This window comes from Saccostrea echinata, unplaced genomic scaffold (assembly GCF_033153115.1).
Source record: "Saccostrea echinata isolate AGI-Se365-2 ecotype Australia unplaced genomic scaffold, CSIRO_AGI_Sech_v1 ptg000030l, whole genome shotgun sequence".
In the NCBI taxonomy this organism is placed as follows: Eukaryota; Metazoa; Mollusca; class Bivalvia; order Ostreida; family Ostreidae; genus Saccostrea; species Saccostrea echinata.
The window spans coordinates 22,765,305-22,909,483 of record NW_026889779.1 but is presented as its reverse complement, the minus strand read 5'-3'; the positions used below and the strand labels follow the sequence as shown (position 1 = coordinate 22,909,483).

Below are 144,179 nucleotides of genomic sequence, written 5' to 3'. Positions count from 1 at the left end.
TATTTATATGGAAGCATCCTCAGGTAGTGTAGATTCAAGTTTGTTCAAATCATGACCCCCTGGGGTAGGGTGGGACCACAATGGAGGATCAAAGTTTTACATAGAAATATATATGGAAAAACGTTTAAAAATCTTCTTCTCAAGGACAGCAAAGCCATGATGAGTCATATTTACATGGAAGCATCCTCAGGAAGTGTAGATTCAAGTTTGTTCAAATCATGACCCCCGGGGTAGGGCGGGGCCACAATGGAGGATCAAAGTTTTACATAGAAATATATAGGAAAAACCCTTAAAAATCTTCTTCTCAAGAACAACAAAGCCATGATGAGTCATATTTATATGGAAGCATCCTCAGGTAGAGTAGATTCAAGTTTGTTCAAATCATGACCCCCGGGGGAAGGGTGGCGCCACAATGGAGGATCAAAGTTTTACATAGAAATATATATGGAAAAACGTTTAAAAATTTTCTTCTCAGGAACAGCAAAGCCCTGATTGATCATATGTATGTGGAAGCATCCTCAGGTAGTGTAGATTCAAGTTTGTTCAAATTATGACCCCCGGGGATAGGGCGGGGCCACAATGGAGGATCAGCATTTATTCAAAAACTTGGTCATGAGAAAAAGAAAACTCTTGTCGTGCCTTTAACTCAAAATTCAGATATATCGATCGACGACGTTTTATTAATTAAAGATAGTATCGGTATATATTATCTCTATTTCATTATCTATTATCGGCCACAGCAGCGGAAGATCTATTTGTGGTTGTGTTAGAAAATGCAGTTGGGGAAATGAGACCGGTTTTTTTTATAGTTCGGTAAAAAATATTCGTTAATGATAACATCAGTATAGAAAATATGATTAAAATATTTTGAAACTTTAATTTAAGTCTCAATCGCTGAATTTTATTTTCATTTACTTATAGGATAATTATTAATTTATGACTTTATAAATTAAAAGGGGTGTACAATAGATACTCCTTAAAATGAAAGTGTATAAGATATGAAAAAAATAGTTAGATTTTCGAATTCCGTATACTAATATTACAGTGGCAAAATTGCTGAATAAAAATTGAAAAGTTGGTTGAACTAATAAAAATTATTTTGAATGTGCTACAGCTACGAATGACTCAACGATATTTATTTTTCTTCACTTTGCATTATTGTGTTGTCCATCACCGCCCGTACAGCAAAGTCTGCAGAAATCAAAGTCATCATCACGTGACTAAAGATCCAGGGTATCAGCAAGTGGAAAATCTGAAGAGCAGGGACTAGTTTTAGTAAAGTACTTACGACTAAGACCAAAGTGTAATTTTAATAATAACTTTCTTTTTTACAACAGTGCTCAGGGCTTCTGCTGAGCCAAACCTTGTAACAAGCAAATTATCAGGAGTTGCCTTATCTTTCTTTCTTCCCTTCCGAAATTTTGATTATTATTTCTTTATTTTTATTTAGTCACAGTATTTTTTTTCTCAAGCCACATTCATTCCCCGGGATTATGATTTTGTTACTTGGTATTTATCTGTTTGTTATACAGATTTTCAAATTCATTAAAGATATAAAACGTTATTTAAACCTATTTATTATTTAATTGTATACTAGATCATTCACTCTAGGGGGAGTCAAACTTACCTGGAAAATATCTCCTCCATTGCACCTGATCCCACCTCTTATGTTTTTGAAGGTCCGTGTTTGTTCTGCTCAGTTTTAATGGACTTTGAGCTTGAATACTGTTCGTTATCTCCATATTTCAGTGTAGTGTTAATTATTCTTATAAGAAGAATGTGATCTTAATTTGTGTGAAAAACCATGTGAGCTTAAAAAGGTACGCGGAGCTGTTTTCGTAGTCTTTGTAGAAAGGTGTAGGTGAAGATAACGAACAGCACCCGCACTTCCACTTGATCAATCTAAAAAAACACCCACAAACAACACAAATCTGTGAACGGGGTATTAATTCCAGAGGTGGGATCAGGTGCCTAGGAGGAGTCCCATCACCTGTCAATCGGTCACACCCGCCATATGAGCCCTACGTAAATTATTCAGGTCAAATAAAGTATTGTAGTTAAATGTAGGCATTCCGCCACTACTGTTGAAATGTTTTCTTTTTACTTCGCGTTGTGCTTTGTTGTTGTTTTATGTAAAGCATTTAACATTATCTAACTCAAGTACGACAAATAACCCTGTGATACATCTGGTATCTCATGACAAAGGAAAATGCGCTTTAAAATCATTATCTTGCATTTTTAAAGTCGATGTTTCAAAGGGGAGTTTATCAATAAATGGTACGATGTAACAACTATATGATTCTACCATAGGTATTTATAAATTAAATTAATCAAGCTTTCTTTGATACTATTTGGTTGAAATCTTTTAAATGTATTTCTTAAAGATGAGTATACGTATTTTCGAAGTACTTTGCTCATTTACCATATAGTCGTCTTGGTTCTGTCGAAAAGAAGCGCTGAAAAAGAACACAGTTGCGGATAGAAACCATGACAAAAGGAAGGATAATTAAGTATTGCTTATCTTTAAATACGGTAAATTGTTATTATTGAAAGGAAAATTCTTTTACATCAACGGTTTGAAATTATGTAATGTTGCAGTGGGACAGATACATGTATACATGTATCTGTTGATGTTTGATTTTAGAAAGTTAAGCTGAAAAAAGTACGTTTTTTTTAACATAGAGAGCAGTCGAACAGATGAGAAATATTATCATCTTGCATTACGTAGTCATGTAAATGTACAGAAAATACAAGTTACAGAAGCTGTACTGTGTCTGTGTTTATAGGCGAGGGGAAAAGTCACCCATAGACAATTAAGAGAGAATCTTCAAGAATTTAGCTTTGCGGGAAAGACGATTCGTTGCGAGAGTTGAAGAAAAGGGTTGTAAAATGAAACAAGATATCTATTCTTAATCAGATGAAACAGAAATTCCATAAAAGTTATACGAAAGAGTAAAATGAAGAACTACGTTTATGCAAAAAGTTGCTGCCTTCAAAAGAACGGAAATAAAGACGGCTGCAATAGGCAATAAAACCACAAATATTATATTTCTAGCCAAGAGTATATCCAAGTCCGACCAAAAATCATATGTGAGTTATGTTTTTAATTAGTGAAATAAAAATAAAATAAGATGAACAATCACTTTTAAAATACATTATCAATATCACATTGTCACAATGTGACTTTAATTTGTGCGATAAACTGGGTGAATTTAAAAAGTAGGCGAAGCATGTCAATGAGGAACTCGGCATCTTTCTATGAAAATTTCCGATTACCAATTTTATTGAAGTAGCAGTTATCTGTGATGTCAAAAAGACTGGTCGATCTTTAATTTATCGTTGAGAATGGTTGTAAATATTACAATAATCTAATAGGTTAATTGTTTTTATTTAAATTGAGCCGAAACAATGCACATTTTAGTGTTCCTAGAAAATTGAAAATGCATATACATGTAGTTCCTAATGTATATTCTACCGCGCAGTGACAATGTTTTAAACAATAAAATACAAAACCTGCGTAAGCGGGTTATGTAATTCTTTTCTGCAATAGCTGCGACGTTAATTCCCGTACTAACAACCAAAGAAAGACATTTTATTGTTTATATTTATATCTGTATAAATAATCATTTAGAGTAGGATTAAAAAGATTAATTACTGTATTATTGATATGTACGTCATAGTAGGTTTCATTGATGGAACAGCTGCCACTAACCAAGAAATCTGTACAGGTGATATGCCTAGTGTTGTTCATGAACTGATAAACGGCAATAGTTTTCTTTAGAAATAAAGGAGAAAATATTCAGTGGATATATATATTTGCGTATGTTAGAGGGTATTGAATGTAGTTGATTTCCAATGGATTTCATAAAGAAAATTACATTTAGTGTTAATATTAGTAACTTAAAAAAATAAGATAAATAATGTTAAGAAAAAAGATATTACATATATATTGAATTTACTTAAAATTTTTGTCAACTGATAATGTAAACTTATGACAATTTTTCCGATTTAATCATTTTTAATATTTTTTTTTTACTTTAAGATTACTATACACATTCTGTAAATCTATTTGAATAGGTAATGTTTAAACAAAAAGTGTAAATGAAAAGATGTAAGAATTTACAAAAATAACAAATTGACCTGTCATCAATCAAAATGTAATTATACAGTAAACTCCTTCGTTTGCACAAGTCGCCTGCGTGGCGCAGTGGTTAGAGCGTCTGCTCTAGAGTCGCGAAGTAAGGAGTTGATCCTTACGTCGCGGGTTCGAATCCCACTGTGGGACGTGGAGACCGGTCCTTCGGATAAGACCGTATAAACCGAGGTCCCGTGTCGCAGTAGGTGCTGGCACGAAAAAGATCCCCCACTGTTCAATGGCCGTAAGTGCCGAGTATAGGACAAAATTTGCAGCTCTCCACCGGCAAGTGGTGGCGTCTCCATATGAGTGAAAAATTCTCGAGAGGGACGTTAAACAACATACAATCAATCAATCGTTTGCACAAGTTTTCCACCTATTCCCACATGAAACTTTACCTTTTACTGCCTGGGAATAAGAGGAATGAAGAATTCTGACAAAGTGTCAAGGTCTTCTTCATATTTGACCCATCCTCTGGTCACTCAAGGGTGACCTATTGTTGTTTTTATGTCCTTCGTCGTGCGTCGTCCTTTAATGTCTGATCACTTTTCAGCTTCTACTGTAGAACCACAGGACCAATTTTGAAGGGGAACAAAACATGTGAATTCCATGACCCCCGCCCCTCCGGGGCTTGAGGGATAGGGCTAAAACCATCAAAATTGATGCAATCTTTAAAAATCTTCTCAATTAAGAAGCTAAACTGTTGGCATGTTTGTAATAAGCATTGAGTCCTTTACCAAATTGTGAAATTATGGCCCCTGGGTTAGGGGTTCTGGAGTTAGGGTGGAGCTCTATTGATAGCATAGTGAAAATGCATACATTCTTTTAAAAGATCCTTCTTTAGCAAACTAAGAGCACATCTATGATGATCAAGGTTGCCTTGTGAAATTCTTGGGCCCTAGTATTATTAATTCAATAACATAAAGAAATCGAATACTGTAGGCTGACATTTTTCCGCGTGGGAATAATTCATGCTATAAACGCGGTCAAAAATTTTGCTTTAAGATATACAATGGCAATCCAAGAAACCCCTGTCATTTTCTACCGCGGATTGAAACAGAAATTGTGACTCTGCAGAGTTATGTCCCCATGGAATAAAACAGGGTTAGGATTAAAGCAGGCTTATGGTATCTTAAAGATGCTATCTAACTAACGTTAGGGACAAATTTATTAACAAGAATCACTAATTGTGCATAAATAATATAATTATGAGAGGTCATATAGCTGCAACGTAAATCCTTCTTGAAACTCTTAATCCTCTTTTGACCTTCACATTCTGGATACGGATTGGAATGTGAATTTTCTTCCTTGACTTTGATTTTATTAAAGATAGTATACATAAAGGTTTTATAACCAGTGCTTGTTTTTTTCTCTTTTTTTGAGAGAGAGAGGAGGGGGATCAAGGAGAAAGAGAGGGGGTAAGAGTGGATAGTGCTGTGTTTCTTACAAATTATTCTTAGTTCAGGTAAACATAACTGAAAAATTAAGTCACTTATTCACAAACAAAATACATCAATATTTCACCTGTTTTATTTTTTGTAGTTATTAAGACATTTACACCTGATGATGATAATAATAACACAATATAAATGTATATTTAGGAATCCCTAAAAAAGGAGTAAAGAAAACTTTAAACACAAGTTGTCCATGATTAGAAAAATAGTAAAATTGCAGCATGGGCAAAGTTTTGAAAATGAAAATGAGATTCAATTTTGTTTTAAAGTTAACAAATGATTCAGAAATATTTCTAAACTTTGATGATAAGCTTTTAGTCATCTTTGTTTACCTTAAACATTGAATGCACACCAATGTTTTACTCTCTGTCAAAGATGTCATTGTATAAACCTACTGACAACATAATTATAACACACTTGTTGACAACAAACTATGAAATCACATTTCTTTTTTCAACTTTAACAACAACAAAGAAGAATCCACTTTTTTTTTTTTTTACAACTATGCACTTTATCTGTACTTTCATTACATTTTTAAAGAAATCTTTTTCATGCTCCAACTCTTTTCAAAAATTTAACAAAATGAAGAAAGTTTGAAACAACATATTCTTAAAATAAAAATATTGCCTATGGTAAATCTTAAGCAGCACTGAAATATTAATACAAAGCACAACAATGACCCCAAAAAATCAGGCATGTAAATAAAGTGCATGCAGTAAAATAAGCAAAAAAAAAAAAGAAAGACACTTTATAAACACACAACATATAAATAAAATGGGAAAACCTTAAACTGGTTAAAAATTAAACTGCCCTATGCATCCTGCACCAAAAAGCTCAAACAGACATTTCCCTCATTCAAACAAATGTAAAGGGAAAAAAAATTATACCAAATTTTACTTAATTGGTTTTGCATAAAAAAACATTTATCAAGGAATATTATCATTGTAAATCATATCTGTTGAGAATTCTTTTCTTAAACTGCATATTACTTAGTGTTGATCCACAACTTCACCATTTTGTGAAACAACTCTATTGCCCCTTTCTTAACTACATAAACATAACCTATTTTACATTTTGCAATTGATATTTTGGTCCTAAGGTAGTGAATAGCAAAAAACATCAACCAATTTTCAAGAAATGTATGGATAATGAAAGGTTCCCCTTCCCCTCCCCAAGTACACAGACAGTACTTATTCTTTATGAGCATAATTTAATGTTACAACACATTCTTAGCCATACACAGATTAGCCAATCACCATTTATATCTGGCGGCACAAGCTGCCATGCTTTATGATTGATTTCACTCTGTAACCATGCTTTCTGAATGCATACATTTAAAATTCAAATGATTTTAATTAAAAATAAGAAAAATATAAGAATTTAAGCATTAACCAATCCAAATTCAGCACACATGCATGCATGCCCTGCATCCTTTTTTTTTTTGATGATGATAGATGGATACATAATACATTACTAATTGCCAATCTTGCATTCTTAGACTATCATAAGAAAGTTATACCCCTGCTTCTAAGTTAAGCTAATTAGATTTCAGTTCATACACTTGTCTCTGTTTTCATGTTTTCTTGTATATACTTGCACAGAATATCTTGTAATATATACACATATTTTAAATTTCAAAGTATTTTGTCAAAAAAGCATGGACGTTATAAGGACTTTGGTATCAATCAATCAGAGCATGCACATTCTCTCATGCAAGTTTATTGACTCTTGACATGTAGACTTTTCACTTATCTATATAATTTAAGAACATTTTATCAAAAAGAAGGAAAGTTGTAGCTTTTTGGATTTTAACAAAATATAGTGCACACTTGCAAGCATATGATAGCAAAATCAAAGAACTATATACGGTAACCCCAATAAAAGCCAGCTTTTGAAAATACCTCGAAATGTATACATTTGTATTATATTCAAAATCTTAATGACAAAATTTATTATAGTTTGGAAATAGATTATCTGCAATTCATGTTGCTGTGACTTCACAAACTGTTTGGATTTTCTATTATTTTCACGAAAGAGGTCAAAATTGACAAAATTCGCTAAAATTTGAATGTACAATTTACTGAGCACAAGCTTGCCCCAGAACAATATGCACACATCATTCACATAATAATTCTATTATATGCATTATATCAAAAAGATCAAAGGCAGCAGACCTGTGCATGCGCTCGATGAATTTTAATAAAAAACATTTACATTTCCAAATATTTTTTCCCCAAGATTCTTTGCAAATTAGAAAAAGTTCATGTTCACAAGAACTACCGTGGGACGAGTGAGAATATTTCCATTGTGACCTAAAAGTAAAAAAAATAGTGCAAACTTTTTTTTTTTCAAAGACGATTGTTGAATGACAAAAATATTTAGTAAATCATCAGAAAAATAATGTAAATATAAGGAATGAATTTAATTTTTGAGAATTCATGAGGTACATGAAGTACAACAGTTCACGCCTGCATATTCATCATATTCATCATTACGTGATTCATGAAATATGCTGGTGTTCTCATGAATTCTCAAAATTAAATTAATTTCTTAAATCAACTTAAAATACACCTTTTTCTCACAAAATCATTGAAATTTTGAATTTACGTCATCTTCTTGAAGTCATATTTAACATATGGCATTATGACTGACGAAAATAGGTAATGCTTTCAAGTCTGCAGATGTTCTTCTGGTTTAGAACAGAATTTTGGAGTTCTCCATTGCAGTTTAATTTTGGAGGCAGATATTGGTCATAACCTAATATAGTACTTTACTCCACACATCCATAAAACATGTGTCTTTACCTTAAAGAGTTCCAAATCAATCGGAGCTGTAGTTTCTGAGAACACTTGCACTCAGAAAAGTATGGGAAAAGAAGAAGAAGCTGTAAAAAACATGTTAACAAACTATGTTTGGGGGCATAACTACACAAATAAACAGGTTTTGTTTCTCTGGCAAAAATATGTGATGAAGTTATAAGCTCTCATCATAAGTGAACAATCCCAAATATCCTTCAAAAAAATAAATTAAGATTTAAAGAATGGCACAAAATTTGAACAGTAATGGCTAATGAAATGTCAGATGTCCTAAAGGAACAGCTAACCAAGGAATGCATCAGCACAAAATGCATGTATTATCAATACACAATGATGAAAAATGGATGAATGCAATAAGTGCATTGTCATCAAGTGTGCATTACATCACAAAGTACTTCTCACTTGTGCCTTAAGGATGTACTCATATCTCTAGTGTATTAAATTACATTTTCAAATTAATCAAAGAGCATAAAAATATCTTTTATAGATTCGTAATAAACAATAAGGATTGTTCACACTCACCAAAAAATATATTATCTTTTAATGAACCACACTGTTTCTAGATTTGTTTTACCTGTTCACACTCACCAAAAAATATATTATCTTTTAATGAACCACACTGTTTCTAGATTTGTTTTACCTCATTGGCAGCTTAAATTGACTCTTGGGTGTATCAAAATTAGGATTTTACATGTGAAAAAATGTATATCTTAGGTTTATGAATATACAAATCTTTAAAACCTGCTAATAAATAAAAGTTTTACACAAACTATAAACTTATATCAATGACTTAATGCTTCAAAAATCTATGACTATTTATAAACTGTGTATTTTTGTATCTGATACAGTTCATAGTTTTTTGACACATGGTGCCACTAGTATGCAGATGTTGCAGAAAAAAAGAAAATTATGTTCATTCCTATGAGCAGTATAGAAAAATACACAAAGCATGCAGAAATGAAATCCTCATTCATATAGTGTTGTGTTATGAGTAAACGCATGAACCAAAATGATTAAAAATGAACAAAAACAGAAACAAAATTACAAATCACATTAAACTGGTTGTAGATTGCTCCCAAATCGCTCAATAAAGTCAGAAAACTGCTGCTGTGTTAACATGTCCATGTTCAGAGTTCGAACTCCATACTTATTTAGAAACGAATCCACGTCATCCAAGCTGCCGTGAAATGTGTCTTCCAGATTAATCTGGCTGGAATTCAACTTGTGCACCAAAGTTTTTAGTGGGTTATCAAATTTGATTTTCCTCTTTCTTCCTCGTTGGAATCGATTGCCGCCATTGTCTATGATTTCTGATGAGTGAAGTTCATCAGTGTCAGTTTCTCCTCCACTTGTTAAACTGTCACTTCGCTTCACCTGTCCATTCAGACCTCCGTTTGCCTTTGATGAAGCCACATCACTGATTCCAGTTGTTTCATCGTTGTCAGCCTCACTGACAGATTTATCGACATTTTTTGCACCACTACCCTCATATTCCATAGGTTCTGTCTCGGTTTTTACATCACCATTGCTGTCTTCAGTTAAGTCCAGCTGAACTTCTTCAGTGTCATCATTACGGTAGAATTTATCCTCCTCACTGACTTGGAATTCCATGAGGCAGGCTGGGTGGTTTGTATGCTTGTCATAGCAGTGTAGGCGTACTTGATGACGGAGCGGGGCAGCATATACACAGTATACGCAGCTAAAGCCTTGATTTAGTTGGTTCATATCCTTAGGCCTTACAACAAATGAAGAGGGAGTGAATCCTAAAACAAACAAAATTATGTTAAAACCAGGACATAACATATAAACAACTGATGTAAATATAAACTAAGGAAATAGCCAGAAACAACACTTCATCAAATTTACATCCGTGTTTGGAGGATTCACATGGGCTACAGATATAATGATTAACTCAGGAGGATGTATATATAGGTCATTGAAAAATAAGATAAATCATCTTGATTTCATATCAGAAAAAAAAAAAATTTCACAGTGAGAATAATTAAATGAGGACAAGTTGCAAAACTCAGCAATTTCTTCCTTAAGTTTTTACAGTAACAGTGGAATCTAATAGCAACACTATCCATATAACACCCATCCTCCTGACAATCAGCTATACCAAATCACATTTAAACTTTCTCTGTTCTCTTCCGGAAACTTTCATTTACCTGTCCACATGTCACAATTATACCAGAAGTCTGTCTATCAGGTGTTACATAGGTCAAGATGGTTCAGATCTGTTACAACATTTGTTCAGGTTTCATTAATACAACTGATTACAACTCGCACAGCCCTTAGGAAAGACATTAACTCAGAATATCAGACACAGTTAAATGCTCACAAAGAAGAGGTAATTTCCCCAGAACTTTGGCTCAGCAATTTTATTTACTGACCAACTAATCTATTAGGATACATTTTTATTAATCCTTAATAAAATGGAGAGGTGTTAACTGTTCTTTTTAGCTCACCTGAGTTGACAAATGTGATTCTTTAATAACCTCACCCTATGTTCTCATTATGAATTCTTATTTCATTCCCATTAATAATTCAATATAGGGTGTCATTGACATTCAATTTAAAACAAAAAGAAACTTGAATTTCATTCAATCTAAAATACTTTAATTGTGGTTATTTTAAGAAGCCAAAAATGTGAAAAGAATTAAACTGATACATAGGCCACAATGCTTACCTGAGTCACATTGGCACTACCGATAAAACAAAAAGATTTTGGGTTCTCTCCTCACTCACATGAAAAAATATTTTGTCCCCAATATTGTGGCCCTTCTTAAACCTCAAGGTTCATGTCATTGTTAAATCCAATTTTACAACAAGGAGATGCTTCAATATTTTATCTAGCTGACTAACATGACCTTCTATTCTGCAGCAGATTTATATTCCACTTGCTAACATCTGATCCCCAGTTTTAGCCCTGCTCTAATCTCAAGGTTCATACATGTAATGGGGGGGGGGGGGGAGATGAATACCTGCAACTTGGGAATGTATGCATAATATTAATATGATTTAGGGGACCCGCAAATCTGAAAGTGAATTGCTGACAATAAAGAAAGAGGATGTAGAAGGGGAGGGCAATTCCCCGCTCTGAGACGATAATTTTTCTCAATTTTCAAAGATCACCAAAAAGTTGTACTTTTATAAAATTATGTTTTTAGTAATGGCATCTTCAACACATTTGATTCATTTATTTTACTGAATGACTTATTGGTTAATAATGTGTTTTTAAAGTTGCCAGTTATTAATAAGCATATTTATTGGAAAATGGGTTTGTTGGAGCAATAAAAAAAAGATTTTTGAATATGAATATGTCAAGTCTCCATTATACATTAATGTGTAAATGACATAAAAGTAAATGTAAATCTATTTTATGCTTTTGAAAAATGGAATCGAACATTTCTGAAAAAAATTATACACTTCAATAAACTCATTTATTTAAATTAAAGATTTGATGATCATAGGCTTCAAAGTGTCCAAGATATGCACCTAAATCAATATGAAAATGAAGACCTGCAAAATTCAAAAAGTAGGTCACTATGACCTACTTTCAAGTCAAACATAATATGAGGTCCTAAAATGCATCAACTCACAAGATCTGATGATCCTAGTTCTCATAGTGTGCAAAATAATTTTTAGGGTCAAATTTGAAGAGATCTTGAGACCATACCCTTTGCCTTGAACAATTTTTAATTTACAATGCATCCTCAGCAACCAATACTTTTTTATATTTCCACAATTACCTCCCCTTGCTATAGGGTCACTTCCCTATTGGAATAGGTATGAATGAAAGCCTTTGCACAAGGATACTCTGTGACGAAATTTGATAACTAGATGTGTCGTAACGCCACGAATGCCCCTACAGGCAGCCAAAATTTCAAATGTCATATTTAGTTTCACATTTGTTTGCACAAAAGATTTTTTTTGAAGTTCAAGGGGCATAACACTGTAAAAAAATCATCGTACCACAACTAAATTCAAACTTGACTAGTATTTTCTGGTAATCCCTGGCATATTTTCTGGCATATGCAATTCCAACCTTATACATACATTCCTACAAAAGTAAGAGAGTGGAAACTGAAAATTTCTTATTTTTCTAAGTTCAAGAGGGATAACTCTGTCAAAAATCATCAGATCACAACCAAATTCAAACCTGACCTGTATTTTCTGGTAAAATACATGCACATGCAATTTCAACCATATACATACATCCCTACAAAAGTTAAAGAGCAGAAACTGAAAAGAGCTAGAACCACGAACCATCAAAATGTGCCTTAAATTTTAGACAAAATTTAAGTTTGAAATCACTAAGCCTGTCATATGTTATATTGTAGTGCACAATGTCATGCTATTCTACATACAGTTTTTTGCCACACAGACCACCGTCTTTAGCACATGCGCAGCATCAAATATACAAATGAAGTTAAAAACTGCTAAAAAACGTCGATTTTACGGTAGTTATTTCAAAATTTGAATGTGGCCACACTCAAGTACCGATTCCAAACTTTGCAGAGAGAAAAATATTACATATATGCATTTTTAAGCAAAATATCTTAGAGGTACTCAAGTGTGGCCAATATGAATTTTACATTTTATGAACGACGAGCTATCAGAAAATGAAGCATGGCCCTCCATTTTAACAGTAGTTATGAGTTCATTATATACGTAAATAGCTTAAATTAGTTATTAGTATATGAGATTTATTCTTGATAATTACATAATCCCTAATTTGTCAATTATTTTGTTCTAGAATATCTTAAACTCACATTTAACATGTGTTGTTTCATATAAAATTTAAAATTACGTTCCTTTCATTTGTGCTTATGTAGATCAATGATGACATCATAATATGGCGTTTTTGACGTCGACTGCATCTCATACATAATTTGAAGAAGTTTGTCAAAATAATTTCAAAATAGATAATTGAAAAGTGTCGAAATCCAGTTTCCGATTTTTTGCCAGTAATACATGTTGAACGTAATTTTTTTTCCAGATTTATTATATCAATAAAAATGCAAATGCCTAATTCAAAGGTTATTATCTAAAATACATACAATACGCAAAAATTATGCGCATTTTAGATATACATGAAGCGGAAATAGTTTGACTTGTTCACACACTGATATTTTATATGAAGAAATTATACGGTATTTATGCATTCAACATCGGTTAATTGACGTGTTCTCGATCCAATTATCAATGATTTTATTTAGCTAACAGCTTACATATCATATACCCGTTTAAAAAATAAAATGACTTAAAATTTTTTGACGTACACAAAAAGGGAAAAAAGAAAAAAATTCCAATGCGCGGAAAGAGGGGGGGGGGGATGTTTTGACAATAAAATTCCCTGAAAGGGGGTGCGGGTGTAAGACACTTCTTTTGAACAAGCCGCTAAATAGACTCTTCTTACCAATTTACAGGGGTCCGTGTTTCTTGTGTGCATGTGTGGAGGAGTGTTTCAAGGACATCTATCGGTCATTTTATTATATAGATCTAATAACTCTGAAATTGAATAACTCCGGAACACCCCCCTCCTCTCCCCTACAGATCTGCGCATACGTATATGCATCATTTTATATCTAAAGAAAAGTGTCCGACCCAATGTCAAATGTGTCCGAAATTCTATTACATCTGAATGCATTTTGAGGTACAATACCGAGGTGATCCAAATAAACTGAAAAAAAGGTGTCCAACTTACGATTTGCACACATAGGATATATAAGATAGTAATGCCTTTCCAATACATTCATTTACTATTAGATGGTTTGCCTACATGTACCGGCTTTCCAAATCACATTTAGGGTGATCAGACATAGCATGGATCGGACAGCTTTAACAAATTAGATCATTAGGGTAAAAAATTAGATTCAAAGGATTATTAGTTTAGAGAGGAATTCCTACGGAGGTGATGTAAAAATGTTACTTAAGGGGGTGACAATTAAACAGAAAGAAAAAAGCTTTTGAAATATGAATAGTCCAGGACATACTTTATTTGTCAATCTATATTATATACAACCTATTTTAATACTACAATAAATGTGAAATTGGGACAATTATTTTGTTAGAAAAGGCCCTTCACTAAAGACTGGTAGTTTAGCTGGTTTAGCTTCAATTATTAAAATAAAATGTGGCAAGGTGGTAATTTTGACGGAATCGAGGAGTAGGAGGAGAAGAGCAGCGATGAAAAAGTTTATTTAATCTAATAAAAAAGTAGATGAAGGTCTCCAGACATAATTTGACCCTGCCCCTTTCCCAGGTACTACTCTTCTGAATGTGCATCTTTTCTTTGTGCGATTTTAAATGATGATATTTTTATAAGCACATGAAACACATACTGGAGACAAGATACAATCATTTACTGATGTAAATACTTGAACTGTTCAACAATATAACAAAGAATAAACATACGCACTGTTTCTTATGCAGTACATTCTCATGTATGCGTTTCGAAATTAAAATGCATGTGTTACGTTATTCCGCTACGATAGCCCCCCCCCCCCCCCCCCCCCCCCCCCGACCAAAAAAAAACACACAAATGGAAGCGATAGTACATAATAAATAAAAAAAATAATAAACATGATTCTGCTTTTAGGGCAAGATACATGTCTGATAGGAAAAAACTACATTCAAATACGTGTATTTAGGGGAGGGGGTCAAGAATTTTTTGTTGTCTAACATCGATAATTATTGTACATGAAACTTTATGTAAATGTTTATATGAATCAACAATTATAAGAGATACCATTTATTTACAGTTTATAAATAATAGTACGCTATAATTAAATTTCATTCAACATTCATCATATTTACTTTTTTTGAAAGGGAGGTCATGTTGAAAACTATGTAAATTGGGTTTTATGTTATAAACATAGGCACTTGTTTCGGTAATAATTTTTTGACCTATAGTATAATACAATAGCACTTGTTTCGGTAATAATAACTTGTTTTGGTATGTGCTAATCCCGGGCAGAGATTTTTTACTTTTTTTGAAAGGGAGGTCATGTTGAAAACTATGTAAATTGGGTTTTATCTTATAAACATAGGCACTTGTTTCCGTAATAATTTTTTGACCTATAGTATATAATACAATAGCACTTGTTTCGGTAATAATAACTTGTTTTGGTATGTGCTAATCCCGGGCAGAGATTTTGATTGGCTAAAAATCTGCTTCTAAAATTACATCGGATAAACATCGTAATGTTTTTAGGGAAAATCAGACTTAAACAAATTCTTTTTATTCACTGCAATATTTGAACACTGGAATTGAATTATTAAACCCACTCATTTTTGTTCTCTGTCCGGGATTAGCACATACCATTTCATGGGTTAAATCGACTCGGCGAGCAGAGATTTGACGCTGTTTACAGAGATAAAAGAAAATAAAGACAAGGATGTTATATATGGTTGTGTAGATAAATTATCGTAGAAGACATAGGTATAAACAGTTTGCCAGTGCGTTTCCTCTGAAAGTGTAAATGAGTGCGATTCTGGGGGAGGGGGGTACTCCATGTAATTCGGAGTTGGATACCTTGCGTTATTATTATACTATGGGTCAAAAATTTATTACCGAAACATGCCTGTGTTGTTATTATACTATGGGTCAAAAATTTATTACCGAAACATGCCTGTGTTATTATTATACTATGGGTCAAAAATTTATTACCGAAACAAGTGTCTGTAATTAGAAATTAAACTTTTGATCTCGTCACAGATTTTGAATAACATAAAAAAAAATCGATATTATAATATCTAGCGGATTATAATATATTATCACTCTAGAAAACTAATATTTAGAGATAGAAAGTTTTTGTTCAGTTCATGTATTTTAAATAAAAGTAGCCTATCAGTTACAAAAACCCTTTTTCAGTTTATGTTGAAAACTAAATGAAAATCGGCGAGACATTCAATTGTTTTAATTCATTTCATTGTAAAAACGCACATATGATTTGGAAATAAGTCCTTCGCACTCACAAAGTACTCCTCTCTGATAATTCAATTTTCATTTAATTAGAATAAGATCTTTAATAGCCTCACATGCTCGCTACGAAAAGGGTTTGACAATTACCATACTGGACATCACTTTCTATTGAAAATATGTATTTGCCTTTATATTTCTATCCAGTTGAGATGAAGCTTTCCAAAATTTATTTTTGATATCAGAAAATAATGTAGAATATAGCATTTATAAGTTATACGTCTGTAGTATAAGATACTTTAATACTAAACAAAAGGACTATTGCAGTGCTCATGTGTACAAAGATAGCAGATACTGTAGAACGCTCCTTCGTCAAATGATTCCCAGTCGCGGGGACACAGATTATTCTTCCATGTACTATAGGATATAATGCAATCGGTTTACACTTGCGCGCAGTTATCGCATAAACTGCAATATGAAACCAATACCTTTCTTTGTTTTTGTTTTGTTTTTTTTAATATATTGGTTAAATGATCATGATGCTGATTAGATACTTCTCTATTCCAAGTTTAAGTTTTTAAATGTGTTCATATAATTGCAATCATGGATTTTTTACGATGTTACGATGTAACATAATGACGTTACATTACAAATAATGACGTTCCTCACGCAAATTTCAATGAAAACAATACCATAATGTAAAATCTCTTCTTGAAAAAGTATAATAGATATCTAAAAAAGAAAAACAGTAATGAAAAGCTAAAAGTCTCTACTATCTATATTGAAATCCTCATTCATTTTTGAGTTAAAGCACATTTTGATGGTTCGTGGCTCTAGCTCTTTCTTATTTTTTCCTAAGTTCAAGAGAGATAACTCTGTCAAAAATCATCAGACCAAGACCAAATTCAAACTTGATCTGCATTTTCTTGTAAAATACTTGCATATGGAATTTCAACCTTATAAATACATCCCTACAAAGGTTAGAGAGCAGAAACTGAAAATTTCTTCTTCTTTTTTTTCTAAGATCAAGAGGGATAACTCTGTCAAAAATCTGACATTGGACCATGGTTAAATTTGAACTTGACCTACCTATTCCTATGACGTATCTATATTTAAATTTGAGTTGAATGTGTGCAAGTGTTGCCAAGATAATGAATGGAAAGTCAATTATGAAGGAATGACAGAACAGGGTAACACTATATCCCCATGATGGGGACATAAAAATTGGCCAAGGGGTTCTTGAGATATGGTCCACATTCAAAAAAGTTTATGCCTTCAGCTCAGAAGAGCTAACAAGAGGCCCAGGGGCCTTCTGTAACTTCTGTTTATCAGCAGATTATTTTCCCTATATATTCTATGTAAAACTTAGATCAAATATTTTGACCCAACCGTACCCCAAGGGGGTCATTATTCAAACAAACTTGAATCTACAATGCCTGAGGATACATCCAAATTATTAAGAATATTCAAAGCTTTGCTGTTCTTGAGAAGATCTAATATTTTGAATGATTTTTTTCCAATATATTCTCAAGTAAAACTTTGACAGCCCAATGTGGCCCCACCTTACCCCATGGGTCATTATTTGAACTAACTTCAATCTACACTACTTGAGGAAGCTTCAATATAAATATGAATGATCATGGCTTTACTGTTCTTGTGACTGAAATTTTTAAAGATTATTCCTATATATTCCCATGGTGGCCCACCCTACCCCAGGGGGTCATGATTTGAATAACTTGAATCTACTCCTTGTCAGGAAGTTTTCATATAGTAAGTTTAATCTTTTCTGGCCCAGTGGTTCTTGAGAAGATTTTTAAGTGATCCCAACCAAATTTCTCCTTATTTTTTTTTTATAATATCCCCTTGGAAGACAGCTCAGCCCTAGCCCTTCATTTGAACAAACTTGAACCCCTTCATCCAAGAATACTCTGTGCCAAGTTTTGAAATCGGTCCCGTGGTTCTTGAGAACAAGATGAAAACATGAAAAGTTTATAATGACAATGTTAGTAGCAATGAGAATGACAGACAAATTTTGATCCTAAAAGTTTAATGAAGGCTCAGGTGTACTACTATAATTTTAATTTATAAACATGTATACATGCTGAAACACGTCATAATAAATCAATACCGTATATACTCGCCTATAAGTCGGTTTTTTGGGAGTTAAATTTTGGTCCAAAACTCTAGGTCCGACTTATAGGCGAGTCATAAAAAGATTAGTATTATCTGGACGTCGAAATGTAGTATGGATATATCATATCATTTATGCATTCTAAGATTATACATAAAGTACAAGTATTTACATATTTTAATAACTTTATTTTTATTTAAAGTGTGCATTATGTATTTTTCTTAATGATTTAAAATGAAATATCAGTGTCATTTCTAAGAATATTAACCGAAACCAGGTTAAAACATCAGAGCTTGGTTTGAAATTGTCAACTGATTCTAACAACAAGAGGCCCATGGGTCACACTGCTCACCTGAGTAACTTTGGCAATGCTGTTCTTTACCAGATTTCCCCCTTGTAATACTTATTGTGGCCCCACCATACCCCCGGGGGTCATGATTTTAATAATTTAAAATCTACACTATCCCACGATGTTTCCACATAAGATTCAGTTTTTCTGGCCCAGTTGTTCTTGAGAAGAAAATTTTCAAAGATTTTTCTTATATATTTCAATGTAAAACTTGGATTCCCTATTGTGGCCCCGCCCTACCCCCGGGGGTCATGATTTTTACAATTAAGCATCTACACCCAAGGATGCTTCCACATAAGTTTCAGTTTTTCTGGCCCAGTTGTTCTTGAGGAGAAGATTTTTAAAGATTTTTCTTACATATTTCAATGTAAAACATGGATTCCCTATTGTGGCCCCGCCCTACCCCCAGGGGTCATGATTTTTATAATTTAGCATCTACACTACCCCAGGATGCTTCCACATATATTTCATCTTTTCTGGCCCAGTGGTTCTTGAGAAGAAGATTTTTAAAGATTTTTCCTATTTATTTCAATGTAAAACTTGGATTCCCTATTGTGGCCCCAGCCTACCCCCGGGGGTCATGATTTTTACAATTTAGAATCTACACTACCCCAGGATGCTTCCACAAAAGTTTCAGCCTTTCTTGACCAGTTGTTCTTGAGAAGAAGATTTTTATAGATTTTTCTTATATATTTCAATGTAAAACTTGGATTCCCTATTGTGGCCCCGCCCTACCCCCGGGGGTCATGATTTTTATAATTTAGCATCTACACTACCCCAGGATGCTTCCATATAAGTTTCAGTTTTTCTAGCCCAGTTGTTCTTGAGAAGAAGATTTTTAAAGTTTTTTCTTACATATTTCAAAGTAAAACATGGATTCCCTATTGTGGCCCCGCCCTACCCCCGGGGGTCATGATTTTAACAATATAGAATCTACACTATCCCAGGATGCTTTCACCTAAGTTTCAGCTTTTTTGGCCCAGTGGTTCTTGAGAAGAAGATTTTTTAATGACCCAACCCTATTTTTGTCTTTTCTTGATTATCTCCCCTGGTAAGGAAACTTGGCCCTTTATTTTAAAAATTTAAACTCCCCTTCACCCAAGGATACTTTGTACCAAGTTTGGTTAAAATTGGCCCTATGGTTCTTGAGAAGAAGTTGAAAATGTGAAAAGTTTACAGACGGACGGACGGACGACGGACAACGGGTGATCAGAAAAGCTCACTTGAGCTTTCAGCTCAGGTGAGCTAAAAAGTTGTACCGACTTATAAGCGGGTAAATGGCAAATCCCTCTAAAATAACCTCAAAAAATACAACCGACTTATAGGCGGACCGACTTATAGGCGAGTATATACGGTATATTACAAATACAGTCATTAATAATCTTGACTTTCTAACAACATGAAAAATTGACTCACCAAGACTAGGAGAAGAGCGAGCCACCGGATGACACTTCTTGCGTCTCTTTTTGGTGACAAAGCTGTCCTCTGTGGAATCTGACTCAACTGAGTCACCACCTGATGTTCTTGACAAAGCTGGTATGTCCTTCAAGTTTTTCTTCAGAAGGCACTTTTCTGATGCTGCACCGCTGAAATCTGAACCTTTAGGACTGCAAGATCTTCTCTTCCATGCTTTCTTTTGACTGTAAGACTCCACAGTACTGGAATCATGAGAAGTCTCATCCTGATCTTTAATGGTCATCTTTTTGCTGTTGGAAGTGTCCTCCACAGATTCATCATCATCATCAAAATCTGGTTTATATGGATCTGATCTGCTAAAGTTCTCCATCTTTTCTTCTAAATAATTTTCCTTTGTTGATCTGTAGTCTAGTTCCATATTTCTCTCTGCTAGATATCTATTAAGATTAATTAATGCCCTGGAAATCATAGGGTCTTCATCTTGGTGTAAATCAACGGAATGCTGCAATGTCACATATTTATCTGTGGATGCAAACCCACAACGACCGCAGGACCAGTTACAGATCTTGTGCAAATACATCATGTGTAGCTCTATCCCTCTCAAAGTCCGCTTCTCAGCAAAGCAGACTGGACACGACACCCATTCATCTTTTGTGTCTTTTACTGAAGGAACATTAGCACTAGGGACTTTAAGTGGACTCTCTGTCTTTTTAACCTCTTCCTCTTGATCAGAATTCTCCTTTTCTTTAAGTTCTAACATGTTAAGGGCACCACATTTCTTCAGCTCACCTCTAGACATAGCTTGCACAGTTTCAATATCTGCAAAGGCACGCAACAAATATGGTGTGTTTTCTTTGTGAGACTTTTTGGAGTGTTTCACTGCAACAGATTTATTGTATGTCACATGGCCACAACGCCCACATTGTAATTTCTTCAGTTTATGTTTCATTGCCAAATGCCGCTGGACACCAATGTAGTTGGAATTAAATCCACACAAAGGACATGTTGCTTTTGTGCTCATTGGCCTCTTCACTTTCTTTTGCAATCTTTTTTGAAATGTGAGAACTTTTGAATGGTTAGGTTTCTTCTTCAGTTCTTTTTTATCCTTGGAGAGAAATTCCACCAGCTCATGTCCAAGATTAAGGTTGTAAGTAACACGCACTGCCTTGCTGATTTTCACATTGTGTTCCATGTTGCAATGCTCTGTTATGTCCTCTTTATTTTTCTTAATAAATTTACAGTATGGACATTTATACATAAAAACATTGTGTGTGCGTAAGAGATGCATTTGAATTCCTTTCCGAGTGAACTTCAGATCACACTTGATACACCTGAAATCCTGTGCTCCTTTGACTGGATACTTATGAGGCTGCACCCTCTCCTCAACCTCTCTCTCCTCAGCCTCTTTTTCACTGCTGTCCATCTGATCTTCTGCTTGGTTGTTCTCATCCTCTTCCTTGCTTTGGGAGTTTCTGTCATCAACAACCTCCTCCACTTCCATGGTTTTGCAGAATGATCTTTTGATGCCAGGAGAAGTACCAGGATGATCTGCATAGCAATGCCTCAGACATTCCTGTTTTGACATAGACATAAAAAGACACAGATTACATGTATATTCACACATGTTATGGACCCAGAAGGCATGGCGCTTGATTCCCATAGCACTGTCTGCAGACTGACCACAGTAGGGACATCTGTAGTATAATGCTAAAGCTTTTGTGTCTGGTTTGGTTGGAATGCTTGGTTTTGATGGCTTCAAAAATTCTGCTTCCATCAGAAGACCTCTCTTTCTTCGTCTGTAGAGATCTGGACTAGGATCAAATGTAGTTTTAAACTTGCGTACTCTTGGAAGATCCAGTATGTTACTTTCATCAACAATTTCGTAATTCTGAACTCTATTTGTTTGTTTTTTCCTTCGAGCAAATTTCTTCTTTCTTTTATGAAAACTGAAACTTTTGGATTTTCTTAAGTTTTTGTGCAGAAAGGAAGATTTCATTTTTTTGTATTGTTTTTTTGGTTGGTTGCTTTCTGACTTTCTGGAATATTTTGAGTGGGTGTGACCACTTTCACTGGTTTTAGAGTTAATCTTGGTTGCAGGCAAAGGCTCTATAATGTCACTCATTGCATCAGAATCATCCTCTTTCTCCTGAATGTTATCCTCTGATACATCAATGGACATTTTTTCACTACCATTACCAGAGGAAATTCTTTCTCTCTGAGAAAGACTACCATCAACATCCTTCTTTGAAATCTGAGACATATTATCACTTGTCAACTCAACATTTTCAAAGTTATTTTTGGTTTCCTCAGAGTCCTTCTTTGTGATTTCTGAAGGACTTGACACATCATCTGGATTAGTTGACTGAGATAAACTTTTAGTTTTACTCTCCATCTCTCCGAGTATGTCTCTGATTTTTTTCTTTCCGGAATATGTTTTCTTCACCACTCCCATCTGCACATCAGGTGTAGAATCATCAGTGCTCTCACCTAAAACTGTAGAGGCTGCTGCAGGACTGGCTGGATCAGATCTTTTTGAAGTAAAACGGAATCTCCTTTGATCACCAAAAAGTTCCTTTGAGGATTTATCATTTTCTTCATCAGATACCCATTTGTGATGTTTACATGCAATTACATTTCTTTCTAACTGTCTTTCAGCTTCACCATCTTTTTTGTATACAAAGTGTTGTCCAGCACATTCCTGGTGATTCCTTAGGTGGCTTGAGAAGCCATATTTGTTGCAGGAAGGGAATCCACAATTAGAGCACACATATGGTTTGTAGTTCAGATGAAGCATATAATGCCTACGGAAATTTTGAGCGGATTTTGTAACAAAAGTACACTTATCACATTGAAAATAAAACATTTTTACTTTATTCACAAGGGAAATGTCAATGGAATCATCATCAACATAGGTTGATGCATCTGCTTTCTGCTGGACTGGAGCAGCCTCTGGCTTTGCCACTTCTGGTTGAGGCTGTGGGCTTGAGACAGTAACCTGAGATCTATGATTTAATGGATTTGTTGGGGTGCCTACTTGTTTAACTTGGGCTTGTTTGGCTAATAAAATATGTGGTGCTATGGTTGTGGTAGAAGCTACTTGTGCTGCAGGGATGTTTGTTTGTGGCTGCATAGTACTGGTAATAGCTTGCATCTGAGTTGAAGTTGAAAACACTGGGATTTGAGAAGCTGAAAGTTGCAGAGAGTGGTTGGTTACATCTTGTTGACCAGTTGTTTTAGTTGCAGGTTGGGCTGTTGATGATGGTTGAGATACTGATGAGTGAATGAGTGTTGGAACACTTGTTATATGGGTTTCCTGTGTCCCTGGTTGAATAACACCTGTTACTTGTGGGTGGATCACTTGTCTAATGTTGGCACTTTGTACTAAAGGCACAATGCCAAGTGGAACCCCAGTGATAAACCTGTGATTGACTTGTGGTAGTTGACCACTATGGATGACATTCAGAGTTTGGTTTGTTAAAGGGAATCTGTTTGGTGTTGTCTGAATATTCATACCAGCAGGATAAACAGGACCAATCCCTGGAGTGTACACAACCTGAGTCAGTGGAGCGCTGGAGCTTGCCACAGATGGCTGGACATTAAATTGCTGGAATTGCTGCATGGCTACAGTATTGAGATCTGCTGTACCTCTAGAGAACTGGCCCATCAAAGGAATACTGGCAGGATTAACAGCCACCCCCAGAGCTGGGATCATTAGTGGGGGTGGTGGGGCTGTAGAGGAACTAGTGGGAGATACTGTTGTAGAGGGCTGGGTCAGATTGAACTGAGAAAAATCATCTGTATTTAAGGATTTCTCAACTTCACTTTCCTCTTTATCTAAGCATTCTGTACCTTTTGCAGCTTCCTCATTTTTATCTTTCGTCTCAATATCTGTTATGACTGGCTGGTCAGAATCTTTGTTATTTTCGCCACTCAAATTTTTGTCTTCAATTTCATCAACCTTTTCCATCAAATTCTCTTTCTCCACTGTTTCATCTTTTTCACCTGTATTTATCTTTAGGTTTGTTACATCTTGTTCCATTACATTTTCCCCTTCAACATTTTCTACATTTTCTTTCTCAATTGCACTATCTTTTTCTAAATTATCTTTTGGAACTGATATATCTTTTTCTGCATTTTCTTTCTCAACTGTTCTTCCCTTTTCTGCTTTCTGTTCCTCCAATGCTCTGTCTGTTTCTTCTCCAATTTCTTTTGTCCTCTCTTCACTGTCTTCAGTCCTTGTACCAACTTCAGTATTCTCCCTCTGCTTTTCCTCTTCCTCATCATTGATAACATCCTTTTCTGTTTGATTTTCCATTGATTTTTCCATCACAAAAGGTTCTACTTTCTCTACAACAGGTTCTTTCTCTTTTTCTTCTGCTGGTGCTTGATCTTCCTCAACAACCTGTCCTTTGTCTGCTTCTTCATCTGGCATTTGATCCTCACCTACAACTGGTTCCTTCTCATCCACTTGGGTACTAACTGCTGTGGAGACACCTTCTTCTCCCATTCCCCCAAGCCCTGTAGTTGCTGTCTCTCTTTCAGTATCACTGGAATCGGACAATCCCTCCTCACTCCCTGACTCTGAATTCTCAGACAGAGTTTCCTGAATTTTGTCCATCTGCTCCTTCACAGGGCTGTTGGCTCTCTGGATTAGTTTAGATTTCAGGTTCCTTCTTACTGTCTGTGAAAAATCAACGCTGGGCTCATCCATTTGCTCTATTATGTCATTGTTTTCATTCCTTACAACAACTGCAGGAATACTGCGTAGTTTTGTCTGTTTATCAGGAATGGTTTGTGTCACACTTGGTTCACTGTTTTCATCCTCTTTATCCTTTGGAGCATCTTTTACCTCAGCATCCATGTTTGGTTGTTGTCTCCCTTCAACTGATGTAGTCAAGTAGTACTCGAAATGTAACTTCACCTGTAATGACAAAAATTTTAATCAAAGCTCAGTTTTTAAAACTATGAAATGAGTCATAATTAGATATCAGACTTCATACACTAATACAAATTTTCATGTTTCATTATTAATGAATCCTGGGCTCGGCATTCTTGTCCTATGGACATATTTCTAGCTTTATTTGTGACCTCACAATAGGAGAGCTAATTTTGGCTTATTTTAGGTTTAACTTATAAAATAATGAATGCATAACGTAAAAGTTACATATTATATGTCTGAACTGGTGATGTTTTCTGGCCTTGACTTTTTTCCTATTGTTAATCATATCAGTAACCTCATTCTAGGGCAGGTATTACAGACTAACACTAAAACCTTTTGTTTCTTCTAAAATTCAGATAGTAAATGATTTTCGCCATGGAGAATTTCCTTCTCATAGTATAACGAACTTTTTAATTATTTATTCAAACAGGTTCAGTAAAGATCTACAAAGTCGGCAGTAGAACTTTTTAATATAGAAGATTTTCATACCATTACTGGAAGTTAAGTTTGAGCCCGCTTAACAGAAATCAAAAATTGCATGTTTAACAAAACATTTGGCAATATTTTGAGGTTTTAAGGGTTTGTATCTGTTCATTATATTCTTTGACAAAAGTTATCTTTTTTCCTCATTTGCAGCAAATAAAGAGTTATAAGTCAGCTCAAAACCAGGCTAAATGATTTTGGTAGTTATATGTATACTAAATGTCTAAGGTATGATTTGACTTTTACCCTAAAAAAAACAAGTCAAATTAGAACCTGAGTCTTAGTTACAAATTGACATCCACCTATTTGTTACAAGTTGATTTGTTGGGTTCATCTTGACTTGGTTATGAGTCAGTAAGATTGAGATGAATTGATACCATGGAGACCTAACTTTTATTACAACTATGAGTTTGTTTATTTCACCTTGTTTTTACTATCTTTCCATACATGTCCAAGAATGAACTTGATATCGATGACATCTACTATATCATGAGGATATTGTATCGATATTGATCCTAATCGGTACTATAAAATTGTAATTACTGGATTCCATAAATAAGACTAAGTGCTATGTCAATATCAATAATATCATGTCAATATCATATTGATATCAATCCTGATCTGTAAAATTTATTTTCAGGTTGAAGTATAACATATTACTACATTTCAACAGTAAAATACTGTGATTTATATATTGAATAAATATTATATTCTCTCACAGTGTAAAAGGATTATCAAAGTAGGAAACAATAATTCCTGGCCTGTCATAAGAGAGAGATAGAAACTAAACCGTCTTGATAGAGACTTAAACTGCCAATTTCATCCAAATATGTTGTTAAAATCCATATTACAATGTTTTCAATCTCACAAAGGCTAAGCTATTCATGACGTCTCAACCACTTAACTAGCCATTACACTACAGCCTATGACACTGATATGATATCCGATTATCGAAGACATTGACAATAGATCAAACTTATTAACTGGAAAGTACATACGCAGAAGTCTTGCATAAAGAAATACATTCACAAGAGCAATTATTAAAATGATTTGATATTGAAAGAATATCGACGATATCGATGGCAAATACAATCTTTGTCAATCTAAAGAAGTTAAACATATAGACACACATATATACAATGACAAGGACGGTATCAACCAATAATTTAATTCTGGTTGTAACACACCACTTGATTGGATAGAAGAATTTGTTTATATCGTATAATGTGTTGTCTACGTCACATGGCTTACATCAAAAACCTATTAATCAGCTTGACGTTACATTTAATATCTGAAGCAATTGAAGGCCTTTTTGAAGGAATGAATTTAATAGCTACCCAAGTAGTACTTGTATAACCTGGGTTAGAACAGTTTACGCTTTTTTATAAACCGCTTTGTGGTTTATAAAGCATAAACTTCCCCAACCCAGGTTATATAGTGTAACTTGGGTAGCTATTAAATTCATTCCTTAAATAGTTGAGTAAACATGATTTGATATTGAAGCCATATCGTTGATATCAACACTATAAGGAAAACGTCAAAAAGTGATAGTAATCCATGGAACAATCTTGATTCGATATTGATATGATTATATCATGACAGAAAGGAAAAGTTTGTAAACAGAAAGTATTCTATAATATACAAACATATACATAGAGAAATAATTTAACAAACTATAAAAAAAAAAAGTTAACTACATCATATTTTGGACATAACTCTTATCTTTTTTTTTTTTTACAATTTAAAACAAAACTTCTAAGTGAAAATATAAATTATAAATTTATTACTGGTGCTATCTTCTTGGTGTGAAATATGTATCTTCAAAAGACTCATTTAGATTTAATAAAGCATTGCTGAAATGTTAACCTTGGGCAAAAATTACATTTAAAACTCCAAATCTGAAAAAAGTCACCACTGGCTTGTCATCACCACATTTTTGTTTTTTGCATCTTTTTAACATAGCACTTAAATAGAAATAAAGCATGGAATTCTAGAAATATTGCAAAAATAAAGTCTTCCTTGGGAGAAAATTCGGGTGATTCATAGCAATAATCTGATAATATTGACTTTCAGAATAATTGTATTGCACCTTATTGATTAAAAAAAAATGTGGTGATTCTGAATGCATGTTGGTGAAAACAATGGGTTCCCTTTGTACTATGTACATTATTGATGACGTGAAATGTTCAGAGGTAAACAAACCACTTTGCAGATTTACTAAAACAGTCAACAACGAAACAATCAATGTCATATCATATGCACAAATTAAACGATATCAAAATAATGTGAAATATACTTCTCTTACATTTTGAGTATTAGCTGTGCGTCTATTTTTGCGTATTGATAGATGTTCGATTATTTTTGCTCCCAAAGCATGTAAAAATTTACAGCAAGCGTCTCGTCAACATTGTTGAAATGACCAGCTTCCCGTTTCTTGATGAAGTACGCTTCTATAAAGCGCTTTCATGACTCTACCTTTTCAATAAGAAAGGGCAAGAACTATAGTCAGTTCCAAGAGACGAAAATCGAGCTATCAAGTCCTGCAAGCATAAAAAAGGTGAAAATAGCGAACAGTGATCGATCTAAAAAAAAAAAAATTAAAATAAAAAATACAAATTTTGTGGACAGGGCATAAACATGGTGAAGGATTGAAGGATTGATTTGATTAGTTCAAAATTAACCACATGTGGAGATAATGTTAACTTTGTATCTCCCCTCTCTCTATCTCTCTTTTCTCTTACTCTCCCACCATGCACCATTAAGTTTTAAATACAAAATTGACAGAGCAAAGTAAGAAAAAAAAATATCCAGTTCAGAATTATTAATCAATTTTATCTGGGAATATGCTAGGATTCTCTGCGGGTAATAGCGTCACCACACCACTAATATATACCCAGGTCACGCCCACAGAACTCTCTTGTTTCCTGGTGATTGGGAAATAACCCGTTTTTCTGTAGAGGTAAGCATAAATTTTATTTTATGATGATTTATAATGCATCAATGAATATTACTTGTATATATTTTATGCTAACTTCAAAATGACAATATCACGAAGTGTATTTTTTATTAAATTGTTTACCATTACCATGGAGTGCAGTACATGCAATATAAAAGTACATTTTTATGTCAAAATGGACAGTACTGTTGCGGGAAAATAAATAAAAGTATTTGCAACTGAAAATGCATAATTTAGTGTATACTTCTTTTTACCTGACATAAAAATTAGTTCACTTCAATAATGGAATGAATTGTTTTAATTCATTCATTTTACAGTGGTAGACCTGGCTGAATAATGTAACTAGAATATAAAATATCAACGTGACCAAAAGAGTACTTGTATATAAAGGAATAAAATCAAATGTGTATTTTTATCGTTAAAAGACAAACCATTCAACTTTGAAATTTCTTCTTCATGGTGAAATGTACATCAAAAAGTGCCACCTCAAGCAAACTTACACTTAATATTTGCTAATGTTTAAATATAGGATTCAACAAATTATATATGTTTATGTCAGCAATTTATGACCTACATAAACAGCCTATACTCTCAAGGTAACCACTAATTTAATGTCCATGAAAATGCGCACATCTAGAGGATAGTCAAAGCAAAGGAAAATCCATTTCTAAAAATAACAATGACAGACTAGGTAGTATTTCACAACATTTCAACAGTCGAGGCTGTGTTGTATTTACCGACATTTCTCTTCTGGACACCAGCGATCCTATTCAGGTATATATCTTAATTTGCATTCTGATCAATTTAATTTTCATAGTAAAAAAAAATTATTTTAACTTGCATGCCAAATCATGATTGCCTTTTAAATAATTATAATCTAACAAGCTGTAAGTTAATTTCAGTCATCCAGACTGATATGTTGGGTAAACTTTTGAAGTACAGTGATAAAACATTGATCAGAGACAAACCCCTTTATTTAGATAACTTTAATCGATGCACATATGTAATCTGTATGGTCTAACCTCAATACATGCAATATTAAACAAATAGGCATATAAAAGCTACAAACAACACTATAGTATTGGGGATAGACAACTAAAAAAAACCCCTTAAATTTACCAGGTGTTTTCTAATGATTTTTTTGTGTATTTTTTAAATGTGGTATTTGCAATTTCATCAAGCAAAAGTATTTGCATGTGTAAACCTGCAACTGAGACCTAATCCAGCTTGGTAAATATTTAATATAAACTTCATTCAACAGAGTCTTTAAAATTTATAGTATGTATATGATTTAGTATGTCCTTGGATATATGTTGGAAGTTGCAATTCTGAAATATCCTTTAAATTATTGTTAGAGAAAATCTGCAAATAAAAAGAGCAAAGAAATGTTCTGAAACCAATATTCTAAAAAAAAAAAAAAAAAGAACCAAAAAATATTGTTTGTTATAAGTGGTAGGTCAAACTGGCATTAATGACATGTTAAAACCTGAATATAAATAGGTTTAAATATCTTTAGTGCTTGTATTTAATACCTTGGTACAACAAGTCTGGAATAATTTCTGAAATCAACAATTGTACATTGTAGTGACATGACAAAGATTGTAACTATAATGCTATGGTTTGTAACTCATGTTATGGTTCATTCAATGTTGAAAAAAAATGTACATGTAATGTTGGTGTATTGATTTATCAATTTATTGAATTAATGATTTCATGGTGACTAAATAGGTTAGTAGAACCAGTACACACATATATACCTATAAAAGGTTGACCGGCAAATTACATACTTGTTCAATTATTCCCTGGAAGTTTGCCAATTTTGATCTCTGATTTACTGATTTAACGACTGTGCTTATTTTTATTGAACAAATTGACTGGAAATATTTACTTCAGATCCTAGCTGTTCTGAATTTAAAACCTGCAAATTACAAGTGAATTCTGTATACCTGTATACATATGTTTCACAATGAACCATGCATGCTGATATATTTTTTCAATATAAAAATCTACCATGTAGTTTCTTCTGCGGGGTTCTGAATGATGTATGTACCTCCCCATAACTCTGCTTTTTCTATGTTTCTTTTTCATAACATGTATTTTCTTTGTAATTGTTTAATACATTTATCTAAGTAAAATAACAAATTTTTTTAAACTGTATTTTTCTTTTCATTTATGACCAAAGTTTGGAGAAAAACTCAGAGATGATTTATATAGATCTTGTACTTGAATAAGAGTCATTTTAGCATCAGAAGCTAGCATTACAGACAGTGCAACAGTGCAGGAAATTTGATTTGTTAAAGTGACATATAGTCTTTGAATTTCAACTACTTGAATTGCACCTAATTGCACTTTCCTTACCCTTAAAAGCACCCCACCACCAAAAGTTTCAGCTTCATAACATCGGTCAGCACCAGGAAGCTCTGTCAGGCTTTATTTTCTTTATTTACTGAATGTTTTATCTTATTTTCAGAGAGAAGATAAGACTTGAACACAATGTCTAAGAATCCCAGTGACAGTATTTACCGAATCCCCCCTTACTACTTCCTCCATGTCCTTGACCAGAATCTCAATGTCACACGGCTGGAGATTGGACCCCAGACCTTCATCAGACAGGACAATGAGAGGTAACTACAAACTATAATGAAATGTAATAGCGTGCATTACCTCCTAAAGAAAAAAGGGGAAAAATATATAGGAAGAAGTTGTGATCTGCAAAGCAGATTGAATTTTTTTTTTGTGTTACACGTTAGTTCTTTGCAATGTATTTTGCCATCATTTGAATCAATAGATAGCTCTTTTTTGTTCTCTAGGTTTAAATTAGCCCAGTTTAATGCTAAACATTATAAACTAAGATAGTTGGGCATTTCTTGAGGTATTGTTATTATATGTACTTGTTCTTTGTAGGGTTGTTTATGGCCCAGAAAAGATGATCACAGTGCCACCCAGGCACTACTGCATCATCGAAAACCCAGTTGTCAAGGACAAAGAAGGAAAGGTCATCTATGATGAGAGTGGTCAGTCTAAACTCAGTCATGCTGACCTTGAGATTCGTCTCTCTCAAGAACCCTTTCCACTGTACCCAGGGGAGGTCCTCAAACAGGTTGTGACCCCATTGAAGGTCATTCCTGCAAACTCGGCCCTGAGACTACGAGCTGTGCTGGATTTCGAGGATGCATCTGGAGAAAAGCGAGTGGCTGGGGATGAGTGGCTCTTTGAAGGACCAGGGACCTATATCCCTCAAAAGGAGGTGGTCATTGAGGAAACCATCAGGGCAACGGTCATCCGTCCAAATCAGGCTATCCGTCTCCGAGCCAGGAAGGAGACTATTGACAGAGAGGGCAAAGCCAGGGTGACTGGGGAGGAGTGGATCCATAAAAAGACAGGGGCGTACCTCCCAGGAGCTTATGAGGAAGTGGTAGACATCGTCAATGCTTACGTACTAACAGAGAAGGTGTGTACAAGTGTAATTCACCATTGTCCAAAATTTAAACAAAATATATGGCATAAAAAAGTAATATTTCCTGTTACCTGATCAACCCTCTCAATTACAAGAGGGGGATTTTTGAACAAAATTTGCTGAATCCAGGAAGAAATCTTGAGTATTCCTGAAAAACTGTAATGATGAAATAATTTTGCATTTATCTTATAAACTTTTATTTGATATAAGATGGATGGACTTAATGCCATACCTTATTTGAGCTTTTTAATCTTTGATTATCTATACATTAAGCTTCCTACATGATACATATTTTTTGTTTGGCCTACATTTATAAACTTATTATAAACCTCATCAACACAAAAATTAAAGAGCTATATTGAGATAAATTAAAATAGCTATAAACTTGAATTTCCAAATAATTGTTTCCAAGGTTTTTTTAAAACACTTCTTACAACCTCATTGAATGATAATTGGTATGGATTAACAGATATCAAATTATTAAATTGAAAATTAATAATGAACAAACATTTCTTAATTTTATTTTAATTGAATTTTCAGAAAGCTCTGCACATGAGATCTTTGAGGACATTTAAAGATGAATTTGGAGTGGTGAGGAAGAATGGCGAGGAATGGCTGATCACAATGAAGGAATCGGAGACACATATTCCTGGTGTCTATGAAGAGGTGCGTATATATATACCCACCAGGAAGTCTGACCAACTTTTATTGAAAAATCTGCCAAAATTAGCTAGAATCCCAAGTACTGAAGCAGGAAGTTTGAGTTTAAATGTACCAGTCACTATTAACGTGCCAACAATAGAGGTGTCTGTTACACTCTTGAAACTTTTCGTTATTATGGCCAAATTTGGAATTGTTATTGTCTGGATGTTAGTTATGTCACTGAAATAATCTATACTGGCTCCAAAGCCATGATTTGAATCTATACTATATAGAAAAGCCTCCTCCTAAGTTCTGTCAATCCTGGCCTGGTGGATCTAGTTGGATTTATCTTTAATTACTTAGTATTTTATGATGTGTTCAGCTTTGTGAAGTGCACAGTTTGTTTTATAGCTTCATTTCGACAATCTTTATCCAGTTTACTTTTAAGGTTACTTACTACAAACAAGCTTAAAATCATCAATAGTTACTAAACCTATGTTTTTAGAAGTAAAATGAATAAGTTTAGCCTTATTACAATGTATTTTTTTTCAATATTTCCAAATAATGTCCTAAAAAGTGATAATTTTGAACATATAGATAATCTAGAATTTCTTCATATTTTAAGAATTAGCTCAAAGTAGAAAAAAAAATTAAACCATTAATTAGGGTAAAAGACTAGTGTAAATCACTCTTTATTTGAATGAACTTTTTCCTGCATAATTCAGCAAAACTGATATATATATTATTGAAAATTTATACAACAATAACCAAATTTTGTGATAATTTTTTCTTGCTTGTAAATACCGGTAACTATCTCACAAAAATACCAGTAAATATCTCACAAAAATACCAGTAAATATCTCACAATAATACCAGTAACTATCTCACAAAAATACTGGTAACTATCTCACAAAAATACCAGTAAATATCTCGCAATAATACCAGTAACTATCTCACAAAAATACTGGTAACTATCTCACAAAAATACCAGTAAATATCTCGCAATAATACCAGTAACTATCTCACAAAAATACTGGTAACTATCTCACAAAAATACCAGTAAATATCTCACAATAATACCAGTAACTATCTCACAAAAATACCAGTAACTATCTCACAAAAATACCAGTAAATATCTTACAAAATACCGGTAACTATCTCACAAAAATACCATTAAATATCTCACAAAAATACAAGACTGAATATAACTATCTCACAAAATACCAGTAACTATCTCACAAAAATACCGGTAACTATGTCACAAAAATACTGGTATCTATCTTACAAAATACTGGTAACTATCTCACAAAAATACCGGTAACTACCGGTATGTCAATAAAATACCGTTAACTATCTTACAAAATACTGGTAACTATCTCACAAAAATACCGGTAACTTATAATCTTACAAAAATACCAGATAACTATCTCACAAAAATACCAGATAACTATCTCACAAAAATACCAGTTACTATCTCACAAAAGTAAGATGTCATCTCATAAAAAAGAATTCAATATCATTAAAAAATCTAAAGTATTCATTGGAAGTTACATGGTTAACAACTCTACATTTTCTTACAAACTTCATAAAGCTAAATAATATCTGTTACGAATATGGTATGAAGATATGTATCTGTTATGAATATGGAAATGAAGATATGAAATGAAATATACAGAAAATGAAACTAACTCCTAAAATAAATTGTTTAATAAAGCACACTGCACATTGAGAATTAGTCAAGCATGGATTATTTTTTACAATGCATTGATCGTATTACAGAACATAAGAGACATACATAAGAGACGTACATACAAATAAAATAATGCACATTATTTGGGCTGTGACAATTGTATGAATACCTTATCTGATTTTTGACAAAGTGCAGAACTGCACTTTACCAGATTTCATTCCAAAGTTTTGGACTGATCCAAATATCAATTCAATCTGACTGATCCAAATATCAAGTCAATCTGACTGATCCAAATATCAAGTAGATTTGACCAAAATTACAAGCAAGAGTTGGATCCTTTGTCCTTAATAATGTCAAAGGAAATAAATACTCTTTGAATTAAGTAAAATTCTGTAGATTTCTGACCATTATACTGTAGATTCCTTATTTTTCGCGAGTACTTATTTTCGCGAAATGGCCCTTTGACGTCAAATTGCGAGAACAATAATTCGCGAGTGAACGGTTGATCAAGAAATTTTACATTGATTTCAGCCCTTTATTTCACGTTTGGTGCTTCTCGCGTAATTGCGCGATAATTAATTCCTCACGTATATTTAGGAATCTACAGTAAATACCATGAAAAATATCAGAGCCTACCCATTAATAATTAGGAACAAAACTTTTTTTTAATGGACTGTTTTTATAGGTTGTTGGAGTTGTGAAATTAGCACTTTGACCTCAGACAATACTGTGTTATCCTTGACCCCTTTGTTTTTATATGTTCTATTTTTGTAGGTTGTTGGAGTTGTGAACATAACCACTTTGACCTCCAGGCAATACTGTGTTATCCTTGACCCCTGTGATGAGTCAGGTCACCCACAGCTGGGAAGAAAGAAGCTGGTCAAGGTAAGAGTTTACGAACCCTTAATGCACAGGTGATTCAAGTCATGGAGAAGCTAAATGCTTTCAGTAACTAAAAAATGTCATAATGGTATTTCCAGTAACTATTTATTTAAAGATAAGAGAGTTCAATGTAAACCATGGCCTCATTTTAAGTGTAAACCCTTTAGCTTAGTGTAAAGTGGTTTCCCTGGTTGTCTTGTTCACAGATTTCTTTTTAAATCAAATGTTTTACTTCTTTCAGGGTGAGCGTTCCTTCTTCTTGCTGCCAGGTGAGAGACTGATGAAGGGAATCCAGAATGTTTACGTTCTCGGTGAAGATGAGGGTCTTATTCTCCGTGCTACAGAGTCCTTCAAAGATGCAGAAACGGTAGGCATTTTACAATTAAAAAATATAAATCATTTTAATGTTTGTAAGGAAAAGAAATTTCTGTGTCACTAGAAGTAACTTCATTTTGGGATAGCAGTGCTCATAGCTGTTCCTCAAAATTTTTTCAAACAAAATGTTATAAAAATCATTAATTCTCTTGAAGATTTAAAAGCAAACTTAGTTGATTTTTCTTGAATTAAGGCCACAGTAAATTAATTCTATTTATAGATTATAAATTATATTTACGTCCTCGGGTGGGTAGGTTTTTAGGAAAATCCAGTAAAATTTAAAAAAAACAAACACAGGTGTGTCACATTTTTAACAATTTCCCCCTGTATGGAAATACTGTAAACATATTTTCTTCCACAGGGTCATAATTTTGCAGAATCACAATTTCTGTTAAATCCATGGGTAGGAAATTACACATATTTCTTAGATTACCACTATATGCCTGACATGAACTTTTATTATGCGTAGACAAATTTCCACAGAAAATTTGTGATGGCATACATAGCATAAATTAATACCATGCAGAAAAAATCCTTCTACAGTATTTTAATACAGTATATTTTAAGGTACAATATTCTTAATCTTTGAGAGAAAAAGGAACAAATCAAAAATCCCAAGTAGAAAAGCAGAAATTTAAAGAAGTTTATATGTTTTCTATCATATTAATGCTAATGTGTGATTTATATTTCCATATATTTTTAATTATTGAAAATCTTGTAATGTTTTTTTGAAATGTGTTAAATTTGGTTTGACTGAAGGGTACCTTTTCAAAGATTTTAGGGATGTAAAACAACATTAATTTTTACCACAGCTTAATAATTAAAACACAGTGAAATTTAGGGGGAGCCATGAAAGAACAAGACCGAAGTTAGTATGTGTTTATTATGTATTTGATTTGGTCAGAATGAGGAGCTTCGTCCGGGAGACAGATGGATGATTCGAGGACCCAAGGAATATGTTCCCCCGGTAGAAGTGGAGGTCTTGATGAAGAGGGTTGCCATTCCCCTGGATGAGAATGAGGGTATCTATGTCAGAGACATCAAGTCCGGAAAGGTAACCTATAATTGTTTCATCTCTTTGGGAGTAGGTTTTATACTAGTTTCTTTATGGGATTTTAATGAGCTTGGCCATTTTTTTTATGAAGCATAACTAATTTATGATGAGAACAGTGCTATTTGAAATTGCATAAATATTTTATCATCTAAAGCTTGGGAAAATATTTACTTACATGCATGTTGTATGGTTTTAAAGGATATTTAATATTTCAACATTTATTTTGAATGTGTTCATTACAGGTGAGAGATGTAAAAGGAGAAACCTACATGCTGAGTCATGATGAGGAACTCTGGGAAAAAGAACTTCCACCTGCTGTGGAGGCTCTGCTAATGGCAGGAAAAGACCCCCTGGCTGACCGCGGTGACCGCACTAAGGGAGGTGAGAAGGGAGAGAAACGAGACAAGACCAGAGTGGTCACATTCAGAGTCCCCCACAATGCAGCGGTCCAGATCTATGACTACAAAGAGAAGAAAGCCAGGTAACAAACTGGTTTGTCTTCTGATCTTAAGAGTAAAAGCACATATTTGGCAGAAACTAGAAGACAAGAATGTTTCATTGTACAATGTTAAAATATCAATCCTCAGTATCAATATACATATACATACTAGGTACTTGACTTAAAAAAAGAAACATTTTGAGGGCTTACCATGCAAAACTTCATGAAAAAAGTTTCCTATAAAACTGTAAAATACTCCTACTATTTGTTGGAAGAAAATTTTACAACTGATGTCTTGTTTTCTGCACAGAGTGATCTTTGGCCCTGAGTTGGTGATGCTTGGTCCAGATGAACAGTTCACCCAACTCTCTCTGTCAGGAGGGAAACCCAAGAAACCAAATGTCATCAAATCTCTCTGTCTTCTGCTGGGACCTGACTTTTGTACAGACATCATCACCGTGGAGACTGCTGACCATGCAAGGCTTTCCCTACAGCTGTCCTACAACTGGCATTTCGAGGTCAAGGACAAGAAAGATGTGGTGGATGCTGCCAAAATTTTCAGTGTCCCAGACTTTGTGGGAGATGCTTGTAAGGCCATTGCTTCTAGAGTCAGAGGGGCTGTTGCTCAAGTTCAGTTTGATGATTTCCACAAGGTATGTTTTCCACATTTAGCAGTTTATGTAAATTTTTGGATGCTTTTCATTATTACATTGTAAATTGTAAATATCTTATGGGTTGTATTTTTTTGTTTTAGAATTCTGCTAGAATCATCAGGTCATCTGTATTTGGAATTGATGACAAGGATAAAGTTAGAGATCAATTTAAATTCCCCCAAAACAATCTTTGTGTTACAAGCATTGACATTCAGTCTGTGGAACCTGTTGACCAGAGGACCAGGGATGCCCTGATGAAGTCTGTTCAGTTGGCTATTGAGATCACCACCAATTCCCAAGAAGCAGCAGCTCGCCACGAGGCAGAGCGTCTGGAACAGGAGGCCAAAGGTCGCCTGGAGCGTCAGAAGATTACAGATGAAGCTGAAGCTGAAAAGGCAAGGAAAGAACTGCTTGAGCTCCAGGCCAATAGTGCTGCTGTAGAGAGCACAGGTCAAGCTAAGGCAGAGGCCCAAAGTAGAGCCGAGGCAGCAAGAATCGAGGGAGAGGCAGCAGTTGAACAAGCCAAACTCAAGGCACAGGCAATGAAAATTGAAGCTGTAAGTAATCAATGCAATCATTATTATCAACCAGATTTATTAAATGATGCCTGGCTAAAGATTTCACCGAGTTAATTACAAAAGCAATATTATATTTTCTCATATTTCAAAATGTCAAAAAAGTTTATTTTTGTTTATTTGTATACAGCCGGCAAAAATAATTTCTAAATTATTTGTTCTCAGGAATCTGAACTGGAGAGACTTACAAGAGCTAGAGAGGCAGAGCTCAAGTTCCTTGCAGAACAGAATGATTTGGAGCTCAACAAATCTCGAGAGGTGGCTGAGATCGAGACATCCAAATTCAAGAGTCAGGTGGACGCTATTGGAGCCCAAACACTCCAGGCCATTGCCACTGCTGGACCAGAGATGCAGGTCAAACTGCTGTCTGCTCTTGGCCTGAAATCTACACTGATTACAGATGGAAACAGCCCCATCAACCTCTTCAACACGGCTAACGGAATTGTGGGAGGAATGGTCCCTGCTAAAAGATCCCGACGCTCTCCTCCAGAATCTGATGATGAGTAGAGCAAAGGACAGAAGTTTTTGTAATCTAATTCTGAGTGCAATGATTGAGTGATAAAACATTGTGTTTATGTGTACATGTAGTAAGAAAACCAATTTAGTTTGTTTTTGTAATGCAAGACACTTTAAGTTTAATGTATGTATATATATTAAGAAATTTAATCATGGCAGCAGAAATGCATGTTCCTACTATTGTGTATTTTTGCTGAATTAGCATATCATTGTTTTCCATTTTGTATACCTTACTTACACACTTTTCATATTGATATAAAATGTTTACTGTGATACATGTAATACAAAAATAAATTATTCTTATGTTGTTATTTTTGATAAGGGTAACATTTTTTTGCAAGTGTGATCTTGACTTCTGCACGTTTTCTGTTTTGCAGACACTAGAATTTTACTATGTACATACTGTATAACCACAAGCTGTGTAGGAAGTAAAATACGCTTTTTGTTAGACACTCCATGAAATTTATAATTTCTTTGTTTATAGATTACATTTTTTTTTCTGTTGACATTTGTACTAATTTATAAATGCCTTTAGAATCATTTTCTTTTAATTATCTTTTATCTGCCATTTACCTGGCAGCATGTAAGAAACTGAGCAGAAAGAGTTGTTTTCTTGCTTCTGTCCCCTAGTTCTATCAAGGGATGTAGTACAATGTGCCAACCAGAGAGCATCAGTTAGAGACATCCTATTGGTGAACATCAGGTGTTTCACTATAAATTTAAAACTGAAAAAGCTTGTTCAATTTTTAAGTTACATTTGTAAGCAAAACTCAAAGGAGAAATTTGAATTCACATGACATAGTTCCAAACAGGGCAGCTTCAGGCTTTTCAAACAGAGGAAACTAGAGAGGGACAGATTATGATGCATCAATTTAGTTGAGAGGTTCCATCCTGACGGAATTTTCATCTTGCTCAGTATCCATATAGAACTCTGTATACAACTGTTTCAGGCCTCCATTTTGAAGGAGTTTTATTGACTGTGGATGATTTAAGAGTTTATAAAGGAGTTAGATGATTTTTATCACGTTTGGCTGGATTTTATCCCACAATTTCAGGTCGAGGTATGACGCATTTTGTTGAAATTAGGTATTGCATTCACACTTCATACATTTAATAGTATTTTTGCTGTATTGTTTCACAAGTAGAAATATTTGTCTATCATCCAATAGACACTGAAGAATGTGACTAGCATCATTTTGTAAGTCAGTCTCATGGATGCCTATGTGAGAACATTATGTTACTCTACACTTGATTATATGACTATTAATTAGACTGACAATACTTGCCCGCATATCAAAATTTGCATCACTGAGAAACATTTGGAAATAATCAAAGGTTTGTGTAATATTCCAAAACAACATTCTAGGAGTCCCATAATGCATAGAATTAGAAGCTGACAAATGCAGTAATCAACTACTTATTATACCCCACGCAACAAGTTGCGGGGGGTATAATGTTTTTGACCCGTCCTTCAGTGTTTCAGTCAGTCAGTCCGTCAGTCCTGTTTTATTTTTGTCAGCGCAACTCCTCTTAAACCGCTGCACAGAATTTGGTCAAACTTAGATTTTTGGCCATATCTTGAATATAAAGAAGGACAGTTTGTTAGCGCAACTCCTCTTAAACCGCTGCACAGAATTTGGTTAAACTTTGCAGATATTTAGTACACAGTGTGTAGATGTGCATATTACCAGAAAATTCCGATTCCATTATTTTTCTGGGAATTTCGGCACTTTTCAACTTAGATTTTTGGCCATATCTTGAATATAGAGATGAACAGTTTGTTAGTGCAACTCCTCTTGAACCGCTGTACAGAATTTGGTTAAACTTTGCAGATATTTAGTACACAATGTGTAGATGTGCATATTACCAGGAAATTCCGATTCCGTTATTTTTCTGGGAATTTCGGCACCTTTCAACTTAGATTTTTGGCCATATCTTGAATATAGAGATGAACAGTTTGTTAGTGCAACTCCTCTTAAACCGCTGTACAGAATTTGGTTAAACTTTGCAGATATTTAGAACACAGTGTGTAGATGTGCATATTACCAGGAAATTCCGATTCCTTATTTTTCTGGGAATTTTGGCACCTTTCAACTTAGATTTTTGGCCATATCTTGAATATAGAGATGAACAGTTTGTTAGCGCAACTCCTCTTAAACCGCTGCACAGAATTTGGTTAAACTTTGCAGATATTTAGTACACAGTGTGTAGATGTGCATATTACCAGAAAATTCCGATTCCATTATTTTTCTGGGAATTTCGGCACTTTTCAACTTAGATTTTTGGCCATATCTTGAATATAGAGATGAACAGTTTGTCAGCGCAACTCCTATTAAACCGCTGTACAGAATTTGGTTAAACTTTGCAGATATTTAGTACACAGTGTGTAGATGTGCATATTACCAGAAAATTCCGATTCCATTATTTTTCTGGGAATTTCGGCACTTTTCAACTTAGATTTTTGGCCATATCTTGAATATAGAGATGAACAGTTTGTCAGCGCAACTCCTATTAAACCGCTGTACAGAATTTGGTTAAACTTTGCAGATATTTAGTACACAGTGTGTAGATGTGCATATTACCAGGAAATTCCGATTCCATTATTTTTGCCTTAAGAGTTTTGCCTATTATTGAAGAAACTTTCCAGCTAGGTAATAAGGAAATCCACTGGAATCAGCTTTTGTAATGAAATTTTATGTGAAATATTTTATGACCTTAAAAGAACCCTACTGATTTTGAGATCAAAATATTAATGATTTAACACACACACACACACAATCTTAGATATTTTTCACCCCCCCCCCCCCCCACACACACACACCCTCAAATTGGTGCTTTGGCTTAAATAATTTCATAAGTACAGTATATAAACAAATTCATATGACTACATCATAATTTTGTTTCCATCAATTATTTAAATGTGTAAATTGTCATATGTTGGACATGGACTTACACTCATTAACAAATCGAAATCACTGAGGAATTTAAATAACAGTTTGTCAGCATAACTCCTGCACTGAATTTCCTGAAACTTTGTAGGTATTTTAGACATAATGTATAGATTTGTACATTACCAAGAAATTTTGATTCCATTATTTATCTAGAAACTTCAGTCCAATCAAATTTGGAACATACAAAGATTTGAATGTCCTTATATGCAAGAAATTTTGATGTGATGATTTTTTGCAAGTAATGCCCCTTTTTGAATTATTATACTGTGTATTTAAGATGCACTGTGCCATTCATTACGTGTTGCATTGTTGAGTTTTGGGGGAGCGTGGGGTATGTGAGCTTGCTCACTTTTTCTTTCGTTAATAGATGTCTTCCCTGTAAAACAGTTCCAGAAACATTGATTCATCTTTTTTATGATTGTATACATGTAACCAGGTTTTGGAGAGATTTTGAAAATTGGTATCGTGCTATTGAAAATGATTATGTAATTTCAAAACAAAAGGTGATGCTTGGTAACATTGATGGAAGTTGTTTAGAAAATTTTCTTATCTTGTTAGGAAAAAAGTACTTGTATCACTCAAGATCTCAATGTACAATACCTAAATTTACAGAAGCAATTAAAACATTTTTAAGTATTATAGAAAAATTGAAAAATATTGTGAAAGTAACTTTCACTGTAAAACTAAAATGTATAGTAAATGGGCAATGTTTGATTTGATTTGTTAATATAAGAAATTCTAATTAGTATAACTATAGCTATAATATTGAACAGTTGTTTTTTTTTTTTTTTGGGGGGGGGGGGGGGGAAGGTGCACAGTGAGTGTATGGATGTGTGTGGGTGTGGGTGTGTGTGTACATATATGTCTGTGTTGTTTGATCTTATGTTTATGAAAACTTTTTTAAAAATAAAGCATTAAAAAAAATAGATGTCTTCCAGACCAGATGTCTTTCATGGATTACTGCATAATTCGTCCAAGGGTCATCAGCAACGAAGAGCTATCGAGGCCACTTTCACTAGAGATCAGTAGGAGGAGATGGAAGTAGATGGACATGTTTTCAGGATACACCAAAACTCCACCCCTAAGAGATGGGATGAGATGGACTCCTGCAGGGAGGAGAAATACGGAGATCTAGAGAAACGGGAGATGCTTCAACAAAATGAAAAGGAAAGGCAGTAGGTGGAAATGGGAACAGATCCAACTTTAGTCCCAGGATGTCTCTGATAAAGGCCTTGTATGTAAAGCACCACTCAGGGGGGAAAAAATGAATCTGAATAACAGTGTGTGCATGTTTCAAATTACCTTTAGGCCTCGTGCTGTATGCTCAAAATATGGTATTGTTGATGCCATCTATAGATGTAACTTAGCTCTATCGTCAAAAAAAAAAAAAAAAAACGGTCACGGTAGCCTAGTGGTACCGGGGCCGGGATTCAATTCTCCCTGCGTCATACCTATACATCTTATAAGACGTAATCATAGGTAGTAACTGTTCATTTGCCAAACGCCCAGCACTAAAGGTGTAATCACGGTCTTTCGGATGAGACTTTAAAAACCGTGGACCCGGAAGTGTCACAGCAGGCGTTGGTACGATAATAAAGATCTCTCACTGCTCAATATGGCCGTAAGTGCCGAGTATAACTCTTAAATTTGCAGCCCTTCACTAGTATAAGGTGACGTCTCTATACGAGTAAAAAAAATGGGCCTGTTTAAGATAACTATCTAGAGTGCGCTGCTGGTTGCACACGAGTATTAAATGTTGCTATAATTATTATCAAAATTGCGAAACTTTAAGTAAATGTAGCTTAATTTAATCAGATTGATATTTCATCTATGTAAAACAATACTTTCTATATATTTTCGTACCAAAATACACATGGCTACCTACAAATGCAAGCACGTTTACCGTCATCGAAGTCGAATGGGTGCCTGTAAATGACGGGAGGACCTAACCACCCCTCCTTTAATGTAGCATACCAAAGCAAGCTTAACTAATGATGACTGATTAAAACTTTATACTGTAACATACGATTCCAAAACAAAACAGAATACTAGTACATTGTTACTTTTATAAACAATTTCTACTAATGCTTTGGGTATTGAAATCATAATACACAAGCAATCAGAGCTTTGCACAAACGAATTGACCGTCTGGATTTTTTTCGTCACAGGAATCGTCAACATCAGTTGACCTCTTTTAATCATTATTAATTATCTTGAAAAAGGAAGAATTTCTTGAATCTTCTTTATCGTCTTTCATGTCTTTAAATAATCAGAGAATCCGTTGCGAGGACTACATTTGTTCAGCAATGTTCAGGTGTTGATAATTTGTCTCGTTTCGGTTGTCTTCAAAGGATTTTTCTCACTGTAACGTCATCTTGAACCTCTCTTCTCTTTGCATACGTCGATCTTATTTTTTTTTTGTTTTGTGATCTTTAACGGATATTCTCTTGTCAACCATCGCTAAAGTAGTATCTTATTTGACTCCTTATCAAGTTTTCTTCTTGTTTTCTATGCAAAGGTATACTTTACAATGGACTATTAGCATAATGGTAATTCTTTTCTAAAATTCTCTCTCTCTCTCTCTCTCTCTCTCTCTCTTGGACAAATTGGAATGTCAAGTAAATTGAAATGCTTGCAAAGAAAAAAAGAATATGCTGCCCTCCATTCGGATATTCTTTTATTAAGTGACCCTTTGGTTTCCAAGGCATAAACAAGTCCGCAAAGTTCAACTTTCACTCCTGGAATCAGATCAGTCTTTTAAATGCTTCTCCGTGATTCTCCCCCACTGTAAAGTTGTGTTTTGTAAGATATTTCTGCGAGGTTATGTTATTTTTAAATAATTTGGTATGAAAATCCCTACACTTTGGTCATGCCAAGAAGACCTTACTTTACTGACTTACATTCTTAAGAATTTCAGATTCATGGATTGCGTTGACTTTTAAAGATTGATCTGCTGAATATCCTTTTCGGACAGTCTCTTTAACATGCACTTGCTTCTTCCATGTTCTAATCATGCTCAACTTGATTTGATTTCGTTACGGATATCACCAACACCTTTGAGCCTTTAATTTTAAAGTCCTCTATTAGTGTGCTTTGATACACTTCTGCCGTCGCTGATTGTTGGGAATGCTATGCCTTCCTTACAGATTTTCTACGTCAAATATAATCTACATACACAGATTATGAATATATTTTTAGGTTTTATGCCTTCCTTACAGCTTTTCTACGTCAGCTTTACAAATATCCACACAGAACAGGATTATTTTTTAGGCTTTGGGGGTTTCCAAACCAGAAATTGTATCCCTCTATGTGGTTGTGGTTTCATTGAGTCATCGACATTGATGTTAATATCATGTTGTAAATTTTGAATTTACTACGGGGAGGTAAATGCAAAATTTACAAGTTATCATGTTGTAAATTTTGCATTTACCTCCCCCTAGTAAATTCAAAATTTACAACATGATATTAACCTGCTTATGTTTTCAATCCCATTGCGTACTCGGGTACTTTTTGTCACAAAATTTAAAATTCTCTTAACACTTCACTCAGGTAATCTATTTCTCGTAAGGCTTTCAACTGCACACAAGTATCATATTCAAATAAACAAACACATTCCCCTTGGCAACGTCCGCAATTTCATTTTCGTCTTGTTTTCGATTGTTGCTTGGAACTTTCCATTGTATCCGGAGTGGTTTGAAGCCATTGGCGAACTCACGAATATATATATATCTGCCCTCCGTAAATTTACTTCCTCTTTTTTTCGTTTCTCAAACGGTTTTAATCGCCTACACATTTATGCTTGGGCGTCATTGGTACCCCATTAATTTCACCCTTGATGCACGATTATCTCTTGGTTGTAGAATTTTGGTTGAGAGTCTTTGTAACATTCCTTTAACTTTTTAATTGCTTCAGTTATTTTGGTTTACATCTCATGATGATCGTTGTCTTGTTCCTTGCTCTGATAGTACAATATGGTCAGTTTTGTGACAGGTAATTGCCTGACGCCACGTGCGTCAGGCAGTATAAGGATTAATATTTCAGGGATCCGAAACTAAGCGATCATTCTTAATGAACTAGATTTTCTGCAAGCTGATTTACATCGGAATTTGTTACCTGCATTTAAACAAATACAGATTGCAGAAGAAAGAATCATATAACTGCTGCAAAATAATGATGTGTTTAATTCCTTCAATTTTTTTGCATGCACATATTTATTCTTTGCGATTCTTTGTACGAACATGTCCGTGTAACATTTTTTCTGCGTTTCTAAACTACTGGATCAGTCCATTTGCCTTCTACAAAAGGGGTGACACAATCATTTCGCGCCAAGTGTCACATGTAAATTATCTTCGCGCCTTTTTCTTGGGTTGTTCTATTGAATGGGTGTGATAACTTCTACGGAAATAAAGTTTATTCTTTTAACATGATTCTTAAGCTCCAGATTTTTTATTAACAGTAAATTTTATCTCATTTTTTAAGAGAACACATTGTATATGGACAAGCAACACTAAAGCAATGAATTTGCTGATTATTCTTACTATTTATTCCATAAGTGGACTAGTCTAATCATAAACAAACTCCCTCCACCCAGTAAATGGGACATCCCTTCTTGATTCTGTTTTCCACCTAGCCTTTCTTTCAACATTACATTTATTAATAATGTACGTTACAAGGTAAGGGTTTTTTTTTAAAAAAGCTAAGAAAGTCAGCGAGTTGCATATTATTTCATGCTTTGTGAGGAACAAGGGTTTCCTTTTAATACAGTGACAAGAGTGTAGGTCAGTACCCGTAGCGGAATGGGCTTCACTCCCGTAAGGTTCTGAGTAAAGAATCGGCAAAATGAAGAAGACACCAAGATCTGTAATGGTTTTCATTTCATAAAAAACACATTATTTTAATTATGAGAAAGGTCCTGAAATCGATTGAAAAGAAAAACTAACAATTTCAAAACTGTATATAAAGATGTATTTTAAATTCATTTATAATACATGTATATAGTAAGACCATCATCGCGTGAGTTTTGTCCGGGGGGGGGGGGGGGGGTATTAGTATCTTGTTTTGCGCTAGCTATAAACATGATAAAGTGTACAGGTTATTTACTTTGAGTTCTAGAGTAGCATTGAAGCATTTTTGTCTCAAACACTTCAAGACAACTTTCGCAGTTAAAACTGTTCATAATTTACTTCGTCGTCGAGAACGACGGAAAACAGACCAGTCTATAAATAGAGGCCGTCTCATCAATCTATCACTGACCATGAAGAAGTGCGCCATCTAGTAAGAGAGTACATGTAATATGAATTTCTTTAAAACGAATCATCTAAGTAAACTATTTTCCCAGATTTATCAGTGGCGGATCCAGGAATTTCATAACGGGAGGGCGCAGTAGAAGGCATGGGGTCTGGGGGGCTGTATTGAAACCCCAGTGGGTCCAGAGCAAAGCTCTGATTCGCCCCCGGAAGCTGACGAATTCTTACAAATAAGAGGTGTTTTTTCCTTGATTTTAGGATAATGAACATATAAGTTCTACATACAAAAAATTCAAACGGGGGGGGGGGGGGGGCACGCCCGGCGCGCCTGTGCTGGATCCGCCTTTGATTATAATCTACGCTATAGCGCACTTGCAGTTTCATCCCAACGTAACTAGTCAGCCCGTGGGCTTACTAATAAATGACCAAATAGTGGCATGTCTCAGATATTCCTTAATCTGTAGTATTTGGTTATGAAATTTGAGAAAGTCAACTGTACATCTTGTATAATGAAGTATCGCAACTATGTCGCTCCTTGATGACGGAAACGTTTAGCACCTCTCCTGCATATACGTTCCATAGATATTGATTGATTAGTCAGGCAAGCTTTTTGAAAAGCTATTACTTGTACAAGTCTTAATGTTTGCTGGACACTGTTCGTTTAGCTGTTTCTACGTTTCCTCAATGCATTCACTTCTTCGGTACTTCGTCAGACTAATTTCGCTTGTTTGTTCTATCCGCGAGAACTCCATTAATCCCTCTAGCTCTGGAGGATCACATATATGTATGAATCCTATCTTTAGGTCAGTTCATAACTTCATTAGTCCTGCTGAGCTGCATCCTTGAATTTTAAGTGCATGATTTAATTACTTCTTTATTTTCGGAAATCCATAGCTAACTTTCTAAGTTTTGTGTGAAGTGAGTCAATAGTTTCTACAGGCTTGTTTAGACTGTCTGAATTTATGAACTTCGAATTCTGTGTTCTTCCTAGGTACAAAGTACTCGGTCTTCCACATTGCTACCGCCGTGTCATTAATTATTGCCTGGGACGAGGGGCGTCAGGCAGTATAAGAAACGAAGCAGCTAAGTGAGCTAGAATTTTTGCAAATTTTTTAACAAAAACACCTTGCAGAAGAAAGAATCATATTACTGAGGCAAAATATTGATGTGTTTATTTTCTTCATTATTTTTGCATGCAACTGTTTATTCTTTGCGAATCCCTATACGGACATGTCCGTGTAACAGTTTTCCTGCGTTTCTAATCTATTTGGATTAGTCTATTTGTCTTCTACGAAAGGGGTGACACAAACACTTCGAGCCAAATGTCAATTACACACATGTATCTTCGCGCCTTTTTCTTGGATTTTTCTTTTGAAAGGGTGCACTTCCATGGAAATCTTTTAACCTCATTCTTAAGGTTAAAGGTTCTTTTTAACTACAAATTTCATCTCTTTTTACATCGTAACATAACATATACGACGTCTCTACATATGAGTGAAAAATACTCGAATGGGACGTTAAGCAATCAATCGATCAATGTTTAATCTTCAAACATATTAACATATTTACGATCTTTTTTTTCAACAGACTCCACCTCGAATGGGACTTTAAACACTATACAATCAATCGATCAATCTTTAGTCTTCAGACATATATTTACGATAATTTTTTTTTCAACAGACTCCACATAAACAAGAGAAATTGTGTTCAGTTTTACTTTATAATGATAGTCTTTTGTCAACATTTGGTCAACTGGTTTGATACATTTTGCCCTGCATCTAATACTGTGAAAATTTCATCATGCACGTTCATATATGTCCTTACTTCTTATACAGGCCTTAGGACGCGGCGGGCGGGAGGGGGGGGGGGGTTGGCTGTCCCCAATTTTTATGAGTATAGTCATTTTGATATAGTGTTACAGTTTAACTATGTAAATTGTCATTTTGAAGCTGCTTGCCCCCCTCACACTTTTTGTTGCTGCACGGTTAAACACAGACAAATTTTAGCAATTAAAAAAATGTGCCGAGAAGAGTTACAGAACCCCCCCCCTCCCACACACATACACTATGAAAGAGGATTTTCGAGTTTGGGCAGCCAGTTTACTTTTTTGGTTTGTCAATTTTTTGGGGGGCGAGGTACCCCCCCCCTTTGAAAAACGTTGCCATAGGCCTGTTATATTAAGTTCATGAAAAAAATTAAATAATTGCATTGTCTGAGGCAAGTTTTTTGAAAGACTATTACTTGTCTTCATAAATGTCGTAACGTCTCGAAGATTAAATCGTTCCCCATCTTTCCAGTATATAAAGAAGCTTGATCTTGTGGTACTGAACATAAGTGAGATACTGGTAGTCTTATCCGAATTAATTGACCGAAATATATCAAACGGATACCATACATAGTGGACAGCGTTACAAAACTTAGAGAGCTACACCGATATTTTAGATATCAATGAATTAAAAGTAAACCGAATTTATTCAATTTGGAAATCAACAAATTTAATGTTTTCTGTGTTGTCTGATATACCAAACCCATTAAGGTATAGTGCAAATGTGAGTTCGTCTCTTTTATTAGGAATTGTCACAGTGATTCGTTCAGTAAGTCATGTGGATTGTGTTCACAGTGTGTTATACGGATTGCAAAAATGTACCATAAAATATTATACATGTACCTGTAATTATATACTAGTACTTGTATTATGAATCTCCTACTTTTGTTGTACATTCTCCGAAAACTTTATAAAATTCGACTGCATCGTTTTTGCGTTATTAAATCCCAAACATGTCATCGTTGTCGCAACATTTTCGACGTTATTCTATTGAATTCTATAGGGAAAACGTCATTTTTGACTCGTTTTCCAGAAAGATTTCTTTTCGAAAAATCTCAGTAACTCTTAAATGGTGCAGACGAAATTGTTTCCCTTTTGGTCATTTCACACAGAGATGATTTCAGATAAATCTATGTAAAAAAATTAATATGTCTTCGAGTTAGTTTTCTCGTAATTTAAATGGGAATAATTGCTTTTACATTGCAAAATGTAACATTTTTAAGAATGACGTTATAAACTATCACGACGTCACGCTTGACGTCGTGAATACGGTCCGATATAAAGTGCAGAAAAACAAAAAGAAAGAAAGAAATTAATGTTTATATATGTTCAATGTAAAATTCATATTTAAAATGATGTATGAGTTATTTAACAGATGTATCTTGTCTAAAACACCTTGTTTAAGTTGTAACTAAGAGGGGAGAAAGAGAGAAGGCTGGGGGGGGGGGGGGGCTTGCAGTTGCAGTAGTCCTAGCGTGATTCAGAAACAGTGGGGGAGCGAATATTAATTAGAGAATCAAATTAGAAAAAAAAGTTCAAAATTTTCTGACAAGTAAGACAATGGGTAATCGCCAAAACGTTAGGGAAGAGAAATGGTGAGTGATTAGGTACAACTATTATTCAGGAGCAAATGTGGTAGAGGATGAGGGAAATAATCTTTTTTTCAACAAATACATATCTATTCTCTGTCGAGTTAAAATGTTACATGTCCAATTTTCTCCTTAAATCGAAGACTAATTTTCGTTTCATTTTGCTTGATATAAATCCTAAATAAGTAATCTTAACGAGCAACAGATGAAGTGCTAATAAATAGACTTTTTCTTAATATTCAATACTGATCAACGAAGTCTAGACCCCCAACACACTTGTATTTTAGATGTAAATTTCCGATTCCTGTGATACGTATATCAAGTGCTTTCAAATTACCCGCGTATAATGCTTATACGAGTACACAGGCCGCATACAACTGCTCTTTTAACAGGATGTCGCTGTGGTATCACCACATGTCGTCATGCAGTGTTTTTCCAAATAAACCCCATTCTGTTGGTAATTAAAAAAAAAGATACCAGGAACTACTCATGTTTTGTATGAGAAGATCACAATTTTTCACCGAACCTTGTCATTTCTTGAGCGTCCGATTCTTCATTCTCGACACCGTTCGATATTGTCAAAGTATTTGCAAAACATGGTGTTATCATATATTTTAAAAGAATTTAGTCTTTGATGAGCGTTTCTTTTAAAGATACCAAGATACACAGGAACAAAGGATGCAATTTTAAGTTCGGGGGGGGGGGGGGCACAACCTAACAGATACAGACAAGTTTAGGCCCGTAGCAACGGATTCAAAAGGGGGGGACCTAAAAGATAAACCTAATAAGCTGTCCAAATCCTGGATTTGCCAAGCTCGACCTAACAGCAACAAAATGTGTGTGTGTGTGTGTGGGGGGGGGGGGGGGGGGGGTGATCAGCACCTAAATGAAATGCACCTAAAGGAAAAAATACTATAGCAGAATACTATACTCAGAAAAAAGTGGGTGACCCCCCTCCCGCGTTCTACGAGCCTGAAGCAGACATTGTTGAGGGGGCACAACCGCAAATTAGCTCTGTTTTCTAACATTATAATAATTTTCATGTACTGATGTACTGGCAATATTATCGAGAGGGACAACTGTAAATTAGCTCGATTTTCTAAAGTTATTTATATATATTGAAAAAAATTATGGGGGCACGCCCCTCCTCAGATTCATACCGAATTAATATCCCTTTTTTCTTTAGCATGAATTCCTCATAAGTCTGCCAGCAATCTTTTTTAATCAGGCGAAATATCAATCACACAAGTACCTCTAGCTCCGAGAAGCTGTTATTTTGGAGCTTTAATTCCTTCGTCGCAATACTTTTACGTTGTTCAAATCTTTTTATGATAATAGATGTATCTAAATCTAGTTAAACCTCACTGCCTTAGTTCTCTATACATATCTGTATTTTCAGGACAATCAAGTAATAAAGAATTTCTTTCACGAGTGTGCCATGGTACATATTAATAAATCAATCAGATCTACTCCAATCCATGTACGAGTTATTTAAATATTTCCTGAGTTGTGACGAGAAATTAAAGAATTTTGAAAATTTATAAGAAACTGTCTACTGGAACTTTCTAGATAGCTGAGTTTCTGTTGTAGGTAATGTTGCAAAACATCAAGCTCATTTCGAAACCCTTTTTTATTAAAATATGCACTTGCAGCCCGCATCTGTAATATTTTTGTAAGTGTCGAAAAGAAAGTAAAATAAAATTGCAGACTACCGTGGGGAAAACTGAGAATTTGTAGCTGCTAGGTTATATAAAAGATCCAAAAAATATATTTTTCATAACATTTTGCAAAATTTAAGCACACAGTCACATATATTATGATTTAATTTAATATCAGGTCCAGCACAATCTCTTGATTTAGCTATATAGCTTGATTTAGCTATATAGCTTTATCAAGCTATTAACTAGCTTAATAAAGCTATTTATATGTAGTTTTTCACAAAAATATTTTTTTGTGAGATATAGACAAAACGTCTGAAGTATTTGACTATTTATACGTGTACTATGAGCTTTCAAAAAAGCAATTTGTCATTGAAGTATTGCTACTTTAACAAGTTTCCTCACGTAAAATTAAGTTACCTCACCAGGCATTTGTGCAAGATACCAGATGATGCTATTTACTATATAATCCTATTGGAAATCACTAGCATTGCACCACTAGCATCACACTTTCTTTGCTTCTTTACCTACTACTTAGACATTTTGAAAACAGTTTAAAAATCACAAGACATTAATAATTATGATTAATTTGTTGTATATCATGAGGAGATACAAAACAGATATTCGAGCAACGTGTTGTTAGACCTTAAGCAAAAGATGTATTTCCATTGTTTGGAGAACTGTACACTACCTTGTGTGTGTTGAGGCATGGATAAGTATGATTTCTTCACATTGTACTGAATTATTACAAATCAATTATTGTCGCCCACGTGGCGCAGTGGTTAGAGCATCTGCTCTAGAGTCACAGAGTAAGGAGTTGATCCTTACATCGCGGGTTCAAATCCCACTGTGAGACATGGAGACCGGTCCTTCGGATGAGACCGTATAAACCGAGGTTCCTCACTACTCAATGGCCGAGTATAGGACAAAATTTGCAGCTCTCCACCGGCAAGTGGTGGCGTCTCCATATGAGTGAAAAATTCTCGAGAGGGAAGTTAAACAACATACAAACAAACAAATCAATTATCTTGTTGACCATAATTGGCCTCTGCTCAGCCTTTTTAATTTAATCAAGAAGTACTGTGTGGTCACAAATCATTTGCCCCAAAACTTTAAAAACTTTGAGTATAAAGTCTCCCAAAATGACACAATTTGATTAGCGATATTTACATGCATTGTTTTCAGAAGAGTTCAAGGTAGAATACTATTGCTGCACCAAGGTGCGAAAAAATAAAAAATTTCAGAAAAAAGTGTGATAGAATAGCTAAATCAAGCTATTCTGAATAGCTTAATAAAGCTATATAGCTAAATCAAACTATATAGCTAAACCAAGAGATTGTGCTGGACCTGATTATATGTGCACAGTGACATTTCACACGATGTGCAGGTAGATAGCATATTCTATCGTTAAAATTAAAATGATATATGTCATATGGACCCAGTGAGGGTCTGTCCGAGACACAGTTGGATTATTCTAACTAAAATAGTTATGTTAGCCCCCAAGGGATGAAATATTTACCGACGTGGAACATTTTTTTTTTGTCCCAAGGGGGAAGGGGGGGGGGATGTTAAACATAATGTCTGAAAACACGGTCAATAATTGTTATGTTATATGAAAAACAAAACAAATCAATAATCTGATTAATAGAGTATTTTGATTTCATTCATTAACATTCAGCAACTCATTTGTATTCAATGCATTATCTGCATGTTAATTATATGTTTTTTTGGAAGTCGCAGTGGTATCATTATGTCACTAAAGATCAATCTACTAATCGGAATCAAAATCAATAATACTTTTGGAAAACTTTTTTGCAGGTCAGTAATAAAAATTAAATGACTGTCAATATTTTTTGGCGGAGGTAACATCAACTATGTTTCATAAAGACTATTCTTTACCAATTATAACAATATATTAAATTCTATTATGGGACCGTTTGGATGAGTGCAGTTGCACCATAAAATCCTTTGTAAATTTGATCCGTCTCTAGACTTTGACGTCATACGATGTCATATGTATATAAATTGCATTTCCGTAACTAAGTGTAAATAGGCTAATAGTGCAATATTTGAACAAAAGGAATTTTAGGTAGATGCAATTATTTTTTTTATTTCATTTAAGCTCTCTACAAGAATTAAATCTTCACGATAACTATGAGTCTGTTATATTCACCATTATCACATTCAATGCTGGTAGGAAAGGAATTCTGGGTAGGTTTCACACAAAAATATTCAAATTTTCTTTGTTCTTATATATTTATTATACCCCCGCAAATGAAGTTTGGGGAGGAATCACCTTGTCTGTCTGTCTGTGCAAACGTGTCCTGTCCATATCTTTCTTACGGAGGAAGAATCTCCTACTTCACACAAAGAATGTTCATGACCTGAGGGTGTCTCATGACCTTGACCCAAGGTCATTTGGGCAAGTTCAAGGTCACTGAAAGAAAAAGTTCATAATTCGTGTCTGGTCCATATCTTTCTTATGGATAAACTTGGTTAGTTCCCATTTTTCACAAAGATTGCTTAGGACCTGAGGGTGTGTCATGACCTTGACCCAAGGTCATATGAGCAGTTCAAGGTCACTGAAAGAAAAAGTTCATAATTCGTGTCTGGTCCATATCTTCTTATGGATAAACTTGATGAGTTCCCATTTTACACAAAGATTGTTCATGACCTGAGGATATGTCATGACTTTGACCCAAGTCATTTGGGCAAGTTCAAGGTCACTCAAAGAAAAAGTTTATAATTCGTGTCCAGTCCATATCTTTCTTATGGATAAACTTGGTGAGTTCCCATTTTACACGAAGATTGCTTATGACCTGAGGGTGTGTCAATATTGGTAGGGGACACCTACATGCTAGCTTGCTTTGGATTTAACACTATTAAACACTTGCATTATGTTTTGCAAGGAGGCCGTCATTGCTGAAACTAAAACTTAAACTGGATCCATTGATGGAAATTGGGGGAAATTCCGGAAAAAATATGAAAATTGCCAAAAAAAAGTTTAGGGTCGGGGGTATAAAATAGGGAAGGTCGGGTAACCGGAACCACACATATTTTTTTATTTGGCCTAATTAAAAAAATGTTTACTTATTATAAGTACTGATGTTTTATTAGGCTTTGCGCCTTAGTTTCATTCATTAAAAAAATTTAATGAGCAATTACCAGTAAATTTTCACTCTAAATGTTTAAACAAATTGTGAACACTTCTTAGATCCATCAAATACTAGTATTAGTGACTTGGCACCTTCTCTGAAAATGGGGGGGGGGGGGGTATTTGTCCCTTTAGGACAGTTCTAGTTTTTATTGAGCTCACTTTGCGAGCGGCACTTTACGCCACTCACTATTAATAATTCTACTTATCTGTGAAGCCAAGGATGAAAATCTTTTCAAATCAATTTGTAACTCTAACTTTGAAATGTGTAAGATAAAAAAAATATGTCATTATGGCCTACCTTTTTAAGGCAAAATATCTTAAATACTATGAATAATTGCTTAAAATCACCAAACTCTGTGCTGAAAGAGTTTTCTTTCCCTTTAGTATATACATCCCTGATACCCCTCTATATTTTCAACACTAATTTAAATAGCTTCTGAAATGTAGGGTCACCAAATCTAGAGAGCAGATGCACAGGGATGTACGTGTCAACCCAAAAGGTCATAGTGACCTACATTTTAAATTTTATCATTATTCTTTTTCAAATCTTTTTAGCCTTGATTTGAAAACTGATGTGTAGGATATTCAATTATCAAATCCTGTCAGTTGACATGCCATTGGACCTCCAGGTATGATGACCCAATTTAGGGTACATCTAAGTCACAGTAACTGTATTGTGCAGTTCACATCAAAAAAGTAATTACAGGCCCTTAGGCCTTTTATCATATATCTAATTACAATAATTTCTTTTTTGGAATCAAAATTCTTGTTAACATTTTCAGTAGGGTGCCAGTGACTCATAAGATGAAGACTGTCCCCCGATCTCTTCTCCTCCTTGGTGTGCTGACTGCCTTGACTCTGTTTGTCTTCACTTATCTCTCCAAGAAAGCTGATCATTTACAACCACAAGGATCATCCAAGGAAAATATTTCATCTGGAACCAATGACAGGTTAACCAAAATGACAAACAAGACTAATCACGTATTATCTGCAGCAATGAGAATCTCAGAAGGAGGACAGAAAGCTTTGTTAGTGACTCTGGTTAATGATGCCTTTCTGCCTTTCGCCTTCAGCTGGCTGTGTAACACACAGGGTATGGGAATCCACAACCAAGTCCTTTTTATCACAGGAGATAAAGAAAGTGCAAAGAAAATCAATGAAAAATGGCCATCAGTCACTGCAGTTCAGCTGGATGGGGTTCACTCAGGGAACCAGGAGTACAGCCATGTGGGGTACGTAGAAATGATGGTCCGCAGGTCAGAGGTTCTTCTGGAGATCTTGGAGCAAAATATTCCAATTTTTTTGTTTGAAGTAGACTGCCTGTGGATTAAGAACCCTCTTGAAAATCTTCGGAGTTACTCTGATGTTGATATTGTTGTTAATGCGGTGTCTGAGAGAAGTAAAATAATTGCGGGAGGATTTCTATATATGCATCCAAATGAAGCCTCAAAACAAATGTGGAGAGCACTGACTGAACAATTAACAGATTTAGGAGAGAAGATTAAAAACTCACCAGATACACAACTTATAAGTGAGTCAGACAATGACCAGGTATACCTATCTCAACTCCTGTTTTCCAAATATGGAGGGCTGAAGTACAAAATTCTATCCACACAAGATTATGCAGATGGGAAATGGTACAAACTTTCAAAGGAAAAAAGAGAGCAACTTAAACCTTATCTCATAAACAATAACTGGGTCATAGGGAATGCAGCCAAGATAATGAGGGCCAAGGAGTGGGGACATTGGTTTCTGAAGAATTCGGGGGAGTGTGACCAGGAAAGGGTCCAGAAGGTTGTAAGGCAGGGCCTATTGTGAACTGACTGTATGGAAACTACTATACACAAAACACTTATCCTAACTTTTCAGAAATTTTTTCTCTTGGTAATAATTGTACTCTTCTTTTGTTTTCTACACGCATATTCTTAATTCATCTATCAGATAAAATGATTTCATCATGAACAGTGCATATTGTACATTTTAATTATTTGTCAAATTTGAATATTTCTTCTCTAATTTTACAGAAAAATACATCATGTACAATGTACTAAATAGACTTGTCATATTTTTAGCTCTACTGGTCAAAGACCAGAAGAGCTTATGGGATAGTAAAGTGTCGGTTCATCTGTCTGTAAACAGTTTTACAAAATGCTACTCCTACAGTTTTGATCTGATTTCATTATAACTTGGCACACAAGTAGACTACACTAAGATACATAATTCTATATATCTGTTTTTGATTTTGATGAACGGTGTTGCCATGGTTACTAAAAATAGAAATTTCTGTGAAATACTTTCAAAACGCTACTCCTCATACAGTTTGGTCCGATTTCAATATAACTTGGCACAAAAGTAGACAACTTTAAGATACATAATTCTATATATCTTTGATTTCAATGAACAGTGTTGCCATGGTTACTAAAAATAGAAATTTCTATGAAATACTTTCAAAACATTACTCTCCCTACAGTTTGGTCTGATTATAATATAACTTGGCATGCAAGTAGACTACACGAGATACATAACTGCCTTATTTTTTTTTTTTTGGATGAATGATGTTGCTTTGGTTACTAAAATCAAAATTTCTGTAAAATTCTTTTAAAAGGCTACTCCTCCTATAGTTTTATGCTGTTTGCTATAAATCTTGCCACAAATAGAGACTAAACCAAGGATCATTATTCTATTTACATGTACTGCTGTTGCAAAGTTTCAAGTCCAAGTGCAATTTTTCTCTTCCTTAGTTATAAGTTCAAACCAGTAGAGCTACAGTGTCATCAGAGACTTCTGGTTTAAATATTATAGTTTTACAAAATATTTAATCAATATTAAAATAAATTTTTGCCCCTACCCCTTTATTTGTGCCCCTTTCACCTTTTGCAAGCGGCCAAATTCAACACTTTGACCGAGTGTATTTAAAATGGGGCAAAATCATTTGCAAACATGAAAGGGCATAACATGGGGCAAAAGTAACCCTGTTTTCAAGTCTTCCATAGCAAGAAATGCACAAAGTAAAGTGTAAATCAAAGCCCATTGTAGGTAATAAAAACACCTACTTCCTGTATAAGTTTGTAGGTAATAAAAACACCTACTTCCTGTATAAGTTTGTAGGTAATAAAAACACCTACTTCATGTATAAGTTTGTAGGTAATAAAAACACCTACTTCATGTATAAGTTATCATAAAAGAAGTTTGATGAGCATGAAAAAAAGTAAATAATAAAAAAGAGAATTTTCATCTTAGCAATGATTTATTTTGTACAAATAACAATAAAACAATGAATTTTTTGTTTTTACATTTGTGTCAAGATAAAAATGAGGCATTAATTGGATGAAGTGGTTTATGACGCAGATAGAACAAATTGAAGAAACATACATGTACTTTATAAATTGTACATACTATGCTTTTCTGACAGATAGACAGTAGTACACTGGAGCCTCATAAATCCGGAAGCCATTAATCTGGTCGTGTCACATTCAGACGAAATTTGTGGAGAACAGAATAAACAATTGTATCTACCAATTAACATAATTATTAATTTGGTCCGTTTCAGTAATTCAAGCACTGCATTAAATCTGAATGATTTGTTTGTGACCCCAAGTGTCCAGATTAACAAGGCTCAACTGTAAATGTATTTTTAGAATGGGGGTATTTCAGTAATGCCATTGAACAGCATGGAAAGCCCTTAAAACAGGTAAATAAATGTCACCATGGTAGAGTACAGTGTGGCCTAAGTACAACATGATTAACAATAACAAAAAAACTGGAATTAAAAATGCTGTCTACTGAACAATAACAATTAATAATTCTCCAATGAAGTATGATGAGTTGAAACAAATGTGTAATAATTAAGCATGAATCTATGATTTATAATCAAACCACTTTTCCATTTTTTTTCTCCTTTTTCAAATAATAGAATAAATGAAAGAATACTCATGTTAGTCTTTGGCATGAATGGTGGTAAAAATATATGTAACATATCCATGTGCCACAATGCTCACCTGAATCCCATTTTAATTAATTGCAAATGAAAACCCTTGTTGTGGCCCAACTTAGACCCCTTACTGCCACCTAATCCTACCCCAAAGAGCTATGGTTTGAACACATTTGATTACATACTAAATGCACATACATTCATATCAACATGGTCATGTTAAAAGATTCTTCATGAAAATCTTAACCATTAATGTAATCATAACCATTAATGTGGCCCCTTCATGGCCAATATTTACAAATTGAATTTTGTATTTTTGAACTCTATGTAAGAAAATTTTCACACGAGTTTTGTGTATTCTGGCCCAATCAAACTTGAGATTTTGACTGGGCGTACTCCACCAGTAAATGATCCACCCTTAGTTTACTAATTTACGTTCTTCGGAAATAAAACTGAATTCCCTTCAATCAAAGATGCTTTGTGGCAAGTTGCAAACATCCAAGTATGAAGGACAAACTTTGATCAGAAAAGCTCACTTAAGCTTTCGACTTTGATGAGCTAATAATTCAACATTTACTGGTTTCGGCTCACAAGACATGGAAACAATTAATAACAATAAGTGCTTTCTGCCAAAACAAAATTACTATAACATCTTGTTGAAACTGTGAATAATTCATTAAACAACCTTCACTGATGCAGCTTAACAATCAACACAGTGGTCATCATCACTGGCTTACAAAAAATCCATGGAATCAAATACTCCATAGATTCTGTGCACATATTATATTGGTAAAAAGCTTTCAACTGCGAAACATAAACATGAGTCTTGGATAAATTCATAACATTCTTTAGAGAAATCATTCCCCAGTACTTCCTAGATTCAAACATGTGAAAGGTTTACAAAAACAAAAGAAAAAAAGACACATTTGAATGATAAAATGATTTCACCATCCCTGTGTATTATTCATGTTAATGAGTAAAAATTGGAACTGCTTTAGCATGCACTGATATAGGCTCTATTTCTTCACAGTGATGGATATTATTTGACAAAGCAGACTCTAATTAAAAAAAATGTTTAAAAGCAGATTTATCAGATCTTGAGAACAGGTTTGTTCAAAACAATTCCTACTAATATCCAATCTTTATAAAATGTTGATCTTTGATCAAGTGCTGACACAAAATAAATAAAATAACTTATTAAATTATATTTGGTTACACATGCACATCTTTCAGACTGTTTTCTGTAAAAGTAAAGCCTGGCTCTGTGTTGACATGAGACATGCTTCTTAGTTATTCAGCTCTGTATGGACTTAATCTTGTCATATTGGCTCATTTTTTCTTTCTTTCCTCTGTACATCGTGGACAAAACCATTTTCCCTTGGGTTTCATGGTCAGCCCCACACAAGCGAAGTGGAACCACTCAATGGGACACTGTATATTATGTAAAAAAAAATTAACATAATGCATATCAACAGCATCTTTTGGAAGTTAAGGGCTCAACACTCCTCAGATTTTGGATTTGCCAGTTGAATAACCAAGTAAAACCCAAAAGGTTGTCAAAATGGAATTCAGCTTGCCCAAAGAAAAGTGAATCCTAAGAAATATCAACTATGTTTTTCAAACTTGTCATTACTGCAGGACCTGCACAAACCTTGAAATTCCAGTACATGTAATATACAGCAGAAATCCCCCCTCCCCCCAGTATTAACACAAATCTATCATAAAGAAAATTTTATTTAATATCAAGTTGCCCAGACAAAATTTAGTATGGAAATGGTGAGATAACAAATGGAGTTCAGTTCTGTATCTCTAAAATATCCATTACAATTTGTACATAAGAGGATGAGATGTATCTGACTCTTTAGCCTAGAGAGGCTAAAAGTTCCCTCCGAAGTACTAGAACAAAACTAAAACTGACTTCATAATTCTATAAACTAGATGTGTCGTAACGCCATGAATGCCCCCGCAGACAGCCAAAATTTCAAATGCCATATTTAGTTTTAAATTTGTATTTGAACTTGACCTGTATTTTCTGGTAAAATATCTGCACATGCAATTTCAACTTTATATACACACATCCCTACAAAAGTTAACAAGCGAAAACTGAAAATTTCTTATTTTTTTCTAAGTTCAAGGGGAATAACTCTGTCAAAAATAATCGGAGCATGACCAAATTTGAACTTGACCTGTGTATTCCTATGACATATCCATATGTCAAATTTGAGTTGAATGTGTGCAACTGTTGCAGAGATAATGAACGGAAAGTGAATGATGGAACAGGGTAACACTATATGCTCCCGGCCATTTTATGGTGGGGGCGTAATAACTTTTATTCATGAGAGCTTTATTTTTGTGCAATTACCTGAGACACACTATTATTAAAGATAATATATAACAATAAGCAAAATTTGTGAAAATTTTGTCTCGCTTAAAAATGCAAAATACCTACTTTTATCTCGCAAAAATAAGGTTTTGAAAAAAAAAAAGGTAATCTTCAGTATATGTAAAGTACATATGTATGAATACGGAAGTTACTACACTAGGATGAAGTTCCGGACATTAAGAAAGTAAAGGAACTTACATCTGGATTATCACAGCCAATCATCTCGCCATACGACACCTGGTGACAGAGACAGTAGGTCGGCTCATTGGGGTCGACAGGCATGTCAAGGACATCCGAGGGGTGGGTGATGGATAACGTTGACAAGATCGGTATGGATGACACTACCTCTTCTGGAGGACTAAAAAGGTCAAAATAAAATAGATATTACTGGTTACTCATAAATTATATAAAATGCTTTTAAAAAATCAAAATTATAAAAAGTAAAAATATATAAACAGGGTTGTCCCTAAGAACTGAAATAGAAGGGGACATTTAAAAAGTAGAGGGGGATCTGGGGTTCCTCCCCTAATGGGGGGTATAGGAGGAATACCAAAATAACCGGGGGATTACATCATTAAAGGCGGGGAAATTCCTTGGTCCCCGGGTCTTAGGGACAACCCTGTATACATGTTTACATGTATGTATTCACTACCATGCAGTTGAAATATCCTGAATGTAATGTTATTGGCAATGTAAATACTTAAACAATAAAATCTCTTTGTTTGGATACGGGGATTAAGGGTTGCAAAATTGCAGAAAAAATACATAATCCACATAAGCAGTTCATGTAAAGTGGGTGAAATCAATAAAGTATGTAAACTATTGTATCATTGGTCCATAGGTTACATTGATGAAAGAGCCAACTTCTTAAGTAATATTTCTGTGACATACAGATTAACTGGTTTAACCTAGTTTAGAGTTACCGTAATGGATTTAATAAATGGCAGTCAATTTTCATAAGAAACAAGTATTTGAATCAAAAATGCTGCGTTGTACATGTAATTTATGTCTCTCTACATAAAATCTGAAGACAAAGATTTCAAAGCTCACCTCAACAAATGTTGTCGATAAGTAAAGCAAATCTCACACAAAATTTTTCTATTAGAGTGCATCCCAGGATAAATGTCTATGCAAGTTTGGTTTCTGTAGGACTTGTACCTGACTACCTGCTTTAAAAAAACTCATCCAGAGATGTAGATCAAGAAAGCAAGTCTGGTAGTGTCCATCCCTACATGCATCATCCATGCAAGTTTATTCATAAGAGTTAATTGGGGAGAGCTACTTTAAAAACTTTTACCGTGTCACTCATCTGGAAAATGTAAGTCAGATCCAGCATCCGAAGAAAGTCTGGTAGAGTGGATCCCTAGATGCATCATCCAAGAAAGTTTAGTCAAGTTAGGGCTTATAGTTACTTAGGAATAGACCTGCTCTAAAAACTTTAACCTATTCAATCATCAGTAAAATGTCAGTCCCAACATCCGGAGAAAGTCTGGTAGTGAACATATATATATGCATCATGCATGCAAGTTTGGTCTAGGTAGAGCTTATAGCTCCTTGGGAATAAAGCAGCTTCTAAAACTTTAACTTGAGTACTCATGGGCTGGGTTGATGATCCTTATTTCACCATGTTGATCTCATAAGGGGGTAATCCATTGTTTTATTATACCAATATAAGGTGAAACAATTTTTGAAGGCCTAATTTTCTAAATTTGTATATATTTTGATGCCGTTTCCTAATATTGACTGTCAATCGTAGGGGTGGGACTCGCATCTCAGATCAGTAAACACTGATAAAGAACAACTTAAATGTTAAAAAAACCTTGGTGTGTTTCATTTTCTTACATTAGGTTTTTCAGTCTGACAAAATTTATTTCGGTTCTGTGTGTTTCTCGAGTACACAGGACCAAATGTCTTAATTGACTTAAAATTTTCTCGCACAGACTGTGTGACATTAAAAGATTTAGAAAATGAACAGCTTACAAAAAACAGAGTAGCTCAACAGCAAAACAAAAGCATCTGCCAGACAGACAAATCAATCCAAAGACCAGATTGTGACTTGAAATCCAGCTGTCAATTGTAATATGAGAATTTATTCCTTCTTTTTCTCTACACTACCTCTGTTGGCCTTTCTTCTTTTTCTTCTTGGGAATTTCATCATCAAATTCCTCTTTTTTCCTTTTCTTTTTGTCTTTATCTTTGTCTGCACAAGAACAATTTTTCTCAGATTTTTAAGTATAACTCATATTGATTATATATGAACAAATAATGTACAAGGGTTTATCTTAGTGGATTTAGCTAATTTCTCCTTTGGAGCCCAATTGCAGGGGTTTGAAAAAGATAGAACATTTTCAATGCTGTGTTTGCTCCTTATACCATGATAACAAAGACTTATCATCATCTCTACTCATAACACTGATGTACATCTGTGGTGAGGTCAAATAACTGTGTTTGACCAAGCCACATACTTTGGTGAAAAGTGGAAAAATGTAACTTTACTCTAAAGTGTCTAGAGTCTATTTTTACATTTCACACAGTAAAAATTTTCTAAATAGATTAATTTCCATTGGAAAAAAAAAATGTTTGAAAAATAGCAGTGTAACTCTTCTATGTGAGCAATAAGAAAATTTGTTTGTGGTATGTCTTTTTAATTGTACACCAAAATTGTAGATGTTTTCGTAGAAAACGAGTTTAACTAAACAGAAATCACTACTTAAGTGAACTTATTTCAGGAAAGATATTTTAATTTTTGAAGAAAAAAATTGTGTTATTTATCCTTAATTATGCACATACTCTTTTTGCATGAGTCAGAATCAGATTTGAGCTTGGAAGCTGACGTCTTATCTTTCAGATCTGCCTCAAACCTTGCTAAGTCAGCATCTAACTTTCGTATATGTTTGTCAACCTGCAAAAAAGGTGAACTGTTCAGTTTATCATAAAGACTTGGTAAATAAAAGGCATAAAGTCATATACAGTACTAAACATTTTCATTACTCTACTGTAATAATTTTAATTCTTATTACATTTAGATGTGACAATGTATGATCTATAAGATGAAAAATTAACATGTTAGTGAATATATTTAGCCTATAAAGCTGATGGAAAGTATAAGAAAATAATTTAGACCTACAATCTGAAACAATGTAAGAAGCTTTACCATTTCATATGTCTGCATTGCTAACTGTACTTTATCGTCCCCATACTCTCTGCTTTTAGAGAATTTGTTTTCTATTGTTGATAGTTTCTGTGTTCGTTTCTCTGGAGACATTCCTCTTACATTTTTTAAATAGTCCTCAGAGAGATGATCGATGTCCTTTAGTAGGTCTAAAAGATAAAAAAAAAATGTGATATAGAAAACTTACTCAAAGTTCAGATTTACTTTTTCATAACTGGACTATTTGCCTAGAAGTCTATTAGCTTCGACCTAAATCTGTTCTATGTTCTAAAATTCGGAGCAACCTCGAGAAACAAAAATAATCAAAACACAACAAAATCTTTGATTAGGAAAAATGACTAACATTTTTTTCTCAACATATATGCCGAGAAAAAACCTTATGTTCATAGTTGCCACTCTCCAACATGTACAAAGAGGGTCATAACCATGATAACCCTCTTTGAAAAGTAAAAAAATCTGGTAATAAAGTGGAACAACATTCACTACATACCTATTATGATTCAATAAGCATTTGTTTATTGAGTATTATTTTATATAGAAAAAGCTATGTAACTTACAAAGGCAAAATTTGAATATTTCATTAATTAAATTCATTAAATTTATCTCAACCTATATATACATGTAAAGAAAACAATCATTTTCTTAGTTTTCTCTCACTTCAATTTTTTCTGACATGTTGACATTCAGAGCTCTATAAATTGTTTATGGAATAAGTGTAGAGTAGAATTATCTACCAATATATAGCCAACACTGATCAAATTATATCGTTAAATTGGCAGGGCTACAACAATACACTTTCTTCCTTATATGATATATATCATAATATTTGTACCATGATATGATACATATCGCAATATCTTTAATTGGTAATAATTTTTTTTCTCTTTGTATTGAAACAACATATCTCTTCACAAATGAGAAAAATTTATTCATAGTAGCTGTATATCTGTTGTTTATTTAATTATTATTATTTAAATTATTTAACAAATTGAAAGTGATATTAATAATGAAGTACTTCATAATCATTTCTTTATTTAAAATATTCATTTGAATCAATTTATATTTTTAATCCAAACATTATGTAGAGGGAAAAAAAATAATGAAGTCTGAAATTTTGTTTTACATATTGATATTTCTATAAATGTATTGATATGCATATTGTCCTCACAAAGAATCAATATTAGCCATATTTCGATATATTGTCTCATCCCAATAAACTAGGTCCATAGAACAACATCAATGGAACATTTTATCAGAGACATAAAAAACAGTTCGCAACTCTACGAAGTCTTGTGTGATCTCACGTTCCACATTGTTTACTTTTTTTCAAATCTTGTGCAACTTAAACCCCATAAAACTTCAAAATAATCAGGTATAATTTATATTAACAAATGATTCAGGATATTATATTTTCGTAAGTTTCTTTCTCTAAAACAATAACTAAAGAGAAATCTGAAATTGCAACAGGTGACTCTTGGTCGGCCATATCGCCGCAATATTGCCGACTTTTGATCATCAGTGATCATTGACCTCTTTAATTTGCCTAGTTTGCTTGTAAAAATTAATAAAACTTTACAAATCATACACCCATTGGCCTCGGTTGGATACTGGTACTCGGTACCAATACCGTACCGAATAGTTACTTAAAAAAAAACCTGTAAAATACCGTTTCATTTAATACCGGTACTAATAACGATACTTCTTAATCTTTAAAACATTTTAGTTCATTCAATTTGATTTAAAAAATAAACATTCCAAACTTGCTAAAATCGAATTCTCCGCTTTTTGAAAGGGTAGGCTAATTACATGTAACGAAATGGATTCTTAGAAAGATACTTAATTTCGACTGCCGATATTCGAGCTAAATCAATACGTATTTTTTTTTTTAAAAAATCAAAATACATTCACATGAATCTCATTTTAATTTTACAGATAAAAACTGATAATAAATGTAAATTAAAAAGGCAAAATGTCACAAAAAATGTGATCTATCCATTATCTAATGTTTCGTCATTTAGTGCGACCAAACAACAGGGGTCCTGACAACCTGGTGAAGCAGTCAGCCGATATGTGCAAATTAATTTGTTTGGGATTCAATTGATTTGTTTTGTTGATCATTTATTTATTGAAAAGTTGAAATGAAATGTTTATAATTTGAATATTATGAAAAATAAATTTTTATATCCTAAAAGCATGGAACAAAGTTTATAAGCTCATTTTAGATTATATCATTGAAAGGTTAGTGAATGGTAAAAGCACATTTGTTATAAAATGAACCCTCATTCTTATTCATCAATGCATAGTACCGTATCGTTAAAAATACCGTATCGTTTCAAAAATACCTGTATGGTATCGTACCGTTTCATTCTTAACGGTATCCAACCCTACACCCATATATAAAAGAATTAATATAAATTTTACTTTACATTTAAATACAAGCCCAATAAAGAGTTATAGACGACTTTTATAGACGACTTTCACATTTACAAAAGTTATTTCCCTTTGCGGGGTCAATCTGGGGTCAACCTGCGTAAGACACTGTTTTTCCTTTATGACATTACCAACTTTACGGGGCAACATTTTACAAATGAAATCTGCTTAAATATGTTCATTATATTTTTTATGTTGCCCCATACTATGGCAATACAGGAACGAATCAAAATTGTCACATAGTGTTTGAAGGTTGAAAATATTTACAGGTAAGTTACAAAGGATACAGTGAGAAAAATGAGTGTTACGCCGACAACGGGAGATAACTCATAAGAATGTGAAATTTGTCTATTCTTAGGATAATAACAGGACCGTTACATATTTCAGTAAACAAACATGTTAAAGGTGAAGTTGCGAATCAATGCTATTTATGTCTCTGATTTTATAGACTCTAAGTGCAATGTTGTTATATATGTCCCAAATATTAATATGGAGCTGTTCTTCTCTTGTCTGCTGCACTGCTCTGTGTGGAACAAATTCAAATTAATATGGTTACTGGTGAGGTCAAGTCCCTAAACACAAGAGGCACTCTAACCATATGATCCTCTTAGGTCCAGTACCATAAATCTGTTTTTAAATTATACCTTGTGTGCGTTGATCTAAATCTCTCATCAGGTTAAAGTTTCTTTGCAGCTCTGTTGGCAGTGTCTCTAGACCTAAAAAAGGCAGATAACCAACTATAAAATGTATTTTGAGATATTCCCTTTTAAAAAGTTTTGAAATTTGACAGTTCATGTACTTTCAAGAATCTAGAACAAAATGAATTTAGAGTAAAGTTTCTTCTCTAATTAACCGAATAATTACTTAATATTCCTAAAACCTTTCACATTTTCATACACGTAATGTCACTTAATGATTAAAATGTTCGATAATAAGGCACAAGTCATTTCTGGCGCAATTTCTTGAATATCTCTTTGAACAACTTTTAAACGAGAATATGACACTCATTTGCATTCACATATGTAGAATGAAAGATGTTTAGTTCATTACTACTTTAAACTGATAATGTTTTGAATAGTTCTTTTTTATGCCATTCTTACTGTCCAGATAGTGCTCCAGATACATTGCAGTCGCCATGTTTGCAGTGCTCTAATTATAAATATGTCATGTGACTAGTCTTGTAGCGGCTTCATATAGCAGAAAATATGACAATCGGATACTGTCTTCTCTAATGTTTAGGCGTATTTCCATTAAAATTAAAAAAGGTGGCCAAAACAGAAATATACAGACAAAAAAAGTTCTTCATTCAATTTCAATCTGAAAATGTTAAAGCACTTCTGAAATTTGTTAATACAAGTTTATGTCCGTTTTTATCCGAAAATAAACCTTTCGAAAATACCCAGACTGCGAAGGAAAACATCGCCAATGGATGGCTGATGGCGATGGCTCTGAAGTTCCACAACCGTGTTGGAACGCTTGTCGCACTCAGTAACAACAATTGCACGGCTCAGAGGAACCACCCTACTCAGGAATTTAATAATGGGGTAGTAATGAGCGCGGAACCGCTGCAGGACAATGTCCCTTTTGAAGTCAGAATTGACAGAAAGGTATTTTCACTTTAGAATTATTGTAAACATGTATCCCATTCATTTAGATTTTTCTATCGGATTTCTTTTTTGCATTAAGCATGTTAAGAAGATATTGTATAAAGTATTATAAAGAGGAAAGCAAAACAATAACTAATTGATGTTAATCTTCTACGGATTACATATTGAATGTTAATTAGATAGTTCGAATTTCCTCCAAGCACTTTTTAACATGCATGAAATCAAAGATATAGATAAAAGCATTCATATAATGTTTATTTTGGTCATCTAAGAATTAAAATTTGAATATCTTATTAGGTAAACTCCTGGAGTGGTTCAATTGAGATAGGTGTGACAACATGTGACCCAAGCACACTGAAGTTTCCAATCAGTGCTACTGGTTTTCGTGAGGGAACATGGGTGATGTCAGGGAGCTCTATTTTGAGAGATGGGCATTCTGTCATCGAGGAATATGGAGCAGATCTAGATCAGCTAAATGAAGGTGCTTGATATGAAACATTCTTAGATAGACAGGATTTGACACCTGTATCAAAAAGATATAATATGTACATATGAGTGTATCGCCAAACCCCCTAACTTTGTCACTACCCTAACTCCATCATTTTCAGGAAACTGCACGCTGTTTGTAAACGAATGTGATTGTGACATAATTTTTTTCATGCTGAAATCTACAATAAAATGCTGAGAAATTATGACAGTTAAGTTCAAGAATGTGTAAAAAATAAATAACAATTATACGTAATCTATTGTATCTATCACATCAGTAAGCACTTTTTTCTTTATGCGTGATTCCATCGATACCTTCGTCATAAGCGTCAATATGCTCATTTTTACATGTCAGCTGTAGCTTTGAAGATCTTTGCCAAAGGATTAATATATTCATGAATATGGCTACAAATATTATATTTTTCATCTCAATTTGCCCTAGTGCACTACAAGTTGGAGATAATCTTAGCGTAACATTATTACATATAAAATATGTTATAATTAAGATTACTTTTTCTGTTGTTGATACTTTTCCTAAAATAAAATGTAATACTATTTTATATCTTTTAAACTATTTTTTATGTTTACAAGTTTAAGAAAAAGGGACAAAAAACTGGGAACAAATTTCTATTTAATACGTTGACATATTGTAGAGGGCCCTGATGACGGAGTTAGAGTTCGTTGGACGTAATGTACACAGATGGGATAGACTTTCATATTATAGTGGTTTTGTATTAGCCCAATAACTGCATTTTTTAAAATACATGTAATACTGAAAACAATGTTTAAGTTCATAACCAAGTGTAGCAAACAAGAAACAAATCAAAAAATAATTTAAAGAATAACCTGACATGTTTTCTACTTTGGTGACAGAGTTTGGGTTGTAAGGGATATAAAAGGTAAAAGGATATAAAATGACATTGAAATCAGCATTTTGTTGATGACTATAATGTTTGTCCTATTGGCAACATACCTAATGTGACATATCCCCAGTAGGTAATATGCATTGTGGTATACAGATTACAGAGTTTTTTATTTGCCAATCATGATCCCAATGGGAACAATGAATGAGTATTCCTCCTCATGTTTAATCATATTTTTTGATGGATTTAAAGTTTTCCACATGGATAACTTGTAATTTCTTTATGTTAATATGTTTTGAGAATATTTGTATTTTTTTTTTCATCAGGTGAGAAGGTTGGTGTTATGCGGACAACTGATGGCACACTCCATTTTCTTGTGAATGGTGTAGATCAGGGTCCAGCTGCAAATGGTATTGCTTCTAAAGTATACGCCATTATTGATATGTATGGGAAATGTGCTCAGGTTACAATAGTGGACAACACTCCTGGAACCAATCAGGAAAATGGTGGGTGTAAATTGCTGTAACTTTTGCTACTCCTTTTTCCTGATTTTTTCAAATTAAATAAACTTCTAATTACATGCTATTCTCAAAGTGAAGACCCTGTCCTACTGCAGTATTTTCCCTTTTTTACATTTCAATTGCGAGTTTTTAAATCTATTTCTTCTGTTATTATTGATTGAATGAAATTCAATTCTCAATATAATCTCAATATAATGGACCCCCCCTCCCCCCCCCCCCCCCCCCAATGTCTTAACATGCATTGCTAGTAATGAGAGCATCCATTCATATGAATTGTATTCACTTTGTAGATGGAATTTCTACTGATGTTGCCAGCCAGCTAGCCAATGAATTCCTAACTCAGCTCTCCAATCAAATTGTCAATGACCTGACCAGAAATGTAGAGGCCCTAGGACTAGATAATGTAGCTTCAAACTCAAATAATGAGAAACTGACATTCCATGAGCGTTGTGGGAGTCTTGTCAAACTAAGCAACAGCCGACGTACTGCAGAGAGGCGACACCCACTGGATGAGTTTAACAATGGAGTAGTTATGACCAATCGACCTCTGAAAAATGACGAGTTATTTGAGGTCAGCAAGGAATTTAAAAATAGATGATAAAACTCAGGGATCGACATTAACGGTTGTCCGATTGCCCGGGGCAAGTAAATTCTCAGTACGGGCAAATGAAACTGCTGAAGTACTTGTCCGATCGGGCAAGTGAATATTTGATAGATTTTTTAAATCTTACATTAGTTTATAAACAAAACAATAATTTGAACATTTGATTTTTATCAGGAATATATGACATTCTTTTTGTAGTTGGAAATTCCTCGGTAGCGCCGTTTATTCAAAAATCGGGTTCGTTATTCCATTTTTCTTTCTGGGTAGTTGACAAAACTGACTTCTTAACATTCTTATTATGAAATATGATATTTAAAAATAGCTCATTTATTTACTCACAGAACATAAAGAAAACCAGTTATTCTCGGCACACGATGTATTCTGATTAGGATATTTATGTTTCAAAACATGGCCAATGTTTTTCTTTAGTGTGGCTTCAGTTTTTCAGGGGGAAAAAATCTAAATTCACAAAAAGATCATTAAGAAAATAATTTTCAAAAATATGAATTTTATTTAAAAGGAGATATTGCTGCATGGGAGTGTGAGTTTACAAGTATTTAAAATGTAGCATCACCTGCACATCAAGATATTTTTCTGGCACTTAACTTGCCAAATATAAAAAAAAAATATCTCACTTTATTTACAATAATAAATTAAGTTATCGGTTTCCCTTCTTTCTAAATTTTGGGCAACCAAGTTTTGTATTCGGACAAGTCAAAGTTTGAGTTCACTTGCCCAAAGGGCAAGTGAATCTGTAAGTTGATGTCTATCCCTGAAACTTCATGTGAATTTGGCTTCTTTTCATTGTCATTTGTCAAAAGGTAGAGAAATACATGTATTAATGATAATAATCACATTATATATACTGAGGAATTGGGGGGGGGGGGGGGGGATTCAACAAAAATCTAAACCCTTAATAGACAAATCTGATAAATGATATATAACATTTACATCTATTGAAATTTTTCTAGAAGTAATTGAAGAGAAGGAAAGAAATTTTGTTGATTAAACTGAACTTTTTTTATGTGCTTCAAAAATTGAGCATTTTATGAAAGTATTAATTGCCAAGTAACATGTGCTAAAATCTATTGCATCATTAAAGTGCTTTATTTATAGCCTCATCATAAACATTCAATTTTTCAAGAAAATCAAAATTGAGCATTTGTTGTATGGACTGACATATTTAAGGATTGAACTTAATTTTTGAGAATTCATGAGGAAATACGACGACACTTTACACTGGCATATTTCATGAAGCATGTTAACGCTTCATGATAAATATGCAGGCATGAAGTGTCGTAGTTCCTCATGAATTCTCAAAAATTAAATTCATATCTTATATTTACATTATATGTCTGATGACTAACCACAAATTTATGTCATTCAACAATAATTTTTAACAAAACAGCTTGCACTATACTGTAGATTCCTTATTTTTCGTTAGTACTTATTATTGCAAAATGGTTCTTTAACATCAAATCGGGAGAATAATAATTCATGAATAGATGGTTGATCAAGAGATTTTACATGGATTTTAGCACCATAAAAATAAAAGTGAGTAATTTTATTTCGCGAGTGATGTTTCTCACAAAATTATGCAATAATTAATTTCTCGTGTAGAATTAGGAATCTACAGTAGTTTTGACGTCAAGTATGGTATTATGACGTCACAATGGAGATATTCTTGCTCATCCATGGTATAAGAAAATGAACAGTCTTCTAATTTGCAAAGAATCTTAAGGAATAATATTTGGAAATGTAAATATTTAGGGATGAATGCATTTGATGTAGTTTGTGAACCATATAAATACTCCGTTGAAGCTTTTTTTTCTTGTCCACAGATTCGATTGGATGTTTTGGTTGATAAGTGGTCGGGGTCTATAGAAGTTGGAATAACAACACATAATCCATCCATGCTGGATTTCCCAGCAACTATGACGAACATGAGATCAGGTAAGTCTTTATACCTCTTGATAAAGATTGATGATGTCAAATGTTAATTAAAAACAAATGACATTTCATAGAAAATTGTTGAAATTGATTTCATTACATTTTTTCTTTCATGGTTTAGATTTTTAGAATGCAGTGACATGTCAACACTTGCATCACACAAATCTGTCTAATATTGAAATATAGTCAAACCTCGTTATCTCGAACTCGATGGGACCAAGAAAAAACTTTGAGATATCCTAGGGTTCGAGATATCAAGGGTATAATCCTTAAGAAATATGTGGTTAGGACTTCCCAATCACTTCAAGATATCTGTGTATGAGATACTGAAGTTCAACTGTATATGATGTTAATTTTGCAATCAATTAAAATTATCCCTTTCATCTCCCTACTAATTTATTTATACATTTATGTTACTCATGAAGTAGATCCTTTTACGAGGGTCATAAATTAATGAGGAGGGATATGAAAGGACTAATTTCAATTAGATTGTTTGTTTTGAAACTGAGCAGGTGATGAATACTTTTGAATTTCAACAGTCTTCGACAAATCCTGGGAGTCCGAAGCCCGGGACCTGGTAAAATTGGAAGCGGGCATGTGGATATTGCATACTTACAAGCCCGAAGGGCATGTAAATTCTGAGGCCTAAGCATCTATATTATCAAATTAGATAATACTAATAACATTAAATGTACTTAAAAGTCTGATTTTTCATCTAAAGTGGAGTTCCAAATAAAATTTTAACGATAGTTTATTCTACTGCAATTTCAAAGGAACTCTTTTGCAAAGGAGACACAAAATGCACAGGTTGAAAACAATACTAATGGCGAGACAATAGATTGATAGAAATGGATTTCAGATCATTTCCTTGGCATGAAAAGGCAAATAAGAAAAATATTACTTGATAAAATTCTGGGCATGTAAATATTTGTTCGGGCTAGCGTAATAAGTGGTTAAACCTGCCCAAAGGGCATGTACTGAGAAAAAGATTTGGCGAAGACTGTTTCAAAGAGTTCAGTAAGTGCATCATTTTCTGCAATCATTAGTTTGTACAAGTACATTGTCTTGTTTGTCAGTCACACCTAAATGTCATTTGAAATACCCTGCCCTAATAAAATACCAGAACTGTATGCTGAGAGTGACTTCTTAAGATTAAGTGTGTGTAGAACAAGTATTGATTTACAAGTGAAACAAAGAGCTAAGTTCACTTTATGCATAAAATGGCCCTGTAGATATACCAATTTATTGACTAACACCTTATGTTTCATTTTAAACATCAAGATAAAGTAGAGACTTGGTGCTTTCATTTCCTATTAAAATTTTTCTCCTTAAAGTCCAGGTCTTGGAAAATAAGCTTTATGGAATTGCAATGTTCTTGAATTATAAGGAAAACAGGTATATTTAAGTACTTTCAGAGAAGAAAAATAATATGAGCGCACCCTCTGATCTAAAAAATAAAACATGTTTTGTAATCCTCAGAAACGGTTCTATCAGTAAATAAATGCATATTTTAGATCAGAGATTGCGCTCTATATTAAATATCGAAAAACAGCTTTAAAAATTGACTGTTTTTGTAGAATTGTTCAGGATATGAGGAAAATGACGCATTTCATGACGTCATAATGCATTGACTAGCCAGAAAATTACGTCATTTTTGGTGGATTCGCAATCGCCAAATGTCTAAATGAAATTTAATGCAATGTCAACTAAAACGAAGCAGTTTCAGTTTTTCAGAAATTCACAGGGCCAAAAAAGGCCCTAAGTGAACCTTGTTCTTTATGACGATTACACAAACTGGATAAATCATTACTTGTAGACTTTACATAAACTTTTGATTACATTGTCTGCAGACCTGAATGTTGTAGGTACCATTATGATGAGTGGCTGTGGGATTTTGACCAATGGCAAGGGAACCCGCCGGGAATATGGCATCTATAATCTGGATGAGTTAACAGTGAGTCCCCAGACAACACTGACACAATAGTGTTAGAGTTAGGGTTGGATTTATATTTGGAGTTCACATGGGATAAACTGGGGTTGTTCCTCAGGTTATTTCTGTGTAACCTGTGTTTAATGATTTGCCTAAGGTTTTAGGGGGCTGTTTTAAAGATAATCTTGTTCCTGCTTCCTAGATGTGCCAAAATTTGTTTATAATTAAAGTCTAAATCCACCTTTTTCTGAATGTTTGTGGGACATTGTATTGACAGGAGGGAGACAGAATTGGACTCATCAGGAAATCTAATGGACATCTACATTACTATATCAATGGAGAGGATCAGGGTGTGGCATCTAATGAGACTCCACCTACAATTTGGGGTGTGGTTGACCTCTATGGCATGGCTGTCAAAGTCAGTATCCTTGATCGTAATGATCCTAACTACCCTAACAACATTACCTCCCCTGTCCAGAGGGTGCGGAATGTGTTCAGACAATTCCCAGACATGTATGACGAGATCTCATCTGAAGGTAATGATTGCATACTTGAAAGTGTTGAAGAATTTGTTGATTTATAAGTAAGATGAAGGAGTTCTTAGTGGGAGTGTGTGAACAACTTTTCAGAAGCAGAACCTGTCGAGAGGCTGTTGTTTCATACAAGATGTGGGTCACATGCAGCAGTCATTAATAACCAAAGAACAGCACACAGACCAAAGTTTGTTGAAACTTTCTTCTGTCACTTAATTCTATATGATTCTCCATGAACATACAGTATGACATAACATTTTGTGGTTTATTACATTTACAGTGCCCTAGATGACTTTAACAATGGTGTTGTTTTGACCAGTCGTACACTCAGACAGGAAGAATTATTTGAGGTTCACATTGATAAAATGGTGGACAAGTGGGCAGGATCCATTGAGATTGGTGTTACGCTTCACTCACCGAATGACCTTGACTTTCCATCCACCATGACCAACATAAGGTCAGGAACCTGGATGATGACAGGAACAGGAGTAATGCACAATGGGACGACGGTCATTGATATGTATGGCCAGAATCTGGACAGGCTAAAGGTCAGTCACGATGAAATGGACTTCATTTAATTTATTATTGAATATCTGTTAATGAAGCTCTATATTTTACTGAAGGAAAAAAAAATTATCGGTAATAAAAATGAGAAAAATAAACTTTACTGGGCAAGCAGAGTATATTGTATGCTCAAGAAGATGTTCAGTAGTAAGTTAGCACTTGTTCACTTTGATTAAGATATGAAGTTAAATTACTTGAAAGAATTCATTTTATTTGTGAATATATAGTGCATGTTTTAACATATTTATTTTCTGTTCTGAATTTATCCTCTTTAACAGGCTGGGGATAGAGTTGGGGTCAAGAGGAGGGGTGATGGTAGTCTTCACTTCTATGTGAATGGAATTGATCAAGGCCAGGGGGCCACAGGTGTCCCTCCAAATGTGTACGGGGTAATTGACCTCTATGGACAGGCTGCACAGACTACTATAGTTGATCACTCAGGTGACTCTAGTAGATGTAATATTATTAATTTGCAGCATGCTTTTTGAGGGACATCATAGTCAAAGTACCACCAAACAATGACAAAATGCATGTACATGTAGATTCATATACTGTATGTGTACATAAATTGGCGCATTCAAAATTTAGCGCAACCACTGGGTATGGGGCTGTTGGCGAAATCATGATTTAGCGCTACATATGTCCGTGCCGTATATTGTATTTATAGATGATTTCTTAGCGGTATTCCTGAATTAGCGCATCGTTGTCTGCGCCAAAGCCGCTAAAATATGAAACCTGCTTTTTTTAAGTACACATACAGTATCATCAATCTGAAAGATACATATACATGTCTTATTGTATAATACTGTATATCTCATCCAACATAAATAAACATATTTGTACATACATGTAGATATATATATCAGACTGAAAGTAAGGTTTGGTAATTCTCATGCAGAGATTACATCAAAAATGAACATCTCTGATTTATGGGATTGGATAACAATGATATGGTCAGTAATTTGATTAGTGTTTGATGTCTTCTGTCTAGGGATGTCAACAAATAGTCGACTATTCGACCATCAGTCGAATGGACCGACAATCGAATAACGAAACGACATTTGAATAAATAAATTCAATAAAAGAGTGATAAAGAGTTGGAATTCTCATCCTAAAATTGAGAAACGGTCTTCCCTCAGACACAGTCGATAAGATAATTTTCCTCATTAAAAACTGCTGACTTTACATGTAGAAAGTACAGTGATTAGAAACGCTTCACTTCCGCGTGAATTATTGTCAATTAATGTGTTGTTTTCGTAATAAAATTATCTCGCCATACTGCGCTTTCTTTGTAAAACTATTAATTGGACTTGATCTCATACCATGTACCCATTATAGCCGTGACATGTTTGGACACTACGATCATTATTATAAAAGTAATATTCTTTTACATATTTTAAGGACATTTTGATAATTGGTACAAAAAATATATTCAAATATTTAACATTATCAAGATCACCTTATGTGCCCCCTCCCCCCCCCCCCCCCCCCCCATCATTTTAATAAGCTTTAAAAAAATATATCACACAGTCATTTTTATGCTTCCTAAAAAACCGACTTTACAGACCAATTTATGAACATGATTGACGGTGAAATCCTACATTTTGGAGAAATTAACGGTCTATATTAAGTAAATATAAACACGCTATCCACATTTTAAGTCCATGTGAACATCTGTGTGTAACATTTTATGTAAATTTTTAATCAATTTAAAAAACAAGGGGATTTGGGATTAAATATGTGATGTACCAGTGAAGTTTGAAATAAAATTTTAGTTTCCGAAAAAGTTTCGAATATATTCGACTGTTGTTCGAATAATGCAATCGAATATTCGACTAAAGAAAAGAAATATTTTGACATCCCTACTTCTGTCCTCCTATCACAGATCCCCTGTCCCCTGATGCCGATTCCTGTAGTGCCAGTGACTCAGAGGAGCTCAGATTTCACCATATTCATGGACAGAATTCAACCATAACAAACAACGGTCGTACCTGTCTGCGACCCAATGCCACGGGGGAGTTTAACGATGCCATCATCATGAGCAGTCGTCCGCTGAAGGATAATGAGTTGTTTGAAGTTATTATAGAGAAGATGGTGGACCGATGGTCAGGGTCATTGGAGGCAGGTGTGACACTGATAAAACCAGAGGAACTGGAGTTTCCAAACACAATGACAGACATAGTGTATGACACATGGATGCTCAGGTACTTAGGTCACCTGTACATGTCTGCTGTGTTTGTGTTCTTATTAATAATGAATTACTGTCTATTTACTGCATTTGTCAATGTGATTTTATACCAATAATATACCTTAATAATTCCAGTTGATATTTGTAAAAGAGAGGATTAATTGATATTGCCTTTTATCAAGACTTTCAATCTTGCAAAATAAAGTCCATTATAAGGAGATATTTTCAGATCCTTTGAAATTCTTTGGTTTTAGTGGAGCAGCCATAATGCAGGATGGATCTACAATCAGGAATGGTTATCCCCTGGACCTGGATGCCGTGACAGTGGGATGTAGGATCGGGATCATGCGGTGCGCTGATGGCACGTTACACTACTTCCTGAATGGATCAGATCAGGGCCCCGCCTGTACAGACGTCCCACATGGTACTGTAGATCTCTAAATTTTCATGACACCTCATTTTCACGAGGTTTTTATGTGATATTTATAAGGGAAACAAAATTTTCACGAATTTTGGTCATTGCTTTATGTAATCTTTAATACATGTAGTAAAATTATACGTAAAAAAGAAATTTTCAGGAGCAGACGGTCTCGCGTAATTACGTGGAAATAAAGTTCTCGCAAATGAAAAGTGATTTATAGGATGTCAAGTGACTTGGTCACACAATATAACAGGGTAAATTTATTTAATAGATAAGACTGTTTTTTCTTAGTGCTTCTAAGTGTTTCTTAGTATGTAAGAATTGAATAGCAATTTGTTAACACTTTCATTACACAATTACATGTATTTGTTTTAGGTGTGTATGCTGTAATTGACCTATATGGACAGTGTGCTCAAGTTTCGATCACCAGTGGATCAGGAGTGTATCCATCTCCAGACAATAATCTCCTACATTCAGATCAGGCCATAATGTCTCCCTCCTCATCAGGTAACAACATCCATGTAATGTCCAGTTAAAATCTCCAAGATCAAAGCAGCTTATCACTATCCCTTGGTATACAGTTCATTTCTCAAACTTTGTGTTTAGTGGTTAATGTTTTATGATGTATTCTCTTTTCTAACTGTTTTAGAGGTGTCTCATCGATTCAGTTTGTGTTGTGGTAAAAACATCACAATAAAGAACAATAGCTGTACAACAGCCCGCTCTACAGGCTACAACAATGCCATTGTATTTAGTTCTGATCCTCTAAAAAGGGATGAAATATTTGAGGTGAAAACTAGTTTAACAGAGTTTAACATAATTTCATTACAATAAAGTTTATTAAACAGAAGATTATTTATTTCATGTACAATTGATACTTTTATTCACAGAAGATTGTAATAACTAAATTTGCTCTTTACTCAAATTATAATTTGAAGATGAAATTTGAAGTTGAGGAAATTTGTTTTAATAATGACATTGTACATTTTTAGCTAGATATTTATGCTACTGCGATATAGTGCATTCTTTTATAGTTTTCTAATGTTGTTGCTTTGTCTACAGGTGAGAATTGACCAGGTGTGTCGAGTGTGGTCAGGGTCACTTCACATCGGACTGACCACTCTGGCCATCTCAGACACCACCTCATCCTCTGTCATTCCAGCATCTGCCCTTGAACTGACCTCCAAATTGACTTGGCTGATTACAGGGTCAGAGGTCAGGAAAAATGGATTTGTCATCAAGGAGAATTATGCACCAGCTCTAGAGAGACTTGAGGTAAAGTAACTGGTGTGAGGGAGGCAGCTGTATGGAATTTGTATATTGAAAATTATGAACAGATTACTGTAGAACGTAAAGTATAAAGTCTTCTGGAATACTGAAGGTGGTGGAATAGTAGGTCTGTTGTATACAGAATATAAAGCAGTGTATAAAAAGGACATGTTTGAGTGTATAAAATTAAAATCTAATTTTGATTTGGTGATTTATTATGTAAGTAGAATTGGCTCTCTGTAGCTTATTTACATGCATGTGACAGGTTGGGAATCTAGTGGGCATTCGTCGAGTCTCAGATGGTACACTTCACCTCTACATTAATGGGGAGGATATGGGAGTGGCAGCCTCCAACATCCCTAAGAATGTGTTTGTGGTGATTGACCTTTATGGTCCAGTGGAGATGATCACGATTACCAGCAGTTGTTCATGGGATGCCTCTTTGATGGCCAGTCAGCAGTCTCAGTCCGTCATGTCAGAACTAGCAGAGGCTGCAGACTTGGATACAGAAGAGGAATACCCTAATGCGCTAGGTTTCCATGTCAACCATGGTAAAAATATCATGTTAAGTAATGGTGGACTGACAGCTGAGAGAACAGAAAGTTACAACCAGGGACTGATTGTCACTTGTCAACCACTGCACAAAAACCAAATGTTTCAGGTATTGTCATACACTCATGCATGAGATACACTATGTTGTGATACTAAAACTGATATACAGTGAAATTCTAAGACATTATGAGCCTTTGAAATGCTAAATTGAAATTCATAGGATACTGAAATCTCCCCTCTCACTTATTTGAAATACATGTATTACCTTGTTGATAATAATGACTAGTAAATTTTACTATGCGACTCATTTTACTTTACACAGGTGCGGGTTGAACACCTGAACACCCGCTGGAGCTTCTCTCTGATGATTGGTGTGCTGGGATTTCCTCCGGATAAGTACACATTTCCAGTGTCCTCCATGTCTATAAAGAAATCTTGTATCATGATCCAGGGCAGCGCTGTGTACAACTCTGGTTGTAAGGTAAGTTCTGTTTTGTAGATAGAGATATGTTTTTCCAAGATTTAGGGAGCTTTAACAATTAGAACTGTGAGTCTGACAGGCCATAAGAAGAGAAGAAACTTCAAATTTCAGTCGAAAATGACCCATTGGCAAATATAAATTCATTAAAGAGCAAATCTTGTCAGTTTATTTTGATACAAATTTAGATGTTATGTAGATTTATTCCAAAACAAGGTTAATTTTAAGTAAAAATAGAGATTATGTATTCTGATTGATAATTTGGTTTTATATATATTGAAGTTATCTTGTTTGGGATGTTGTAGGTAAAAGAGAATTATGGTCCTAATCTAGATGAGCTACAAGTAGGTCATGTGATTGGGATAATGGTGGATGAGGAGTCAAATCTTCACTTGTTTTTTAATGGCGTGGATCAAGGTGTAGCTGCAAGGGACGTACCAGGCTCATGTTATGGTGTGGTGGATCTATATGGGAAATGTAATAAGGTAAACACTGTGTGATTAAGTAAGGCTCATGGTGTGGTATGGATATGTGACAAATAACATTATAAGATAAAAAGTATGCTAAATATACAAAGTCAACCAGTGTTACATGGTCAACAATGTGAGTTCATTGTGAGTGAATAGAGACATTGACTTTCTTTAACCAGAAACTCTCAATTTTATGGTTTTGAGAGGTTTGTGAAAGCTACCATTATCATTGCCAAGTAGGACAGCACATGTTGTTATGAACAGAACTATTTCCATTTAGTACAAGTTTATTCATTCATTATTTTTTACAAGTAAGAAAACTGATGAAAATTTTCTCAAAGAATCTGTTAAATCTTTTCTCTATTAGTGCTTGCAAGGTTCAAAGAAAATACATTACATTGGTATACATTACATGGGATTTTATAAATAACTTTATGCTGGCATTTCAGGTGACAGTTGTCCCAAACATGGACAGTGGTGAATCGCTTGAACGAAAGCATAAAGACAAGGAGAAATCAGAGAAGGAAGACATTGAAGAAGGTGGGTTGATTTCTGAATACTTGGTAAGACTGAGAACTGGTTAAAATCATTCAGTATAATTATCAGTTGTTTACATTCAGTTTAATTATCAGTTGTTTACATTCAGTATATTTATCAGTTGTGTAAGAGATATATGGTATAAAGCATTATATGTGTGACACTTTTTACATGAAAAAAAAAGGCAGGTCAACATTGACAGTGAGACTTAATTTCCTACTTGGAAAATGTCATCATTCATGGTGGATTGCTAGATGATTGTAAAAACTTTTTAAAACTGTCAGGTTTTCAAAGTTCATGTATGCATTGACAGTGAGACTTAATTTCCTACTTGGAAAATGTCCTCATTCATGGTGGATTGCTAGATGATTGTAAAAACTTAAAAACTTCTGTCAGGTTTTCAAAGTTCATGTTACACATGTACGAACATATCACTTTTAACTGTCATTGAAAATATATGTTTACAAAAGAAAAATTACAGAAAAATCAAATGTCATAGATGACTTTCTACAACAACGCTATGTTTCACTTCCTTAAAAAATAAGGCTTCTGTATTTTTTTGTCAGTGATGAAAGAGAAGAATAGTCCAAGTGAGACCATCCTGGGGAGTGTAGTGATTCGGCCGTGTGAGTACGCTAAGACCTGCTCCAAGGTCAGGAGCCTGATGGGCATACCTGGTAAGTAAAACACATGGAGAATTACTAGTATTTCTAGTGTTCTCTCTGTTGTAGTGACTGCTTAAGATCCAGGACTATCAACAAACTTCAGTTGTAACAGGAATTCCCTTCCTGTCTGATATTGCAACAGTATGTCATCAGAGATAAACTGTTATCACTTTCTGTAGAGAGAATATTAATAATAGATTTAGACTGTAAACATCCTGAACACTTCAATTTCAGATGGATTTTTCCAAGAACAGCAGATGACATGTTATTGTGAATCTTGCCATAAACTGAGGTCAGAGGACCTGTACCTCAGGAGGGGGGAACCACCCAGGGAGTATGCAGTACCCTTGGGGTGGTGCCGATACATTCTCAAGTGAGCCTCATTAAATCAGTCAAACTTATGGAAACATTTATCAAATATACTCATTTTTTGAAAAATTCATATTATACATATAAGTTTCATGTATATTGTGTTGAACACTGTTTATAAGTACCATGGAAGCACATACTGAGTACTGATATTAATATACAATTTGTATGTTACTTTTAATCACGTATTCTTGCTCGACTGTATTTTTGTGAGACAACAGCACTGTATTTTTTATCTGGACAAATTGTTGGTGAATCTTTTATAAGATGAGTAATAACTAATGAATTAAATCATGCAATTATCCCATTGGAGACAATCCTTCTTAATTCAATCAAACAATTCAATTTCTTATTTTCATCACAGATCTTACTCATGGCTGTTAGGGAATATGTTATTTTAATTTGTAGACAACGCCAGAAAGCACCTTCCTTTGTGGCATCTGACAAGTGGCATGTGGCGTATTATGGTACACAGCTGGAGGTCCTCAGAAAGATCCTGGATACTGGAGATATACACACCTGTAGTGAGTTGTACAGTCACATAAAACCTTCTAATAGCATATACACTTATTGTCTACATATTTGGGAAAGGAAAGAATTGATCTGAAAGTAGTTTTATTTATGTTTAAAAAGGGTCAACTGCAAAACCAGTCTACTTGTCTGGCTCCCTGAGCCAAATCATTTCAAACACGCTTGTTAAAAACTTGTAAATTATCTATATGAAAATTTAAAAAAAAACATTAAAAATGAAAAAGATCCAATAAAAAAGGATCATCTAAATTTTTTTTTTTAGTTTTACATATACATACATGTACCTGTGATTTACATTCTTAATATATTTAATCAAGCTGTTGTATAATTATCAAGATTTGATTGATTGATTTGCCTATATAATCCTTTTGAAGTTACAGAGATTTGTGTTTGTAGATGACCAGATGGGAGGAGGAAGTACTCTCCTACCTCAATCTGTACCATTCACCGAAAAATCCCGTCCAGACAGTTCCAGTCTCAGACAAATCCTTATGTCTCCCACCATACGATACATAGGATGTAACGAGTTCTCACCTAAATTCAAGTGAGTCAAAAATCTTCATGTCTCCCATCATACAAAACATGGAGGTAATGAGTTCTCATCCAAGTACAAGTAAGAGACAAACCATCAAGTCTCCCACCATATGATACATAGGATGTAACAAGTTCTTACCTAATTCAAGCAAGTCACAGACAAATAATCACGTCTCCCACTGTACGATACATAGGATGAAATGAGTTCTCGCCAAAGATCAAGCAAGTTGCAGACAAATCACCATGTCTTCCACTATATGATACATAGATGTAATGTGTTTTCACCAAAATTCAAGTCAAAAATCATCATGTCTCCCACCATATGCATATGATACATAGGAAGTAACAAGTTCTCACCCTAGTTTAATTAAATCACAGACAAATCATCATGACTCCCATCATTCAATAAATAGGATGTAATATGAGTTGTCACCCAGATTCAAGTAAGTCACAGAAAACTCATCATGATTGTCTCCCACCATATGATACATAGGATGTAACGAGTTCTCACCTGAGTTCAAGGAAGTCAGATGTCTCACACCATATGATACATAGGATGTAACTAGTTTTCACCAAAGTCAATTAAGTCATAATACAAATTCAAATCACCCTCCATACGATACATAGGATGTATAACGAATTGTCACCCAAGTCAAGTAAAAGTGATGGGGTGTCCGTTCTTAACACTTAGGGATACCCATCTATTATCAGCAGCTCCTCTATCAGTGAATAAAATTTAATGAGACTTTTACAGAATCTTTATTACATAGTGTCACTGTGCACCTTCTGGGACAAATGTTTAGGGTTTTCCATAGCAAAACATGGACTTTGTCATTATACTCACATGGGAGCAAGGTATCATTGTGTGAGCTTAGTGCTCACAGTACCTCTAGTTTTTATGTTGAGATCATCACATAAAATTAAAATAAAATACACACATCATGCAGTAATTCCAATATAATCTTATGATAATCATATAAATGTATCATGGAACCACATATTAATATAGAATAAATACAGTATATTAGGTATGCCCATTAAAAATGTCTTATATTTTCAGGTTATTGGAACTGAGAACCAAAAGGACATTCCATGTTCGTGTTGCATTTCAAGTGTGGTTAAAGCCTGGGTCATACAAAGTAGGACCTCAAAGTCTCGGACTCAATGAACAAATAGATCCACAGTTCTCAAACAATGAGTTAGAGTGGGCCACAAAAGAAAGAGGATCAGTGTTGTTACATGGACTGCTCATTAAAATAGAAAACTTATAGAGAGGACCTCAAAGGAGAAAAAGAAACTCAGTATCATTTTATGTTGATTGTTTTCCATGACAATATATGATTAGTCAATAGAAGTCATCAAGTGCAGTTTCCTGTTTTTGCCACAGGTTTATCAGATTGTATACGTTATCAAAGACTAATACAAGGTGTCAAAATCTTTGTTTAATTTTCCAGAAGTGAATAAGTGTATACTGTTAGTTAAAACTGTTAAAAAAAAATTTTCTTCTAACATGTTCATGTTTATACAAAAAATTACTAAGCATAAGGGTAATATTTATGAAGTTTAAATACTGTAAATGTGCAGTTCACCCCAAAGTCCTAACTCGTTAATCCATGGAAAATTTACAATCCGTGAAAATGTGCTTCTGTACAGTTTTTTTTTCACAGAATGTGCTAGAATTTATAGAATCTACAGACTTTATTCCTAATGTTTGCACTGTTTTATATTTTTGTTGTTTTGCATGCATTTGCAACAGTACTAGATGTTTTAAAAACATTACTATTTATGATTAATCCTATCTGATTCACAGGGAGTAAGAAATGTTTACAGTTAATACTTTGTCTTTTTGTGGGTAGAATGATGTGAAAGAATGTGTGAGAATAAGACTTTGTGAGGCATTATTTATTGGTGTATCTTGAAGTTTTGTGTGAATTAATTGTAAAACTCTCTTCCAGTCAGAACTTTGTTCTTGAGCTTTTTCTTTCAGTTTCTTCTACCTTTATTATTGTGTGATAACAAAATACATATACTATGTGGTATATGCTGAAGAAACAAAGCAAATTTTAAACATGTACTTTTAATGTACATGTATATAAGTGTACACGTATAAGTATATTTAATGCTGTGTCTAATCATAATGACTTACACACACAATTTAGAAATACATTTCTCCAGTATTTAATATTATGCAGCATCAGAGGTTAGTCATACTTGTATTACATGAACATTGTGAATGGATGAAATGCATGGAATTGTTGAGTACTTGTTCAGATATACAAAATTTTCCTTGTCAAGAAACTCACATTCACTTTATCAGAAGCATTGATCTCATTCTAAATTCAATCTGTTTTTGTGTGCATGTAAATTTTACAAATGAATAAAAACAAAGAAAAATTGTGTTCTTATTTTTTTTTTATTTAAAAAAAATAAGGAATGGTTCATTTTCATTACCTTACAAGGTAACACAACTTATTTATGTTTACACTGTACATGTACCACAGAATGTAGGAAAAAACTTCTTGCAATGTGGTCCATCTAGCAAAAACAATCACAAGGAAATAAAAGCTGACTGGTAACTTCTAAATACTCAATAGAGATTCATAATCTCAGGTTAATTACCAGATTTCAATTTTAACATTGATAAAAAATGTTTATGTATAAGACATATAATAAACAATTTTTAAATAATTTTTTTTATTAATTCATGTCAATGAAGTTAAAATGAGCTCTTTGTCCCGATAAACATTTTTGAAGCATGCTAGTCCATTCCCCAAGCAAATATATTTTAACCTGGCCAAACTTTCATGGATGATGCATATATCTGTTTATTATACCTCCACTGTAATTACTCTATATAAAATTAATACCATAAAACTGTCTATTTCCACGAGAAGAGACTATTTCCCTCATCTGAGGACTACTCCCTGGGACTACTCCCTTATGAATATTTATTAGTAATTTTAACCAATCAAAGTGTTCAGTGGGCGGAGCGTTTAAGAAATATCGAGTCTGTGACGTCATGTTATTAGCAATGTAACTATGACGTCAAAACATTTCGACATGCGATGTCAAAATCATACTTGGATTCTAGCGAAATGAAGGCAACGATAATTCTTCGAAATGTCAGTGAAAATACTTTTTAAAAATAATTTAATTGTTTTAGGACACGATGCATTACTTATAACAATGTGTTAAACCGCATGTATTTGTGATTTTGCCTCTACATTGTTTTTTTTTAAATGTCGGAATGTCTGGTGAAAAAATTAAATCGTCTATGATTGTTTCGGTATAATAAAACAGTTATGGAATGGGTACGAGGGAAATAGCAAATTTATGGTTCCCCTCGGCAGGAAACTATTTTTCCTCCCTCGGGGAACCATAAATTTGCTATTTCCCTCGTACCCATTCCATAACTGTATAATATAGGGAGAGCACATATGCTCTGGAATCTCCTAATTAATGACTGATATTTCCCCCAATTATTAACCAAGTTGAAGTTTTGATGCAGATTCATCCCCAAGTACATGTATTAGTATAACTGAAAGTTCTACCTAAACTTGCATGGATCAGGGACCTATATACTAATATATAGGTCCCTGCATGGATGTAGCCTTGTTACATGGCCGTAGGAACCGGGGGGGGGCACGGGGGACCGTGCCCCCCCCAATAATTTTGCCGATATATAGATTACAATAGAAAGCATAGCTACTATATGCTTGTGCCCCCTCAATAAAAACGTCTGATGACCTTTTTTTTTTTTTTTTTGCTTGTCAAGAAATTTTTGGTAGTTGATAGTGCCCCCTCAACTGAAAATGTATGGTTAAGTAGTTAACTTTTATACTTAGAGTGAATTTTTGTTTATCGCTAGCTATAGGTAGCCTAATGGCGCCCTAATAATATTGGGTGTCTTAGAGGCCTAATTACATGTATGTTAGGTGGTAAGAGGCCCTATAACTTGGTGCCCGACACCTAATGGTGGCCTAATCATGTTAGGTAGTAGGAGGCCCTATTATTTGGGTGCCTAATAGAAGCCTAACTATATTGGGCTGTCGACAGATATATATACAGGGTGAGAGAATACATGTGCGGCAAGCACTTCTCCTCTATTTCTTGATTTACTATGATGTTATGTTGATGTAAATTTCCATAATACAAGCAAAGTGTTGTTCTTATTGATCTATAAAGATCTCAAAATCCTACGCATGTGTTGCGAATAGCACAGGATCCACATAATTTTGTGACTTGTCTGGGGTTTAAGCAGATTTGGATATAATCACAAGCTACTTTACCCTCAGTTGCGTTACAGTATCAACATCAGTGATCGCTCTCCAATGCGTCGTTGGGAAAGGGGAGGTATGACTTATCCATTATTTAGTACATCGAACTTGAGATTTAACCTGTTTTTGATACTTGAAAGGAAATAAAAAAAAAAATAATAAAAAGAAACGAATTATAATACGATAAAAATAGGAGAAAATGAATTTTGATATTATCCCTAAGCGTTTAAGTGACCTCACTTAAAGTGAAACTGAAAGTAAACATGAAGTTGATGAACATGCGATTGTGCAAGTTTGTTATGTGTGTTACTCTAATAATAGCTGTTAGTAATATTTAATCCTTGTTCGAATATAATTTTTAACATTCGAAATGTCTATGAAAGTACAGGAATTATTTGGGGGAGCCCTCACTGTTCATCTTCCAGAAAACGCCAAGGACATCAGGTAGACTACTGACAGTACAGACTACAGTACTGACTAGTGTGAAGTGTTTTCTTTTAAGGGTTTGTTCATGTGTGAATATTTTTTGAAATACAATATGCAGATTGGAGAAGTCTTTGCATTTATGACGGAGGATTTGTCCGTATTCTTACGGTTGTGTGACGGTCATAAGTTTCTTCACAGGCTACCAAATCAATGTAATCAGTAATATGTGTCTTTTCTGGATAAGACTAACAGTTTGAACATGTAGTTTTATAATCCAGAAAAGAAACATTATACTTGGGATTACCTGTAAAAGTGACAACTTTTTATAGATTGTTTACAATTTATTGCATTTAGATGATACAAATTGATTCCGCCAGAATAAAGTATACATGTAATGGACCTTTATTTGTCACAATGGGCCTCCATAATTGTAATCATACAGACAAAAATCATCTTTTCTTCTTGACAAATCTCTTTCAATGTGGGTTGAAAGTTACTACAAGCATTAATTTGTGCACACATGTGAGAAAAATTGAGATTCAGCCTTTCTTGAAGGCTACTGCAATCACTGGTTGCTATGTTAAAAATGTAACTTCAGTTTTAAAAAGTGTGTTTGCATTATAAACACATCGGCAGAAAATCTAATAAAATTCAACATGTAAGGGTGCCAATTATTGTCCATTTTATTACCCACCATGAATTGCACTTTAAACAGCATGCAAGCATGTTATTTGTTGAAATTGAGGATGAATACGGCTGAATATATAGCGGAATCTCAGTATAATAGTGATATACCACTATTATAGTGGAATTTACATTTCCCCCAACCTGTATATTACAAGTTTCTTCACCTTCCAAATGTATTCTGAGCTAACTGTACTACAAATTTAGTATACATTGTGCAGCTGCTCTAGGCAATAAATTGCATTGACTCCCAATAGTCATGTACAACAGGTCCAGTATAGGTACTACATTTAGCTACATAGCTTGAATTACCTACGTAGCTTTATTTTTCTGCCTGAAGTGTGAATGTTATAGCTAATAAAACATACTTATTTTTTAGCTCTACTGGTCAGAGACCAGAAGAGCTTATGCGATAGTAAGGTGTCCCGCGTCCGTCCGTCTGTCTGTCTGTCTGTCTGTCCGTCTGTCTGTAAACAATTTTTCAAAACGCTACTTCTCCTACAGTTTTTGTCTGATTTCAGTATAACTTGGCACACAAGTAGACTATAATAAGATACATAACTTAGTGCATCGGTTTTTGATTTTGATGAATGTTGTTGCCATGGTTACTAGAAATAAAAATTTCTGTGAAATTCCTTTAAAACGCTACTTCTCCTACAGTTTTGGTCTGATTTCAATATAACTTGGCACATGAGTAGACTACACTAAGATACACAATTTAATGCATCGGTTTTTGATTTCAATGAATGGTGTTGCCATGGTTACTAAAAATAGAAATTTCTGTAAAATTCCTTTAAAAATGACTCCTGCTACAGTTTTCATCTGATTTCAATCTAATTGGCACAAAATTAGACTACACTACGTTAAATGAGCATTTTTTTTTCAGGATGTACAAAATATCACACTTTGATGAAGTAATAATTTTGAACTTTGAACTGATCTGAAAACAATTCATTAAAAATCACTCTCAAAGATGTGTTTCCTTCAGCTAGCACAATTGCATTCAAAGTTTTAAAAGTTTTTGGGCTATATGTACAGCAGTTAATGTGAGACCAAACAGTTACTTATTTAATGAAATAACAATGAAGACCAGTTCTGGTTAACATGACGATTGGTAATAATTCAGCACAGTGTAAAGTAGCCGTACTTATCCATGCCTCACCGAACACAAGGTGGTGTACACAGTTACTCAAACAGTGGAAATGCATCATTTGCTTTAAAATGTTCAAAAGCAGCAATAAACTCTGAGTTTATTGCTGCTCTGAGTTGCTTTTTTAAAAACTCCATTGTAAGAATATCAGTACAGTAAAACATGTTTATAACGAAGTGCCAAGGACGGGCAATTTTGCTTCATTATAAGCGTAATTTGAAATATCCTTTAAGTTTAAAACATATTTTAAAGTCACGGTGAATGAAAATCACTTTGCTATAGCGTCAATTCATTACATAAGCATGTTCGCTATAAGCGTGTTTTACTGTAGTTGTACTTGCGATTTTTTTTTTGGCAATTTTAAGTAAAAAGCATATTTGTGAAAATTTGTGTTAAATAAAGCTACTTCAAGTAGCCAAATAAAGTAGCTACTTCAAGTAGCCAATAAAGTTTTTTCAGTATTAATTTTCCAAATACATATTTTACACTTTATTATTTAGTGACATTCGCCAGATTCCAGACAACCAGGAAGTGTTTGCTCACCCAGTCACAGACCAGAGTATTATCATAGAAATCCTGGAATATGTGGACAAAGATGATGAAGAAGCGATAAAGTAAGTATCGGTAACTCAGTCACAGACCAGAGTATTATCATAGAAATCCTGGAATACGTGGACAAAGATGATGAAGAAGCAATAAAGTAAGTATCGGTAACCAGTCACAGACCAGAGTATTATCATAGAAATCCTGGAATACGTGGACAAAGATGATGAAGAAGCAATAAAGTAAGTATCAGTAATCCAGTCACAGACCAGAGTATTATCATAGAAATCCTGGAATACGTGGACAAAGATGATGAAGAAGCAATAAAGTAAGTATCGGTAACCAGTCACAGACCAGAGTATTATCATAGAAATCCTGGAATACGTGGACAAAGATGACATAGAAGCAATAATGTAAGTGTCAGTAACCCAGCATTAAAGTAAGTACAGTCAAACCTCGTTATCTCGAACTCAATGGGACTAAGGAAAAACTTCGAGATATCCGAGTATTTGAGAAATATGAGGTAAAATACTTAAAAAGAATAAAGGGCTAGGACTTCCAAATCACTTCGACATATCTATGGTATTCGAGATATCAGTGTTCGAGACACCGAAGTTCAACTGTATTAGTAACCCAGCAATAAAGTCAATGTCAGTAACCCAGCAGTAAAGTAAGTGTCAATAACCCAGCATTAAAGTAAGTGTCAATAACCAAGCAATAAAGTATTTGTCAGTAATCCAACAATAAAGTAAATGTTAGTAACCCAACAATATAGTAAGTGTCAGTCACCCAACAATAAAGTAAGTGTCAGTCACCCAGCATTAAAGTAATTGTCAGTCACCCATCAGTAAGGTAATTATCAGTCACCCAGCAGTAAAGTAATTATCAGTAACCCAGTAGTAATGTAATTATCAGTAACCCAGCAATAAAGTAAGTGTCAGTAACCAAGTCACAGACCAGAGCATCATTATAGAAATTCTGGAATGTGTGAACAAAGATAATGGAGAAACAAAAAAGTAGATTTCAGACAGATATTGTCTTTAGCATGGATTATAGGTAGTTTTAGAAAAAGGTCGCACTTTGTTGTGTCTTTTCTACTTCAAATAATCAATCAATTTATTAAAATCCAGAGAGTACTTAGCCAGCAATTAGGCTAATAAAGTTTTTCAGAGTACATTGAACATTAATATACACATGAGCTTTTTAAAGATTTCTCATTTTGACCCTAGCCCTTATAGTTCTGATTTTGGATGTATCCATGTTAGTGTACTATACTATTTAAAGGTGACATGTATTTATTGTAAATAAAAACTTTTTACACAATACATATTTAATTTTATGTATGTTTTCTAGGACCCACTTTAGTGATCTGGCCTCAGACAATGATGTTCAGAGTGGAGATGCCAATATTGTTCAGATAGAAGAAATTCCTAACACGGACCTTAAAATGACACAGTAAGTCTCTAACTGCCTGGTTTAAATCAGATTGAAGAAATTCCTAACACGGACCTTAAAATGACACAATAAGTCTCTAACTGCCTGGTTTAAATCAGATTGAAGAAATTCCTAACACGGACCTTAAAATGACACAGTAAATCTCTAAAAAAAAAACAGCTTGCAGGTTGTGAGTTTCTGATAGCTGGTAAGACGTCATGTAAGATTCATGATAGTTACACAGGAAGATTCTCCTTAACTTTTGTTTGGTTTTTTTGTAGGTGTGACAATGCCTACTATGTGCTAGGACAACAGAATGTCTCCAAATTTAATGAGGCAGCCAAAAACACAGTAGATATGCACATTGGTCTGTTCCGCATCTCCAAATTTACCTCAGATATACTTGTGACCTTCAACAATCCATCATCGATCAAGTAAGTGAAATATATGACAAGTATTAGAGGTAGATGTAATGGTGTAACTCTAACCAACCACAGGTTATCTTACCAATGATTCTCATTTGACTAAATAAATTAGAACATTTCAGCTACAGATTTATTCTGAACCTTTGCACATAATTTATTGTAATGCATTTAATAATAAACAAGCTTTGCTAACATACTTTTACCGGTAACTTCAATGTTGGGTTAGTGACGAAATCTAAGTTAGTTGATACTGATTGTCTTTTTTAAATATAACACATACACACAAGTTACTTTAAAATCTTTTTTCTCTGACCCTGATTGTTTCGTACCTCCTCATTGGTTGATTTTAATTGAAACACTTTCCATTAATTTGTTAATTTGATTTCATAAGTTGTTTTGAACACACCCATTGTCCTTCAGCCCCCAGAGTAGCAGTCATCATCCTGTTCCTGTCAGCGCTACCCCCTGGACCCTCGACGACTTCCGGAATCTTCTGACATCACTCTGTGTAGTGGATGAGGGAATATTTGGACAGTAGGAAATTGGGTTTATGACTTTTTATCAGTAGTGTTGGATTTTGTTCCAGATGAGTGACAGAAAGCTGATTTCCTTTAAGAATTTACATGGATTCCACAAGTTGTTTACTGCTTCATGTTCTCTTAGGCAGGGGGAAAATCAGCATTTTAATATAATTTTGCTACAGCATTCTCAATTTGCAAACTGTATTTTAGAGAAGGAGGTAAAATTAGAGCTGTAATGCATGGAATCTGAGTATCCAGGCAGATGATGCTGATGAAGCATTTAATTTTATATGTCAGTGTGTTATCTTTATGACACACTTACATGTATTAATATGTTTACAAGATATACATGTCTCTGTATGTGTGCTCTTTGTGTATAGTGGTATAGGGACTGGGACCTTGACTCTTGCTAATCTATGTAATACCACCTATGTACTCAGTATTAATGTAAAAGTGATATTGCATTTGTTGCGGATACATTGTAACTAAGAAATTAAGCTGCATTCAGTATGGTGTATTTTGTCTCCGACTCATTATTTTTTCCCTTAATTTTAATTAATGTAATATTGTAGTTGACCTTTGACACCCACCTGTAAGTTCCATCTTACTTTTCCTACCTAGAGTAAATAGCACTGGAGCAATGTAACAATGTGTCAAACAAACATGTAATTATGTTAAAGGCTCTATCATGCGCCTATATAGGCATGGCCATGTGTTTGTTGAAATATTCTTAAAAATAGACTTAAATGTTATTGATGTCTCTGCTTATAAGCATATAAATTGTATTTGAATGATATTTTAAGACAATGTTTTAGATAGGTTGAAATGCTGATCTACCGATATTTGATGACACCAGGACAAGACATCTAAATCTGCTCTAGAAGTGTTAATAGTACAGCTTTATATACCATATAAAAGATTTGATAATAATTAAATATTCAATCAAAATAAAAGCTACACATATTTCTGAATATGTTTTAATACAGTTTCATTTTATTGTGAAAATACTGTTTGAAAGATACTTATAAATAAAAGCATAATGATATTGCACTTTGTATAAAACTGTGATGTGCGTAGTCTCTATGGACTTGTACAATACATTGAAGTCACATCAAACTAAGTCATTCACACCAACAAAATTCACAAAGAATATCCTCTGCCTTGGGTCTTAAAAAAGGTCAAGGATTAAAAAATAGTTTTCTTGTAAATGAGCTGGCATATTCCACTATCTCTGGCTCACTGACCGAGTTCAGGTGATTTATCTGTAAATCAAATTGAAAACATGGTAAAATTTAGAGGTACACTGGTATAATGAATGCTTTTAGTTCATTGGTTATGGTACTAAAAGTAAGGAGAAGCCCCTTGATCCTTGATTGTAATCTGTAATCTAGATTACCTTTTTAACAATTTCTTCAAGGTCTTCTTTGAATGCTAAGTTGCGCATAAGATATACAAAGGATTGTATAAATCTTGAGCCAAACACACCGTGATAACTTACTGCCACTGAAAACAAAATTACTGGGTTTGAAATTGCGTATTGCAATGAAATTCGTTTTGTTCACATTATGGAAGATAATACAACTCATATCTACCATCTTGCGTTGCCCTTACAACAAACATGTCGGCCCTCATGTTCACAGTGTGTCCTGACGTTGTTGAAGATGACACCATAGATGTAAGGTTCTCAGTATTCTTTTTCATTTCGTGCACCGATTTAGATTTTGCTGTAAAGAGACCTATGAACATGAATTTCCTTAAAGATACATGCATCAGAGACTTAAATGCCATGGTATTTATGTCTCTTCATGCATATATTATCTAGTTCAAAGGAAAAGAATGTTGGATTTTGTGATCTGGCACGCACGAACCATCATCACATGCTTGGAAAATAAATATCTTTGGGATTCCTCTTAGACTGCTGCAGTGTTCATCATCGTACATTGAAATGATGGTGTCTATATTTATCTTGTAACCGTTCACACCGTAGATGTGGTCTCCGTCACCACGTGACATAACGACCATTACGTAACACTCCAGTGAGGCGTGGTCACATGTTCGCTCCTTCTCCAATACGGCAGAAAGTTCCTATAAAGAGATATCAAAGTTTCGATATTAAGCAGACATTTTCAAAAAATTGTCATAAAAATTTGAGAACGGTAACCGAAGGTAGTTTGTATTATATTTGGAATATAAAAAGGCTAGCATATAGAAAAAATTAAAAAAAGACCTTTAATGTTAGGTTGCTGTGTTGTTTAGTCTTGAAATAAAGTTGTTTGAACAACAAATCCAAACTGGTGGCATCTTGTTGGGATCTCTCCATCCTCTCCAGGTCCACTTCATCACTGCCAAATTTGAAGTTGTTGATGATGACTAATCTTCCCCGAGGTTTCTTCACCATAGAATAGACGTCGGATTTCTGTCGAAAGAGTATGTATGTATGTTTTTAAAATCGGGTGGAATTCATCTAAAGTTATCAAAGTGGACAATTGGAATACATACCACATTAAGGCTAGAAAGAGCTGATGAGCTTAGAGACCTGTGGACTTTGAAATTCAATGACTGCGCATGTTCCGGTTCTGAAGGCCATTCTAACACAATAAGAACAAATTCTCAATTCTGACAAATGATTATAACACTATATTCAATAAGGTAAGCTAGTGATTTATTGAGCTTATATATTCACTATTTTTATACAAGTTAAGGATACAACTATTATATACTAATCGAACATCGTCCTCTGCAAAATCAGCTCCGAGGAGCTATATATTTATAATATTATATACATGTATATAATATATATTAAGGTCAATAAAGATTCAAAGTAGCTGAAAATCTAAATTTTTCAAACTTTTTCTGCTGTTGCAAAGACTCATAGCAACCAGATTGTATTTGATATATGTTTCTGGTGTGTAGTTGTAATAATGGGTTAAATTTCATCAAAATCGGTAACCATGCGTGGCAAAAAAGTTTACGTAGACAGAGAGAAAAGCTCTCAACGCAATAAATACAACATAGATAATTAGACGTACTGTAAGTTTATGTAGGAGCAACTTTATGATAGTACAAGCTCAGAATTCCCGTAATTATGGCTAGAATATAAATACATGTATGTCTTGGAGATGGATTCTTACTCTCAGGTAAGGTAAACTCTTCGTCTACAATGGATAACTTTTGGAAATCTTTTTCCTCTAGAGGTAGCTCACACGTGAAGGACTGGTCCTGGATCTCGCTGATCGATTCCACGGGTTCCCGTCTAACCTCTGCTGACATACTTCTCATGAGCGGGGGCTTCTGAATTTCTCTGTTTGATTCCACTGTCGCCGACGCACTCTTTATTAAAGGAAACCTTTCGGACTTCCGGTTTTCAAATAAATCTTTCTTGCCCCCTGGACTATAGAATTCAATCATATAATTAATAAAATGTTTGTTTCTTTTTCAGAAACTTTTGTCCATTGGTAATTTTGAACAGTACATAAAATAACAGGTATATATTAATAATTCAATATGGCACATAGACTCGCTTGCACTTTATGTTGACTGAAGCATGGTAATCAAAATTGAATGAATTAATTTAGAAAATGGGCATATAACACCGTTCTTGAGGGTCCCTGTCGGTACATTTTGTCGCCCTGTACATATTTTCACCGGCGACAATATGTACCGGCGTACCCTTACTGCACATATTGTAGTCCATCAGTATATATTGACACCGGCGACAAGCTGTGCCGAGGTAAGCCTAGCCTTTTCTCCCGGGCGACAAAATTTACCATGCAAATCGGCACATTGTCAGAGAAAAAAAAAAGCTTTGTATTACGAACATTTGCACGTTTCATCGCCATTTTTTGAAGACTAATTAACTGGGGTCATTGAGAGAGAGAGAGAGTTTTGGCCTTTTCCATGAATCTCTTTCATCATGCTTTTTTAATTACCCTCTTCATGGCATCAATTGTATATGAAATATAGATAAAATAAACCTTTTTTGCACAATCTCCCAAGTTTGCTTAGTAATATAAGCTTATAAAAGTGATTTGCCTAAAGCAAATTTATTTACTTACTAGAGAATGCCAGAGAGGTTATGCTGAAAAGTCTCTTCCAAAGCGTCAAAGAAAGCCCCGTATGCTCTTTTGCCTCGCTTTGGAATTATGTCCAGAAGTTTTCTTACTTGATTTTCCCTGGTCTTCTCAGACTACAAATCAAGGTTAATTATGCTTTAAAATCTGTTATTCTTTAAAGATTTAATTAAAAGGCTCTTTGTAGATAAATTAAAAATCTCATCAAACCAAAGGACACTAGAAGCACCATTTTTTAAAAAAGTATTAAATCTACAGAGAATCAACAGGGTTAAGCCAAGCTAAATGCACACTTCTTCATACCAGGTTGCGCTGGCTAATTATTAAAATAAAAACATGTATAACGACTGCATGTATGGCAAGTAATTCTCCAGATTATCTTAATAAGTTGACCCAAACTTGGAATACTAGTAAGCGATTAACACATGGAACAGAATTCAGAAAGGAAGACGGAGCGACAAACTTGAAGAAGCTGACATTCCCATAATTATATATTTGGGACTTTACAATGTATCACCTCGATAGAAAAGTACTACTGTTGTCAGTAAAAATGTAAAGAAACTGATGGTAATTAACATCATGAGAGACCGGATGTTAACTGTGCCAAAAAACCCCGCCTGATAAGGATGCTGACATGGTGTAAGATGAAATGTAAGCTAAAGAACAGTAATCATTCTCAAAAGTCCATTAAAGCAGTATGATTTAGGAGCAGAGCCAACACGGACCACTTAAAACAGAGGTGGGATCAGGTGTAATGGAGGAGTAAGCATCCCCTGTTGACCGGTCACACCCGCTTTGTTGTGCTCCTTGTAATGTTAAATTAAGGGATAATCCGTAGACAATTCGTGTGAAAATAATGGCCTAGCAATTTTTATGAAAGATGACAGTCAACATTGGACATAACGACAGATCGTATTTTCAAACAAGGTCATCGTATCGACCATAGAATTTGCCAAATGTTGACTTTCAACAAGGATGCTGATATCCTTGAATCATCAACTTATTTGTCAATAGCCTGTCTCGTTTAAGAAATACGTACAAACGAATTAGAATCGAATCAACCGGGAGACATAAACTCCACATGCAGGTGATTATGAATTATTACTACATGAATAAGAAAGTTAATAAGAGTAAAGTTGAAGTCATGACGTTTATCAAAAAGTTAAGTTGTCAGTTTGCCATCAATGATTTTCTCTAGTAAATCATTTAGTTATGAAACAGATCTGTCAATTTCTATGGTGTCCTTTATTTCTAGTTCAATGAGATATACTGAATTAATGCCGGGAGGAAAATGAATATTGTTATTAAAGTTCCATTAATATTGAAGAAGCAGATTTCATGGCGTCAAAAAGTGTCTTTAATATATTGTGGGGACAGTTTGCAGGAAAGTTTTGAGTAAGATGGTTCCCTGCCTTGCCATACTGAAAGATCTTCAAATTCATTTCAATTTTCGATGAAAGTGCCGAAATAAATTTCAGGTAAAATTTTCCCAGGAAAGTGCAATTGTGTTCGTGAATTTTTCACGAAGAAATTCACGCAAGGCACATTTGGCTATGTTTGATATATAAAGGTAAAAATCACAAACAGGGATCATTTTCATTAAATTTACACACTGAATTGTCGACGGATTCTACCGTTATTTCACGATCTTGACAAGGAGCACACAGTGGGTGTGACCGGTCGGCAGGGGATGCTCACTTCTCCATGGCACCTGATCCAGCCTCTGATGTTTTTGGGGGTCCGTGTTTGCTCTGCTCCCGATTTTGTATTGTTTTAATGGACTTTGAGCTTGAATACTGTTCGTTATCTCCATATAACATCTGTAAAAATACGAACAGAAAACGACCAAATAACGAACCCCAGAAACACCAGAGGTGAAATCAGTTGCATAAGAAGACTAAGTATCCCCTGTCAACCGGTCAGTCCCACAGTGAGCCTTCTAAACTGATGAGGAAAACAGAATAATTTATCGGCAAAATTAGTATAGCCCAACAATTGGTGGGAAACAAATCGGTCAAAATAGGGCCCAAGGATAGATTGTATTGCAAATGAAGTCATTATAAAGACCATAGAATTTTCGAAAAGCTGACTTTATACGTAGACTGTAGAAAGTCTATCATCAACATATTTGTCAGTAGCTTGCTTCGGCTTAAAAACTGATTGCATTCCGAATATGCTCTTGCTAATTGAATCGGTTGCATAGGGAGGCATAAACTCTCCATGTAAGTAATAATTGAATATTACTACATTACTTTATTCGAAGATTATGATGGAAAAGTACGTTGGTCATCCCGTTTGTCATATAGTTTCAGTTATAAGTTTTTGTCGGTAAAACAATTTTGTAGATGGACAATTACAATATCCATTTTTATTGTGTGTGTGAGAGAGAGAGAGAGAGAGAGAGAGAGAGAGCAGTTTGTCTGCAAAAGGACATAAGCTAGCATTAACAAAACTGTGTATAGTAAATCGTTTTCATGGGGACATCAAATTTATCATTTCAAAGCATGATGTGAAAGAAGATGGGCGAACAAGGCGTGCAAAATGCATGAAGTGTCAAATATGTAAAAAACCAATTTAAGGGTACTTGGACACAGATTTGAAGTTAATATTTTCTCAAATTTTCTGTATTATTTCATGACTTATATGTTGCTATAGCATTTCATACTAAAATATAATAAAAATCTTATTTCATCTCGAATTAAGTTATTAAAACTTCGAATTTCTGGATGCGTTGGATTGACACATCCTTGCGCTTTGACATATTTTAATTTTATTCTTAATACTTAAGAAAAGTGGCAATTTTGTTGTGTATTAATGAAAAATAGTAAAACTATAACCCAGAAATTTCAGAGTAGAATTGTTCGAAAGCAAAACCCACTCAGTATTATGTAAGTCCCTGCTCAGTGGTGTGTGCAGATTTTAACAATTGAATATACCCGGTGAATCGTAAACATTAACAATAACAGAGCTCGTGCCCTGTTTACAAAAACAGTTTACGTTTCACGGGTATGTTCAATTTGTTAAACTCTGCACACATCACAGATCACGGACTGACAATACTGGTGATTTGGTTTTGCTTTCGAACATTTCTACTCTGAATTTTCTGGATTATAGATGTAATATTTTTCATTAATACATAACAAAATTGCTTCTTTTTTTAAATACATGTATTAAGGATAAGGTTAAAATTTGTGTAAGTGCAAAGATGCGTTAATCAAACGCGTCCCGGAATTCGTAGTTTCAATAATTTCCAGATAAAATAAGTTTTTAATTATATTTTCGTGTGAAATGCTATTGCATACGGAAGCCCGTTGAGGCCAAATCAGAGAAAGAAATATTTTTTTTTTGCGTTTAAACGCAATAATTATTGCGTTTAATCGCAAAGCATTGCGTTTAATCGCAATAATCATTGCGTTTAAACGCAAAAGATTGCGTTTAATCGCAATGTATATTGCGTTCAAACGCAAAACACTTTGCGTTTAATCGCAAAAGATTGCGATTAAACGCAATCTTTTGCGTTTAAACGCAATGACTTTGCGATTATGCGCAAAAGTTTTTGCGTTTAAACGCAATAATATTTTTGCGATTAAACGCAATGATTTTTGCGATTAAACGCAATACTTTTTGCGTTTAAACGCAATAGTTTTTGCGTTTAAACGCAATAATATTTTGCAATTAAACGCAATACTTTTGCGATTAAACGCAATAGTATTGCGATTAAACGCAATAATTTTGCGATTAAACGCAATAATCTTTGCGTTTAAACGCAATAATCCTTCCTTATAAGGATTTGTTTTGCATTTAAACACAATGATACTGTAGTTTCAAAATCAAACATGAATTAGTCAAAGCTTATAATTACATGTGCTAGGACCCGACACTTCAACTTTAAGAAGATCCGATTTGTTCTGTGTCTTTTTGCAAAATTTTCCAGTTTTTGAAAATTGTAATAAAACAATGGCATCCTAACAACCTGAATGTCTTAAATGTATTAGAACCCAAAACTCTTAATGAAGTCTCTGATCAATTGCTTACGTGTATCACAACTTATAGAGAAAGTTTCAGTGGTATTAATAGCACGTGTCAATTTGATACATGTAGTGCACATCGATCAATCTGTTTTCATTTGTTTTTAATTTTGACCTCATATAAATCCATCACATATGTTCTTGTGTTTACTGTATGCAACCATAGGAAGGGTTATGAATGTACATTGAAGTCTAAATACTTCATCATGTTGTACGTAATTCCAGCATTTCCTCAGTCCTTTCCAAAAATCCCTTTATACATGATTTAAACTTGTGACTGCAACGTATGTGACAGTTTTTTTTTAGCAGAACAACTGACCGAAACTTCATTAAAAATGTAGAGAATAAGCTTAAGACATGTCTCGTTCTTAGGATTCCTTTGTTTTTACAACCCGACATTTTTTTTCTCCTCTATAAATTCTTATTAGTGGTTTACCTTTCAGAGAGTGTTTGCTCGGAGAAATCTGATTCTATAAAGACAACACACAATTTCCTAATAAGAAAGAGAAAGAAATAAAAGATATAAGTATGCGTGGGTCCATTGTACTCTGCAAGGTTTGATACAAATGACTGCCTTTAAACACAAAGATTATTGCCTTTGAACGCAAAGATTATTGCGTTTAATCGCAAAAGTATTGCGTTTAAATGCAAAAATTATTGCGATTAAACGCAAAAGTATTGCGTTTAATCGCAAAAATTATTGCGTTTAAACGCAAAAATATCATTGCGATTAAACGCAAAAATTATTGCGTTTAATCGCAAAAGTATTGCGTTTAAACGCAAAAGATTGCGTTTAATCGCAATCTTTTGCGATTAAACGCAAAGTGTTTTGCGTTTAAACACAATATACATTGCGATTAACCGCAATCTTTTGCGTTTAAACGCAATGATTATTGCAATTAAACGCAATGTTTTGCGATTAAACGCAATAATTATTGCGTTTAAACGCAATAAAAAATATTTCTTTCTCTGAATTGGCCCCAACGGGCTTCCGTAATTGCAATATATAAGTCGTGATATTATACAGAAAAATTGAGAAAATATTAAGTTCAAATCTGTGTCTAAGTACCTTTAATTTGTGAACTTAGTATGTCGAGCAATGTTCTTATTATTGAAAGGTATGAAATTATGACAGAACTTTCCGGTGTTAAAAATTCGCTCGGCAAAAATTATTCTATGGTGAAAAGAATAATTAGGACTTCTTGGGTATTGAATCTAAACGATAAAAATTCTGAGTATAACTTTTTTCTTTGAGACTGACACGCTTACATGTACCACTACACCACATAGCTCATAGCTGGTACTAGAATTTGAATGTTGCTTGTTAACTGGACTTCTGATATTTCTCGAATAGATACGAATTTTGCGTCATAACAGTATTTTTAAGGCAGAGTCGCTCCTTCCTTTATGTTTTTGTTAAGTAAAATTGTATATTTTTAAACATTTTGAAAAAAATACTTTCGAAACTATAGAGCAAGGACCCACTTTTATAGAGAAATTGTATACTCGGCATAATATAGTTAGAAGAGTTGATCATTTTTGCCGTCTTTGGTGTGTGCCTGCTTTTTTATAGACGAATAATTTTACACTTGCGAAACTGTTGCAAAATTAGGAGATTTTACATAAAATATATTAACATTGATTGAAATATCAACGATATTATTTCACTTTCTTATTTGTCGAACCATAGCCATTTTACTCAGCCCAACTTTTCATGAAATCTCCTTTCTCACAAAATAATAACAAGTTACTAAAATAAAGAACATTTATTTCCATACAATTAGTGTTCTGTATTTTACCTTGGGACCAAATTATGAGAAAGACAAGTGATATTTCACACCTAACGCCGAGTGTTTGGTGGACAGTCATTTACTGTCCACCACAAAGTCTTCAGTTGTCAAACTCTTTGCACACACATGGACTATCTTCCCATTGAGCCACCTTGGTGTTATTTTTTTTCTCTTGGAATAGGTATATTTAGCTTTTTTTTTGTTACCATTGTCTTTCAGATCTTGATTGATGTAAGTATATGATTTTCATTTTAAGGTCTTAATTTGAAGAAAATTATCCTATTATATATAATATGGCCGATAAATCATCAGTGTCAACTCCAGAAAATAATCACTTGTATATCATATACCAGTGATTAACTACTGGAGTTAACACTGAACATCATCTACATGTCTTAATCGAGGACAACTTTTTGATATTTACCAAAACTTCATTCTTCATTCCTTCACTCAGGACCTCCCTCTGATAAAGTCGGTCACATACTGTGTCCAGATCCACAAGGTCACGTGTAAATATGCTCCTGCTCTTCCTCAATATCCCCCTCTCCCTCTCCTCCATCCTTACATCCCTCTTTTCAGGGAACCACTTAGATAGAGAATTCTAAAAATAGGATAGTATGTTCACGACAACACTTGTTTTTTCTCCTCTAAATCATGCATTTAGTACTTATGATATTATCGCATGAATTAATTTAGAAAATTGTTAGCATATGTATTTGCAATATTGCAGCAAGTGAGCAAGAGATACCGGTAATCTTCCTTAAATCCAAATTTCAACAGGTTTGTGAATTTACTTAATTATTCGACATTTCTTACTTACACAAAGTCCAAAACGCTTCTACAAGACACAGATTTGAACTAAGTAGTATTTAAGGGAAAACAATAGATACATGTATGAATGTTTTACAAATGACGTGAAGTGAGAATTATTACATTTTAACACAATGAAATATATGATATATATATATCAGTATTCGAGCTCAAAAGTCCATTAAACATTACAAAATAGGAGCAGAGCAAACACGGACCTCTAAAACATCAGAGGTGGGATCAGGTGCCATGGAGGAGTGAGCATGTCCTGCCGACCGGTCACTTTCTTTCAACTTCAATCAAAACGCATTGTTTTTTATATATATATATATATATATATATATATAGATAGATAGATAAATTGATAACATTGAGTGAATTATGCAATGTCATTGCTTGTATGTGATGTTTTGTAGTGTTAGACATCGCAATAGTCTCGAATATTGCACATACTTTATGTATCAAATGTATAGCTAGAACCGGTGTTGTAGAGTAGGATTTCCCTTAAAGCTGGCTTTCACCCTCGACTCTAGAATAGGACTTCCCGCAAGGGCCAATCTCATTCTAGAGCCAGATCTAGATTTCTCCCTCTTTCTTTCTCAGAGTACGATTTCTCCTATATTTTTAATGCCAAAAATCAAAATAAAAATATAAGTGTTTTCAACTCAAGAATTGTTCAAATCATTGACCCAACAAAACATTTTATCAATAACTCATAAAAAATGCAAATGGTAAAATTAGTCACTCGCAAATTCGTAAGGATTGATGTCTCAACACCTTTCTAAGTGCAACGGTACCTGTTTGTTCACGACTTTTAAAATGTATTATGCCACCTGTAGAGATTTAATTTGTTTGTCTTCTACCGGACAGATAATTATTTTATCTATCGGTAAGTACTTTTTACAAAGACTGTGTGAGGAAATTAATAAAAAAAATATATTACTAGTATATTGATAGGTTCATCATACCATTTTGAGTATTTGAATCGAGTAGATCTTCAAAGAGAAGAAAGAAAAAAATCCAAAACCAAACACAAAAACAAAAGAATATAAGAAACCTTTTTTTGCAAGCCCTAGCATAAGAATGTCCCCTCGTCCCCAGAGGATTTGAAACTAGAAAGCAATTACTCTCTTAAATGAAACATGGAAGTAACGAACAGCAATCAAGGTCTTAAGTCCAATGAAACTATACAAATTGGGAGCAGAGCAAATAGGGACCTCTAAAAACATCAGAGGTGGGATCAGGTACCATGGAGAATAAGCATCCCCTGTCGACTGGTAACACTTGCTGTGTGCTCCTTGTCATGATCGGGCAAACGGAAAAAAATCCGTAGGCTATTCAGTGTTTAAATAATGGCCTAACAATTAGTAAGAAAATCGTCAGTCAGCATTCTACTAAATGATAGATTGTATTTGCTGACAAGGTCGACCTTAGAACTTGCGAAATGATGACTCCAAACGAGACTGTTGATATCCTTGTTTTATCAACTTATTTGTCAATAGCTTGCCTCGTTTTAGAAATTGTTCTTACGTGGAGCATGCTCTTGTTTATCGAATCAACTGGGAGATATAAACCCTATATGCAGGTGATAAAGGTATAATTGCTACATAAGTAAGGGAAGTTGACGATAGAAAAGTTGAAGTCATCACGTTTATCATAAAGTTTTGTTGTTAGCTTACCATTAACGTCTTTTTCTAGTAAAATATCCAAAGTTTTGCCAAATTTCAAAATTTTAGAGATAGACCATTTTTAGTTTCATGGCAACAGCAGTTATTTTGGCTATTTAAACATGTTTATGTACATGCAGATTAAAATACAACTGGAGAAAAAAAAAATCCAAATAAAATAAATTTCCTCCTTTTTGATTCCATGGCTACAATTAGAAAATTGTCCAACCGCTAACATTTTTTCCCCCATTTTTTTTTCTCCAGAAACTAGTTTGACAAGATGAAAATAAAACAACGCTTCAAAAGAATTAGTTACTGAATAAAAATTGGTCCGGGTGGCACAGTGGTTAGAGCGTTCGCTCTAGAGTCGCGGAGTAAGGAGTTGATCCTTACGTCGCGGGTTCGAATCCCACTGTGGGACGTGGAGACGGTCTTTCGGAAGAGATCGTATAAACCGATGTCCCGTGTCGCAGTAGGTGCTGGCACGAAAAAGATCCCTCACTGCTCAATGGCCCTAAGTGCCGAGTATAGGAGAAAATTTGCAGCTTTCCATCGGCAAGTGGTGGCGTCTCCATATGAGTGAAAAATTCTCGAGAGGGACGTTAAACAATAAAACAACCAAAACTGAATAAAAATGAGATTTAAAATTTTCAATTTTCATATTTTGTATGTTTCAATGGAACTGGTCGAAATTTTGAAAATTTAAATGTCTAAAAGACACAACTAAACTTTCTGATTATACACTGTATTTTTGTGAAGCTTTATTAAGATTGTCCACTACGAAAGCAGTATAAAAGGGACACTTGTAACAATGTATCGCCCCCTTCCCCTCATATATAAGTACAGGCAATTGATTTTGTAAGAAATTCTATTGCAAGAGTAGGATTTTCAAGCAGAAAATTGAATCTGGTGTGGGATTTCCAAAGGGGAAATCCTACTTTAGAGTCGTTTTTTTGTGGGAGATATTCTTCTCTAGAGCCTATTTTCCGAGAGGAAATCCTATTCTAGAGCCAGTTTTCCGAGGAAAAAGATTTTTGAGGGAAAAGCCTACTTTACAAGACCGGTCAATCATGCAAGTTTCAACTTTCGTTTTCATGTACAGAACAAGATACCGTTTACAGGAACAAAATTTACCTCTGAAAAAGCTCACATGGTAAGGTTTAATGAAATATTACCTTCTCAGCTAAATCGCTTCGCAAATTCAATTCAAATTCAACATTTGTTTGATACACATCTATTTTTTCTGTCGATCTATAATTAAAGTTTTAAATATTGTTATTTTTCTGTAGTTTAACATGTGTTGTGTCGCAATAAAGCTCGTTATTAATTATTTTATCATTATTTGTATTGTTTATAATAAGTATAAATGGTTGTTTATAAATCAGGTTTTGATAGTATGACCATTGTTAAAATGAATCAATACTGTTTATACATTAGAATAAAAAGTAACTGTGGCAGATCTCATATCACTTCCTGATACTGGGAAGGGGAGTCCTTTAATTAGGATAGTTTCCCTAAGAATTTGTATATGAATTAAGTGTTACATTGATTCATTAATGATACTTTGATTTATATGAATCCTGGGAACTTCTATACATAAATTTTAATTTTTCAAATATAAATAATAAATCTGTTTGTTAATGCAGGGATTAACGGTTACAACCATTTCTGCATTGGCTACAACCATTAATTCCTGCATTACCAAACAAAGAAAACATATGTTAATGTTTAATTACGTACAAAATATTACCTTGCACCACATTACTGTTCTTAATATTAATAATATCACTCTCCTCCTTTTCCACAAAATTTCAATGAAATAGAACCAATAACACATTTGAAAATAGTACTTCAATCATTTTAAAGTATTTTTTATATTAGATTTAAAACAATTGTCCATGTTGGACCGAATTTTCAAATTTCAACAATTTTCTCTAATTTGAATAAATTGAAGGGTGCATTAAAAAGATGTGATAGTCAAATTACTATGTGCTCTTTTCAGAACATGTCAACCCACTGCTAACCAGTATCTACTGATAAAAGTAAGGAACAGTCACTCCCGCCGAACTAGTGCAATAAAAAACAAAAACAAATTATGCAACCGTTACACCACATGCATTATCTAAAGTTGCAAATGTGTGATTGCATGCGCTTTTTTTCTACATATTTTTTTTACTTACCAGAAATGGCAATCTTAATACATTATTCTGAGAGATAAATAATGTACCAATATTTGCTTGAAAAGCAATATTTAAAATATCGCGCGGAAATTTTCGGTGAATCCCCACACGTTTCCCGTATACATATTTAACAGAGCCGATCCCGACCATTTCAATGATAAAGAAAAAACTAGAATTAGAACAAATGTGAGTTAATTTTATGGAAATGAAAAGTAACGTTAGAATGTAAAGCTGCATGAAACCCTAGAAAAGAGTCACTATAAAGATAAAGAGAAAAAAAAATTGTTTTAAAGTTCATTTCTTACACACTTGAATTATCGCGCGGCTTCACGGACATTGGAGGGGAATCACCGAAGATTTCCACGACTCAACGTATACAGAACATGTGTTTACATTTTTTATTTTGACCGTATAAGGACTTTTTCAAATAATAAATATGAAGTTATTTTAAAGGCAGCCCGTGTTTGTCTTAAATACATTAAGATAATAATAATAATAATAACAATAATAAATGAATTAATAAACGGCTGTATGAATTTTAAAGTTAATTTAAAAGATTTTATGGACATTGTAATGCACTGTGTATAGTAAGAGTTATGGTTTCTTGAAATGTTATGATATCAAATTAACCGTAGTTTTGGTTCGTGGCTGATAAATGGAAATATTAGGGAAAGAGAAGTTCGATAAACAAGTAGTTTTATTGAAAGAATTGGCATTGTCAATTGTACATAAATGTTTTTACATCAAATGTGGATGAAAAAAAGAGCATACATAATCATATATCTAAATATGAAAGTGAATTTTTAAAAGATTACGCCATAAAAAAGCATAAAAAATATAATCAATTTAAAGTGAAATGGCTTTTGCAAGTTTTGCACCATTTACATTTGCTTTGATTATATGTTCAAATGTAATTATTTGTGAAATCGATACATTGCAATAATTTTTCTTTAGGCTGTTTATGTTTTTTGAGCAGTTTTACCATATTGTAAGTAGTTGAGCTCTTCGATTTCTTTGAGGAAGAAATTTTTTAAAAAAGATCATCACCTGAAATTTTCGTACAGCTTTTGAAATTTCTCCAAAAAGCTTTAAAGTAGTTCAAACCTGTAATATAAAAAATGATATTCGAATTTTTATTTTCTTTGTTTGTAGTGTATTTTTATGTAATATCATTTTGTTTCTAAACTAATTAATTATCATTAATTTTTTTTTGAATTTTTGAAGCATATTATTATTTACTAGGATTTTAACTCTGTAATAATGAAATATGAAGATAACGAACAGTAAACAAGCTCAAAAGTCCATTGGAACAATACGAATTGGGATCAGAGCATACACGGACTCTAAAACATCACTTAAGTTGGCAAAATCTTAAAATTTGAAGGATTGTTAATCTCTCTCTCTCTTAAGTTACTGCTGCTAAACCCAAACCAAAATCCTTAACATATATAAAAGGTTTACCTCTGGTGAAAATCAAGAAGTTACTACCGAGACAGGCACTGTTGTCTCAAGTTAAGGAATTTTGTGCAATGTCTAGACATCAGTTATTATTGCACACATAGAATGTCATTTAGAGGGCATCATTTAAAAACCAAAGCATTTTTCTAAGTGAACTCATTTTGTTGTTTTCTTTTTAATGACTGTCAAATCATGTGAATAAAATTGGACAGTATATGCAATGTTTATAATGCATTTGTTATAATTCAATATTCACAGAATTTACAGAATCTTGAAATAGTATCATTGAAAGAACCCACTGGAAAAGATATCTAGAAGATTGTTTTATTATATGGAAAAAAGATGATTCAGATTTGAGCATTTTAAATGATATCTTGAATGAATTAGACCCAGATATTAAATTTACAATGGAAAAAAGTTCCACTCAACTACCATTTTTAGATGTGTTAATCTGTAAGGAAAACAAAATTTCTACAGATACATTTTATAAAAATACTGACACTCATCAGTATTTTCATTTCGGTTCTTCCCACCCACGACACATTAAAAGAGCAATACCATACAACCTAGCCCGAAGAATATGCACAATAGGCAGTGAGGAAGAAACCAGAAATCAACGTCTGGAGGAATTGAAAATATATCTCACATGCCAACATTATCCTTTAAACTTCATTAACGACGGCATCAAAAAAGCAAAGGAACTAGACAGACAAGAATTAATCAACCCAACTGCTAAGGATGTAGAGGAAATTAAAATATTACCACTAGTCACAACTTACAACCCTAACAACCAAAATATTACTCCTATCGTTCAAAATCTCAATGATATCCTCAAAACAGATGAAGAAATATCAAGTGTTTTATCAAAATTTTAATTTATAAACAACAAAAGGCAGCCAAAAAACCTCAGAAGAATGCTCTGTCCTTCCAAAATAAGGAAATCTACAAAATCCGTGACGAAGTGTAAAAACCCGCGATGTGGCACATGTCCTTTTTAAAGACAAGGAACCTCATTTAATTTCAGAGGAAAAGATTTTTTATTAATTTGGACATGACATGTCCAAAAATTTAATATATGTTATTACTTGCGGAGGATGTAACCAATTCTACATCGGTGAAACGGGGACCACATTGAGAGCCAGAATCCGGGTGCATAAAGAACACATTCAAGTCCCCGAGTACCGCAAGATGAAACTCAGCGAACATATAGATATACGCGGACACGGACAATTTAAAGTATTTCCTTTTTATAAACTTTTTAGAGACAATATAATTGAAAGAAGAGAAAAAGAAAAACATTTCATTCAAAAATTTAAACCCAGTCTTAACAGTTTGATTTAATTTGATTTCTGATAAAACTTTCACACAGAGTATAACCTTCCCATGTTCTCCAATTAGTAATATAAACACATGTTTTTTGGATTTAATTTCAGAGGTGTGAACATACTGCAAGCATTTTATAGCTAGCTGTCAGATTCAATTATAAATAATGATTTTTATTAATAGTATTAATAGTTTTGTTAGACATTACAGTCAAGAAAACGTTATTATGTATTTGTAAAACGTCTGAAGATGATATTGAAAGCGCTAACGTTTTAACCTGTGTTGCCTTTCTTTTTTCTTAATCTTATCTATATAAAAACCGGACACTGTGAATGTTTCAAATTTGGATATATATATATATATATATATATATATATATATATATATATATATATATATATATATATATATATATATATATATATATATATATATATAATGATGACTAGCTTGTTGGTTGAAAACACTCACCATTGAATGATTATATTATCTATGAACTAAAACTATCAGCATTTTAACATATTGTACATATCATATCACTTTTTTATATTGTCCTTTTGTATGAAATATATTATTACGAGCAGTAATCAAGCTCAAAAGCTTGAAAGTGCATTGAAACAATTATGGATAGCACCAGCAAGGCGTTTGCATTTTGGAACTGGAACAAAACACATGATGACCAACTTTGTTTATTCAGTTTCGATGGTATCAAACCAACGTTTTCGACAAAATCATAACTACACCAAAGAGAAAATTATAAAATGCGCATACAAAAGTCAGAGAATGGTGTACAAATAAAGAAAATTCCCCGTCTGGAATTTCCAGGGTTTTTACAGTACAGGAAATAGCAACGAAGAAAAATGTGCGAGACAAGTGACGTTTGGACTGTGTGAACCATTACTATACAAGCTTTAAGAATTCTGGAATCCCCAGAATATGTATACAAGATACAATACACTGTCTTCATGTATTTAAAGCAGAATTAGAGAATCTGAAATAATATTACCACGAAGATTGGGCATCCGTATACAGTAGAACCAAGATAGGAGGAGTTATTTTAATCAACACTTTCTATTAAGTTGAACAATGACATCAGCTGCCCAGATTCAGCAGAACAGGAACATTAGAAGCAATGCTAATTAGGACGTACAACAGAAATTATACTAATAAAAACTTCAGCTGATAAGAGCAAGGGCATCAGAAAAGAAACTGAACAATAGCCCGGATTAAGTAAAAGAAAAAAGAAATAAGTGAGTAGATCGTTTTATCTTCTTTATCTTCATATGCTCGTTAACGTTCTATTACTGTGAATATTTCAAGAAATGATCTTTCTTTGTTTTCCCTGGGTTTTTTAATATTCAAATTTTTAAATCTGAAAGTAAAATTGAGTTACCCTTTTCTATTATGGCATTTTAATAATATATACAAAGTTTGAAGGCGATAATGATATAAATAAATGCTAAATAAATAAGTGTATGTTGAAGAAATGTTGAAGTAATGTCTTTTCTCATGTAACGTTTACTTGTTAGTTTGCCAGTAATGTCTATAGCAAGTAAAATTATACATAAAACAAAAGCTTCAGACTATGTGGTATCTTATGAAGGAAAAATTGAAGATTACATACAGTGATCGATCTCATAAAATCTACAAAGAATACAAACCCGTGAACAGAGCATACCTGGTAAGTTATTTAATGAAGAAGGTGAAGATAATGAATAGTGATCGATCTCAAAAAAAATGTACAAACAATTCAAATCTGTGAACAGGACCCCCAGAAATTCCAGAGATGGGATCAGGTACTAAGAGGAATAATCATCCCCTGTTGACCAGACACACTCGCCTTGAGGCCTATGTATTTATTGATTAGGTAAACGGAACACTCCGTGGTCAAATTTAGTATAAAAACAAAGGCCCAACAATTGGTATGAAACACGTCAGCCAAAATACAATCCAATGATAGGTTATATTTCCTAACACGGTCGTTATAACGACCATAGAATCGCTGACTTTAAACGAGGTTGTTAAATTCCCTGTAAGATCAATTTATCTGCCAGTAGCCTGCCTCGGTTTTAAAATTGATAATTTTTTCACTATATTCACATCATGTAATGATTTGTCACGCAGAACTATAGTTGAAAGAAGAAAAAAATAACAGGAAAGAGAATTTGCTTTAGATTGTTTTCAGACAGTTTATCCGATCATGTCAAGGGGCTCACGGCGGATGTACCCGTTGGACAGTGGATGCTTACTCCTCCATGGCACCTGATCCCACCTCTAAATTTCTCAAAGGTGAGTGTTGGCTCTGTCACTATTTGTATTGTTTAAGGGAGCCGACGGGGATTTTATTGTGTGTAAACTACTATAGAGAAACTCTTTAATTTTGTTCCATATGTACCTTACATTGACTTCAGTATATATGCCAAGTTTAGTGAACATCTACCGTCTGGTTATTTTTAAGGACCATCTCAAAATACAGGTACATTTACTATAGGATTATATAGGAAAATACCATTTTTTTCGCACTCCGGAGCAAATTATACAAATGCTACTATAGACTTTTTGCTCAAATTATATTATATGATGGGTAATACTATATTGTACATTTTTTGCAAGAAACACAAAATTCTACCGTCTGGTTTCCAGAGGGGGGCATCTCAAAATGTTAAAAATCGTGATATTTTCCTGTTTTTATGGAGTACAACAAAACATCACAGATACCACAGATTTACATAAAAAAAAAAATAATAAAAATGATTGTGAGATTCTCAATTTCCTGTGTTTAAAATTTCAAGAGCATCTATTTTATACTTTTTATTTTATGACATAATTAATGACCCCGCTTAAGGAACTTCGGTTATTCATAACGTCAAAAACACGCTATTACGACGTCTATCTACCCATCATTTGAAAAATTGTTTAAAAAATCAGTTATTTAAAAACGTTATTAGATTTTTTAACCTTAGATTTCCTTAATTTGTTAATTTTTATAAATTATGTAAAAATAGTTGCTTTAAAAGAGTAAATACGCTTTATTTTACTATGCTGCGCGAAGTATTGCGCAATGAAAACCCCAGTCGGCCCCCTTAAATGGACTTTTATGGGTGATCACTATTCGTTATTTTCGCCTTTCATGGTAGATACCTAGGCACAGCAGAGTTTTTTTCATAATCAATTTAGAAGCATCAGAATATTCGTTAGCAATACATGGTATGGACTTCAATTTGAAATATCGTGGAATACAAGACTGGATCATTTAAATGCAAATGTTATTCATATCTTGTTTTTTTTAAATATAACATCATGCCATGATAGATTCGTTTAATACTCTGCAAGAAGAGCATATGTTGATTAATAAATTAAAGCTCCCATTTGTCAGGGTTTTATCAATAATTGCGCATTGACCAGTGTTACCATACTTACGCTGGTCGATTTTTAGCACAAAGGCAGTTACAAAGCAAGAATTAAAATGCCGCAATAGCATCAGCTGTGTTCATTGCACAAGTGATAAAGAATAATGAACAGAACGAATGATTGAAAACAACTTGTCATATAATTATCAATTTATCTTTTGTTCTGTCTGTTACTTGATTACACATCAATTATGTGAAAATATACAACCACAGGTGTACCAGATAATATTTAAATTAAAGGTCACCTGCAACCCAAAATGAGTTTGCATATTTTGCAAGATGTTAAATATATAAATAAGTTATAAATGCAGTTCATTAAAATTTTCCCGTTAGATATAGCTGAGATATTCTTTATTTAACTGTTGAAAATCGGTAGAAAAGCAAAGAAAAACACCATACTTCTATGAAGGGGGATTGTCTGAAACAGAGAATTCAACTGGTTTATAATATGTGACTTCGTAAACAACGTAATAAACATAAAACTCAAGGTTTAAGTCTATTAATAGCTGAATCGGCGGGATTGGACTTGAACCTTGGTAAAATCCTATCTACCGCATGTTCTTTTCAATTCACCATCACGATAGCTCAGTCAGTAGAGCGCTTCGTGATCGGTAAGTCGTGTGTTCCAATCACGACCGCAAGTGACCTAAGTCGATAAAAAATAGGTAGCAACTGTTCCTTTGCCAATCGCTAGGCATTTTGAAGTGAAAGTTGCGGGTCTTTTGGACGAGACCTTAAATACCGAGGCCACGTGTCACGGTAGGCATTGGCACGATAAAGAACCCCCACTGCTCAATGGCCCTGAGGTCTAGTCATATAATTATCAATTTATCTTTTGTTCTGTCTGTTACTTGATTACACATCAATTATGTGAAAATATACAACCACAGGTGTACCAGATAAATTTGAAGCCCTTCATCGGTATATGGTGACGTTTCTATATGAGTGAAAAATTTTCGAACGGGTCGTAAAACAACATATAATCAATCAATCTTTTCAATTTCAACTTGAGCGGAGTGCAGTATGTACGTACGTGCTTCTAATAAATTGGCTTGCTGTATATTCTTTTTCAAAATTCTTAAATGATTTGTTATCCAACATAAATTTATAATAATTGTTTTGTCGGAAAATAAACAGAATACATGATAATTTAAGTAATCTCCGATTTCAGAAAATGTGATACAGTGTAAGTTTAATTGCTGAAAAAATAGATTATTTTACTTGTATTTCTTTTAATCGCTCAAAATTGTTCTTATGTACTTTATTTACTTAGTTGCCATCAAGAAGCACAGCTATATTTTGTAGAATTTCTTTGGTAAACGAGATAAAACAGATAAAAATTCTTTCAATTTTTTTTACCACAGATGAAAACAGGGTACATGAAATGTAAGAGATTAGCAAATAACTAAATTTGATTGTAAATGTGATTAAGATAAATTATTATATTGATATTTCTCATGATAAAGAGGAGCAAGATAATTTTCAGAAGACTGATTTTGATTTATCCATTATTTTGTATGAGTTGTTTTTCAATAAATATATAATTTGAAATCATTGTACCATAAGATGATCTGAGATCAAAAGATCAGAATACGCTACCCGTGGTTTTGAAAAAGATATCAAATGATGAAAATCCTTGTATTTTACAATGAAATATATACAGAAATTACCAAAGAAAGTATTTCAGCTGGTATATGTTTTAGAAGATGTACAACATCAAGGGCATCATAAGAGTCGCACACATGTCCTTACTTTATAGAAACGGTTAAATTACACTAGAACAGAAAATAAAGGTAGAAACTACATTGGCACGTTGGTAACATTTTCTTGACATAAAGAAATGATTTCAAACAATTTGGATCCTCTAAAACAATTTATATTGTTATTAAATACAATCCTGATGTCCAAAGAAATGTATCAATAAAATACTAATTAACAGTCTTTTACCATAAAATGTGAATATATAGAGGATATTCAATGTTTTGTAGATGAATTTGGAATTTATTTCACGAGTGGGACAGGATTTTTTTTTTATATTTTCACGAGTGCGAAGCACGAGTGAAATAAATTCCATATTCTTCTACAAAACATTGAATTTTCTGTTCATTACATTTTCTTAGATTTTTCCTTTGCCTCTGTCTTTTCGTTACACAGTGTCATAGGATGTGACGTCATATTGAGCGGTTAGACGTCATAGCTAAGTGATTGCGAGATTGGAAAACGTTGTAAACATGGATTTTTAACAACATACTTGGAAAAAACTTTGGCAGTATAACTATTAGTCTGTCAGGATGGCTCATTAACTTTATCATATAACAGGCCGGGGATTTAAAAAAAAAAAAACACCACTCTTCTTGGAGGGAAGGAAAATCGTAAGTTTTGCCGCACTTCCTATATTCTCACACTATGAGAATATACCATTTTGATATCCTTTCACCTTGTTTCAGAATATCGCTTTTATTCAGTAAGTAAAATAATGGATTTTTATGTTGAAAATGTAATAATAATTGGAAATATACAACGGATTGTATATAAAACTTAAAATTAATAATATGCTTTATCACAATCCAATGACAATATAAATTTACATACTAATAAATGTTGATTTTGATAAATTTGAAAGTAAATATGAACTTTTCATCATCATCATGCGTCAAAAGCAATTTTGATTTCAATTCTCTGCTATATTTTGTAAAATGTGATACTTTTATATCTTATTAGATATTGTGTTAAAATGTCCTGTATATATATTGCATTTAAGAAAGTCATTGATTACAGAGTCTATCTTGTTACAAATTACAAACCTACACACATAGATTTTACAGTCAATATAAAGACATATAAATAACCTGAGAACTGTATCAGTAGTTACAGTTTACAGGATGACGCTAAAGGTTTTTCTGGTAGTTCTATTCTCCTTGTCCATGGTATGTTGGGCGGCGGTGGTTCGACGACAAGATGGCGGACACTCCCATTCTCTGGTGGCCAAGGGTATGTAGTTAATTGAATTGAAGCACTGCTTTTAAAAGTGTATATTAGATTTTACAGCTATTTTTGCTTCAAGAAGTATTTAATTCTGCATGACCTTTAAAAAATGTCTCCCCTTTGATGAGTTTCCTTAGGTGAAAGTACAAATGTGTCTTTTTAAGAGTTCTGCATTGATTGCACATTATTCGTTTATGTCTGATAAGAATTAGGTCTCTTTGAATGGAGCAGCTTCTGGAATTTAAGTGTGTTAAGAATATAACAGTAATAATATATTTCAGTTTATCACTGTAAAGTGTTCCAACTGAAACTACGACAGAAGTTGGAAGTTTGATATTTTATATAGATAATTTTGTATGCCGCTTTCTTTGTCTAAGAAATTACATCTAAGATCTCTAACTCCCTTAAATTTTTTTCAGCAAACTCAAAAATTTCGACTGCAACGTTTACATCAAAAATTAAATTGAAATATCAATGCAAAATTATATGAAATATCCGATTTTTTTATTATTTATAAACTAGGTACGGAAATGCACAATTTAAGTAGAGCAGCTATGGAAATGGGACAAATCAATAATAACACTTCTCCGCCGTCTTCTTTTCAAGAAGTACTAACAAATGGAACAATCAAACCCTTATTACCATCAGAACTAGGTCTGCAAATGCACCAATTAAACAGAACAGCTCCGGAAATGGGATTAATTAGCAATAACACTTCACCGCCACCTTTAAACCAAGACATACACTCAAATGGAACAAATCCACCATTATCACTGTCAGAACTAGGTCTGCAAATGCACCAATTGAATAGAACAGCTCCAGAAATGGGATTAGTCAGCAATAACACTTCACCACCACCTTTACACCAAAACATACACTCAAATGGAACAAATCCACCATTATCACCGTCAGAGATAGGACAGGTAATGCACCAATTGAATAGAACAGCTCTGGAAATGGGAGCAATTAACAATAATACTTCTCCGCCATCTTTAAACCAAGACATATACTCAAATGGAACAAATCCACCATTATCACTGTCAGAACTAGGTCTGCAAATGCACCAATTGAATAGAACAGCTCCAGAAATGGGATTAGTCAGCAATAACACTTCACCGCCACCTTTACACCAAAACATACACTCAAATGGAACTAATCCACCATTATCACCATCAGAACTAGGTCTGCAAATGCACCAATTGAATAGAACAGCTCCGGAAATGGGAGCAATTAACAATAATACTTCTCCGCCATCTTTAAACCAAGACATACACTCAAATGGAACAAATCCACCCTTATCACCATCAGAACTAGGTCTGCAAATGCACCAATTGAATAGAACAGCTCCGGAAATGGGATCAGTCAGCAATAACACTTCGCCGCCATCTTTAAACCAAGACATATACTCAAATGGAACAAATCCACCCTTATCACTATCAGACCTAGGTCTTCAAATGCACCAATTGAATAGAACAGCTCCGGAAATTGGAGCAATTAGCAATACTACTTCTCCGCCACCTTCAGACCAAATGATACCCCCTAATGGAACAGTTCAACCCCTGTCACTGTCAGATGTAGGTTTTGGAATTCATAATTCAAACAGATCATCGCCAAAAATTGGAGCGATTAGCAAGAATACTTCACCGTCGCCTTTAAACCAAGACATCCACCTTAATAAAACAATCCAACACTTACTATTAGAACTAAATACAAAAGCTCCAGAAATGGGACCTTTCAACAATACTCCACCGCCTTCAGACCAGGAAGTGGACCGATCACATAACTATTACAATGACGAAAATGTTGAAAACTATGATGCAGATGAACGCTATTAAGAGATTCACATTTGCTCGAATTACAAAGGGAAAAATGTTACCCTAATTGCTTCACCCGAGAAACTGAAATAATTTTTTTAGTCTTTTTAGGCAAATATGTTAATATTTCAAGGCAGATCAATGTCGTGCTTGTAAGTAAGTATTATATGTTTCAGTCAGAGTTATAAGGACAGCATAGCGTCTGTTTGAACAATTTTCGAGAAGACTTTACTTTAACGGTCCCCAGCAAGACGCGAAAAAATGTAGTGTCGCCGAAGTCGACTTCAATATATATGAGATCGCGTGAGCGATCAAAACAAGTATGAGCTTTTGGGCCTTTTTGACCCCAAAACCGAATTCGTTAAAAGATTGGGTATATAAAAAAGAAGTTTTTAGCCTAGTTCTTTAAAAACATTCAATATATATTATTGTTGATTCAGTGAAAAATTGACAAAAATAATTGTCAACGAAGCATGTGCGGAGCTGCCGTCTCTTTCGTACTTAGCCATTTTTTCAAGTAAACAAACCAACGAAATGTCGTTGAAGCTGAAAGATCTTGGAAAAAATACAGAGGCAACTGAATTTCTTAATTTATTTAAAGGAGCAAGACACTATCCATAATCTTTCGGGTTTTATGCGAGACTAATACAACAATAATCAGTCGAGTACTTGTGCAAGGTTAACCCTAATGTCTCAGGTGGGTGCAAGACTAACCCATATCAGTCTAGTAGTATGCAAGACTAACCTTTATAAGTTGAGTGACGTAAATCTTACGTCATAGTGCAATGAGTGAGCGGATCTAAGGGATCTAGGGACCGATAAAGGAAAGTCTACCCTATTTTCCCTTTCCAGAATATTAATCCCTAGATATAGAGGTTTTTCTAAAAATAAAAACGAGAGTCTTTTGTCGCTATCATATCCGTAAGCGCATGAAAAAAATGTAGACCGGAACCAAACTGTTTTAGGGTATCTTTAAAACTAGAGGCCCATGGGCCACAACGCTCACGTTAGTCATTATGTTGCCCTGTTTTAGATTTATTCACTATATGTACTCCTTTGTAAAACTGTGGACCCACCCTACTCCCGGGGGAAGTAATTTGAACATACCTAAATCTAAAATACATGAGGATACTTTATTATCAATATGACTAATTATGCCTTTGATGTTCCTGAAAAGAACATTTTTAAAGATTGATTCCTATATTTGGTAAAATTTGGATCGTCCACTGCCCCATCTCACCCTGGAAGGTCATGATTTGAACAAAAGTGAATCTACTCTACCTGAGGATGCTTCCATATCAGTATGACTTATCATGCCTTTGCTATTCTTGAGAAGAAGATTTTTAAAGACTTTTTTCCTATATATTCCTATAAGTCTTTGATCGCCGATTATGGTCTCACCTACCCCTAAGATGTCATGGTTTAAACAAACTTGAATCTACTACCTGAGAATGCTTCCATATCAACATGATTAATTATGCCTTAACTGTTCTTGAGAAGATTTTTAATTTTTTTCCCTGTATGTTCCTATATAAAACTTTGATCGTCCATTGTGGCACCGCCCTACCTCCGAGGTTTATTGACAAAGTTGAATTTAACTTTGTACTGAAGTTTTGTGGTCCTGTTGTTCTTGAGAAGAATTTTAAAAGATCCTATTAATTTTTCACTAATTCTTAATTATCCTCCCTTGAAAGAGGGTGTGGACCTTCATTTGAACAAACTTGAATCTCCTTCATCCAAGAATACGTTGTTGCAAATTTGGTTAAGATAGACCAAGCAGTTCTGGAGAAGATGAAAATGAAAAAAAAATTAATACAACAGCGACGACGCCGACGACGACAGACAACGGAACCATTTTGATAAGAAAAGCTCACTTGAGCCTTGGGGGATTTTTTTTTGGAAATTTAAAAACACTTGTAAATCTGAAGTTAAAAAATATTAAATGAAATGATTTGATTTTTGTTTGTTTATTATTTAACGCACCTCTCGAGAATTTTTCATTCATATTGAGACGCCACCACTTGCCGGTGGAAAGCTGCAAATTTTGACCTATACTCGTCACTCAGGGCCATTGGGCAGTGAGGGATCTTTTTCGTGCCAGCACCTACTGCGACTCGGTACCTCGGTTTATACGGTCTCATCCGAAGGACCGGTCTCCACATCCCACAGTGGGATTCGAACCCCCGACGTAAGGATCAGCTCCTTACTCCGTGACTCTAAAGCCACAAACCAACTTCAATTTCTTATTTAGGTAATGATGTTAAGGAACTATAAATATATTTCACGATTTTCATCCATCAATCGGATTGAATCAATTGAAACTGATGATTGTTCTAATATATTCTTCATGCTTGCATTACATAGAATAAATCACACTAAAAATATTCATCGTTACTTATATCTCTATTGGATGAACCCGTAATTACAATTATCCTTTAAACTTAAAAATAAACAACGTTAATTAAATAAAAAGAAATTACAATATAAAGAAATCGGACACATATGTATCTGAGAATTGAACCCAGGAAAAAAGGAGCATTGGCATTCTAAAGTGAATGGAGATAATAACTCACCATGTATATGTGTTCAAAGTACTAGTATGACTCTATAAATTTAAATTCACATCGAAAAATGCATTCAAATTTCCTTATTTATATACCATTATATATCAAATGGGGTAAATATCTCCCTTCAAACTACAATAAATAAATAAATAAATAAATAAATAAAATTGAGGTAGGCTACTGACAAATAGGTTAATAGTACAAAGGCATCAGAACTCTCCTTTAAAGTCAAAACGGCAATAGAATGACCTTGTTTTGCAAATACAATTTACTGTTAGGTTGAATGTTGACTTACGTCTTCTATACAAATTATAATACCGATATCTTCAAAGTAACTTATCCACGGATTTCTCGGTTTTTTTCCGATCATGACAAAGGGACTCACAGCTAGTGTGACATTTGGCAGGTATGCTTACTCCTTCATGATACCTGATCCAACTTCTGATGTTTTCAGATGCCCATCTTTGCATTGCTGACAATTTGTATTGTTTAATTGCACTTTTGAGAGTGATTGCTGTTCGTTATTAAATTAAGTTCTTTTTCGATTTTGTAGATTCGAGAACGGAAAACAATATCAATTAGAATAATCAAAGAAGTTTATTAACACAAAATAAAAAAAATATTTAAAAAAAACCCCAATGAATATTATGTTACTCACTCTCACATTCAAGCTCACACAGGGTAATTGAAATACACTGTTAGCTGATACTTCACTCTTAACCGATTCTGATACTTTACATGATACATTTCAATATTAATTGCTATGATGTTGATTTAATTAGTATCAAATATTATATCAACTTGATAATTCATCAAATCTGCCTATAAAAATATTATCCCGAAAAAACTCAAATGAATTCAATTAATAATAAAAATATGTACTGAAAGGAAAAAAGACACGCAGGGTAAACTTTTAAAATGATTTAATGTTATTTTTTCTAACTTATTTTCAAGTAATCTTGTCTTCCATTTAAACTCATCTTTCATCAACAAGTAACCAACATATCATTTGATGTTAACGATAATTCATGAGTTATTGAAACTCAAATGACCGAACCCTCCAAAAGAGAAAAGAGAAAATTCTTATTACCTCCTATGCCTGCCTCGCACATATGTCACAGCCCTAATTCTCCGCTGCATGGAGTTTATCAGTGCATTTATTTTTCTCATAGGGATATTCAACCCTTTCGACAAGGCAGCCCTTAATTGGTAGAATGTAGTTTGAACAATAGGACGCCTTCAAATAAAACCGCCCTGTTAGTCACACGAATTTTCGACTCGAGGAAAGGATGGATTGTACGAAGATCAGTCGAGTGGGTTAACGTGATTGTTTGCGAGAAGTCTTGACAAGTCTTGACAAACTTTGGCTACATTGCTGAAAAATTAGGCATACTGCGCACACGTGCGCGAGTGATAGGAACACCGACCTTAAGTTGACGAGCTCACAGACCCAAATAGCGCAATCAGTTTCTTTTAGTTTTTGTGTGATTTAACGATTATGATTACCTACTGAATAAATAGCGGTTTTAATGGTTGTGAGGTGGCGATCACACAGTTAGCAGGATGAATAGCCCAATCTTGACGTGGTGTTCTTACATCATCGTCACGTTTGGTTGGAACCCCTTCCAGTTCATCTTTGACGACGGATAAGGCTTTCTATGGTAAAGAAATTCACAACAAACTGCACAGCAACTTGTTCTTGCCTTCTTCTTTACGTAGACAATGCAATAGTCAGGCTTTATGGAACTTCCGTCAGCCATATCATGATTGCAAAAGTCTCAAATTGTCTGTAAATATCAAAGTGCATCAAGTGGTATTACAAAATGTGTTTTCATACCTGGCAACATCAAAATGCACGTGTTTTTTTTTGTTTTTTTTTTTTTTTGGATTTTTTTTACCATTTTCCTTTACTGACGTTATACATTTCAAGGTTGAGTGATTTTGAACACCGATTTGAGTGCACTGTTACTAAAAAATGTATCAGATGGATGTTGAAATCGCGCATTCAAAGACTGAGGGGCAATATGACAACCATCTGTCCTTCTGTCTTCGACAATGCAGAAGTGAAAAAAAATTAGACAGATTACACGATCAGTATATATTGTCCCCGCTGACAAAACATATAACATTGTCTTTGTTTGTAAGGCTCATTATTTGAATTGTATTTTAGAGGAACTAGGATCTAATTCTGTAAGTGGTTATCCAAACTTATACCCATAGCTCACTTTCTAAGGAGGAAATTCTTCAAAACAATGTGTCAGTTTTAAATATTTTTAATATTCCCACCAACCCAAATGAATTTGAATTACCATATCTACACTTTGACTCCATAAAAATTCTTACAAACAAAGACACATAGCTGGTTCCAGTAAATGCTCTACCAAGCCTCTTTCTTTACACTTCACTACAATATTTACAGCAGTGAAGGAGAAACTTCAGGAGTATTGTGCAACAGAATAATGGAGAAGTGGTGTAAACCAGATGTGGATACTAAAGAAGGGAACTTAAAGAAAATTTGGGATCAAAAAATTTTGATAAAATCAATAACATCAAAACGTACATTTTTTCTAAACTTTATGCAACCATAATTCCCAAAGATAAATTATAGTCCAGGCTTTTTGACATCATAGACAGCTGCTTTTTCAATACAAATGGAGCTCGTAAATATATATACCTTGTCATTGGTCATTTGCAAAATTATTTTGTTAAAAACGTTCTGATTGTACACACAAGTACTCTGAAGTTGATATTAAGAAGATGCTTGAAAATCTGACTGACAATATCTACGTAGTTTTTGGAGATCAGGTCTTCCAACAATCTGTTGGAATTTCCATGGGTACCGATTGCACCTCCTTATTAGCAGACCTATACAGACAAGTAATGCATATGTGAACAAAAATGAAAGCCCTGTCTCTTCTGGAGTAAAAGTTATGGCCAAAGTTAAATTTTTGAAAAGTAGGTCAAATGTCTAGAACAAGGTAATGAACTAAAAAATGATATACCTTTTTGAAAGGTGTTGTCATAAGCAATGTACATGTAAAATATGAAAGTTAAAAGAAAATTATTATCAATGTAAAAAAAAAAAATGAAAAAAGACTAGGTTAAACTTTAAGGTCAAAGTTACGAGGTCAAACACCAGAGAACATTCATAAATGTCTTGAAAAAGGTAACGTACATGTCAAATATGAATGCCCTGTTTATCTCCTTCAAAAATTAGGTCAAACTTCAAGGTCATGGGGTCATTAAAATATCACAACAGAAACTTCTTGTCAAAGGTAATGCTCTTGTCCTAAAATATTAAAAAAAATTGAAAAAAATATTTAAAATGTTATTGAAAAATATTCAATTACTTTGAAAATTAATAAAATCAACTAATAAAAATGTGTTCCGGAAGTTTATTGCGTAAAGATATCCGATAAACGCTGGACATTCATTTCATTTATATCTCTGCCTGCGAGTCAGTCATATTGCAATAACTGCATTGATTTGTTCAAACAAATAGAGCTGTGAAAGAGTGAAAGGGCTAAATATTGAACAATATTGTAATATTGAGAAAAAATATGCACGTATTCATCTAGAATTTATGTTATTGGACTAACTGTGTGTACTTAGAAAACTGAATTAAAGATAAATAAATAAAGAATGATTAAATCAATGCATGATATTCTTAAATCAAATGTCGAAAGTTCATTCACTTTACTTTTTAAGGGACATGCTCAACGAATATTGTACTTACAGATTCGTTCTTTAATAATTTATATTTCATTTCTTCTACATGTTCTTATTCTTCCTCAGATACAAATGATGTGGTGCGTAGTACTCTGCACTTCTTTTTCTTGAATTAGGTAGGTATCGCAGTTGGACATCTAACAAATAACAGTTGTCTGTTTTGTGTAAAATATATTTGCATCATTTCTTAGGCAAACATATTACTGTTATCCAAAGCAGTAAGAACGATTGACTTAAACTAGAAATATTCGTTTTTTAAGCCACCTGTAGCTCCAAAAATAGGGAAGTAATAAAATCTTTACTATTGTATGGCTCCTCCATCTATAAAGCAATACGATACGTACTCTCATCTACTTTATATAGGTATAATTTAGAACAATGAAATATTCTTAATTGTGGTTTAACGGTTGCGGTAGTTAAAGAAAAAAAATGACCCCCCCCCCCAAAGTATGCTGGGTATTTTTCTGCATTGTTGCACCCGTTATTTTTTTTTATTACGTATACAACAAAGACAAGTTTTTTTTTTAAAAAATCTTTTTAAAAGTAAACTTTATATCCCAATTTAAAATCTACAGAACTATATAATTATTTCACGATTTTCAAAACGATTAAACAAATTTGTTATAAACTTGTTAGATTTATATTTTTATTAACACTTTTCCAGTTATATTTTCAAAGTAGTGTTTGACCACGTCCATTGCTTAAGTACTGAATTTATTAGAACTTTTAATTGAAGAGTATAATAATATTTTTGAAGATTGACCGGTGAAAGAATAATTGTGGAGATGAAAATTCACTATGATAGGCTCAAGTAATATGGAAAAGCATTTTTTCTTGTTACAGTGCTATTATTCTATGTAAACATAATTTGTGATTTATAATTACATTTTTTTGCACCAGAACATTACGTTTTAATGTGGCCTAGTAGTGATTACAGTGGGGCAGTTAAACTATATAAAAGAAGATTCAATTGGAAGATACACTTTAATCGAAAGGTAAAATACATATTCGTGAATCGATTTAATAAATGTGACATTTTCTTGTGAAATACTGTTTGAAAGATACTTATAAATTAAAAAGTATAATGATATTGCATTTTGTATAAAACTGTGATCTGCGTAGTCTCTATGGACTTGTACAGTGCACTGAAGTAAAATATCACCGAACTATTCACACCAACATAATTCTCAAACCTTGTCTTTTGCCACGGGTTTGTAGAGAATTTAGAATATAAAAAGAGTTTAGTTTTTTTATGTGAGCTGGTTTATTTTACTATCTCTGGCTCACTGACCGATTGTTCTGTTAAATAAAACCTTGTTTAATAGACTTGGATAAAGCATAACACGACTCGTAAACAGCCATATTTTAAAATAGTTTTCCTATCTCCAAAATCAGCATATACGCTTCACATTCGTTACGCATGATTGCTTTCTGGCCGCTGCCACCCGTATCTGTGTTACTTTTTATACATTGTCTTTGTTTACAATTTAATGCATTTATGTTTTGTATTGTTTTGTTGTATACTGATATTTCCTCTGACGTGACAGAAGCATATAGCAGTTATTTGTGTCGCTACCAAGTATTTCACAATGGCAATATGTCAACTCAGGTGAAATCTGATATAAAATTGAACAATGACCTAGTAAAATGCTTATACTGAGGTTCAAGAAACAAAACTGATTAAAGAGAAATATGACGGAGAAAGATAAATACCTTACATTACATAATGCATAAAAGATTGTTTAAATCTTTAGCCAAACACATTATGATAACTCAATGTTACTGAATTAAAAATTAGTGGATATGAAATTTCGCATTGAAATGTTTTGTTCATATTGTGGACATTGATTCTTGAACATACAGCTCGTCTCTACTACCTTTTGTTGCCCTAATAACAAAGATGTCTGTCTAAAAGTTAATAGAAAACTGAAATGTTGATAAGAAGAAACAATAGGTATTTAGGTTCTAAGATTTTTTTTCCTGTTTCATCCGCTGATGGGATTTTCTGTCAAAAGACCTTTAATAATGTTTAAACCTGCATTTCCTAAAGATATATGCATGTGACAATCTTGTTCAAATTGAAAGAATGTTAGATTTTGCCGAGCATTTACCTTCATCACATTCTTGTCAAATAAATAACATTGAGATAACTTTTATGTTCATCGTGGAACATTAAAATTATATATATATATATATATATATATATATATATATATATATATATATATATATATATATATATATATATATATATATATATATATATATATTATAATAATAATAATAATAATAATAACTGTTCACACCATAAGGTAACACTCCAGTGAGATATGGTCAAATTTGAAGATATTGCTGCTGACCAATCTTCCCCGAGGTTTCTTCGCTACAGAATAGACGTCAGACTCCTGTCAAAAGAATATACAAGTGTATATAATTTTAAATTTGGACGGATTTCTTTCAAAGTTATCAACGTGGAAATTGTAGACGAAGACTTGGAATACATACCACATTAAGGCTAGAATTTAAAAGAGTTGATGAGATTCGAGCTATATGGACTTTGGAAATTAATAACTGGACATATTCTAGCTCTGATGGATAACTGGCGTAAGAACAAGTTCTTATTTATTTGAAAAGATGTATTATACTAAATTTACATTTCCTAAAAAGAAGGCAAGTTGAAAAATCTTACAATAGAAACATGGATGTTTTCATAGTTTACAAACAAATAAATAATACAACTCTGCGAAAATTGCCCTCTAGAAAATAAGCTCCGAATTAGCTCATAATATGGCTAATTTAAGTATGTCTTACTTCTGCATTATTTCTCTTAGGTTTGGCAAACCCCTACTCTACAATGGACAACCTATGGAAATCTTTCTGAAGGAGTGGTCCTGAAACTCATTGATCTATTCCACCCTTCATTACCTCCGCCTACATACTTCCGATGAAATAAGAAGATAACGAACAGTAATCAAGCTTTAAAGTCAATTTAAACAAAATTAATTGTGAGCAAAGCATACACGGACCTCTTAAACATAAGAGGTGGGATCAGGTGCCACGGAGGAGAGAGCATCTCCTGTCGATCGCTCCTTGTCATGATCGGGTAAATGAAAAAATCGCAGGCAATTCATTGTGAAGATAATGGCCTAACAACTTGTATGAAAAAAATAAGTCGGCATTCGACTATTAGATTTCTTTGTCGTTTACTCACTCTTTTAGAGAGAAAGCCTTTCCAACTTTTGGTTTCAAATAATTTTTTTCTGTCTCCTGGTCTATAAAATCAATCACATGAATAACGACGATGTTCTATCTTTTCTAGAAATATTTCGTGAAGGCTTCATTATTAATTATTAACAGTAGTCCAAAATAGTTGAAGTATCTTTTTCAATGAAGAAACATAGTACCTATTCATGTATAAATGTATAAACCCTAACAAAATACTGAAATAGTTCATTTGATAATTAAAACAGACAAATGAATTATAAAAACAAGACGGCTCATAAAGGAGCAGAATTAATACCGAATTAATACCGATTGTTGAAAGAGTACCTGTATATTGTCAATCATGACCTCCAGCATCTTTTTATTATCAACTTCAGAGTACTGTAAATAGTATCAGATTTTTACAAAGTTAATTTGTAAACGACCAATCAACAGATATGAAAATTTCCGACTTCCATTTTTATTGAAGACGCAGTTATATATGATTCATAAACTTAAGATTGAGCTTTTATTCATTGTGGGTATTGATTTAATAAAGTGTAGAATATATTGTACGCTTTGATGATACGGATTTTAGGTGAAAAGGTGTTTTAAAATTTTCTAAAAGTTTCCTGGAGTTTGTAAGATTCCACATTTGATTTACAATACTTCTTGAATATGTTGTTGCAAAGTACCCCAAAAGAAGTTTCTCCTTCATAACAGTTAATATTTTTGTGAGGAGTAAGGAAAGAGGCTTGGTATAACTTTTCTAGGTCTTTCCATGTTACTTTGTTTGTAAGGATATGTTTGCAGTTTAAAATCCATTATGCACATTGAATCAAATTTACCTCTATTGACTGGAACATTAAAAGTATTTAACGTAATTCTTTATTAAAGACTTTTATTTTTATCAGAGGGAACGATGGTTGTAAGCTTGATTACCAGTTGCTGAATTAAAGTAAGGTGAACGATTTAAAAAAAAAAACTGTATGGTTTTGGCCCATTTATTTAACTATGGGTATCTCTCTAAACGCTAACTCATATATGTATCGTATATAATATAATTCATACTTTAGAGAAAAGGGCGCCACGGAGTTTGTTTTGTTATTTTTATCAAAATCTAATTTTTTGTCTAATGCTAATCCATTAAACACAAATATACAATGTAAATAAATTTGGCATATAGACTTGCTTATACTTTATATTTAATTAATTTTAATTTAAATCATATAGTTTACATAGCATAATTGTTATTAGTATATATGCTTTGCCCGTGACAAAATGGAAAACATATCCAAGATCAAGAAAGGATCACAGGTACTTGTGGACAGGAACCCCCCCCCCCCCCCTTATTCAACCCCGGGGTATGCTGGACATCTTTTTCACAAATTATATTTATTACACTTATTCATCATGTGTACTATAGGAAAAAATCGTGAAAACCCCAAAATAATCGTTCCACACAAAAAATGCCTCACTATACATTATAAGAGAGAAAGGTATGCCACTCCGGTTTGTTTACGTTTTACCCCCACTGGTCTTCCTGGGTTAAAAAACATATTTATATTTTATTTCAACCTAAAATGTCGGTTCACATTGTCTCTACATATATTTCTATCTTAGTTCATGCTATCGGATTGACTCTGTATTTCGTAAAAATCCCGAAATTAATCCTTAAACAGCATTGCAGTTGATGAATAACTGTAATAAATATAATTTGTGAAAAAAATGTCCAACAAGCCCCGGGGTTGAATATCGGGGGGGGGGGGGTGTTCCTGTCCACAAGTACCTGTGGAAAGGATAAGAATTTTTAAAAATAATTTCCTCAGTTAATTTCTTTGGAGTGTGATTACCTGTATCAAGATATATTCTTTTCTAAAGAAATAAGAGCACAAATAAGCCTGTTTTAATTTATATGGGATAGTCTTGTAGATGAAAATCAGAGATTCCTGCTTTCGCTCCAAAGCAATATGTATCCAAAATTTCATTTAAAAGAAGAATCAAAATAGAAAAAATAGAAAAAAAAATTGATGAAATCTGAAAATTATTCTGATTTTTTCATTTTCATGTGATATCTGTATATGATGTTTATTAAAGTCATATATGGCGTATTCTTTATAAGTTCAGACTAACTAAAATTAAAAGGATCTTTCTATTTGTTTTATTACTTTATACAAAGATAGGACTTTCCTGTAAATTACACAATTTAAATCAATCACGTTTCAAAGATATTAGAAATTTAAACCAACAACCGATTTATTTACCGCCTCCGCATTTTAATAACAGACACAGTTAAAATTCAATTTAACTATGGAAACAAGAGGTTATTCAGGTTCAAAATCGGTGAAAATTATATTCTTATTTAAGAATATTATAATATTGCATTCCTCTGAGCTCTGCAAGTCAAAAAGAAAAAGAGTCCTTCACCTATCCTGTTCAGAACTTATTTATTGAAATTGCCTTCAGTCTTAGAAGAGATTAAAAACTTGCACGTTTAAAATGTAAAAGCAACATCATTTTTAGAGCATTAAATTTGACAAGGTTTAACATTATCTTCTGCATAATCTCCCGCCATCTCCCTAATGTTCTTGAGTAATATTTTAAGTTATTAAAAGATTTGTATAAAGCAACATACGAAAGGTAAATTTACCTCGTTGAGGTTGTGCTGAAAATTTTCTTCCAAAAGTCAAAACCCCGTATGCCTGCTCTTTTGTCTCGCTTTTGAATAAAGTATCCTTGGTTTTCCATGGTCTCTACAGACTACAAATCTAAAGAAACCAAATGTAATGACTCATCTGCTTACGATTCACATTTTGTATCGAAATAAAGGAAATAGACGTCAAACATTATTTTTTTTAAATCCAAAGATATCGATCAAGATAGAGCACAATTCCACATACCGGATTAAACTGTCTAAGGAATTGTACAAATGGTAAAAAGTTTTGATAGAATTAGGACCATAGAAAAAGTGGTCTTCCAGAATATAATTTTCTTCAATTATTCCAATATAAATATGGTATTTGTTTGCAATGACTGACAAGGAAGCAATTGAACAGTATTCCGATTATAATGAAAGTTTCAAATGGTAAGAAGCTGGTATTACCTTTGTGATAGGGACTGCATCATTCCGACTCAGGCGTCTTACTGTCAGAAAGTGTAGGGAAGGTATTGGTAATTAACAACACTGGAGACCGGATGTAAATAGCGACATTAACGAATGACTACCAAGCATGCTGACCTTGTGAAAATAGCATAATTTATGATAAAGGATTTGCAATGAAAGCACACATATAGAGTACAAATTCCCATGTTTTGTCATACTGAAAGAACAAAATGAGGTTCACCAATATTTCCCATTTGAATTTCATTTTACATGATTCTCAAGCGAGTTCATGTCAAATCTTTTTACGACAAACTCACGTTAGTCATGTTTGATTAAACCGGTATTTTAACTTGAACTTTACTACATGTATTCCTAAAATAGTTTAGAAAAGGAAGAAAAATACAGATTTATAAATGTAATTGATATCCCATTGTTTTTATATACACGAATCACCATTTAATGTGTTAGATTTGAATATTACTCAGCGGCAACAAGAACATATTGATTTTAATTTATGAAAAAAGCTTTATTTTGAAAGGGTTTTATCAATACTTACACATTGACTAATGATGCCATACCTATGCTAGTCGATTTTTAAAACAAGTTAAAATGCTGTCATGGCATCAGCTGTGACCAATACATAGGTATTGCAGCGCCATAATGACCAGACGTGTGTTTGAAATTAATGTCAGTTAATTATCAATTTATCTGTAGTTCTGTCTGTTACTTGATAAAACGTAAATATTGTGAACATAATTAACCGCAGGTGCAGGGAACGATGTATCAATTAAAGGTGATCAACTTGGTGACGGTATACATCTGTATTTTATATGAAATATTTATTCGGAATGAATGAAAGAAATACACCTTTCTCCCAAAGAATACTTTGCCATCTCAACCAAAAAAAGTTTGATAAAGAAACAAAGAAAAATCAAATATTTAAAAGATTTTTAATCAAAGAATGAGGTTTAATTCAATATAATGTAAAAACACTTTACAATGAATATAGCTTAAAAATCGATTAATACAAAATTACATCAAAGTCTACGTTGTTACGACGCTTTTCATACTTCGTCAAATTATCTTTCATTTGTTTTATTACATCATCATCATCTAACGGATCGAATTCTTATATAAGAAATGTCTTGCAATTTTTACCTGTACTTAAACATTTTTTTTGGTGAGCATTCAATAAACTGGCCAAAATAATTTAAATTTCAATATGGGGGATGCTGCACAACAATTTAATCCTTTAAGTATATTACATAAATATCTGAAATGTTTCAAGAAAATACGAATGACAGTCTTGTTCCATAAAATGTATTTGGAAAAATGATAAATATATACAGTTTATTTTGTGGTAGAATTAAACAAGGATGATGCTGTATCACAGTTCAGTGGCAAAATAACTTCACATACAAATACGTAATTACAATAGAATTTTAAAACAGACAATGAAAATAGGAATTTTGCAAAATCGTATGTGCGTGTGTGTGATAGTTAAAAATCATAAGAAATACAAGTTTGGCAAATGTAATTTATATCCTGTTACTTTTATTTAACAGCATTCAATGCAATAGGAGAGTCTGTATGCTATTCAGCTGCTTCAGGAACATACACATTGACTATAATTAATGAAATACAGCTTCATTCTGAAATGGGTTTTATCGATACCTGTGCATTTAATAAAATAATCATACTTATGCTAGTTGCATTTCAACACAAAGGTCGAAACAAAACAAGAATCAAAAATCCATCAAGGCATCAGCATCAGCTGTTATACAATACATACATGTCACCAATAAAGACTAGATGATGTCATAACCAATATTATAGCTGAAAACAAGCTTGTCATTTAGCTTTATCTTTAGTTCTTTATTTGTTGAATACATGTGAATAATATAAATGTGTACAACTGCAGGTGTGCTCGATGACATGTTGATGATCAATTTCGTTTACATCCATGTTTTATAAGGGACAATTTATCCGAATTGAATAACATCACCTTCTTCTAAAAAAACACCCCTTCCCCTTGTCCATTAAAAACCCACCCCTTTGTAAACATAATTTGTAAATTTGTAAATATATTTTAATAATTAAGTCCAAAAATTATGATTAAATTAAACATCAAACATTAACATCAGAATAAATTTAGCAATATTACATGGCTTTTAATGTTGATGTTCAGTGTACCTATCCGCTGATGATGAATACAAAATTAAAATTAACATCATAGACTCTTAATACAACGCAAGCCATACCTCGTCTTATTAGTTTTCGTGTTTTAAATTTGTGTTCTTTTCATTAGGCCATTCCAAGTTTTTTCTCTGTTTAGCGTCCCCCATCTTTCAAAAACCAACCTACCTATTCGCAAAAAAAAAAAAAAAAAAAACAAAAAAAAAAAAAAAAAGAACACATGCCAAATAATAAAACACAGACTAAATAGTCATTAAAATGACGTCATTCAAAGCGTTTAATTTCATTTATTTATTTTTCTCGTAGAAAGATTTATGCTACAGCAGAATTAAAGTATTAATTTAATGCTTTATTCTTTATATGAATATGTAAAGAAATTGACAGACATCAAAAATTTCGACCAGAGTAATCAATTTCAAAACTTCTGATTTTGTTTGTTTTTTTCTGATATGGGGTGACAAAAACCAAGGCGCACGCGGACGCTAAACATAGAAAAGAACAAAAATTGGAATGGCGTTACATCAGGATGTAACAGATAAAATTCACATTTGCGCAAGCCTCGCAATTTTTACCTCTAAAAAGTATCTATTGACCATTTAATTAAAACTTTAAAACGTGGGTGGGAGAAGTGCTGTACAACAATACGAATCCCTCAATAGTGTCTAGAAGTACCACATGAATTTAAAAAAATCAATTAGTTCTAAATTGCATATTCAATTCAATTCAATTCAATTTATTCACTCAAAAAACCATGTAAATGGTTACATGAGGTACATAAACATATAAAACATATATACATATAATACAGTGGGTCAAGCAAAAGGTGAGATTAATTAAGCTAACTAGGGAGAACAGACCATACTATTAATCTTAGTAATAAATGTACATAATTTTTTCAAAGAATCAACATCATTTTGGCACATAACTTCACAAAACTTCATAGTGTTTGGCTTAGAACAAAATTTTGGGTTCAAAAAAATTTTCCTCGCTTGGTTTAAAGCACTACATTCTAAAATATAATGATATTCATCTCCTATCTGATTACTATCACACAAGCTACAGAATCTTTCACTTCTTTGAGTACCATTCCATCTACCTGTTTCAATTGGAAGGTGGTGGTTTGTGGTTCTAAATTTAACTAAAGTTTTTCTAAATTTACATGATAACAGTGTTAAATAATTTTCGCACTCAAAATTGGTTTTAAAAATTCTATAATTTAAACTTTTTGAAGATTCTTGAACTTCACTATTCCACTTTTGAATATATTGATCTTTTAATCTTTGTTTGACTGTAGCAGTTATCCATTCTACATTATAGAAATATTGCTCATACCATATATTTGATAAACCACATCTGTCAAAAATATTTTGTACAAATGAAATCCAGGAGTTTATCATTTCTCCTTTATCATATTGTTTACGTAAGTACATATATACAATTCTGCACAATTTGTTTTCTTTCCCATACACAAGTTTTGCCCAATATTTTACCATTCTTGAGTAAATATTTATTTATAATGGAAACCGTCCAGTTTCTCCATAAATCATATTACTTGGAGTGGTACTTTTTAAATTCAATATATGTTTCAGAAAACGTAAATGTACTCGTTCAATAATATCAATATTTTCATAACCCCATATTTCACAGCCATATAACAATACTGGTAAAACTACTTTATCAAACAGATCCAATTGACATTCGAAGGGTAGATTAAATTGTCTAATTTTACGTATCACACCATACATTGCCTTTTGTGCTTGTTCACATAGGTGTTTTCTTGCTTTACATAATGAGCCTGTACGAGAAAATACAATCCCCAAATAATTAAAATCTTTGACTACTTCTATGACACTGCCGTTATATGTAAAATATTTTTTGGTTGTCTACCCTTTGAGAAAATAAGTATCTTTGTTTTCTTAATATTCACACACAATTTCCATTTTTCACAATATACGTAAAATTCATTTAATGCTCTTTGAAGATCTTCAGCAGTTTCCGCAAGTATTACAGTATCGTCGGCATAAAATAAGATAAACAATTTCATAAACAAAAACAGCTCATCCTCTATACCTTTGCTAATGCTAGACAAACCGACAATATTCTTTTCTATCAAAAAATCTTCCAAGTCATTAATATACAATGAGAATAAGAAGGGCGATAAGTTTTCCCCTTGTCGTACACCAATATTACAGTTAAAAAATTCTGATGACACACCATTCATCTGTATTTTAGATTTGATACCATTATACATATTTCTAATAAAAGTAAAACATTTACCGTTCACCCCACTTCTGAAAAGTTTACACCAAAGTCCATCTCGCCATACTGTATCAAATGCTTGTTTGAAATCTATAAATGCACAAAACAATTTTCTTCTGCTGTTAATTAGTGTCTGTGATAAGAATTGTAATAATAGGATATTGTCCAAAGTAGAGTAACCTTTTCTGAACCCAGTCTGGCTTTCTTTAATGAGTGTGACATCTTCTGCATAATTCTCTAGTCGATTACTTAAGATTCTCGTAAAAAGTTTACCCAGACAGCTTAAAAGGGTAATCGGGCGATAATTCTCAGGATGGGTTGGGTCACCCTTATTTTTGTAGATTGGTTTCAGAATACCAATTAACCAATTTTCTGGTACAATACCAGTTTCGAAAATAAGATTAAAAAAATTTTCATAAATTGGTAAAAGGTTTGGTAAGGTTGTTCTTATATGCTCATTTAGAATTTTATCGAAGCCCGGGGCCTTACTGTGCTTCAAATCATTAACAGACGAGGAGATAAGTATTTGTAAAACGTTTTAAATAGGATAAAACTACAAATTAAAGCAAAGATATGGAAATAAAACACATAATTTGTGATTATTTTTTTAACCTATAATTAAAAGCTTTATAAAAACTAGTCATAATTAGGGAGAATATGTTAGTCAATCATATTTTAAAAAGAAATCGAAATGAAATTGAGAAATTTTAGGGGAAAATAATTATTTTAATATTTGGACCAATCCCGATCAATTTTTAACCCTAAAGCATCTTTTTAGCTAATAAAACATTTTTTTTCATTTTCCATGAAAAATAGGGGAAAAAAATTCTTGTTAAATAATTAAGAGCTAATATTGGCCTTTTAATGCTGAAACCACTACTTATCATGGATGTCTTAAAGGTATATATGAAATAAAATTTTGGTGTTGAATCTCGATCGACGTTAAAACATTCTTCTTTTCATATTATGCATTAAAGAAATAATTTATCGCTGCGTAATACTGGTGTGTGAATTTGAGATTTTTTTGCGGGAGGTGGGGGTGTGTGTTAAAAACAGACTTATTGATCACCGATTCCAGTATCACTCTCAGCATGGCATAATTATGTCCATGAAAAATTATATTTTTGGGATACTTTTAAAAAATCAAATAGGATATAAACACTACTTACTATATGTAACTTGGACAAAGGAAATCATGAAATTGTATGTTCGCTTTGAAAATGTGAGATGAACTACACTCTAAAACACAAAGAAATTATTGATGAGTTAGAAGATGATGACAAGAATGCTAATCAAGAGTGCTTGTAAATTGGATTCAATGTAGAACCGACAAATGTGGTTTCAGAGAGAGAGAGAGAGAGAGAGAGAGAGAGAGAGAGAGAGAGATGTTGAAAAATTAGGACATACGAAAGAGAAAGAGTATCTTCTGAAATCAATTCTCTTCGATTTTTGATTAAATTGAAAATAAGTAATATTTAAGTGTTTAAATATAAAACGTCTACAGTCTTTCCTTGCTGACATTCGCTGATACATCGTGGGGAAAAATTCCAAAATGTCTCTATTGTTTTCACTTCTTTAACAGAATTTTGATTTCAGGTAGATAGACGTTCGGTTATCGTGCCAGGTCTGCGACAATGACAAGGCGAGTGAACATTTTTCAAAAGGAAAGAAACAACAAAAGGTAAATTGAAAACATAGCAGTCTCGAGTGATAAACAAAACTCATTCATTTACATTGAACCACTATTGCAACTTTGTGATAATTTTTAACAGAATTATATATTTAATACGAAATCTAATCTAAGTTACTAAAATCGGTAAGTGAGGATGTAAAATTTAATATCTATTTAATTCAAAACCTTAATTAATCATTTTTTAGCAATATATGTAAATAAAGTGAAAAACTAGGGTGATTCATAAGATATATTTTGAACGTAACTTTGACTTAGCTAAGACCTGGCTTAATTCGTTTTATGTTACGGTTTAAGATGTACTTAAGTAGTATTTAGGCAGGTCCTAAGATTGCACCTAAAACATACATATGACCCTACTTAAGTCAAAATCTTAGCAAGCTTTATGTTACGAGCCCCAGGAGCCTTGACAGAGAGGGATGGCTCTCATGGTAGGATTTCAATCTGAAAAATACACGAAACAAAGCAAAAAAAAAAAAAAAAAAAAAAAAAAAAACCGACAAAAATATTGCTCTATTCTTACCGCCTACCATATTAAAAAAATTAAAAATGTATCAAGGTAATACAATATTTTGATGGAGGGTTGGATGGGTGAAATTTATGTGTTGAGTGCGAGGAATAATGCAGGTCGACCTGCAAATGAGCTGGGGTGGCTAAAACTGGAAAAAAAGTAAAAATTCCCTAACACTATTTAGCTTTCATAAACAGAATTAACTTCAATGAGTTATATCCCATTAATTTATATTACTAAAGAAAGTCGTTGATTTCGAGCGTACATGTATCTTGTCAAAATATAAAAAAAAAAATCAATGGTCATATTATTATTATTTATTTTTGTATTTTGATATGGGTAAACTGAAAAGATAAGTATGTAAAAAGTGAAGATAACGAATACTGATCAATCTCGTGAATCCAGTAAACAAAACGAATCGTGAACAGGACAAAACAAGGAACCCTGGAAACACCAGACGTGGGATCAGGTGCCTAGGAGAAGGAAGCATCCCCTGTTGACCGATCACACACGCCTTTAGCCCTAAGTGTTGATCAGATCAGGTAATCGGAGTACTCCGTAGTGTCCTAACAAATGTTATCAAAAGGATGACTGCACTTAAGGACATTCGAAATTTGCGACAAAATAAACTTTCAAAACAAGCATTTTTCTTTTCAATGTAAGAATGGTCAACATCCAATCTACAACCTTATGTAATTACGTTTAATAAAAGTGTGTATTTACGAAGTTCGAATCTGTTTTCAAAGGCAGGGGTCATCACAATTTCTTGAATCTCCGTTCGATAATGAGGACGCCCACTTTTTTACTGACTTTATACATAGTCAGCGCATGTTTGTCTATTGTTCTACGTTTAACAGTAGTTGTATATTTGCATAAATAATAATGTGTCAAAAGGAGATTAATAGACAAACATGCGCCCATACAGAATGGAGAGGGAGATTGGAAAGAGTGATCACGTTCTTTTTTCCAAACATGTCATTTTTATTTATCAAGTCTAATTTTAGACCCATTCTTACAATGTTAGCTCCACCTCTCATGCATAGCTAATGTTCAATCAAGGGCAGGTAAGTGTAAATTCACTATATTTGGAAAGCAGTAAGGACAAAAAACATTGAATCATTTTATTGTATCACAGTCTAAAATCATTTTAAGATTAAAATTTGGTTCCAAATTGACAGGATTCTTTCATAAACATACAAATGTGAAACAAGGTTTACATGTAGAAGCAACAGAAGAAACCGAAAAAGACCCAAAAACAGGCGTTAAGTGCAACCATCCTTTATTTGAAATATTTAATTAAGTCATTGCATGAATTATTTGAGAAGTTTATTCATTTTTAAATTGATTGTCGAACGACACTATTTTAATTAACTTATATTACTTGAGCTTCAGAATTTCTAAAAATCGTTTTGCCAAAGCAATTTATCGAAAAATCATTTTTTCATAACAGTTTAAACTGTAGTGAACAGGCTGTGAAATCCTAAATTACTGACGGTGTGTATGTTTTGAAACGCCCCCTTGTAAAGGAATTCGATGTTAAATTATTTCATAGTACGTCATACCAGCACACACCTATCATGGGTACATTGTACACAAAATAGATTTTAGAGTCAATATAAAATATATATTCCTGAGAACTGTATCAGCAGTAACAGTTTTCCTGATGGCAATCAAGGTTTTCTTAGCAGTTCTATTGTTCCTGGTTTGTCGGGCGGCGGTGGTTCGACAGAGAGATCACCGGTTCCTATATTCACTGGGAGTTAAAGGTATGTAGCTAATTTGGAACATTGATTCAAAAAGAAATTTCGGTTTTTACAGCATTTCGATCCCTGATATACTTAAGCTAATTGTTCATCCCGCAATACTTCTATTTGAAAACATGAGTACTCTCTAAATGGAAATCTTATTTAAATTTATCTGTAGTATAAAAATGTGTATAAAAATATCTGTAGTCGTATTAAAAGTGTCTGAAATAAATATGAATTTTGCCGTGTTTTGGATTGATGTCTCTTTGATTATTCGTGTTTGCCAAGTAGGAATTAAGTTTCTTTGAATAGAAATGATTCTGAAAATTAAACATATAAAATGTATGAGTATGAAACAAAAAAAAATCATCATGATAGTTTAACAGAAAATTACTTCAAATGAAAAGGCAACGACGATTAGAATTGAAAGGTTTTATACAAATATATTTTGAGAGGTACTTCATATAACAAAGGAACTGTAACCAATTCGATTCCTATACTAATCTCTCTGCAAATAACTCAGCTACGATTCAATGGGACGTCCATGCAAAATTATTTTAAAAAGTCACAATAGAGTTTTTGTTCTTATTGGTGAATTTAGGTGCAAAGCAATGATTCTGCAAGATTGATGATGCCTTTGATTGAAATAACGTTTTTCTATTTAATATCAAGAACCTAAGTTTCAAATCTTTGTCAATCACTGATTTTACTTATTAAAAGCATGGATTCTCGAATAATCAAATGATTTCAGATGAAAATAAAAGAGATGGCATAGCTAGAGATGTCCGTTCTGCAATGGTAAGAGAGCTAAGCACCATGCTGCCAGCACCTACTGACCAAGAACATGTAATGAAAAGGTTCACGTTAATGATAACCCCACCCATACCAGCTGGATGTGAATACAATGGGAAGATTTACCCTCCCGGAGACATCCCAGAATTGTCTGGTAAGAGGGGGAACTGTCATTATGGAGCTTACTGCGCGGAATCTTCTGGAAGTTACAGCATCATACACTGGGACGGTAAAGGGTGCTTCCGGGCCATTCGTAACACTGGTATGTATATTTTACGTACTATATAAATGTCAGGATAAAAGGTCACATATGTTATAGATGGGCATTATAATTTAAATGTTCTGCTCAATATCAGTTATAAAATAATGATATATGCAAGGAATAGTTTTTTAAAAAAATAAAATGGTTTTAATAATGCAGAATGTTTTTTTTAAAGAGGAAACTAACACAAAAGATCCTGATATGGCATTGCCTTCCGACCAAGGAATACACCGAAATGGAACAATTCTAACCCGAACACTATCAGAACTAGGTCCGGAAGTCCACAATTTCGATAGAGAAGCTCCGGAAATGGGACCAGTCAACAATAATATGAAGTCTTTACACGAGGAAGTGGAGCGATCAAATGATTTTTACAATCCAGAGGAGATGGTGGAACGGTCTGCTGAAAACTACGACGCAAACGAACACTATTAAGGGGTGCAAACTTTGTTGTTTAATGTTATTAAACAGAAAAAAAAAAATTAAAAGCATATTTCGATATTTTTTTCCAATACAAGGATTGACCAAATAGTAAATCGTCTGTAGCTTCACTATGGAAAATTATCAACACAATAAATATTAAATGCTTGAACCCATGTCTGCTTAAATCATTGTTTGAAGATATCCTTCAAATACTAATATACCGAACAATCATAAAAATCTACATAAGGCCACATACATGTACATTGTGCCAACGACAATACCAACTTCAATTTCCTACATTTCCTACATATATAATTTTGATTATGAACTACCATCAAATTATATAATTTTCGTCCATCAATCAGAGAGGAATTGATGTCTGTCTTAATTATGGTAGGTACTTTCTACTTTCCTGTATTGAATAAAAAATCTCTCGATATAGCAATATATATAATTATTTTGGACCAACCCTTGGTAACATTTACCTTTAAAAAAAAATCAAAGTCAATAAAATTTAAAAGAATAGTTATATATACAAGTCGGTCACTTATATAACTGATAACACAGCACAGTTAAGGCTGCAATAAGGAGGCGGGGCCTAATTTTCACGGGAAATGCTTACTATGACATCACACAAAAATGCATGTTCTTCAAATTACCACAAAATGAAATGATACGCTATTTTAAACTCTTGGATAGCTTTAAACTACATCAATACTTACTATTGCATGTATTTTGTCGTTGGTTAAATTCCACACAGCAATATATAAACAATTCACTGATCGCAATGCACTTGTCAATGTGACGTCATATCGTATATGTAGTGAAATTGCATATGTAAATATATCCCCTATGACCTTTCACCCTGACCTCAAAGCCACCCACCCGTGTCGGCACGCTTCCCACATCAGTCGAGTCCTGCCAGTCTACTTTTTCACCATATATGGAGAAATCGTGTGCAATTTATTCATGAGATTGCTTCCACGTGATTTATTTCTCATTAATATTCAAAAGATACTGAATAAACTCCACTTCTTTAAATTTTTATGTTAAAACCTGCAAGCCTGTTTAGTTTTGTTTTTTCTTCAAGGCCCTGTCATAGTTATATGGGTAGAAATTTGTGTGAATAACAGCTGACGACTCGGGACACCGTTTTCAAATTAAAAAGGCGGTCGTAACTCCTCATGGAATAGTAAAACATATGTATTTTATAAAAATAGGCTCTCTCCTGCGCCTCTTAATCGGCGGAAGGACTCTGTCAATTTGTAATAAATACTTACATTTCCTCATAAAAAATGATAAAAACACCAATTCTGTTCTCTTTCCTTCATTAAAACAATATACTCTCGCTTCGAATTTTCAAATCAAAAAGGCGGTCGCAACTTTCACTTTGGTATCAACAATCTTGTCATTTCCGGTAGAAGATATTAAGAAGAATCAAACCCTCGGCGGAAGAACTTTATCCGAAATAGTTACGATATAAAAAATTCGCATTTTTTGTATTTTCTCTATATAAACCGTTATAAATTCGGCCGCCATTATAGTTCCAAAATGGCCGATATGCAAATCAGCAGAATGAACACCATTTCTCCATATGACGTTACCTGTTATTCTTGTGTTTGTTGCATGTACCCGTGTTTACCCATCATGTAAACCTGGGTGTTACGTCCTCACCTTATACTAAGGTAGGCGACATTATTAGTAAAATCCTCTTAATTTTACTACATTGGCGTCGCCGGCAATTCGATGCGGGGGAAATTGTATATTTTATTTGTAAAAATTCACGTGTGAATTTACACTCGTGAATAGAAACACGGGTTGAAATATTTTCTAATATTTCGCATTTAGTCATTTTGGAATTCAGGAAACTTTTGTAAACAGGCGTTATATTTAAAGTTAGTTACAAAGTTCCAGCAATTTGACTAAGGACAAGTGCACTTAAGCAATGCTTAATGGGCCCTTTTCAGTGCCGTATTACTTTAGAATATATTACCAAATTGTTCTCTTTTGGTAATAGTTAAACACAAGTGGATATTTCTAATTAAAATAACGTTAAACATCACCTAAATCAGCACGGATTTGAAACAAATGAAGATTTTTAAATGCCTATAGATACCCCAAATCCGGAAAAGTCGTACCGAACCTATTTGAGTTTCGTTTATTTAAATCAAGGGGAGGAGACATTTAAATCGGACACTTGAACAATCTGATGGTGGATCATTGACGGGCGCGTTTGCTGAATGATACTGTTTGTGCTATTTTACCTGAGAAAAAAATCGAATGAAGTTGTATAGATGCCTGTATAGCCATAATGATCAAACTAAGAAATTTTCGCGCTAGCATTTGAAATAATACAATAAGTATTAACATTAGTTCCTTTAAATTTTAAAATGAAAAAAGTGTATT

The 144,179-nt window shown here is 33.7% G+C and overlaps 8 protein-coding genes across 10 annotated transcripts; 5 read left to right on the top strand and 3 right to left on the bottom strand.

Moving 5' to 3' along the window:
* Positions 1-5,665: 5,665 nt before the first annotated feature.
* On the bottom strand, positions 5,666-25,089 carry LOC133196959 (uncharacterized). The gene is made up of 2 exons (XM_061332801.1): positions 20,229-25,089; positions 5,666-10,168 (listed from the first exon to the last, which is right to left on the bottom strand). The coding sequence occupies exons 1-2, from the start codon at positions 25,087-25,089 to the stop codon at positions 9,459-9,461; spliced, it is 5,571 nt and encodes a 1,856-aa protein (XP_061188785.1). The 3' UTR covers positions 5,666-9,458.
* Positions 25,090-28,563: 3,474 nt separating this feature from the next.
* LOC133197552 (major vault protein-like) lies at positions 28,564-39,429 on the top strand. 2 transcript variants are annotated; one of them, XM_061333641.1, is made up of 11 exons: positions 28,564-28,609; positions 31,077-31,230; positions 31,511-32,057; positions 32,604-32,729; positions 35,170-35,280; positions 35,519-35,644; positions 36,557-36,706; positions 36,949-37,187; positions 37,456-37,798; positions 37,900-38,355; positions 38,539-39,429. In XM_061333641.1, the coding sequence occupies exons 2-11, from the start codon at positions 31,100-31,102 to the stop codon at positions 38,878-38,880; spliced, it is 2,571 nt and encodes an 856-aa protein (XP_061189625.1). In that variant the 5' UTR covers positions 28,564-28,609; positions 31,077-31,099; the 3' UTR covers positions 38,881-39,429. The 2 variants fall into 2 exon arrangements, with proteins under 2 accessions (XP_061189625.1, XP_061189626.1); XM_061333642.1 differs by lacking the exon at positions 28,564-28,609 and having other exon boundaries at positions 31,051-31,230.
* Positions 39,430-52,027: 12,598 nt separating this feature from the next.
* Positions 52,028-57,299, top strand: LOC133196559 (uncharacterized). 2 transcript variants are annotated; one of them, XM_061332428.1, is made up of 2 exons: positions 52,028-52,086; positions 56,098-57,299. In XM_061332428.1, exon 2 carries the CDS (start codon positions 56,120-56,122, stop codon positions 57,131-57,133), a length of 1,014 nt encoding a protein of 337 aa, XP_061188412.1. In that variant the 5' UTR covers positions 52,028-52,086; positions 56,098-56,119; the 3' UTR covers positions 57,134-57,299. The 2 variants fall into 2 exon arrangements, with proteins under 2 accessions (XP_061188412.1, XP_061188411.1); XM_061332427.1 differs by having other exon boundaries at positions 52,052-52,090.
* Positions 57,300-58,543: 1,244 nt separating this feature from the next.
* LOC133197543 (inhibitor of growth protein 5-like) lies at positions 58,544-68,394 on the bottom strand. Its single transcript, XM_061333628.1, has 7 exons — positions 68,332-68,394; positions 67,876-67,947; positions 64,784-64,950; positions 64,420-64,531; positions 63,745-63,829; positions 61,828-61,987; positions 58,544-60,677 (listed from the first exon to the last, which is right to left on the bottom strand). The coding sequence occupies exons 1-7, from the start codon at positions 68,366-68,368 to the stop codon at positions 60,576-60,578; spliced, it is 735 nt and encodes a 244-aa protein (XP_061189612.1). The 5' UTR covers positions 68,369-68,394; the 3' UTR covers positions 58,544-60,575.
* A 245-nt stretch (positions 68,395-68,639) lies between these two features.
* Positions 68,640-86,698, top strand: LOC133197542 (neuralized-like protein 4). The gene is made up of 24 exons (XM_061333627.1): positions 68,640-68,838; positions 69,136-69,319; positions 70,514-70,693; positions 70,999-71,279; positions 73,154-73,265; positions 75,113-75,216; positions 75,470-75,728; positions 75,822-75,912; positions 76,006-76,273; positions 76,568-76,730; positions 78,175-78,493; positions 78,732-78,901; positions 79,274-79,405; positions 79,548-79,687; positions 79,961-80,173; positions 80,433-80,828; positions 81,042-81,200; positions 81,503-81,682; positions 82,117-82,207; positions 82,771-82,881; positions 83,104-83,242; positions 83,647-83,762; positions 84,166-84,313; positions 85,364-86,698. The coding sequence occupies exons 1-24, from the start codon at positions 68,668-68,670 to the stop codon at positions 85,572-85,574; spliced, it is 4,338 nt and encodes a 1,445-aa protein (XP_061189611.1). The 5' UTR covers positions 68,640-68,667; the 3' UTR covers positions 85,575-86,698.
* Positions 86,699-88,858: 2,160 nt separating this feature from the next.
* Positions 88,859-94,734, top strand: LOC133197540 (ran guanine nucleotide release factor-like). The gene is made up of 5 exons (XM_061333623.1): positions 88,859-89,024; positions 91,341-91,454; positions 92,737-92,838; positions 93,099-93,251; positions 93,663-94,734. The coding sequence occupies exons 1-5, from the start codon at positions 88,951-88,953 to the stop codon at positions 93,778-93,780; spliced, it is 561 nt and encodes a 186-aa protein (XP_061189607.1). The 5' UTR covers positions 88,859-88,950; the 3' UTR covers positions 93,781-94,734.
* On the bottom strand, positions 94,727-104,246 carry LOC133197539 (caspase-6-like). Its single transcript, XM_061333622.1, has 9 exons — positions 104,076-104,246; positions 97,819-97,949; positions 96,895-97,154; positions 96,263-96,351; positions 95,991-96,179; positions 95,632-95,848; positions 95,356-95,487; positions 95,160-95,266; positions 94,727-95,025 (listed from the first exon to the last, which is right to left on the bottom strand). The coding sequence occupies exons 1-9, from the start codon at positions 104,208-104,210 to the stop codon at positions 94,942-94,944; spliced, it is 1,344 nt and encodes a 447-aa protein (XP_061189606.1). The 5' UTR covers positions 104,211-104,246; the 3' UTR covers positions 94,727-94,941.
* Positions 104,247-140,207: 35,961 nt separating this feature from the next.
* LOC133196558 (uncharacterized) lies at positions 140,208-141,838 on the top strand. Its single transcript, XM_061332426.1, has 3 exons — positions 140,208-140,317; positions 141,048-141,350; positions 141,526-141,838. Exons 1-3 carry the CDS (start codon positions 140,215-140,217, stop codon positions 141,783-141,785), a joined length of 666 nt encoding a protein of 221 aa, XP_061188410.1. The 5' UTR covers positions 140,208-140,214; the 3' UTR covers positions 141,786-141,838.
* Positions 141,839-144,179: the final 2,341 nt, after the last annotated feature.

Bases quoted from the DNA above. Each gene is read 5' to 3' on its own strand.
- LOC133196959 (XM_061332801.1), bottom strand. From the start codon at position 25,089: ATGGATGCTGAGGTAAAAGATGCTCCAAAGGATAAAGAGGATGAAAAC. The intron at 10,169-20,228 runs GTGAGTCAATTT...TGTTTGTTTTAG, and splicing joins TCGCTCTTCTCCTAGTCTTG to GATTCACTCCCTCTTCATTT.
- LOC133197552 (XM_061333641.1), top strand. From the start codon at position 31,100: ATGTCTAAGAATCCCAGTGACAGTATTTACCGAATCCCCCCTTACTAC. The intron at 35,281-35,518 runs GTAAGAGTTTAC...TACTTCTTTCAG, and splicing joins GAAGAAAGAAGCTGGTCAAG to GGTGAGCGTTCCTTCTTCTT. The intron at 36,707-36,948 runs GTAACCTATAAT...TGTTCATTACAG, and splicing joins GAGACATCAAGTCCGGAAAG to GTGAGAGATGTAAAAGGAGA.
- LOC133196559 (XM_061332428.1), top strand. From the start codon at position 56,120: ATGAAGACTGTCCCCCGATCTCTTCTCCTCCTTGGTGTGCTGACTGCC.
- LOC133197543 (XM_061333628.1), bottom strand. From the start codon at position 68,368: ATGGCGACTGCAATGTATCTGGAGCACTATCTGGACA. The intron at 63,830-64,419 runs GTATGTGCATAA...GTTCTTGTGCAG, and splicing joins TTCTGACTCATGCAAAAAGA to ACAAAGATAAAGACAAAAAG. The intron at 60,678-61,827 runs GTAAGTTCCTTT...CATAATATACAG, and splicing joins TTGGCTGTGATAATCCAGAT to TGTCCCATTGAGTGGTTCCA.
- LOC133197542 (XM_061333627.1), top strand. From the start codon at position 68,668: ATGGCGATGGCTCTGAAGTTCCACAACCGTGTTGGAACGCTTGTCGCA. The intron at 75,217-75,469 runs GTGAGTCCCCAG...TTGTATTGACAG, and splicing joins ATAATCTGGATGAGTTAACA to GAGGGAGACAGAATTGGACT. The intron at 81,201-81,502 runs GTAAGTTCTGTT...GGGATGTTGTAG, and splicing joins TGTACAACTCTGGTTGTAAG to GTAAAAGAGAATTATGGTCC.
- LOC133197540 (XM_061333623.1), top strand. From the start codon at position 88,951: ATGTCTATGAAAGTACAGGAATTATTTGGGGGAGCCCTCACTGTTCAT. The intron at 89,025-91,340 runs GTAGACTACTGA...TTTATTATTTAG, and splicing joins GAAAACGCCAAGGACATCAG to TGACATTCGCCAGATTCCAG. The intron at 93,252-93,662 runs GTAAGTGAAATA...ATTGTCCTTCAG, and splicing joins AACAATCCATCATCGATCAA to CCCCCAGAGTAGCAGTCATC.
- LOC133197539 (XM_061333622.1), bottom strand. From the start codon at position 104,210: ATGGAGGAGAGGGAGAGGGGGATATTGAGGAAGAGCAGGAGCATATTT. The intron at 95,488-95,631 runs GTTCGTGCGTGC...GTCTCTTTACAG, and splicing joins TTTCCAAGCATGTGATGATG to CAAAATCTAAATCGGTGCAC. The intron at 95,026-95,159 runs GTAATCTAGATT...TTTGATTTACAG, and splicing joins TTGAAGAAATTGTTAAAAAG to ATAAATCACCTGAACTCGGT.
- LOC133196558 (XM_061332426.1), top strand. From the start codon at position 140,215: ATGGCAATCAAGGTTTTCTTAGCAGTTCTATTGTTCCTGGTTTGTCGG. The intron at 140,318-141,047 runs GTATGTAGCTAA...AAATGATTTCAG, and splicing joins ATATTCACTGGGAGTTAAAG to ATGAAAATAAAAGAGATGGC. The intron at 141,351-141,525 runs GTATGTATATTT...TTTTTTTTAAAG, and splicing joins CCGGGCCATTCGTAACACTG to AGGAAACTAACACAAAAGAT.